Here is a 125,168-nt window from a genome sequence, read left to right as displayed (position 1 = left end):
AGAATTTTTATTTATTTATGCAAAGTGCATTGGTCACATCCTTGGTTAAAAAAGCCAGTTATAATAACACCCGTAAACCTGAGATTTACCATTGGCCCAATCCAGCAACACTTGGGTCTAAGAGCATTTCCAGTAGTTAGCCCATTGTCATGGCAAGGGGAGCTCTAGGGTAGCTACTATTCATGTGAATAGTTGCTGCCCTAGCCCCCTCAGCAAAGTGTGTTTCCAGCAGTTCTCCTTTGCCATGGCAGACATGCAAGAGGTTTTGGAGAGGCAAGAGCGAGAAACTAGAGAAAGAATGCGTAGACGAGCTGCAAGCAAAAGGGCGCAGAGAGAACTAGATGAGCAACTTGACATAGCAGTTGCTTTGCTGGAGGAAGAAAACTAGAGCGTCGTGGTTCACGAGAAGGCCGTGGCCCGAATGTGGACAGACATAGACATTCTCGGGGTAATAATCTTCTGGAAGATTATTTTATCTCACGTTCTCTATACTCTGATGTTCATTTTCGAGCGAGATATAGAATGCAACCCCATTTGTTCAATAAAGTCATGCATGATATTTGTAATTATGATGAATACTTTGTTCAAAAGAAAAATTGTGCTGGAAATTTGAGACTTCTTCCCGAGCAAAGGTTCACAGTTGTGATACAAATATTGGCGTATGGGTCATCTGCTGATTAGGTGGATGAGGTTGCCCGGATGGGGAAGTGAACTATTTAGGAGAGTGGTGCAATTTTTTGATGCAGTAGAAACTCTGTAGACCAGGAACTACATGCGCAAACCTACGCACAGGGACCTGCAACGGCTTCTACAAAAAGCTAAGTCTCATGGATTTCCTTGAATGATTGGTAGCATTGATTGCATGTATTGGCAATGGAAAAATTGTCCAACTGCTTGGCAAAGGGATTACGAAAATAGGAAAGGGCAGAAAAGTATCATCCTTGAAGCAGTTGCTGATTTTGATACATGGGTTTGGCACGCCTTCTTCGGAGTTGCCGGATCTCAAAACGATTTGAACGTCCTGGGTCAATCCCCGGTGTTCAATGATGTTTTGAGAGGTGAAGCCCCAAATATCACATATGAAATTAATAGTACCGTCAACCAGAACGGGTATTATCTAGCTGATGACATTAGGGGTGGGCACGGTTCGGTTTGGACCGGTTTTTGCCTCAAATTAGAACCGATCCAATACTATTCATCCGATTTGGTTCGGTTCGGTTTTAATAAAAAAAATTTCAAAAACTGTCCGGTTCGGTTTGAATCGGTTTCGGTCCGGTTCCGGTTCCGGTTCGATTTTGAACCGGATTATAAAAATTATTTTTTAAAATTACTTTTTAATACAATTCTCAACTGAAATATTATTTTTTTACTTGAAAATTAACAAATTATTCAATTTCATATAAAAAATAAATATTAAAGTGAGAAAAGTGAGATATTTTGACATTGAACTTGGATAAATATTATGTTTTTTTTTAGTGAAATTAAAAATATAGCATTAAATATAAAATATATATTGAAATTATATATTTTTTTAGTTTCACCGGTTCGGTTCGGCCCGGTTCGGTTTTTGAAGACATGGAACCGGATCCGTAACCGGTCCAAATCGGTCCGGTTCGATTTTTGACCGATTTTTGACTTTTTGGTCAACTCGATTTTTTTTCTGTTTGATTCGGTGTGGTTCGGTTTGGATTTCCGGTTCGCCGGTTTGAGTGCCCACCCCTAGATGACATCTACCCGAGGTGGACAACATTTGTGATATCAATTCCACATCCCCGATCCCATAAGCAAAATTTTTTTGTTGCCTATCAAGAAGGGTACAGAAAAGATGTGGAGAGGTGCTTTGGTATCCTTCAAGCCCGATGGGTTATTATCAGGGGCGCGGCGCATCTATTTGACGGGAGTGCTTAGGAGTATAATGATGACTTGTATCATCCTCCACAACATGATTGTGGAAGATGAGTATGATTACGATGCTGATGAAGTGTATGAACCAGATCCCATGGACACAGCCTTAACACGAATTCATGAAAAATTCATGGGCCAAATGGAGAACCAGTGCAGCATGAACCGTTGGTTAGAGACGGTAGTTTCATGCCCAGTATGATTGATCGCTACACGGAGATGTAATCGTCGTATATTCATGAACGCCGTCAAGTTGACTTGATGGAGCATTTATGGGCGGTGAGAGGTAATGAAGGTGAATGAAGTGAAGTGAAGATTTTTTTTAATTTATTATGTTTATGTTGTATTTTTAGTTATGCTTTATTTTATTTTTTTTATGCTTAAGTTGTGGTTTGTTTATTTTTTATGCTTTGGTTGTGGTTTGCTTTTTATGTATGAAATGTTTTGAATAAAAAGGAATTTTGTTGAATATTTTCTTTATTCACTGAAAGAAAATCAATACAATTAATAAAATAAAATACATGAATTACCACTCATTTTTTAAACAAAACAAAAATTCAATGAAATGAAAGGCAAGCAAACTATTTTAATGATTTTCATCATTTAACCAATCCGTGTTGCTAGGTCCATCGTCACAAAAAAGTCTTTGTCTCATAACATCCCTTCGTTCTAGCTTCCAAAATTATTTTGTTTCATGGGACATATGACTTGTATCCATGGCCATGGTTTCCTGATCATTTTTTTCAATGTTTTGTTGGCGTACATACTCCCTTTCATTGCGTATATACTCCCTTTCTTTTGCATATTATAGTTGAATTGCCCTATCGTGCTCTTGTTGTTTCATGTCCATTTCAATTCTCATGGCTTGGTGCTTGAAAATTTCCTCCAAAAATTTAGATGCATTCTTGCTAAAATTACTCCCTCTCTTCGCCTTCGCCGCCTTCCTCCCAGTAGGTCTTGGCTCCTTTTCGATGAGTGAGTCTTGACTCATCGGGGAATCCATAGGTGAATCCGATGTCGGTGTCTCATTGAGTGGCGTCTCATTCAACACTACCGTCGGACCTGTTGGAATAATTTGGAATCTCTTACAATTCTTCACTGCCTCCCAACATAGGGTATGGTTGAAACTTTTTTGGCCTTGCCCAGTAGCACCAAACCACACTTGTGCTTGCATAATCTATAAGAAAAGAAATGAAAATGCAAGAAACTTTAAAAAAATATTGGCAATGCAACAAGTATAAAAAAATAGTAATGGAAATGCAACAAACTTTAAATAATATTGGCAATGCAACATGTAAAAAAAAAATGCAAATGCAATAAATTTTAAAAAAATGCAACATGTATAAAAAAATAAATAATGAAAATGCAATAAATTTTAACAATTTATTAGAAATGCAAAACAAAATATAAATATTGCAAGAAACATTCATATTAATATTGAAAATACAAGAAATATTAACAAAATATATAAATTGCAAGAAACATTTAAATAAAAATTAATATGACATAGAAATTAATAAAATGAAAATTATAAATAATTTAACTCACTACTAAGGTTTTCCCCGCTTCTATGGTTGTCCATCACTTTTGCCAAGGCATTTCTCCATTTCGCCAACTCTTTATTAAGAATTTTCCACCTACTAGATAATTCCATTTCCGTACGGGTCGAACCAATTGCCCTTTCACAAAATTCATGATGAATTTTTTTCCACATATGACATAATTTCATCTCATTACTCGTTACGGGACAATGACTAACTTGGACCCAAGCCTCACACAAGCTAACATCTTCCATCATGCTCCATGCCCCTCCAGTTTCACTAGAATAACCCATAATATGATAGAGAAAAATACAACTTGAAAGTGAAAAAAATATTGAGTAGAAAGTGAATAATAGTAGAAGGAGAAGAAAATGTATGAGGATTTGGTGTTAAAAGTGAAGAGTATTGGTTGGTATTTATAGAAAAAAAAATTCAGTAATTTTTTTATATTTTAAAAAAAATAATTAATTTTTTATTGCAGAAAAATTGGCTGTCGTTGGATTGAAGGAAAAAATCAGATCGGAGAACCAAGACGTCGACACGTGGAAGCTAGCCGTTGGCGGCTATTGTAGCGCGAGCTGTGAATTTTTTTTATTGTTGGCGCGTGACGGTAAAAAAAAATTCAAACCTAAAGGGCTGACACCAGCCTGGCGTCAGCAATAACATCACAGCCCTCGGGCCAAACTCCACTTCGGGCCAGCCCAATCTGGTGGCCCCCACCTCCTGCCCGAGCTGCCTTTTATTGCTGGAAACGCCTTTTTCTCCCAAACCCCCCCAGCCCGAGTCCAGCCTTAGTTGATGGACTTGCTCTAAGCCCAAATAACCCTAAAACTCTGAAAAAAGAAAAGAAAAAAGAGATCCATTTTGTTTTGGTAGTTGACGCTGAAATCCGATGAAGGGCACATTTTGGGGGAAAATGTTGAACCGTAGATCAGCATTGATCGGATTCATCAGTTGCTTTTGTTTTTCTTCCACATTTCTCAGTGGTAGTATTGTTGCTGCTTCACCTCACGACCCATTACTCGGATCCGCTCGCGTTGTTTTTCAGGTACAAATATAAGAGCATCGAAATGAAGCAGAAGCAGTGCAAATGGTCAAAAGAGCTTTGAATTTATGATGACGCACTCAGATTTTGGTTTGTGTGTGTTTGCAGACCAATTATGGAGACATCGAATTCGGGTTCTACCCGAGCGTCGCCCCCAAAACCGTTGAGCACATCTACAAGCTGGTTCGTCTCGGAGGCTATAACACCAACCACTTCTTTAGGGTTGAGAAGGGCTTCGTTGCCCAAGTGGCTGACGTGGCCAGTGGAAGATTGGCTCCCATGAACGAGGAGCAGAGAAGAGAAGCTGAGAAGACGGTGATCGGTGAGTTCAGTCAAGTTAAGCATGTCAGGGGCATTCTCTCAATGGGAAGGTGATGCTTGCTACTGTTAAAGTTTCTAGCTTTTAAGTTCTATATCAAATTCAATTTCTGGGTTGTGATTATTTGTGTTTGCTTTTGATTTTGCTTTTGTTTTGGGTAGATATGAAGACCCAAATAGTGCCGCATCCTCTTTCTCAATGCTTCTTGGAGATTCCCCTCATCTTGATGGTCAGGTTTGTATGCTAACTACACTTTGCTAGCACAATTCGAGCACACCAATTCAGCATTGCATTTCATCTCACATGATTGTTAATAATGTGTTCACATAACGAATCCTTTCCAGTATGCAATATTTGGGAAAGTTACTAAGGGTGATGAGACCTTGAAAGCGCTTGAGGAACTCCCTACTCACCGCGAGGGGATTTTTGTGATGGTATGCTCATATGCATGTGCTTTCACCAGTTCCTGTTTTCAATAGTATTGTATCAGTGCTACAAACTTTAGAATTATAATTTTTCCTTCAATGGGTAATCTTTAATCATAATGAATTTAGTGGAGTCATCTGATTATCATTCTCTGGTGTATGAATGCTTTATCTTCATGCTTGGATAGGATAGGACTGTGTAACTGTTGGATTGTTGTACTTTGACTCTATGCAACAAGGGTAGTGTTCAATAAAGACAAGTGTCTCTGATATTAGTATTTCCTTCCTTATACAGGGTTCTCATTAGTTGCATGTGGTTAATCAGCCTTGCTTCTTGCTCCAGCTTACTGGTCTATTTATGCATCCAGTTGTGCTTTTATCATATATGCTCTGTGTCTCAACACTTGTACATCATTTTGATGAAGATTTATCATCACTGCAATCTTGGCTGTGAAATGGTTATTATTCTATTTCTAACTTTATTTCTTTTCTTTTCTTTTTCCCCAGCCTACTGAGCGCATTACAATTCTGTCATCATACTACTATGGTGAGAATCAAGCACTTGTTAATTTTATCTTTGACTCTACTAGTTTCATATGAAATAATTTTGATGGAATGTGGTGCATGAATGATACATATAGGTTATACATAACCATTTTGTAAAATTGCTTTGTTTAGTACTGTGCTCGAGAAACTTAATGAGGCTTTGAGAAGGGAGTAAAAGTGAAGGGGGGTGGGTGGGGAGGGGATATAGGACTATACAAATTGTAAAGAAGCCTGGTTTCATTTAAATATCTTCCAGTATTCTGTTTGGAATTACTTATTCACCTATTTTGGCTATTTCCAGATATGTCTTGGCACTATTAACTTCAATGACTGGATAAAGAAGCATCAGTAGGTTTTTGAATAGTTTGAGACCAAAGGCTGAACCGTGTATATTGCTGAATTTTCTGCTTCATTACTTGTTCCTTGTTAATACATGTCTTACAAGCGCCAAATGAAGACAGATCTGGTGTTTGTTGCATTAGAGATGTTGATTATCATATTTGAATTGGTTGAATTTGCATTGTGTTTATGGCTTGGTCATGTAACTTTTAGATACCGAGATGGAGAGTTGTGAACATGAGAGGTCAATTATGAAGCGGAGGCTCGCTGCATCTGCTATTGAAATTGAAAGACAGGTAAAAGGGAGTTCCATTTAACATGATATTTTCAGACATTATACATGGACTTATCCAGTGTCATTTTGCAGAGAATGAAATGCTTCCCATGATATAGCAAGTAAATATGAGCATGAAGAAATGTTGCGGTTGCCTTCAACCAGCCAGATACCCGTTGTATTTTGTGAGACAAAAGTTGGGAAATGGTGAGAAAATATTAAAGACCAGTTCGTAGACAAGAACCCAACTATCTTTCATGTGAATATCTCAGACAACATTTGTGGTGTCACTGAGTAGATTTATACTGGAACTCCTCTGAAACTAACACTGCTTCTGTAAAATGAATCTCCAAACCTGAGTGAATTATTATACTGGAAGTGGATAAATGCTCGCGTGTAATTTTTTTTTGGAGACCTTCTCCTAATGTTAGCTGTGAAACTGCTGAAAGTGTTTTTCGTGCAAGGGTAAGCCCTTAATAGATTTAAGATACAAAAGATATGAGGCTCTTTAGTTTGGACCGTTAAATGAAAGGATCTGTTTTATAATTTTGATTCGTCACATGTAAACAGTTGATGATTTCCTTTGCGGGCAGTTGGGGCTGGGCTGCCAGGTATCTTTCTATTTGTAATGTAATAACCCAAGAAAGTAGGAGAGTTTTACCACCATCCCCCCTTCCCCCGAAAGAAAACCTTAAATATAGACGTGTTTGAGGGTGGGTAAAAATATGAAGTATTACTGAACTTAACAGTCGTTGGTTTTCACTGTTTGAGTATGCAATATCTATTGCCAAGCTGAACCAATCGTTGGTTCGGCCGTAATTTTGAGATAAAACTGGTCTAATTTGGACTGTGCCTACCCCTACTTGCAATAGGAAATATGTCAAACTCGCATCTAACGAACTGGAAATACCTTGACGCTTCTAGATTGTAAAAATTATGGTACATCAAGTCAATTTGGTTGCAACAGAGTGTGTTGGGGAAAGATCCATGAGTGTTCATCTCCCTTGACCATAAAGACTTAGACGAGAACAAAACATACAGTTGCATTATTCAATTGTCAGTCAATTTGGTTAAAACGTGTCATTGGCCTTACGGACAAGCATGCAGGTCATGAGTCAGCTACATGCATGGTGAAATTTATCCACCAAAAACAAAACATGGTCAAAAGTTAAAACCTACTTTACCATGCATGATCAACAACAACATTAGAACGTGACGGGGGATCATCGTCACGTGTCTGAATATGTTTGGGTCATATCAATTTCCTCCCATCCCGTGTGTTCCAAATTTTCAATTTCTTGGAAACATAACATGTGCTGCCTGCCGTTGATGAAGCCGAAATGGGATTTAGATTAGTACCCTCTAATTAATCAAGGATTAAAAGGTTTTGGTATGAACACAATTAGGAGGATAGAGTTAGAGCACATGGTCAATTTGGTAGCAGCTGTATTCGGTTTCCAGCATTTTAGGGTTGGCATTTAAACGGTGTGCTGTGTTGTGTTGTGTCCCATCCCATCAACTGGGCTGACTTTTGGGGACGACGATGAAGTCTTAGGATGTTTCACAAACATGGCTATGTCTTCTTCAACGGATGGGCGGAAAACATGCCCACATGGCTATAGACGCCAACACGAGACGAGGCACAGGTCTATGGAACATGGGTCAATCTTTAACCCCATTATGTAATTTTTATGTTTTGGCCATTTGCTGCTCCGGTTTCTGCCTCCTTGTTCTTGGAATTCACTCGACCTATCACATGGAGAACCAACGTTTTTATGAATTTTGTTTTGTGGTGCCCCTGTCCCATATCAATCCAAGTTCTTCCCGAGCTCTCACAATTCAACTACAGTTGAATGGAAACAAAATAAGCTGCAATGATTCGAATCATCTAATTTTCAAATCTTCGTTCATGGATCATTTTTGATATTATTATGAACAAAATAAATAAAGACGAGAGATAATTAATTGAAGGTAAACATCTTTCTAACTTTCAACAATTAATTAATGTATAATATTGCATTTCATTTAAGTAGTTAAGTGTGAGATAATTAATATGAGTGGAGTAGGGTCACAAATTAGTAGCGAAAGCCCACCACGCTGGTAGATTGCCAACACAAACTCGTTGCTGTCCTACAACTTGTTAACCAAATTGCCTTGAATTTTCTAGAGGCCGGAGCCTTGGCGACCACGGTGCTATTCCACAGTTTAAGCTTTCTTCTTTTGTTGGTTGGTGCCTTGGCGATGTGTGTGATCATTGCAAGAATAAAAACAATAAATTTTTGGTTGTTTTCAGGCCACAAAGTTGGCGTTACGTGAAAATCCAAGCAAAACCTCAGGCGGGTTAAGTCAGATTCGATCCCAAATGTTTGATTGATGCGTACCATAATCACTTATTCATCACCGTGTAAATGTATGCAGAAAGTATGATGATTGCTAATTTGCTGTTTGCTGTTGCAAGAAAAGACATGTGAATATATATATCAGGCTTCCAACTTGCCGTCGGCATGCAAATTACTCCGCTCTTATGTTGGCAATGTGTATGAGGTTTTTGTTTTGACAAGTTGATGTTCTAAATTATTTCCAATGTATGAAAAGAAAAACTAAAAATGGGACATTTGTCAATCGTACAAGGGTTTCCTCATGTCACGTGAAAGTAGAATTAATTAAGGTCTATATGGAAGCAAGCAAGCAACTTGAGATGGACATACATTAATTATTATATAATCTATATATAAAAGTATAATTAATTGTATTATATTGAAAGATAGAGACCGGATGTGATGTTGGTACCAGATCTTTTTGGCTCGTAATATTCAAAATTTTCAAAACAAATAATATTTCTGTTCCTATTTAATATTTAATCAATACATATGCAATAAAATATTAGTTAAATTTGAAAGGGGTAGAAGCCACCAAGACTGGTATGTGCTATGTGGGGGGTCATTAATTTTGGCTGCTCACGATCTACAACTCCTTCACATGCCTGCGCATGACTTGGTTTTCTTTGGCGACTGTATGCTTCTGTTTACCCTTCTCTTCTGTTCATGTTTAAAATAATAATAACAACGTATTGGTATTGGGGTACAAATTACGTGCAAACAGGTGCAGTAAAAACTGCAATCAGGATTTACAGCGATGATCCCCAAGCCTCTGCTAAACATCGATCGACAGAGGAACTTAATTAGCAGGAAGCACGCCACAAAAAAAGTTGAGCACATCCCGATTATTTGTTTCTTGGAAAAGTAGAAAATCCCGCTTAATTGCAGCTTGTGTTGTGAACCGCCCAGGCTCCAGCCATATTATATTGTCGACAATTACGTATTTATACATGATTGTTGATTACTAGTATGGTTAATAACTAATTAAGATAAATAATATTCTGAATATTTGCTAATTACATAAAGGCTTTTTAAACGTGTGTAAAAAGCATACTTCACTTTTTGTTCGTTCGTTTGTTTTGTTTATAATGGGGGTTCAAATTGATAAGAAGCATGCTAAAGTGTAATAATTAAAGAATGAATTAGAATAAGTAGTGTAGTTAATTAGATAAATTGTAGCCTAGGAATCCGGTTCAATTTGACAGAGACGAGACCACACGTGCCGTGTCGTAAACCCAAACATGGAACTGGTCAACATTCAACAATGTCACACTTGCATACCCATCTTGGAGCTTTCAAACAACAAAGATAGAGGAGCCTCTCACTTTCTCTCCTCACAACTCTCCATGTAGTTGGCACACATATTAAATTATGTGTCTTTGTATTGGACTTACTTTTACCTAGCAAGCAACGAGATTGTAGTTTAAATGATTTTATCTATTCGAATTCCTTCTTTTAAACGAAATAATTGATTAATGTTAGCTAGTATTATTTTCAAATGACAAACAAGTAAGTAATAAGGATAACATGGGCTTGTGTGCTGGGACTGACACAAAGAGGCCCGCGTAGTAGGGTGATAAACAAGCACATTTCCCTTAACCCACTTGAACTCTAACCCCAGTTTGGGGACACTAAGAGAAAAGACAGTATGGCGTATCTCCATCCCCCTCCTCCCTCCTCCCTCCTCCCTCCCCAACCCCAACTTTTTTCTTTCTTTTTTTTCTTTTATGATCATTTTATCTCTTTCCTTCTCTCTCTCAAACCCTATTAATATCAACCCTTTAGCCCACTTCTCTCCCATGCACTTGTCTCCCTCTTTCCTTCCCCTCTACCTTCTGCCCTCCTCCCCTTATCTGATCTCTCTCCATAACTTGTCTCAAAAAACACTTGCTCCTTTTTTATATAAGTAGAGTTACTGCCTCTCTCTCTCTCTCTCTCTCTCTCTCTCTCTCTCTCTCTATCTCATTATATCTCATTCTCATAAGTTCATAACCCATCAGTTTCTCTCTTTACTTCTCTGACATACTATCTAGCTCTCATTTGTCTTTCCCCTCATTCTATTCTAGTATTCTCAGTCAATTCAAGTTCCTTCTTCTGACACACCTCAAGCTCCAGTTAATTAACAATGTCAAGCAGAAGATCCTCTCGTTCTCGGCAGTCGGGTACGTCCAGGAATATCAGCGATGAACAGATCACTGATCTCGTATCCAAGTTACAGCAGCTTCTTCCTGAGATTCGCAATAGGCGCTCCGACAAGGTATACATTTATTATTTCTTGTTTTTAAAAAAATTTATTTTATTCCCTTCTCTCTGTATATACTCTGTCAATATTTATAGACACAACATATATATGTGGTCTTTATTTGCTTAGATAATACACAGACAGAGGTAGATAAGTCACACTCAAAGGTTGCCCTCTCATTTATTCTCTAGCCACAACTTGAGTTGTGGTGTGGGACTCTAAATGTTCCCCATGCCATCCTCACCAGTCCCTCATATATGTTTCAATGTTTTTGACTAAGGCCTTTGCATTTAATAATGATGTATTAATTTGGTCAGGTCTCAGCGTCCAAGGTCCTCCAGGAGACTTGCAACTATATCAGAAACTTGCACAGAGAGGTGGATGACCTAAGTGACCGGTTATCGGAGCTTTTGGCTTCAACGGACATGGACAGCGACCAAGCAGCCATTATTAGGAGCTTACTTATGTGATACTTTTGGAGCTTCCTAATTAATCAAGTTCAGTAGTTATTAATATTATATTATTCTCTTTTTGTCATGAGCCTTTGATCTTTCTGCCTAGCTACCTACCTAGCTAGGGTTTGCTCATTAGGCCAGAAGAAAGACTATATATATATATATATATATATATATATATATATTTATATTTTATATATGTTGCTAGTTTGGAGTTACTCTCCATGTCGATCGATGGTATTGCTTTTACAGCGACTTGCACTTGTAGCACGTAATTAACTTATATAATAATAAAATGAACTTTTAGTGAGTTCTAATTCTATTTTTGTGATGATTTAAATTTATTGCATTTCTGTATATAGCTATTGTCTTTGTCCCTGAATGCGACATTTTAAAGATTATCTATTATTGTTGAATGCGACACGTAATTAAGTCGAAAAGGGAAGTGCTAGCTAGCTAGCTACATTGTGATTAATTATTTTAAAGGATATCGTAATCTTCTTTTTAATTTTTCTTGTATTGAAATCTTAGACATATGTGAACCTGTAAAGGCAACCTGGAGGCTGACAAACATGTGACTTTACCCCACACACCAATTTGGTAACCAGGTCCTCTCATCAAACAAAAAGAAAAAAACATTTGGTAACGAGGTTAAACCAAAATGATTCCTATTGTACTAATTAATTAGCATGCATTAGGAGGGCGATTATCTCTTGAAAAATAAACATCGTGCAGACAATCTCTCTGTGTTGTCCAATGTCCATTATAACTCTGACTTTCATTGGATTAATATTTGTTTTATTATATTAAAGTCGTCATTACGACAACTCGTTCTTAAAGCATTGTCATGCATGCTTATCCTCAATTATGAAAGGTTCATTCAAAGAGCTTGGCATGGAAGAGATACCTAATTGTTATTACAACTACTTCTACTTCTATGTGATATATCGTTAATTATATATATATATATATATATATGACAAACGACCCATCGAAGTTTAGGTGCAGTATTGAAATAAGGTATGAGATTTTAATTTCATCAATTTGATACCTAACGTTTCCATAAATCTAATCAATTCACACAATCTGTTAAATTAACCGTCTGATCGGACATTAAATATTGATGTGGCAACTACGGGACCCACCACATATTGCTGACTGCCCAACCAATTAATCCATGTGAAGGCCATTTCTGGAAAGAAAAAACTAGCCCCCAAGGCTTTGAAGTTGTTGCCTCCCTTTAACCCAACATCAATTCAATAGGAAAATTCTCAAAGTGTGCCCTATAACTCCTGTTGCGAAGAAGAAGATCAAGAAGTAGTTGGAATCATGGAATGGATGAAGAGGCGCCGATGTGTTGATGTGGGAAGACTGCTATAATTCGAACGTCTTGGACAAATTCGAATCCTGAAAGGCCATTTTATACTGCACCCAAACCTCAATTGACTAAAATTCTATAACAAGTTGTAGTACATACATAGTTTTATCTTCAGTTTGGTCCACACAATCAAATATTTAAATGGGAGCTAATTATTACTACAGAGTGTCGAATTCAAGGCCAACTAGAGTGTGGCTTGTTAAGAAATAAATTTTATTTATTTATTTATTTCTTAAGATCTTATTCATATCATTTTATCATTTTCTTTAAATATTTCTTAGAGATAATGTTAGTTATAATATGACCTTATGCTATCAAAAAATGCATTTTATTTAAGTTATTTTTTAATTGAAATAAACTATTTTTCCTTTAAAAATGGGTGGCTAATGGGTCGAATGTGTACTTATTATTTACTCACTTTTAAGGTATCATGCTTTATATACCTAGATGATTAGATTTTTAAACTGATGAAATATATCGTCGTTTTTACTTATTTTTTTTGCTGATTGTGTTCGTGTTTAGATTTTTTCATTCATTAACTTAACGAGTCATGTTGAAACATATCGTCGTAATACTTTTTTTTTTTTTGAAAATTGTGTTCATGTTTAGATTTTTTTCATCTATTAACTTAAGAAATCATGTTTGAATTGAGCTACTTTTCATGAGGCACAACACGAATTCGCAAAACACGTGTATTATTTGCTGAAAATTTCTGTGCTCATGCAAAATGTCGTACAACCAGGTCCAAATTGAAGGCGTCCATGCTCATGATTAATTCCTTTGGTTGTCAACTCAAAATGATGAATAAAAGAATCTGGAATAGAAAAGTTTGATCCATGAATTGCGTCCTTAACTATTTGGTTAGGCAGTCATTATTATGGAAGACTGTATTCCATTTTTTGGGACCGAATTATGGAATGGTAATGTATTTGATTAGGTAGTTTGAACAGAAAATTATAAGTGTCAGAAGAAGATTTGCTTAAGCACTATTTAATTCATGTGATTAATTTAATCGAATTCTATTTTTGGCTCTGTATCACATGGAAGCAACGAACTTAGCAAGGTGAGATTATATCACGCTGTCCCCGCAAATATAGTAGTGGAGATAGATATTGAAAAACGTGGATAAGACATCACATTCACATGTCTTTTCACATGCCAAACGTAATTTTTGCAACATAATCAAGGGCGGAACCAGATAGTGGTCTCTAGACCAGTGATGTTTTCTCAGGAAAATAAATAAATTACACCTATATAGTCCAATGTTTTGACCTTAATTATTTATGTTTTTACAGTTTAATGTCAATAAATTTAAACGGACTCAAACTGTAAATGTCATATTTAGTTCTTATTATGCTAGTGGTTAAATTTTTTAATATTTTTATTTTGAATAATATTGAGGTGGGCCCCATCATATGAAAGCCGCCTATGAATCTGAATAGTGAAAAAATAATAAACTCGTTGATCTAACGGATACAATCACATCCATATTAAATTCCAAATGGGCATGTAATCAACTGGCTCGTGATTTAATATGGAGCTAGGTTTTAGTCTCTTTATTTCCATTTGGTTGAATGGGTTTATGTAGGTTACTCCAAAACCTACATAGGGCAGGGCCTTGATAATTTTCTAGATTGGGCTTTATTTGGGATAATTACATACACTTTTTATTGGGCCTCACTGTGGCAGGTAGGCCCATTTTTACGGGTTTTCTGGGCACAGCGCAGAGTCTCTGGCGCTTGGTTGGTTACTTGTTCAAAAAGCGGGTACCAGCATGTGACGACGACACGCATCACAGAGACTCACAAATTACTTGGCTTTTTCTACAACCGTAGAACTTCCTCCGCCTTCTCCTCCTTGATAGTTCTTGATCCACAAACAGGTACTGAGCTGCGTCAATCTATGAGCTACGTTTTCTATTTCTTATTAAATCGTGTCCAATTATATATTTGATGAAATGATGTCTGTGTAATAAAACCCATGTCCATGATGGAATTGTAAATTGGAAATTTGAAAGAGTAGGTTTTCTAAGAGATTTTTTTTGGGTGAAATTGCAGTAATAGGGTTTCAATCTTATAAGTTTGTGAGATTTTGGTGATAATGAGTTCTGGTGGGTATGCCGTAGAAGTCACGGGCTTGTCTCCCAAAGCAACAGAGAAAGATGTCCATGACTTCTTCGCTTTCTCTGGTTCCATCGACCATGTCGAAATCGTCAGGTTTCATTTTACTCAATTCTCTATATAATTATAGTGTGTTTGGTATTTTGTTATGATATGCTTATAATTTGTTTGTTCTGTTTTTTGGGTCAAATCTTTTTGTTCTTGTTGTGGGGAAAAACAGATCCGGTGAATGTGCATGTACTGCCTATGTGACCTTCAAAGATTCGTATTCTCAGGAGACTGCTTGCTTGCTCAGTGTGAGTATTTCTTGGACTCATTGCAACTTTCAATTCTTGCAATCCTATGTTTCATGATCAAATTCAGCATAATCAACATAGGTTCAGTCTTAACCTTAGGCTTCTTAGTTGTTTCCTGTCACGTGTTCTCTTGTTAACATTTGTGTAGAACTTCCGAAATACTGAGGATAATTTATGCTTATATATAGCAAGAGAAAGATAACACCACCGATTCACCTTTTATTTTGTCCGATCGCCACCTTGTGCTCTTGTAGGAATAACTTTGGCAGAAGATAGAAAATTATACTAAAGAATTCAGTTATGGGACTTGGATGCTATCCAAATGTAACCTTAGGTTTTTAGGTACAGGCTGAATTCGCGGACCTTAACTAAATAGGCTATTGCTTTGATGAAAGATGTTCCAGCTTATCACAGTAGCCTGCCCTTGGTTATATCACGTTCTCACCACCTCCTTTTAACTCTAGTTATAACGTTGTATTGATCATTGTGTGGTTTGTTAATGTAGTTCTTATTGGGTTAACCCGTGTACTGCTCAGAGTATCTTACTGATGACAAGATGGATTATTGTTCTTTGGTTTCTTAGGGTCTTCATTCTGTTTGATTTGTGAGCTATTCATGCTTTGTCCTTAATCTGTTGTTGTCTCAGGGTGCCACAATTATTGATCAAGCTGTTTGCATAACCCGCTGGGGGCACTATCAAGATGAATTTGATTTTTGGAACAGGCCCAGGCATGAAGAGGAAACTGATTCATCCGTATGCATACTTTATCTCATTCAATTGTCCACAAAATTTGGTTGCTGATTTGCACATTCGTGCACACACAAAACCATTGTTATGAAAAACATTTTGAGAGTAATCTATCCCCATGTCTTGGCAGCCTCCACAAGGAAGCCAGAATGTTCCTAGTGCTGGAGAAGTAGTGACTATGGCTCAGGAAGTAGTCAAGACCATGTTGTCCAAGGGATTTGTGCTGGGAAAGGATGCATTGGCCAAGGCGAAATCAATGGACGATTCTCACCAAGTTTCGGCGAGTGCAGCAGCTAGGGTGACTGAACTGAGTCAGAGATTTGGCCTCGCTGATAAGATTTGTGCAGGGGTTGGAGCTGTTAAATCCGTGGATGAGAGGTATCATGTATCAGAGATCACCAAATTGGCCATGTCGGAGACGGGAAGAAAAGCAGCAGAAGCTGCAACTGCAGTGGCGAATAGCAGCTACTTTTCTACGGGAGCTCTTTGGGTGTCAGATGCTCTAAGCCGAGCAGCTAAAGTTGCTGCTGATTTGGGCACTCAGAATGTTAGGCAGTGAGGTGTTTGATAGAGTCATAAACTCCTTTGTTTTTGTAAATATAACAGAAAATTGTAGCCAGTTCATAGTTTGATACCCTTTTGTGCTGATAGATAATGGTTTTACTCAGCAGAAAAATAAAATGTAATGGGGTAAAATATGGTTGTTTGAATTTTTGTTCATTTTTTTCTTTCTTATAGAGCTTCTGTTTAAATATTTCAATCCAAAAAAAAAAAAAACCAAAAGAGCTTCTAGAAGATGACATTATTCTAATACTTAATGCTGAATTTGATTAAACATATATCGTTTTCTTGAATAATGAATTGGCTTACGTTAATGACATTTACTTGGCAACATACCAAACTCATGATGAGATTATTATATTGTTTGTCAAACTATTACACATTTGGAATTATGTCCGCGATCTTAATTTGGACTTAACTTCCAATTAAAGCAACCTAGATTCAAACGGTCCAGATTAAAGCACATCCTTGACTTCTACCAGCAGAATCCAACGGTCCAGATTCAAAGTCACCTTTCCGTTGATGCCACGCATGGGCTTACTAGAAATATACACAACTACATGTGTAGGTCCGAATCACCCGGTGGCCCAAAACGTCACTTTTTCTGGGCCTTTTTAAGTTGGTGAGGGCCCACGATGTTGATCAACCGAACGCAGGCGCCGAAGTAGGAACCTTCATGGTGCTGCGATGCAACGTAAATCTACCGCTGAAATGCGATCAGAACCATCGCACACCCGCCCAAATTTTTTGACCGACCTGCAAATCTCACACGCTCTATCCTTCTCAGTTCCAATGCTGGGGTTCGATCTACATGCGATGACCTAGATCCGCACCGTTTTACAGATTGATGAGCGGGAAATTGAGCTTCTGAGTCGCAGCCATTACTGAGTCACTGAAACCGAGTCGCCATGGCGGGGAAGACGGACTCGGGTTCCATCCGGGTGCCGTACAGAAACCTGAGGGAGGCGGAGGTGGAAATGATGGGAACGGACGAGGCTCATCATCGGATCGACCTCAATTCCTCTTCGTCTTCGTCCCCTAGGGTTTTGAATGGCACCGGCGACCTCTCGCCGCCGCCGAGTCAACCCGGACACAAACACAATACTCTTACGACTCTCATTCTCAGCTGTACGGTCGCCGCCGGTGTACAGTTCGGTTGGGCTTTGCAGCTTTCGCTTTTAACTCCGTATATACAGGTTCGATTTTCAATCTGGTTCATGCATACAAATCATTTTTCTGCATTGTGTTGTAATTTACTTTTTAATTTTAGATTTTGAAGAATATCGACCCAAAATATTCATCCCATAGTAATTGCAATTAGCTTCGGGAAAATTCTGTAGGATTGGTAGCGTTTTGGTTATAATCGGGGAATTCGAGCCGCACGGTATAACATTTATAGACGAATTTGCAATTTTTTGTTGTTGCTGTGAAGCCTGTGGATGAACATGAAATATATTCATAATCTACATTTGCACAGTGCAGGAGAAGAAAAATATTCAATTTAATTCACTTTGTAACTCAACTTCATTCAAATTATAAGCTTCATTTTTTGCTAATTAACTTTTAAACATCTATGTAGAAAATGAAAATGAAGGGAATAATGTAGTGTATGCCGAATATGAATGCATCTTTACTGTTAATGTGCATAGTGTTGTTTGGTGTGATAGTTGTTGTTATAACCAGAATTTCTTTAACCATCAGTAATAGTATCATTTATCTTTTCAGTGTGTATTGTTTCTTGCTATTTCATATGGCAATCATGAATTCTTGTGCTAATTTTGGTTTATTTAAAGCTTATGTAACTTCTTTGGGTTAACTATCCTCTGTTTTGACTTATTGTTGCAGACACTTGGAATAGGGCATGCATTTTCTTCATTTATTTGGCTTTGTGGCCCTATAACAGGCCTTGTGGTAAGTGATGGCAGCTAGTTTCCAACAATTTTAACAATTTTGATTGTAACGTATATGCCTTAACACTTATGAATCATGCTGGTCTCTTTTGGTTGGGATGGGACACAACCGTATCTCCTAATGGGGTGATTCAAAATTTACCTACTACTGGTGGATGCATTCATGAATTTATTGGCTATGGGAATATTTTATGAGGTTCAGGGTTGAAGCTAAATGGATTTATTTAAACATTTTCTTTCCTTATGTTGTATCAACTTTTATTTTCTTAAGGTTCAACCTTGTGTTGGTATTTGGAGTGACAAATGCTCTTTAAAATTTGGAAGAAGGCGCCCCTTCATTCTTGCAGGATCTCTCATGATTTCAGTTTCTGTAAGTACCGAATTTTTTGTACTTTACCCTTATGCCTTTAAATTAATTTCATGCCTTTCTTTATTTGCTAAACTAAGTCTTGTAATTTAGGTGGTGTTAATCGGGTTTTCTGCAGACATTGGATACTTATTAGGAGATACAAAGGAGCATTGCAGGTTTGCGTTGCCTTCTGGTGATTCTTTGTTTTTTATATAACAAATATTCATTTACTGTTAGCCAACTCATTTGAGGAAATGCAGCACATTCAAAGGTACCCGGACAAGGGCAGCTTTTGTATTTATTATTGGGTTTTGGTTGCTGGATCTTGCCAACAATACGGTGCAGGTAAGCCTTCTATGACTATTAATGTGTGCATTTTCATCACAATGTAAAAGGAGCACACTGTTGTTTTCTACTGACAAATAAAATCGTACTGTTATTGTAATGGTCTTTATGTCTGAGCATCAAGTGGACCATGTAATTTTTGTAGGGACCAGCTCGTGCTCTTCTGGCTGATCTAGCAGGTGACTCTCTCTCCAATATATGTCTACATGTTTTTGAATTTGAGAATCTAAAGTATGTGATACTTTCTGTGAACACAATATTATGTTTCACGACTATATTCTAGGCCCTGAACAACGTAACACTGCAAATGCTGTGTTTTGCTCATGGATGGCCGTTGGTAACATCCTAGGATTTTCTGCCGGTGCAAGTGGAAGTTGGCACAGGTGAAACTCCTCAAATATGTTTTTTATCTTTTCGTAATTGAATATTTACTTCAATATGATTTTAAAGTCCTCATATATACTTCTGAATACCCTTCCACTAAACCCTGTTTATAACATTTTGCTTTCTGAACCTAATCCAACTTTTAGTTTGCATTCGCTGAAATCTGCTTCTTTTACCAAAATGTAGACTCACAATTAACGATTCAACTTCTACAGGTGGTTTGTTTGTCTGACTATTTGTTTCTTGACAGATGGTTTCCTTTCTTGTTGAGTAGAGCTTGCTGTGAAGCTTGTGGAAATCTTAAAGCAGCATTTCTTATTGCAGTGGTGAGTTATCAGTATGCACAGAAGTGCACATATTTACGAAGCCATCTTCTACAGTTTGAATCATTCTAATTTCTCTTGGGTGCTGAATGATTGACAATTCTGACAGTTGTTTTAAGACATGTTTTTTTCTTGATGGTGCAGCTTAAAATCCTTGAATAGTTATATCTACTTTTGTGACTTCTTTCTTGATTCATTTTATCTTTTTCTGTGACGTCTTTTGTTAGATGGTGTATTTCTTGTACTATGGTCTCAGATTATGATATTGATATTGAATGTCTTGGATAAGTAATAAAAAATTTGGCTGGCTTTGTTGATATGATTTATGTTGAAGTTTGGTGGATATGATATGCTTATACCAAAGTATATGGTTGATTAAAGAAACCATACAACAATTCATAAATTTGCTGAAATTTTCATTTAAACATCTTCTTGGTCATGTAGAGTTGTTCTTTAGTTCATTTTACTTTCAAATGAGAATTCAAATATTGCAGTTTGGAGCTGGGGGAATTGTGTGGTATAAGCTACTTTATACAACTCTAGATAATACGTCTGATATGTGTGCAGCTCTTTCTCACTTTGTGTACGCTTGTTACCATATATTTTGCTGATGAGGTTCCACTCACTACGCATAAGACCAACCGTTTATCGGATGCTGCTCCTTTATTGGAGGATCCCCAACAAAATGGCCTTGATCTTTCAAAATTAAAGCCTGATAAGCAAGTTATAGATAATGCAAATCAAAGCAGAACTGTGAATGACTATGAAAGGGATATACATCTAAAGGAGGCCATCTCAAAAGTTGAAGAAGATAAGAATGGTGGTTTTAATGACGGACCTGGGGCCGTTTTAGTCAATCTATTGACCAGTTTAAGGCATTTACCACCAGCAATGCATTCAGTACTCATTGTTATGGCTCTTACCTGGGTACGTGCCAAGTTATTATGATTCCCTTTCACCTTTTTTAAATTGCATTTCGCCAATTTCCTGTTTGTTCATATTTGATATCATTAGGATTTCTTAGTGTTGGTTGCCATTGTGAGGTTCTATAAAGACTTATCTTCGTTGCAATCATAATCTTACATGCAGTTATCCTGGTTTCCATTCTTTCTTTTTGATACGGATTGGATGGGAAGGGAAGTATATCATGGGGATCCGAAAGGGAACTTGTCCGAAGTACATGCTTATGATCAGGGTGTCAGAGAAGGTGCATTCGGTTTATTATTGAATTCCGTAAGCACTCAAAATTGAGAACCAGTACTTGACTTCCAAAAGTTGTCTTACCTATTTTAAATTTTAGCAAGGATCTATGTCATTAATGAATGTGCTAATTATCTTGCCACTAACCTTTTGATTTAAGCTTCTCTTTTTCTGGGGTGTAGGTTGTTCTTGGCATCAGTTCTTTCCTAATTGAGCCAATGTGCAAGCGGATGGGTTCAAGACTAGTGTGGGCATTGAGCAATTTTATTGTGTTTGCCTGCATGGCAGGCACTGCTATCATAAGTTGGATATCTGTTGGAGGATATTCTAAAGGGATTGAACACGTAATTGGGGGGAATGAAAATATCAGGATTGCTTCCCTGGTTGTTTTTGCTCTTCTTGGCTTCCCTCTTGCTGTGAGTGTTAGTGTTCTTTTAGTAAATGTCGGTTTTCTTGTATTGCTGCCCAAAAAGTATGCAGGCGCTCATTTGGTTGTGTGTTACAGATTACCTACAGCGTTCCCTTTTCGGTTACAGCTGAGTTGACTGCGGACGCAGGTGGTGGCCAAGGTTTGTATGGTTTTTACTTTGGATCTAGCATCTCCTTTCTCTGTGTTACTGAACTTAGGTGATTAAGATTCTCAAGTGTTTTAACTGTTGTGCAGGACTGGCTATTGGAGTGCTTAATCTCGCAATTGTTGTTCCACAGGTAGTTAGGATGTGTTATTCCTGTTTTATCCCTATTTAGTTTAGCACAATTATGTAATGCCGCAACTTATTCTCTGTTTGATTTTTTCTTTCTTTTGAGATCACTCCGGTCAGTTCATAGCTTTTTTTTTTTCTTTTTCTTTCAATTTGATGATGAGTGCTGATTTCATGTGTATTTTGTTGGATTGTTCAGATGATTGTGTCTCTTGGTGCGGGGCCATGGGATGCTTTATTTGGGGGAGGAAATATACCTGCCTTTGTCTTGGCTTCCTTTGCTGCCCTCGCTGGTGGCGTTTTCGCAGTTCGCAGGCTACCAAACCTTTCGAGCAATTCTTTCAAGTCAACTGGTTTTCACTTTGGCTAATGACAAAAGCAGCTCACCTGTTTGGCAATTGACAAGAGGAGCACATCGGATGATGACAACCCCCGGCCCCGTATACGATTCATACCAACCATACAGGAGGATTTGCTCTCTGAGGGATGGCTCTGGCATTTTGCGTACGTTCACTTACCAACAGATTTACCCCTTCCATATTCAAATTCATTCATTTTTTTCCCCACTTCTTGTGGGTATCTGTATTCTGTACCCTATGTATAGTGTATATTGTCAGTTACATGGAAAAGGATATACATGCATATAATGCTAAAGTTTAATGGCCGCTATAAAAAATTGTTCATCCCTGCGTCGTTGTTGTTGTACAAGAACAAGTATCAACATATTTTAGCTTACTGGTTAAGGGGCTCTTAGCCATTTTCAAAATTGTATATAATTTCATGTGCCTGGTTTTTAAATTTTGGGGTATATTATTTAAACCTAGTTCCTCTCATGCACTTAAATTATTATGTTAACGTAATTAATTGTTGATATATTGTCAACACGTTCCGGATTATACAATTGTTGATATATTGTCGCTCTCAGCCTCTCTCACCTTGCAGTGTACATTCTGCTGTTTTTGGACAATTTGGGACATTGCGGGAAGCTCTGTTTAAATACTTTTGTCATGACATTTTTATAAATTCCTTTTATAAACATGGCCTAATGCTGGCTATGGGTTCCATTGGTACCCAATTAGCAGTAATTGTTCCAAAAGAGGTACCATTTGATTTATGATATATACAAGAATTAGAAGGAAATAAATCCGATTATATGATAATTATAATAAAAACTAGATGTTGGTAGGTCGGTATTAGTCAAATCACCCTCACTCTCACCCTTCCATTTCTGTTGAAGATCCTCACGCTAGGGAAAGAAGGGAAAGAAAGACCAATAGAGTGCTAGAGTGCTAGAGTGCAGCCGCACCCGCAAATCGTTGTTCATGCAGTCTCTCATATCTCATATCATACGCTTGCGTCTCAAACCCACTCAGCACAGCAATATGTTTCTCCTTACTATATTTATATGTGGTTTTCAATTTAGTAGCGGTATTAATTAATTAATGTTTAAATAGTAACTAAACCTAGTTAGGCTTTTTTGTGCATGCATGCATAATGCATTCATGCAATGCAATGGCAAATTGAATAAAGATAAATCGCTGTGCGCCATGCCCAAAATCGGTTGGCCTGTCTAAATCATGCTCTTACATCTTTTATACTCTAGCTAGCTAAGTACAGTTCAATTAATTTCTTTTATTTATTTATTTATATAAAAGAAATAGGTGGGATTTATTTGTTTCTTTGTTTCTCTTTTTCCGCACCATCTTTGCCCCCCTCCAATTTAACTCTCAAGTCAGTATCATCAGACTATATCAGTTCTGTGTATCACTTACCAATTCCAGATCATGGGTCCTGCAGAAACGGACGGCTCCGATGAATCACGTGAGGCCCCACCTCACCTCACTCGCTATATCAGAAAGCTAAAGCCTAAACATGTCCACTCCACGACCTACCATCGAGCTGGGATGTAAATAAATAAATTATTTCAATAAAATAAATATAAATATCGATGTTGTTTTTTTTATATAGAAACATAACCGAAGCTTGAGTGGTTGAGGAATCACTATCAACGCATATCTCCTTGCCCAAAAGCAAATCCCTGAAAAACAATAACAAATTCAACAAAATTATAAAAAATAGAAAGAAGAAACCTCTCAATTTTAAACAGTGAAGAAAGATTTTCATAATTGGAGTGAGTGACGTGAAGCAACGCAAGGAAGGGCACATGAACACACCAGAAGCCATGAGCGCATGTGGAGAGGAGAAGATTCAGCTCATTTTTTTATTCAACACTCACCAAGGTTGTTATCTTTTCTTTTCTCTGAATTTAAAAATATATAAAAAAAAGGAAAAACAAAAATGGGCAACAGGTAGATATAGCTAATGAGCCTAAGGAGTGAGAAAGGAACATGGATCCACCCCATTCCATTGGATTTTGGGGCACACGGCACACTCTGCACAACTAAATGCTAATAGAAGGCATGTGATTCAGCTTAAACCCTCCTGTCTTTGCCAAATATTAAAGCTGTGTATATGGTATTAGTGGGACCTCCCCATGTCGTTTCATCACTAATATTCTACAATACCAAACGCTCCTAATCTATATGATATATGTGATTTTTAACCGCCGTTGATGCATTATAAATTCTACATTTACTAACGCTCACGTGTAAACGTTTATATTCATATATATAATATATATGAGTGATTTTCAACCCTTGTTGATGTGATTATAAGTTTCATGTGCGCAACAGTTGCGCATGTGTAGACTATTCTTAGTAAAATCCTATATCAGAATTCAAACATCATGCTGATCCCCTAACAGAAAAAGGCTGCTGGTGATTTCTTCATCCAAAGCTCCACTTGACAACTTCACACACCTCTCCACCATTCTATGAAATTAAATAAACAGCCGCCTCAGATATACCTCCATATTGTCAAGCAATTTGTGTGCGTGTTGAATATTTATGGCCAACGTAACAAGTTTTGGATTAACGGGACCGTATGGTTGGGATACTTTAGTCTTTTCATGGGGTCCCCTGTTTCTTTTTTATTACATTTTTATGCTAGAGCCAGAGAGCTTCATAGTTTCTTGTGTTAACTGGGAAAAAGAATGAAGCTGATCAATAATAGAAATGAACTAATGGTCAAACACATGTACCAAAGCTAGCTAAAACTAGGTAAACCATTCATTCCTGTAGAGGTAGCCCCTACTCTGCTCTCTGCCCTTTTTCTCTTTTTTGCCTTTTCATTTGAGATAATGCATAAAAGAGCAAATGTTGCTGCATTTTTTCCCATATTAACTTTGTCACAGAGGTCCTTTCACCAAATGACGTGATTTGATAATACCTCCTTTAGCCTATTAGGCTTTTAGGCTTCAAGTTGACAAATTATACAATGCAGCAGCCCCCTCACCAAAAATGTCCAGCAAGGTCATGATTTATTTTCTTGTTCATTTCAAGTTTTATCCAATGAGAAAAAAAAGACAAGGGTTGGATGATTTTGGATCTGGTGTTCTGCAAAATCATAAATACCTATCTGTTACAGTGATTATAATATATTGATTGAATTGAAGGGGTGTGTATATATACACTGTGGAGGGATGATGACATGTGCCCTTTGGGAATTGAGGTTGGTGTGACAGAAGAACAGAGGAGAGAGGAGCAGTGGGATATATAGATAGAGATGGAGAGATGGACACAAACATATATGCATATGCATGGGTGGGTGTACAGGGACAAAAAAAAGACCAGCTCTAGTAGGGTTAATGACAACAGCCTTTGCTTGGGCTTTTCAAACCCATTAGTTTTCTTTCTCTTTCTCTTTCTCTTTCTCATTCACATAATCTTGCATTGCAAATTGCAATGCTGCAATGCCACTGTAAGAGGCATGAGGCATGAGGAGGAGGGTTGGGCACTTGGGCAGAGAAGTAAGTAACTGATGGAAAGAAAAAAAGAAAGGATAAATGGATGATGGGAAAGAGCTTCGTCCTAATCCACGATGCCTGTTGGTGGGTTAGGTAGCAAACCCTGCCCCCCCTCATTGGACCCATCCCCTAGATTCCTGCCCCCTCTCTCACTTTCTGGACTTAAAGATACAGCCAGCCAACTCATTTCTTATTTTTCTCTTGCAAGTAACCTCTTTTTTCTTCACATGAATTAATCAGTCACTCATATATTCTTTGTTCATTTTTCTAATACAATACAACCCAGAAGTCTTTCACTTTTTTATAGGACACTCCCAGTGTTCCCAACCAAACCCATCTGAATAATCTGATGATTTTGTGATATTTTTACAATGATTTCATAAGGGCCATTTCTTTTGTGTCCAAAAAGAGGGACATTTCTTTTTTGATCTCCAAGTCACCCACTTCACATTGAAAGAAGCATAAACATGAACCACCTGTGCTTTTTTACTTTACTTCACAATGGAATCAATCAAGCTAGTTGAAAAAGCACCCCTTTGCATTTCTAAAATTAATCTTTAAAGACAACTGTCTTCTTTAAGAAAATAATCGCTATCTTTTGTCACATCCCTCATTTAAATTCTTCTATTCAAATTGACCTAAGTAAAAGTGTGACATATTGTACACTCACTTACAAGAGAAAGACCAAAAAGTCTTTACTATTGCTTTTTATAAAGTAAAAATAAAAAAATAAAAAAAATCCTAGCTATGAGAATGCTCATATAAAAAGAGAGAAATCCCATCCTACAAAGAGAAGTATATCAGAATCATACACTCTCTCCCCTCCCACAGCGCTCAAAAGATACTGTGTGTATGTGTGTGTGTATATATATATATATATATATATAGAGAGAGAGAGAGAGAGAGAGAGAGAGAGAGAGAGAGAGAGAGGGAGAGAGAGAAATACATAAATTCCTACAAGCTGCTGATAAGGTATATAAGCCATCCATTGCAACAATCTGTGCATCCCCTTCCATTTGAAGAAATTCATATTCCTTTTTGATCTTCAGCAAAAGATTTCCTCTGTCATAAATTAAGTCTTCTTTTGCTTCACCAACAGATAGATTCTGTGCCACTTTGAGCCATCTGCTATCTTCTTGTCACTCTTTTAATATGAAAGCCAGATCATCATCACAACAGTTCTTAAGATTGGTGGCAGGAGCTTAACTAAGTCATGACGGGCAATGGGATGGCCTTCTTCTCAGCAAATTTCATGCTTCAAACCCCTCACGATCATGACGATCATCAACCTCCCACTTCTCTCAATCCAATGTTGCCTTCCTGCACACCTCAAGATTTTCATGGTACTCTCTCTCTCTCTCTCTCTCTGGGGCAGAAAAACAAATCTTTATCCTTAATGGCTTTTATCAATTTGTGGTGTTTTATGCAGGTGTGGCATCATTTCTAGGAAAGCGATCAGTGTCATTTTCAGGGATTGAATTGGGTGAAGAAGCTCATGGGGAAGATGATTTATCAGATGACGGGTCACAGGCAGGAGAGAAGAAGAGGAGGCTTAACATGGAACAAGTGAAAACACTTGAGAAGAACTTTGAGTTGGGGAATAAGCTTGAGCCTGAGAGAAAAATGCAGTTGGCCAGGGCTCTTGGCTTGCAGCCAAGACAGATTGCTATATGGTTCCAGAACAGGAGGGCAAGGTGGAAGACAAAGCAATTGGAGAAAGACTATGATGTCCTTAAGAGACAGTTTGAAGCAATCAAAGCAGATAATGATGCCCTCCAAGCTCAGAACCAAAAACTTCAGGCAGAGGTTAGTTCGATTAAATAATGATTTATTTTAAAAGCACTTATTTAACCAAATTCTGCATATATTTTTTTTAATCTTAAGAGTTTGTAGAAATGCTTCAAAGTTTGCATGGTATGGTGCCTGATTCTGTGGAATATAATTTGGAAATTAATCATGATCTCCTTTTCATTACAAAGGTTTTTGCTTTTTTGACTTTTAATTCTTGTATCATGATTTCCAGAACCTTTATATCTTTTGATTGGGGTCCCCTGAACCAATAATCTCTGATTACAAAAAAAGTTGCTTTTCCAACAAAGATGCAACTTTTTTGATGCCCTGATTAATTGATCATAATTTGGGTAAAAGGGTAATCATGACTCTCTTAAAGTACAGATCTTTTTTTACACATCTGAGCTAGCTCTCTCATTCATATCTGTATCTGTCTGTCAAATATTTTTATGTAATAAACAAAATTTAACTACCTATGGCTATGTATGCTTCAACTTGACTGGTCAATTTGATGGCTGCAGATATTGGCATTGAAAAGTAGAGAACCAGCGGAATCTATCAACCTCAACAAAGAGACAGAGGGCTCTTGCAGCAACAGAAGTGAAAACAACTCAGATATCAAGTTGGACATTTCAAGAACGCCAGCTATCGACAGCCCTCAATCTACTCATCCAAATCCAACCAGCAGAACCCTCTTTTCATCCTCTCTAATAAGGCCGCCTTCTGGAGTGGCACAGCTCTTTCAAAACACATCAAGGCCTGAAGTAATCCAATGCCAGAAGATTGATCAGATGGTCAAAGAAGAAAGCTTGACCAACATGTTCTGTGGCATTGATGATCAGTCTGCAGGGTTTTGGCCATGGTTAGAAACACATCAATTCAATTGAGCCGAACCCACCAAAGTGTTAAATTGAGCCAAACTAAGATTACCATGTTTCTATATTGAGTTTTTAATTAAAATATTCCATGTTTTGGTACTTAGATTAAATATCAAGTTCAATTTTCAAGTGGGGGCTGGAAATCTTTATGGAGGAATTAATAAAGGGGTATGTTATATGTGTCTTTGAACTAGATACCATGTTTTCTAGAGGTGATGGGGAGAAATGTTTGCCTTACCAGATTGGTTAAACTTAACGGGATAAAAAAATCCAAGAGAAATTGAATTACATTTGGCAGCTAGTGACTGAATGTTACAGCTCCTAGCATTAGCATGGGCCATGAAATAAAAAAGGGATTCTCTCCTTCAGTTGTCTGTTTTTTTTCTTACTTTGGCATCATGCCTTTGTACCGTCTCAAAGAAAAATGCTTGCAAGTGCCTTGAAGAAAAGTTCTTGTGATGATTTTTTTATCTTTTACTTTTTAATTTTGTTGTTGCTGATTTCATCAAATGCAGTACCAAATGGTGAACAAAATCTACTTGAAATTAAAAAAAAGAATATAAAATTGAAGGGGAGAGAGACAGAGAGAGTATCCAACACACATTCCAAGAGGAAATGAAGACAAGGAGATAGAAGAGTGGAGAAAACAGTCTGGAAAAAAGGTCCTTCTCGTGAAGGGGACGTTGGCAAGTTTTCATTTCATGTAATGACAAAGGAGGGAAATGGACAAAACTCCAAGTATACGCCTTCTCTGCACCACCACCATCTCTCTCTCTCTCTCTATTTGTATGGAGAGGAGGTCATGTGAACTCACTGTCACCCACTTCCTAACATCTCACACAGTTCCTTTTCAACTTGCTTTAAAAATATGCATCTCCCTTCCCACACTTTCTATCTTCCCTTTCTCAATGATGTAATGCTTTACTTCCAACACGTCATTTCTGGAACAGTTATTTTCAAGTGACAGCAACAAACCATTTATCCTCATCCTTATTTGTCACTGTTTTCCAAGATATTTTGAGCTCAATCAAAACCAAGCGCTAGCTTCACACATATATAATCCTCCTGCATGCAAAGCCTAATAATGCTGCATTTGTTTTGTATATAGGTTAAGTTGCAGGCATGCATGCATTTGAAGAAGAAATCCCATATTTCCTAAATTCCTAATCTAATCATGGGGGAACCAGGGCTTATAGATTTTACAGTTGCTGCTAGCTAGCAACTGTCATAACAGATAAATAGATTCTAATTATTAGGCAATAATAAGCTTAATTAACTGAAAACCAGCCAGTAACTTAGTAACTATATACATTATAAGAACAAACAATTGACAGAATCTGCATAACCTTCTCTCCATATATATCTAGCATATATGAAATTAAGTTGACACCGGAGTAAGAAAGCTAGCTAAGCACGCAAAAAATATTAATGCGCCGTCATGCTGCATGTTGTTGTTTTTATTTTTCTTAATTCATGGGATCATGTGGTGGAAACAGCCGCAGCAGCAGCATGGCTGGAAACTTCGGCATTTTGCTGACACTTTGAGAGGTGCCAACTTTTACAACTCATATAATATTGTGTAGTGGCATGATTAACAATTCCCAGTTAATAACAACTCGTTAAGTGGCCACGTGCCTTTATGGCCTCACATTCACACCTTAATTAATATCAATTAAGCAAATAAGTATATTGGATTACGATAACAGCAGAATAAGAGAAACCCAAAAGCATGTTTGCCATTTTTGAGACCATAACTTGAGGATTGCATGTGCAGAGAGCTATAGCACATACAATTATTGCATTTTTATAATGTTTGAAATGCTTTAGGCTTGTACGTGTTTTACCATGGATTTCAAGCTCTCTGTCAACGGGTAACATAATATTTTTTTCAGTGACTTTTTTGGGTGATGACTTAAATTAAATATATGGATCAATCATTTTTATCTGGGTTCGAAGTTGATCCTCACCACTTGGAAAACAAACAAAAAGAAAAAACAAATGATGAGAGAGAGACTAATCCCTCACGTTGGAAAATAAATTGATGGTTTCATAACTTTTTTTTTTTTTTTTTTTTTTTTTTTTTTTTGCATTTTGATGAGCCTAGCACTGAATTGGTCCAAGTAGATTTGATTTTGGGTTGAGCCCAAATGAGCCTACATAGATAATGGCCCATTTTGTTCTTTGTTATTTTTTATTTTTTCTTGGAACCAAATAAAAAAACTCCATCTGTCAACTCTAGCCAATAGAAACTCAAAGAAATCTGAAACACACAATTTTCAGCTAACCACCACCCAATCCAATATTTGACACTCCTTTCCTGTTTCTCTATCTTCTCTTTCTCAAACTTCAAGCAAGCCCAAATGGCCTCCACTCCAATTCTCTCTCCCACTCCCACAACCACCTCTTTAGTCCACCACCACCACCACCAATCTTTGCACCTCTCCTCCAAACTACCCTTTCCCACCAGACCCACTACTTGCAATAACAACAGACCACTCACCAGACTCCACGTGTCCACCCCAACAAACAAACCGAACACCACCACCACCACCACCACCACCACAACCTCCAAGAAACCCACGACGGAGACCATCTTCTTCGACGGCGGAGCCCACTACGGCGACCTGTTGGCCAACCTTATTCTGGGCTTCACTCTTCTCTGGCTGCCGTTAACTCTGGCCGCCGTTTTCAGGGCCTTCTTTTTGAGGTACAGGTTCACCAACCTGCGGGTGACGGTGATCTCGGGACTGACAGGTCAGGATAGGAGCGATTTCTCGTACAAAGTGATCAAGGATGTTCAGGTGGTGCCGCGTTTTATCGGTGAGTGGGGTGATATTATCATCACTCTGAGAGATGGTACGAAGGTGGACCTGAGGAGTGTGCCTAAGTTCAGAGAGATTGCCAAGTATTGCCTCTCGTTGGCTGATAAGCCTGCCGTTTTGAAGGAAAAAGGATCTAAAGGCTTTTAATTTCATGCAACAAAACAATCAATGTTTTATTATTTTTCTCTTTGTATAAGAAATTAAGAATTCAGTTGAAGGATGCAAAATCATTTTTTGTACATAATTAATTCATTCTTGCACTTTTTTTTTTTTTTTTTTTTTTGGCGGCCTGAGATTGGCCTGAGATTGGGCTCTGTTATACCACTAAAGTTACGCCCAAGCTTGACCTGCCCGTCCGGTCCTACATTTCACTTTGACCATCATACTGCCACGTAGTATAAGCGCGGATGACTTGATTGATTGATTATAGTATCAATTAATACATGCAAAATATTGTAAATAAATTTATTAATAACACTGTGTGACAGTTGAAAGATTTCCCGTAAGTTTGTGAAAGAGATTGGGATGCATATCCTCCAACATGCTAAATCAATCAATCAATCAATCTAAATTTTATTAGTAAAAAAATATTATTTTTAAAAAAAATAGAAAGTAAAAAAGCCTCAGCGATGCTTGGAGATTAGCCTGCCCATAAAACTTTTGGGCCTTTTAAATCGCGGCCAGGCCTGCCATGTAAGTGGCTTCTCAATCTTTTAATTTGTTTTTGTGTTGCTTTTTAAAGGATTTGATCAATCTTATGGGGACTTATATTTTGTATTTTGTTTATGGAGACTTATATTTTTTTTGAAGATATTTTCTATTGAAATGAGCGATAGTGTATTAAACTTACACACACAACACAAATGCTAGGACTCGAACTCAGAACCTTGCCTGAGGGAGTAAATACTCCAAACCACTACACTAGTAGGTCCTTTGCTATGGAGACTTGTATTTTGTGTTTTGTTTTATGTTTTAAATTTATGATGAATGATTATAATATAATGGATGCAATATTAGTTTTTTCTATTTATATTATTTTTTAAATATATATTATTTTAATCGTTGTATCGGTGCCGTACTTGTATTGTAATTTTTGAATTTTTACTGTATCGACGAATCGTATTGTATCGTATTAGCATATCCGTACAACATAATATGAAGCAAAAGATAATAAATCAAGTAAATTATGCAATGGCCATTGTCGGCAAAATAAAACTAGTTGATGGGGGTGACCACCATTGCCATTAGGTCCAGGTCCTATCACTTCAATATTTCTTTGTTTTTATCTTATCTTTTGAAAAATAAAGCTTCTTTAATTCTGTCACTCTCTGAGACTCAAGAGTCTCTCAGCTAAATCAACTTTGGCTCTTTGGTGTCCATGCATGTCTTTACCCACGGGCTATCAAATTTTGTAGGTAGGATTGTTTGTAGGGTCAACCAACCATATACATTACTAATCTTTATTATCGGAGGACACTAATAATTTATTCAGAATAATAAAGGTTTTGTGCACAAACAATGTCCCACTTGGGGATCTTAAGCTTTATAACTTTTGTTAATTAAAACATGATTAAGCACTGATTTTCACTTATAAAAAATAAGTGAAGTTGATTTACAAGGAATTTGTAGCTCAAGTGAGTAAGAACATTTCTCCTTACATCCTAGGTCCTATATTCAACTACCCCGATATCCTCTTGTATAATTTTAATTTTTAGAAAGTTGATTGTGAGTTGGATAATAGATGATTACACCAGACCAAATCTTTGGCAGGACAAATATGATGGCCTACGCATGGGCTGGTAAGTGGAGCCCAAATCACCTATTCATATAAACAGGGCCTGGACATCAATATCCCTAAGCCCACGTGCATTTCCTAGCCTCTTGTTGTGGGCCAGTTTGTTTTTGTTTTTTTATTTTTTATTGTTTGTTCAAGTTGAGAGTTAGGTAAGGTGCAAGATTATAATGGCATGTGACACGACACCTAGGATTGGGTTGAGCATGAGCTCCTTTTCATTTCAAATTGCATATGTTTGGTTTGCAGAGGTAGGTAATTGGTTCAAGAAGAAAAGGGACATCAACAACATTGAGCTAACAACTTGGTTGGGTTGGGTTGTGTTGTGTTGTGTGACACGTCACTTATTAGTGCTGCTTGGGGGACCCATGGGGACTTTGCAAGAAAATCATTCAATTGACAGATGTGTAAGAACTTCAGTTTAAAAAAAAACACACAAAGCCTCAATCAAATAGAACAAGTTGGCTACTCAATTATATATACAGAGTATATGGAGAGCTAAAATAAGCTATGGATTTTGACACTTCACATAAAAAGTTTGACTGTAAAAGTGAGGAATCAATCATCGAACAAAACCTAATAATAATCGCCGTATCCTACCAGATTGTCCTACAATGCTTTCTTTGTTTGTGAGCTTTGCCTGCCAGCCAGCACCACTACCTTTAGCTCAATGGACTTTGTACACACCTTCTCCGAAGTTTCTGAATAACTTCTGTGTTTAGTTGCTAATATCTCATTAGCTATATACTCCGTAGTCTTATACTTGAGTTCAAATCTTCTCCTTTCATAAATTATATTAATTTAGAATAATTCAAACCATCTCTTGTATTAGTAAAAACACATATAGCAAATAAAACGAAATCGACCCTCCTTATCTTTGAAGAAAAATAATCGGCACACTTAGTAGGTTTTGCTAGGACAATCGAATTGGTCCCTACGCTCTGTAAAAAGTTAGGGCACGGAGTATGATTTTTGAGATTTGGGAGATTGATTTGGTGGGAGGAGGACTGGACGGACTGACTGACACAATTTGCAATTGTTCCATTCAGTCCCATACTTTGGTTATTTATTTATATCAAATATTTGATGATATAACCCTACACATGCTCGGGCAGAGAAAAAGAAAAGGAGAAAAATGAACCAACAAAAAACAGCATCGAGTCACAAAAGGAACTGATCTTGAAGCTGCTGGGGTTGTTGCTTCATTGGAAAAACTTTTGACCATACATTGTATGTATATATCTCACTCATTTTCTCTTCTTTTTCTGCCATTTTTCTTAATTTGGTTTCCTCAGAAAAGGCAAAGACAGGTTGTAGTGTGAGTTTGGGGGGAAGAAGGATCAGAAAAAATTGAAGGTGATGTCAAGTCACGAGGCAGAAGGAGGCCCCCTCCCCAGTTAGGTGAGCAGAGCTCCTCCCATCTGTGAACCCATCTTTATTGAAAGAAGCTAAAGAGAAAGCCCCCATTCTTAATTATGAGCCATCACATAGAGACTGTGTTTAGCACCCTCAGGTCCCCTTTGGCCCTTTGCAGGTTTTGTTATACTAATATGATCACACTTGACACCATCCCCTCTGGCTCTGGCCCTGGAGCTTCCCAAATTTCAATCAGCGTTACAACTTATAGAACCTAATTAAAGAACCATTTTTAATATAGTAACTTGTTTCTGAATGTAACAGCAGTTTGATGAAGACCAACTTCCTAAGCTCAATTGTTTGCAATAACATGGATGATAAGTTCATTTGATTCAATACCATTATAAAATGCTTAATCCCGGTGACTAGACTAAGAGAAATTATGGTGATGTCTTACAATACGAATAATTCTTTAATGTAATAGTTACATCGCCACGTAGTGTTACTAATTCATTCATATTATAATATGTATATTTATGTATCAATACTATACTCTATAACTATGTCGTTCACTCATATTATAACATTTAAATTAATAACACTACGTGGCTAACATGTCGTATAACTAATCCACACGTATAATAACATATGAATTAGTTATTAATAAATCTATTGCCGCCTAGCTAGAACTAGAAGTAGCTAAAAGTCTACACTCAATGCCACATCAATGAAGGCACACACACGCAAGCAAGCATGCACATATAGGAGTATTATTTTAATCGAATACTCATGAGTTTGTCAATCTAGTACTTTCCAAGTTCCAAGCCCACTTAGCCACACTACTCATACAACATTGTGGCGGGAAAATTCAAGTAGTAGAGCTATGGGCATGGCTAGAAGACGAATTTCTTTTTTGATTAATATAGGAGTTCCATGTTAGATTACAATATCCTCATGTCATGACAGGGGCCTAAGCTCACATCAAACTTCTATTAGTCTTCGTTTAGCACCTAATCTTCTAGGTATCTTAAACCCTCGAGGTCGATCAATAGGCCCTCAAGCTTTCACAAAAAGCTCACAAGCAAAAAACCTATGATTATCATGAAATAAATGGTCAAAGCGTTGAATTTGACTGCCCTTAGATTAATGAAGTTTAAGATGTGAAGAAAAACAAGTTTTGAAAAGAAGCCAACATCAAAAACATGTATAGAAGAAACGGTGCTTGGGAATCTTGCAATCTGAAAAGGGACAGAGCAATAAGAACCAAACTGCGGGAATATAAGGAAGGGAGAGGGCATAGGATTCTCAAAAACCTTTCTCTTTACAAGAAAGCAAAGCATCTCTAGTTTGTGTTAAAAGATACGGAGGCGAGAAAGAAAGTGAGAGGGCGAAGATTTTTAAAACCAAAACCAAAAAAAGTCCAGAGGCTCTTCCTTGAAAAGGTGGCTCTAATATCCAAAATGTGGAGGGTGCCCACAGCCCACAAGCATTGTAGGAATCCCAAGCAAGAGAACCCCAACGTCCACATAAAGCTAAAAATAGATTATTTTTTTACATGAGCTCCGACTTTTCTTCCACACGTAGGGCCTTTGCTCCTCTGTTTTTTCTTTTCTTTTCTTTTACATGGAATGGAATCAAGTCATCAGTCGAGGAATATTTTGCCACCCACATGAAATTAATTGTACTAGAAATTATATAACCCTAACTCATTTCAACAAAAAGAAAAAAAAAAAAAAGGGAAGAGAGAAAAGAAAGCATGGAAATTATTGAAAGAACTAAAAGGAAGGAAATCGGTCTTAAATGGAATGACACTAAGAATATTGCTAATTGCAATGCTTAATTTCGATTGTATCGATCCTTGACTTAGCTATGACAGTAGAATAATTATATTAATATGAAATATAATCCATATTTTGATTTATTGGGACCTTTTTACCCAAATTGCCGACATAGGATTCAAGAGTTTTCTTGATATGTGCATTCAAAGTTGTATATTGAACCCGCGGCTGATACTCATTACCAATTGGAGACGGTGCAAATATATTGACGTGAATAATTAAGAGGGAGATTTGTGAAGAAAAATGGGAATATAAAGAGTGAAAAATATATAAAGATGAATTGTAAAAAGTTGTTTTGTACTCTTTCTTGTGCTTTTGTTGATCAAGTGTTGAACAACATCAAACTTTATTTGTAGGGTAAATCACCCTCTCTTTTTCAGCCTTCTTTTTCGACCCTCTTGTCCTCTTTTTGATAAGTCTAGCTTAATTTAGTGAAAAAGATACAATGAAGGAGCGCTAAGCAAATCCCAAATCGGGGCCCGCTACACAAACAACAAGACAAATTAACAAGTACTTGGCAAAAAATTAAACAGGGTGCATTCTATTGAAAAGGCATGCAGCTTGGCCAATAAAGTTGTTTTAGACAAAATTACTTCCGAAAAACACTCGTACCTAGTGACAAATCGGAAGATAATGTTTGAATACACACGTCTTTCCTCATGATGAGGGGCCTAAAACATGTTTAATTATAGGATTAAAATTAACTAAGTATATTATCTATCTATATCCAAATTAATAACTAGTATTTGGAATGGATTGAGCTAGGGTTTGGGTGTTCTTCTCTTATATATAAAACTAAGTTGTTCTAGAAAAACTTTTTTTTCTTCTTTCTTTTTTGGTATTTTTTTAACTTTTTAAAATTCTTTTCCTCCTTCCTTTTCTTTTCTTTCCGTTTCTTTTTCATTCTTTGAAAATGGGGACTAAAAGGATTGATTATGGACCCTTTTCGTGGGGAAAATGTAGGAATTCTTTATTTAAAATGAAACTTTTTCAACTGTAAAGGGTAGAAGATAAATTAGGAGATGTACTTGGGCATAAACATGATCGAACAAACCAGTTAAAGCATGTAACTACGCATTTTATAACTTCGATCCTTTGCAAAGTTAGTACATATTTTTTCTTCTTTTTTTTGGTTTCGAGACCTACCATCCGTGTAGTGTGTATGAGTTTAGTATGTTATCGCTCCTGTCAATAGGAAAAGTCCTAAAAAAATACTACTCTATATATATAGACCTAAATATCTGGATTTATCTGCACCATCAATTTTGTTATACATTAAGTTGGTAGATAGAATAGCTGAGCTAACTAACATGATCAAACAAAGGAGAAAAAGGAGAGGTTGGCTTACCCTACAAATATAGCAATCTTTTAATTTAAATAAAAATCATTCATTGGCAAAAATAAAGGAAATGATGAAAAGCAGATTAAGTTAAAGTTAGAACAGCTCCCGTCTAAATAGCATAGCACTGTAAGATAAGGCCAAAGCAAAAGTAAGTTATGATAAGCTCATTGAATATTTAGTAGCTAATGATTCACCAATGCCCCCTTTTGTTGAGAATGGGAGCCTCTCTCCCAATAGGCCCATGTTTTTCATTTTCTATTTTATTTTTTGCTTTTAGAAAAAGAAAAAAAGAAAAAGAAAATCCGAAAATGAAAGCAAAGGGGGGGAGAGCGGGGACACTTGGCGCGGCGTAATTGATTGGGTGGGCGCTTGGGCTTGACAAGTTGGGATGGATGATGACCAACGACTGATGATGAGAATTGAAGTTTATGAAAAGAAAATTCACGGCAGATATATATATATATATATATTATATATATATATATGTATATAAGGCAAAGGTAGCTAGCCCCCACCCCATCTAATCAAATATCAATCTCTTTGGGAACTTGGGCCTCTCTCTCTCCCCACCTAATTAAGCTCCACTGCAGACAACATTATGCCTTGCAATATTTTGGTTTTGGATTTTTATTATGGTTAGTGCTTTAGGGTTTAGTGGAATGAGTATAATTGCATGGTTTAGAGTTTAGTCATTAGATAATTAACGTTGGGTCACTCACCCTCATGATCATCCTTAAATACCTATCAAGTTAAAGTTTACCAAGTGAAATGAAATTGTTGTCTTATTATATATTATTAATCAGATTAATTTTATTTCGGTATATGATTTATGTAAGTAATTTAATAACATAACATATCGAACTATTTGATAACAGAAGATTAAGTTATTTCTTTTGATCATCGAAATTCATCTGTTTTTAATTGACTATTTCTATTTATTCGTTTGATTACAAATGTGGGGAAATGCTTAGACTTAGTCAAATTTATTTATTTATTTTCCAAAGTCCGCTAGGTTGGCCATATAGCATTGACATCGTTTGAGAGGGAACGTTTGAAATGGTAACCAATTAATATACACATGTCGACACACAGACCCCATGTCCAAATTTATTATGATTCTTTCAAATCAATTATGAAGTTGTAGGTCGCTAGTATGAATATGATGCACGAATGGTTTACATCAATATGTATGCAGTACAAGTTGCTATGTGACGCTACGACACACATTTTGGAGATTGAAGGGCTTAAAGTAATATAAGGGATGTCATAATATATATATCCCATATCCATATGGGACCAAATTGATTTGTCAAAGATAAAACCGCGTGACATTTGTCAAAGATGACGATCTGCTTAACATGAAAATTACCTGCATTAGCAGCCTAAACTATGCAGCTAGCTAAGCGTTAAAAGAAATTAAAAAAGGTGATATATATATATATATATATATATATGGCCAGGCTAGACGCATTCAATCAAAGCTGAAAACTGACAAAATTAAGGCATAATGAGTGGAGGAGGGAAAGAAAAATGAGGCAAGCTTTCTTTTTGAATGATAAGGCTTCATGCATGGTCATGGGATATATCTACGTATTTGTTTTCTTCTTTAAACCTTTTTAAAGTTTCAAAAGGGCGCATGTGTGTATTGCTATTGCAGCAAATTAGCTTTTGCATAGGGTTCCACAAGGTCGGTCTTTACTTTCTTTTTCCTGCTCTTGCCCTTTCATATATGGCTCTTGTAATGGGACAAATTTTTCATTATTATTTTTCTTTTATACACGCGATATTGAAAAGGGGTATTCGAATACAATACTTTGTGTGCATGAATAACTATTCTGTTGTTAACCATCTGAGTCACAAACCCGTTACATATTTTTAGACGAATATAAACATAGACCCTCACTCCACAACCAAGAACACAATCGCTCCTTTTAATCTGTATCTATTTCTCTTTTTCATGAACATTGTTTGTTTGGATTCCCTCTCCGAAAAGCATATGTTTATACTTTATACCATAAACACACAAAATATATATATTTTATATTGTATATACGATACTTGTCACTCACATTCTCATCTCTGTGTCTGATTGCATCCTTTTTCACGAACGGTATGCAGAGGGAGTAACATGGGCTTTCTTGCTTGAATCAGTGGCCTCTTTTTGGCGGGAGACTTCGCTGTCAAGAAAGAGACCAATGAGATGCCCATTTCTGGTTTCTTGCCGTTTGGAGGGCTCCACCAATTGAAGATTTTAAAAAGGTCGACAGGATTGCGCGTTCCTCTTCCTATTGGGCCACGTGGTGGATAGAGGACTTACCCACCTGGCAAGGTTAACGAGCTAGATATCTGTTTGGTGGAGGAAATATAAGTAAAAGTTTTTTTTTTCTTTTCTTTTTTTGGGTTATAATAATACGTGCAAGTTTATATAAGACCTCTTCAAAGAAAGCTCAGAGAAATGCTAATATACACTAAATAAAAAATTACATTCTTTGGTAATAAAAATAAAAATTTATCGTAGCCATAAAAATAATATTTAAATATAAATTAGGACTTACGTAAACCGTATGCAAGTCCATGTTAGAACTGTGAAAGTATTTTCCGTACTTAATATAATTACAAGTCGGCTAGTTTAAGGCCCACACGGATTATCAGTCTAATCCAAATTAATAAGTTTAAATAAAATTACATTTAATACAGTTAGGTTCCTGTCACTTCGCCGAGAGAAAATGTGGGGTTACGTCTTCCTCTCCTAATTTTCTCATTGTGTACACTAATGCTTAACAATTTTGAATTTCTGCGGACAGTTAGTGTTTGTCCTCTCATTCATGGAGTACCTAGAAAGGGTCCAACATCGACTTGCTGCCCTTTGTCTTTGTTTGATGAAGACCCCTTCCTCTTTTTTCTTTTTTGACTTCTTTTGTGGAGGAGGTTTCCCAATTTCTACGTATGTAGTGACATATTAATTATTAAATTAATACGATGCGAATTATTTGTTTGAATTTACACAAGTTTATATGAATTTTGGTTGGTGTAAACAATTAACTAAACTATCAATATATCATTAATAATTTATGAGGATTGACTTAGACGCAACTTCAATTCAACCCAAATAAATCTAGTAGTAAGATAAGATGTCACCGTGAACATATTGAAAGTTTGCCCTATTATTAAACACTGTATTTGAAATATAACAAATTAACAAGAACTAGCAACATAGTTCAAAATGATTCCTAATCTAGTTATTAAAAATAAAATAAAAAAAATATAGAATTCATGAAGCATGCGTGCATGATACATCTAAACAATAGTGAAGCAGCCACATGACAGTATCATTGATAACAAAAAAAATAGAAAATAAAAAAAATTCAACTTTCAATTTTGAAAATCGAATTCGTGTTTCTTACGAATGTGAAAATGAAACAGCATGAGGAAGGTGCCAGACCACCGTGAAGATTGTCGTGTGTGGGGGGTGTGGCCAACAACATCCTAATTTGAGTATGAGACTCGGACCCATCACATCAGTACACGTGGCTGTGGGGTATTGGCTCCAATGGCAGCCCCTCATTTCGTTTCATATACACGTGGGAATGGAGAAAAGCCGCCCAAGCAAGCACAATGAAAAATATAAAAATTCAAACAGAAAACAAGATTAATGTGATAGAAATGAATTAACCAAAACAGGCATTGAATGGAAATGGAAAATATATTAGGCTCTCCTCCGCCTCATTTGAGTGAATGTGAAGGTTAGGTCACGAAGATGGTCACTTCCCCTTTAAAGTTTTTTTAATTTTCAAACCCACAAAAAACAATTTCAAATTTTTTTTCTAATACAAGTAAAATATTTGAGAATTCGAACACAACATCTCGGATGTCTGGTACAAACCCATTGCAACATATTTAAAAGTTTTGAACCCACCAAAATCAAATGCCGATATGATAAATAATAATATCAAATACCATATACAACAAATATACATGATGGTGCATCATGCATGTGCCACAGCCAATCATATCAAAATTTCTTTAATCAGATTAAAAAAACACAAATATATTATTCATCATTATAAATATTGATAAATAGTGTCTGGCCTGGGTGTGTGCGGCCCTGTGGGCATAGTCTACTCCACCATCATCCATTAATGTTATCTCATGGAATTCAGCGTTATTTTTCAAACTTCCCCTCATACCCGCGCACTAAACTATAAAGCAACCAAAAACAATCCGTTAGTTTTATTTATATATCCTTTTTTTTAAAAAAAAATAAAAAAATATATATTCCAGACTTTGCAGAAGTCCTCACAAGTCATTGGTTGTAAAGAAGACACAGAAAGTTTCAAAAAAGGTTTCAGCTTATTACTCTTCTACACCTCCTCTGTTCTGTTCTGTTCTCTCCAGTCCCACCCCAAACTCTCACAACCCTGATCGTAGTTTTCAGCCTAAATCTCTGTAAGTTGGTGAAAGTTGATACCAAGTACAAATACCCAGATCCAATCTAATCTCTTTTCTCAAGTATATACACTGTTTGAGCATATATTTGGTATATTGGGCTGATGTCTTTTCTCTTTCTTCAATTCTTATATGTTTCAATTCAGGGGATAGTGAAACTTTGAGAAAGAGTAACTCCAAAGGTGCGTTTGAAAAGTTAGAATCCGAGGCAAATCAATCGGGTCATGGTTTAGACTGTGCTTATGGTTCCGTTTGAACCCAACAGTGTCTGTAAACATTATTAGGAAAAAGAGAGGGAAGGGTTTCTCTGCTTCTTTTGGGCTCTGGCCGTTTTCTTTATTATATAGCTCAAAAAAGACTTCGGCTTTAGTTGTATTATGCAACTTGGTTTTGATAAAGGGATCAAGGAGCGTCCAAGGCCAAGAGAGAGACTGAGAGAGTGAGACTGGTGGGAGAGAGAGAGACTGGTGAGAGAGAGCTGAAATTAAAAACCCAATGCCGCAGGAGGAGCCAAGAAAGAAGCTTGGAAATGAATATTCCAATTCCAAGAAGAAGGAGCGCCACATAGTTACCTGGTCTCAAGAGGTCCTTTTTATTTCTTGCTCACCCTTTTTTTTTCATTTTGGATAAATAGATAAGAGTTTTAGTTTTGATTAATACCAATACCCCCAGTCATATTTCTTGGTTTTCTGACATGGGTTCGTTCATTTCGTGAGTTACAGGAGGATGACATTCTGCGCAACCAAATTAGCGTTCATGGAACAGACAAGTATGTTTCTTGGTTTTTTGACATGGGTTGGTTTTACTTGACATTAATTCAATTTAATTACCTTCTGTTTGCTGCTGCTGCATCCTTTTTTTTGTAGAAAATGAACTGAGGGCTTAGTTTTGTGATCATTTTGTGTGCAGTTGGGCTATCATTGCGTCTAAATTCAAGGATAAAACAACGAGACAGTGCAGGAGACGGTATTTTTCAAACCCAATAATTAATGTTGAATTCAACTTTTGCTGAGCCATCCTCTGTTTTCTTCCACCCAATTATTCGGCTATAGTTGTTTTGACTACTAATCTGTTTTTATGTGAATTTGAAAATAATGTTGCAGATGGTACACATACTTGAATTCTGACTTCAAGAAGGGAGGATGGTCACCAGAGGAAGACATGCTCTTATGCGAGGTAAACTTCTGAAACTCCAGTTTATGCATCCTAAAATGGTGAAAGATATACAAGGTTAGTTTTAATGAAAACTTTTTTCCAAAAACTCGATCTAGGAGAAGCTCTTTCTTTTAATGACTTAATAAGACCAAGTAGGCCAGACCTATTGATTGTATAGTCTGTCTTCCTAAAGTTCAACAGAAAAACCCACCACAGTTCATTTAGCATTTTACATTATTGCCCTAATCATTGGATGTGGTAACAGCAACCTATAACTCAAGGTCATCTGATCTGCAGGCTCAAAAGATATTTGGTAACAGATGGACAGAAATAGCCAAGGTGGTTTCGGGAAGGTATAGTATCTTTCTTTTCCCCCTTTGTGCAGTAAGGCAGGTCTTTGTAATGACGCGCTTAATCTGTGCTACTTATGCAGAACTGACAATGCTGTGAAAAACCGGTTTTCGACCTTGTGCAAGAAGAGAGCCAAATATGAGGCCTTAGCTAAAGAGAACGCTTCTTCATACATCAATTCAAATGACAAAAGGGTCATAATCCGAAATGGTTTCAATACAGATGGAACAACAGAAACTACAGTACCTTCTAAAAAGATGAGGTAGAGTAGAAATTACATTTTTATGTACAAAAGTGTTGATTAGATTACTACTCAATGTAGTAGAACTCATTCTCTTTGTGCGACACAGGAGAACCCACATCCCTAATCTCCCCGAAAATTGTAACTCTGGGGACAGACTATTTGAGCAGTGTGGAAAGATGAATCAGCAGCTAAGAGCTCCATTTACTGTGTTGATTCAGAATTTCCACAATGTAGACAACCTGCCAGACCAGCATAATGTCAGTAGCACCAAGGAAGTCCCTGGGAATGGTAAATCACTTCAAATAAAAATTTGTTTGAAAACTCATCAGATTGCTATTACAATGCCTGAGAAGCACATTGCATGAAATGTGTGAGAAAATAAGTTTTTTTTTTTAATATAATGACTACATAAGCGTATTTTTGTTCTATTTAGCCAACAGAATGTTGGCCTATTTATCAGTTGAAAATACAAGATGCAGTGATTTATATGTTTTCAATTATAAAACTTCAGGAGACTCTAATTCCATTCTTAATGTCATTTATCAGCAGCACAAAATAGCAAGTTTCAAGGATCATTTCTCAAGAAGGACGATCCGAAGATAACTGCTCTGATGCAACAAGCAGAGTTGCTCAGCTCATTGGCACTAAAAGTTAACACAGAGAACACAGACCAGAGTCTTGAAAATGCTTGGAAGGTGAGATTTAATTTTTCATTGGTTGTGGCCTCAGCTATCAACATGTAATTGATATCAAAATATAAATATGACTCACATATGTAGCAACCAAATGAGTACAATTCCCAACATCAATCAACAGATGCCATCCTTTTTGTAAGATAGTCCAGACCATTCCAACAGAGAATAATGTAGTTATGAGACTTGGTTGAATGTTTATTCATCAGTGTTATAATCTAGCTTTCCTGACATAACTATCTATAGCATGACATCTGAGGTTCCCTTAGTACTTGAATTTCCTCCAATCAAAATTTTAAGTATGGTGCAAAATTGAGTCTGCATATCCTCTAACATATATCAAATGTGATATCCAGGTGCTCCAGGATTTCTTGAATCAAAGCAAAGAAAGCGACATCCTCAGTTATGGAATTACTGATTTTGATTTTCAACTCGAAGATCTTAAATATCTGTTAGAGGACTTAAGGAGTACTAATGAAGGAAGTCGACCATCTTGGCAGTAAGAAAAGTGACCTGGACTATTCTGATTTGAGCATGCTTAAATCACCATACATCATCTAATTGATGACATATTATTGTAGGCAACCAGATCTATACGATGAGTCCCCAGGACGCTCTGAATACAGTACAGGGTCAACTCTCCTGTCCCAAACAGAATGTTATGTGGAACAAAACGAAGCTGACATAGGTACACTGATTGAGGAGATTCAACCTGGATCACAATCCATTCCTATTGGAGGGGAAAATGATGTTCGTGAATGTGAGAAAGGGATTGTTTCCAGTGGAACCAGAAAGCAAGGTAATGGATTATCATATAAGATATATAGGCTGATAATAACTTTACTTGTGAATTATATATCATAGTTTCCAGCTTAATTAGATTTCATAATAACATATCTAATCTTATTTCTGCAGAGATATTTCCATCTTGTAATGAAGGAACAAAAACTGATGCAGTCATTTCTGTATCGTCAAATACAGAGTTCAGTTCTCCTAATCAAGTTACCCCGTTGTTCAGATCTTTGGCAGCAGGAATTCCCAGCCCAAAATTTTCTGAAAGTGTAAGTTCCCTCAGGAGATCAAATCTTTCAAATAATAAGTTATTTGAAACATCCTTCATTGTATTAGCAGCACCTTCAGTCGCTATCAAGTCACTAGTAGGCTTCTCAAATTACTTCATCGAAACATTTGTAGGACTTCTAGTCTTCTGAAATCACTAGTGGTATTAGTAATGATGGCTCTGGTTGTCAGGAAAGATTGACCCTGCAACATTTGTATGTAGGACTCTCTTAAGTCTACCGATGATAAACAGCCATTAGGACTGAACTCATTAAAAACGGGCCAGGCCAATAATAGTTGCAGAGCCAGAGAGTAGAATACTATCGTGTTTTTTGCCTAGTAGTTATTACTTTTTTCAGTCACATATTCTATTTCAGTAAGTTATGTAATGGCTAGTATAAAAAGCTTAAGTGCATATAGCAGGAGAGCAAGCCTAACCAGTTATGTTGTTGGATTTTTCAGGAAAGGAGCTTCTTGCTCAAAACGCTTGGAGTGGAGTCTCCTTCTCCTTACCCAAGCAACAATCCTTCACGACCACCACCCTGCAAACGAGCCCTCCTTCAAAGTCTATAATCAACCAGCCTTTTTGATCCACCTTATACATAGAATTTCACATGGCTTAGTTGCCTTGCCTATTGAGTTCATGTTTTTTAAAATTCCTTTCCTCTTTGGATTGCAGCCATTCCAGCCTGAAATTTTACCAAAAGGCAGGTTAAGATCTGCTTCCCAAAACCCAGATCTAGAATGTTACGGTGCATTCTAGCATTTCCAAAAGTATCTAACAAAGTTTTCTGCATTCTTTTGTCCCTCAGCAGAGTTACCACCCTCGGAGTTCCTATCCGGTACTCACATTCTGCGTGCTTGGTGTGTCATTCTTTAGTTTGTCTTGGTGTGTTCCATTTTTTGGCCTTTGATGTACCAGTTGTACAGAACCTGCTATATCCCTAGTCATTCAGAGTGTAAGACTGTAAGTATACATTGGCACCTCGCCTATATCTTCAGCTAGAGTATATGTTGAAAAGTAAAGAGAGAGAGAGAGAGAGAGAGAGAGAGAGAGAGAGAGAGAGAGAGAGAGAGAGAGAGAGAGAGAGGATTAACCAGTTCAAGTGGATTCCTGTTTATCGTTTTTTGGTGTGCAAAGGTATAGCATAGAATTAAGTTCATTTTTTTCTTCTTTGCTTTGGTTTCCCTCTTGATTTCTGATGTAACCAAACTTAATATAATTGGAGTGAAAATGGTTTTGGTTTTTGTGTGCACTTGTCTCCTTTTGTCTAGTTTGCTTTCTTTGAATTAAGACATGAATTGATGAACACATCTCCAGAAAGTGCAAAAGAAAGGTTAGAACATTCAGCATCAGGAAAGTGAGACTCAACTGGCACACAGATGTAGGAATGCATGAGTTTCAAAACAAACGCACAAGAAACCCAAAAAGAAAATGGCATTAAAGTTGACAGAAAATTGTAATTGGTTGGTTTTACTTACCGGAGGGTATGGTTTGAAGCATGAAGGAAGCTCCCTCAGTTCTCCTCTTCTCTCTTGAGACTTGAATATGGTAAGTGGGGAAGAACAGAAGAAGGGTTCTAAGAAAACTGTGTTATATTGAGTTTCATGGATGGTGGAGGTGGAGGTGGAGGACAAGTATGATCATGACGAAAGCAAAAGCAATTGGTAAAAGAGGGAGGGAAGTCTCTACAAAATAAAGTGCACTAAGTTATTATCAGCTGAAACTTTCTCGAGGAAAGGTAAGCACAAATTGACGCTTTTGACCACTCAACTCCCACAGAAAATTGCTTGACCTCAAGGATAAACTTGTAACAAAGTGCTGTGTTTCTTCCACACTGCTGCTTTGCAATTTGCATTAGAGAAAAAGAAGCAGAAGATTACACAACCACCCAATTTTGAACAGAGAAAGAGAGAAACCACTTGATGATTAATCCAACTTGTGCTATCCAGTTCGGCCGCATCTAACGTTGACTCTTTGACGACTATGAATGCCATTAGACATTTATTTTTCTTGCATTCTTTCTCTACTCACTTCTACATGTTTATCCGTATCAATGCATATTTTGACTCAATTCACAACATTTCTGTAGAAAGATGCATGAATGCTTTGTGATTTCTGAAACCTGAAATGAAGCAATACGAGATGAATCTATCGGTCAAACTCAAAGAAGTTATTGCAATGCAAGTCTTTTTCTTCCACTTGTCATACCTATGCATCTTGTTTCTAGTATGGTCATGGTTTGGAGTAATTAAAGCAATGCATCCTCCTGGTCCTGGTCATTTTAAACAACAGAGCCGAGTAGTTATGTTGGATCTGCAACCTGCTTGCGGTTGGATTAAGTTTGTCCTGTCACTTTGATGAAGATATCTCATTTTGTTTGTGCTAGTTAAACACAATTGTGCTTTCCAAATAAATTTACATGGGATGGGTTTAATCATGAATATCATTCTATCCCCTCTGTTATTCTAAATCTATTTCTTCAAGTATTGGCAAAGAATTCTAAATGTGTTGATTTATGAACTTGTTAACATATGCTTCAAAAGAGAAGGATTTCTTTTCTGATAATGAAGTGAGTTTCCGGGCTAAAACCATTGAAGAATGCTCTTGTAAAAGTTCTCAAATGTGTCTCTCTCGAGGAACCTTAATTGAGGACAGATTGCAGCCGTTGGATAAAATTGGACGACTAGATTAAAAGAGCAACTTAAGTTGCAGCTGGGTTGTCTTCAACCTGAAACAAAGACCCAAAGCTTGACAAATCCCGTTGAAATACACAACTCAGCTGGCTCTTCGTTGAGCTTGGACAAGATTTGAGGGCAAACTCATCCAATTTTTTTCTTGACTTGCCTTGGTCGTACAGTCTATGACATCATCTGAAGCTCAACTCGTCTAATTTTTCTCAACTCACCTTGGGAAGTGCATTACTAGTAAGTGATTATGAACATTTTATAGTTTTTTGTCAGAATTTGATTTTGGAATGTTTATGAATGCTGACCTATGTGGGTTACCTAAGGGCGTGTTTCAGTTTTCTTTGGTTCCTGGTTTGTTTGGTTGTGAAGCACTAGTTTGTGCTGTCTCCTCCCTTCTCAATTTTTGTAATAAAAGTGCTTTTTAACCACCAAAAAAATAAAAAACCCAATGGAGATGGGAAGTACATGAATTCTCGCTTAGACCATTTGTTAGGATTGCATCAAGTGTGGTGGAGAGCAAAATGTTTGTTAGTTTAAAAGAACGAAAATTTCTATAAGTGTCTTATATACTTCTGTGCAGATAGCTTTAATTTTCTTTTTATGTTAATGTATGTCACTCAATTGTCAATATGTTGGTGATGAAATATGATTAAATAGTAGGTATGAGAAACTGCTATAATGAATATATGTATTATTGGTATGATTAAGAAATGGGTAATTGTTGTATTAAGAATAATTATTATGTATAACAACTATTAATTGCACCATAATTTATATGAAAGATTGCATTAAAATTGCGCCACATATACTGAGAGCTTTTGGAAATAATGTGATTTTAACTGTGTTGTTGCAACTTTTGGAAAAATGGACGTGAACACAGAGGTGGACAACCAAGTTGATGGGGGCAGAGGTGCAGAACCAAGTGGGGGCAGAGGAAGATAGTAGTCAAATAAATGATGAAGTGGGAGTGATACCGGTAGTAAGTATGGATTTGAAACCACAAGTGGGGAAAGAATTTAACTCACTTGATGAAGTGTATGAGTTCTACAAGACTTACGCAAGAAACTCTGCGTTTGGTATTTAAAAACATTCAAGTAGAAGGACAAGATTTACAAATGAGATACTAAGAAAAGAGTTTGTATGTTGTAGACAAAAGTGTTATGAGCCACCCGAGGATCCTAAACCCAAAATAATGAGGGGAAAATGTTGAGAAGGCTGCAAGGCAAATTTAAGTTGTGGCCTCAAAAGCAATTGAGTCTAACAAGTACATAATTTCTTGGTTCACTGAGAAACATAACCATATAATGTCAACTCCGGATAAAGTGCATTTGTTGAGAAGCCACTGTATAGTTACAGAGTCTAAGAAGGTATTTAACCGAGACCTAAGTGCAGCTAATATATCTACCCATCAATAAATGAGCCTTCTTGAGGTACAAGTAGGAAAAGTGGAAAACATTGGATGCACTAGTAAAGATTTGTATAATTGGGAGAGAGATCTTCATGTGAAGCTTATTGGGCATGATGCAAAGCTTTTAAAAGAACATTTTTTGGTTGAGAGAAAAAAGAATGATGGCTTTTACTTCAAGATGGAGGCAGATTCAGATGGAAGACTAATAAATTTTTTTTGGGCAGATGCAACCTTAAGACGTTCATATGGATATTATGGAGATGTAGTTGTTTTTGATGCCACGTACAACACCAACTGGTATGGTATGGTATGGTGTTCGCGCTATTGATAGACTTAAATAATTAAGGCAAACAATTGTTTTGTATGTGCTTTTTTAGTGAATGAAACGGTAGACTCCTTTGTTTGGTTGTTTGAAGAATTTAAAAAAGCAATGTTAGGTATTACTCCGAAAATGATCATTATGGACCAAGATGCAGCCATATGGCAAAGGCGATTGTGCAATCTCTCCGTATGACATTTCACAGGTATTGTATATGGCATATAATGAATAAGTTCTTAGAGAAACTGAACAATAGATATAATACTGAGGAATTGCATAATTGTATATAGGATATGGATGGGAAAGAAGAATTTGATGTCAAATGGCAGGAAGTAGTTGGAAGTAATGGATTGAAGGATCATATATGGTTGAGAATTCAATTTTTTATTTGCATCATAATTGGGTTCCAGCCTATTGTAAATATGTCTTTTGCGCAGGAATATCAAGTAGTCAAAGAGTTGAGAGTTCTCATGATTTTTCAAGCAATATGTTTGTAGGAAAAATTCTTTGATGGAATTCATCGTAAGATTTGAGAGAGCTCTTGCTCACGTCATAAGGAGTTGACAGCTGAGCATATTGATCATAATGAAGTACCTCGAACGTAGCTGTCTACTCCAATGAAAAGGCAAGTTAAGGACATTTACACTACGGAAATGTTACAGAAATTTCAAAGAGAGTAAGGGAGAAATGTTTCATGTTTTTTGGAACATACAAATTCAGATGATACTATTTGTGTGTACAATGTAATAGAGAGGGTAACACTGGAAGTTTTGAAGGTCAAAAAGATAGTTTATGACAAATTCGATGATGTAGCATCGTGCAGTTGCAAATTATTTGATTGTTCTCGAATTCCATGTTGACACTTGCCTTTTTAAGGGAGAAGCAGGTAGAGCATTTACTGGAAAAGTACATATTAAAAAGGTGGATGAAAAGTGCAAAGTCAGGTATAGTTTTTGATACGGAGGGCAATGTAATCAAAGATTGCATTGATAATTGTCGTGTATCGAAGTGATCGATGTTGTCCACACTTTCAGGTTAATTGATTGATGATGCATTACGTCAGAGGAAGGTTCCAAATTATTACAACAAACTTTTGAAAGTTTGAAGCCAAAGCTGAAGTCTTCGGGGAAGACAAGTAACTGTGTCCCATCTACTACATAAGATATGGGAAATAGTTCCAATCAAGTTAAACTGAAGGATCCGCAGCAGATGAGATCCAAAGGCAGAGTAAAAAGAGGGAAGAAAAAGGTTGTAGATCAATTGAGATGACGTTGCACTAATTGTAGGAAGACCTATCACGATAAACAGAATCGTCCTTGTGTTGTTAACCCGTAAGCTATTATATGATTAAAGATGACATCCCTAATTTATATTTAGCACTATTTGCAGCAAAAAAGTTTTTGTTTTGTGCCTATTTCATGTGTCATTTAGGTGTTCACCCATTTTCGTGTTTATTCCTGAGGTGGAAGGGCGAAGTTCCCTACTGGCTTGGAGACCATTTGTTGGTCGACAAGTCAGCTTTCTTTGGTGTGTGAGCGTGCCACTGCTAGCAATGTAAATTCTAGCAGACTTCTTTTAGAGTGGATAACTTGCGCCCCAAGTTACTGACTTTTAAAACAAATGATTGTGAATTTGGGTGAGGAATATCTCCCAAGTAAGTTCTTTTCTTGCCTAAGACTGGTGAGGACTTTCATAATTTATCTCAGTATAAAAGTGGTAGTTCTGGCCAGAATAGAAAATAATAAAGTGGACTGTTTTTAGGCAGAACTGCCTTTTACAAAAATAAGAAGGGATAAATCAACTCTAGAAAGTTAAAAAGATGGCTGGAATCCCACTTCTGCCTGGGTAGAAACTTCTGATCCAGGCTGGACTGAGTGTGTCTGTGCTGGACTGAGCTGTCAACAACTTCAACTGCTTAGTTTCAGCTGCAAATCGATACCAAAGTTCAATTTTGGCAGAGCTTTAATCTACTTCAAGCCTTGGGAGACTTTCGAGCGGGCAGAACTGCGGCTTCTTCAGTCTGAAGGGGCAGGAGTGGCTAGACTTGAGGACTTGATAAGCTGGAATTGTACTGTAAAATTTGTTGAGGTTTTCATATTTGTGAAAACTCAAACTCTGCTGGCCTTGGTTTTTGCTGAACCAAATTTGTAACGAGAGAGATATTGTCTTAGAAGACTTATTTTCTAAAACTGAACTTTGGATTTCTGATCTAAAGCTGGTTTTTCTTAGAATCCAAGTGAGCTTTTGGTTGTTTTTCTGGTTGTTGGTTTTTTTTGATTGATTGATGAATTGAGTCCCTTGTCTCCTTGCCTACTTTCGTTTTTATAAGAGACCCTCTTGGGGAGGTGATTTTAATCCTAAAAAATGGGCGGCAAAAAGATCTCTCGTAATGTAAAGTAAAGATTCTTGTCAATCATGGCAGATAGGCTCTGAGCAGTCACCTCCTAAAGCAGTCTCTTCCCTGGTTTCCTGGGTGGCAGCCCTCTAATTCAACCAACGCCACCGTCTGTGTGGGCTTTTTATGGCGGTTTGGCCCTTTTCTTTTGTATCTTTTGAACAGTTCCCTGTTTTCCGTTCTAATTAGAAAGCGTGATCCGTGAATTCTTTGGAAGATGATGTATTGATTTGGAGCAAAATCTCGAATACAGATGGGTTTTTGATCTTCTGTTGGCAGTGTTTCAGAGATGTTCCTCTCATATTTTAAACTTAGTTGGAATTGCTGACTTTTCAAAGTTGAGGCAATCACGTGGGTGTGTTTTTAATCCCTTGGGGTTTGAACCCAACAAAAATTACGGGCTGATCTTTTGAAGCCCAAATGAGAGTTTGGTCTTTCTTGGGCCGGGGGCCTTCGTTTTTGACATCCTAGAGTGAAGCCCAATCTGTTTTGATTTAAATTTTGTTATCCTCAAACTTTTTGGGCTGGGCAGGTAATGGGCTTGTCTTTTGATCTTGGCGTGCTGAATTTAGGCCCAAACATTAGGTCCCCCCTTGCAATGGAGAATATACAAATCAAAACACACCCCTTAGGCAGAGTTCTCAAGCAGATTTGTTCATGCAAGAATTTGACGCGACACTTGGGCCATGGTTGTTAACCCAAGGTAGTTACTACACTTTTTATTTGTTTGGCATTATTGTTTCCTATACAAACATGCATCACTAATGATATTTTATTTATTTATTATGATTGAGTGGCAGGGTTGTAATAGGCAATGACTAATTTGTTTATTTCAATTGTCATTTTGGAATGAAAAACGGTTTGCACCATATTGCCAATATGTTATGTATTTTGTTGGTTTAGGACATTATTACATTGAGTGTATATTTGATCCAACAACTGACATTAGCCTTTCTTAGTTACAAAGTTGTAGGGCTAGGCATATATATATTTATGTTTCTAGGGTTGTTAGGGGCAACGATTAATTTGTTTATTTCAATGGTCATATTGGAATAAAAAACGGTTTGCCGTTTCCTCCTAATTGCCAATACGTTGTATATTTTATTGCACTGGGTGTACATTTGATCCAACAATTGACATTAACTTTTCTTAGTTGCAGAGTGGTTGAGCTAGGCATATGTTTTTTTTATGGTTCCAAGGTTGTAATGGACAATTACTTTGTTATTTTATACCAAATGGTCATATAGGACAAAGCGGGGTGTGACGAAGGCACTCAATTTTCCTTATGTTATGTTATAGTTATTGATTATGAGTTTGACTATCAACAAATATTGGTGCACTATTTTGTAAACATTGGTAACTGAATGATACATGAAATTTGCACTATCTTGGAACATAATGACTACAAAGTAGAATTTGAAATTAAAAAATAAACTCCATTACAACATTTTTAGTGCCACACACTATGCATGAAAAGCATATTGCAGTTAATCACAATACGAACGCTTAGAGAATAAGTCTACACTAACATTTGAGCTAATCATAATTCTGCACACACAAGAAAATTACATTGCAAAACATATTATTTGCTCCCTTATAGTAATACCACGATCACCCCAACCAACTGAATAATAGTACCCACAATCACTCATTTGTATCAATTGGCTTCTTCTGAGCAACTTTGATGTGCTTATGCTCAATGATGTCCCCATCATCATCTAATTGCTATCTCACAACATCAGGGGACACATAGTCCTAATTATAACTTGTATGAGTAATTACCGCAAATGCTCGGACTTTGTCGAATCCTTCGTTGAATGCCAATTCCATTTCATTGTGGTGCTTTTTGCCTCGCATATGGTTCACCAAAACATCTTTAATTTTATCATTCATCATTGTATCCAACTCCTCAGCTTGATGTACTTGTTCTTTTGGAAGAATGCTTAGTTAACTCTAATGTTAAGATCAACCAGAGTGGCCTCATCTTCAACACATTTCCATTGCCATGACTTGATCAATATGGAATTGTAATTCAGCTTGCTATTGACGACATGTATTGCCTCTAATGGATCATCATAGTCGCTCTCATTCCCATATGATGTTGAAAATGGCAGGGGTCAGCGAAGTGGACGCGGAAATGGAACTTGCGACTCAAATTTTTTATCTTTGAGTGTGTTGTTGGCCCCTGAAGAGGTTGACATGCTTGAATAATCTTATTTGTTTTTAGATGATGAGGGTTGCATATGCAATTTGGTTTGAGAAAGGAGGCATAGCTTTATACACCAACATACCAAAGCTTGCATGATGTCCTCTGCTGTACTCTATTTAAATTTAAAAAAAAAAATGCCAGTTAGATATTGAAGCATGTCAACCTCATACTATCCTTACAGCACTGTCAGTAGTTAAAAGAAAATATAGGAAGTGAGATCTACTTAGTGAACCCAACCAAACTAACCAAACTAGTTAGGATCAGACTAACTAAAAACATAGATTGTCAAGCAAAGGTTTTTTGCTGGAAACCTTTTCATTGGTATTAATATAAGCCCTCCCTCCATAAAAACTCTATCCTTCAGAGAATCTTTCTCCATTTACAGAAACTCTCTCCTCCATATAAACTCTCTCCCTCCACATAATGGATTTACCAACCAAATTTGATTTCACCATAATAAACACCCCTCCTAGCAAAGACCGGCTTCAGAATCCAAGTGAGTCATTAGACAAGCACTGTCACATTCCTAGACAAAATTGCCATTTTGTTAGTAGTTTTGAGTTTGAAAGAGTTATTGAATTCTTGAAGAATAGACATCTTGAACTTAGAGATGAAATCGAAAGGGCAAGGGCACGGTTGGAATTTGTTGAAGGCCAAATCGAAGATGACAAAAGGCAGGCCAATGTAGATAGGGCAAAGTTGTAGCGCATGAAGAGTTGACACAAACAACTTTGGAGTGTAGCTTTTCAAAAGTTCAAGAACTCATCTAATGCAGTGGAGTTAAAGAAGTGTGTGATGCAAGCTAGATTCGACTACTTCTGGTCCTATGCAAAACTTGTCGTACTCGAGTTTGATTAGTAAGATATTACTGTTTCCGATGTTAACAAATATACTGAGCAGGAAAAGTAACCAGTTTGGTTCTCATGTTTGAGCAGAGGCAAATTAGGGGAATTTAATTTTTCATTAAGCTCTGCTTCAAACCTATTTTGATGCTTACTACTATGGAAGGTTTCAACCTTTATATTTTGATGTCTTTATTTAGGAAAACGCGAGATGCAAAGTGCAAAAGATTACGGCCATATACTGCTGCCGTGTCCATTTTTATGTGATTATATATCGAATTTCGACATGGTTGCATCATATGCAATGTTGCCTTTATTTATTATATATTAGGGCAAAGTTTATGAAAAGACATTTTAGTGTGTGTTTGTGACAAGGTTATGAGATTATTTTGTACTAGTTATATGTTGTTTGCATTTTTTCATCTCCTACTTTTGTTCTCTTTCTTTATATTATATGTTTGTGGAAGCCCTCAAAGTAAACATATACTTTAGAGTGAAGATATATAAACACACATATAGACAAAATAAATATTCAGCAATATTTTAAAATAAATAAATAAACCATAAACCATTCACTAAACAATATAAAACAAATGGTATGTAAGGTCAATAAGGAGAGTACTTCTGACTGATGTGTGAGGTTTTTCAGAAAAAGTACACCATCGGTTTTATGTGAGCAGACATGATAGGGTCACTTTACAGATTCCCTATGTGGCATGATATTGATGCCTTATTGAACAAGATTTCAGTTCGAAGATCTAGACACGCACACACCCTTGATGACTTGCAACCATAGTCCAATTATTATATATGTTGATTATTATAACAAAACATATACTAGCAAGAATTATATATGAAATGAAACCAATACTTGTATTATTATAAATTAGATAACATTAAGGAAATATACTTCTAATGTTGGTTATTGCAAAATATATTGTTATGGTTGAAAGGAAAGTGAGTTATTAAAATATTCCGAATATTTACGGGAAATACTTGTTGATGTAGGTTATTGAAGTTTAAGTTAACAAATATATATAGTTAGGGTTGAGAGGAAAGTGAGTTATCAAAAGCACTTTGGATTTTTTTTTATAATGAAATGGATGATTTATTATAGCTTCTTCCAGTTTTCTAACGTCACAAGGAGCTCAAAACAATGTTTAGGGCATTTTTCCGATTTTCCTACTATTTATTATCATTTAAAAAAAAATTTGCATTTGCTGATATTATCTGCCTCACCCTTTCTGAAGTGAACAGCAAAGCCCACTAAGCCTACTAAGCCCACTACTTTTTCTTATAGTGCATCATACTAGCACAAAGCCCACTTTTTTCCAATCCTTTATTGGTTGAAAGGTAAAGCCCACTTCTAGAATATGCATAGAACTTTCTATAGTCACTAATCCAGTGCGATGCTTTGGTTCTATTGATGAGGGGGTTTATGTACCATATGAAAGCTGGAATGAGAAATTTATTCAAGCTTAAATCCTCTCTACGAGATCATGAAAAGTAACTAATTGCAAATTAATTTTATAATCAATGAAGGTGGCAAACTAATAGAGGAATATCTCATTTTCATTGGATGCACTGCCATTGAATATAAGCTTCAAGAAATGAGATTGTTCAAAGAAACAAACAATAAGAAATCCCACTAGAGAGCTGAGCTAAAATGGAGTTGGCAAGTTATCTTTGACAACAACTAATGATCATCATTAGGTTCGGCCCCCATCTGTCAAAATGGGTAGCTTGAGACACGATGCTTAGGCCAGTTTGACTAAACCCGTTCTAAAATTGGGTAGGACTTGGGCTTAGGATTTGAAACTCACGACCCAACTTGCTCCGGGCCCAAGGCCCTCCTGCCTATACCCTTCTTTTTTCTAAAGATTTAATTGATTCACTCACTAACCTCATTTTATACTTAATCAAAATAATAAAGTAATATATATACTTATTTTGGATTATTAATTCTAATGGCACAAATTGCTTTAATTTTTATGATGCCAATCCTAGATTGGGATAGAAGTAACTCAATTTCATAAGATTCATTTTTATGTATAATATTTTTCAAATATTGGCTATTGGTCTAGGTATAGTAAAAGAGAGTTTATGTAATAATCTATACTATTGTTTAATAGAAGACTTTATCTCATATCATGACATAAGTAAGCAGTTCTTATTGTATCGGACCAAAACCTCGCGAATCGATCTTTACGGCGCTTCCTCTATCAATTAGATCCTTTATCCATAGAATAAAGTATCTAGGCATACCTATTTCTTCATATTCATATTTCAACTTTTATGAAGTTTATTTCTTTGCTACAGCTGATAAAAATCGTTGTTTTGAACGATACATATGTAGAAAGCCTACTCTTTGTTTCTAGTATTTATTAACGTTAACGGATTTTTTCTTTCTTTCCTTTTTTTATTTCTATAGTGGAGATAGTCGCACGTAATGACAGATCACGGCCATATTATTAAAAGCTTGTGGTAAGAATGGGTTTCGCTCTAGGGCCCGAAAATAATATTCCAAAGCTTTCGTATGTTCCCCGTTACTTGTGTGGATAAGGCCTATGTTATAGAGTATATAACTTCGATCATAAGGATCAATTTCTAGTCGCATAGCTTCATAATAATTCTGTAAAGCTTCCGCATAATTTCCTTCGGATTGAGCCGACATCCGTTACGGTCGCCATTCGATTCAAAGAATCTCCGTTTCAGAACCGTACATGAGATTTTCATCTCATACGGCTCCTCCTTTATGTGCATAATGATAATAATACATGGAATCAAAAAGACTGAAATATTCTCATTATAAACTAAGCGGGGCTGGTGTTTTTACAAGAAATCTCTAGCCAACCTTCTTGTAGAAGATCTTTCCTTAACATCAAGCATGTTGGTATTAGATAAAAAAAAGTTACTCCAACAATTTCTTTGTCTTCAACGCCCTTAAATTTGCAGGAATTAGTCACTTCAACAGTCTTCGATGGTTATACGGGTATCCAAAATACGAACGAGATGGATGTTTGTTGTCCCAACCATTGTTAGTCCCGATCCTGATAAGGAAAAGGTATAATTTATAACAAAGTTTTCGTGTGTTGATTTCTAGGAGTAGTGCTTCTTCCCCTATGCCCCCTATTGGTACTAGTGGAGTAGGGTTGACCTAACCCATAGGTGTAACCTTTCGCTCAATACTCTAGAATCGACAATTGGGGATAGAGGATTCCTCCTTGGGGCAAATACTTTTATGCATACCTCTTCTGGTTGATCTATACCATACTCTATTCTCGTAAGATGATAGACACTAGCTAACAGTCCGCCCGGTGCTACATCATAAGCACATTGGGAACGTAGATAATTGTAACCATATACATATAAAATGACAGCAATCGAATGCCAATCCTCGGGTTTTATTTGTAAAGTTTCTATTCCTTGGTAATCGAAACCCAAAGATCTATGAACTAACCCATGTTTGACTAACCAAGCGGACAAACGACCCTGCATCTTTTTTATGTCTCCCACATTTTTATTTGTATTAAGTATTTCACATTTTTATTTGTATCAATCACTTTTGACAAAAAAAATTGTGTAAAACAAAGATTTTAAAAGACTTAGAAAATAAAAAATAAAAAATCCAGCTCGTTTAGGCCCATGGTAGTCCGGCCCCAAAAAAAAACTTTCACGATGACGAACCTTAGCAACAACAATGGCCTGATTTCATATTAGAGTTTCATATATGAAGGTCTTAAGTCTCTGCTCACTTGATTGCTTGATACATCAAACAAACTATACGTTATGTCCCCTACATAATCCACACTACAATCGAACAAGGGATAACAAAAGAGTATTATCTACTACTGATCTGATTTGAAAGTCAAATCTTCAACACCATGATCTGATCTGGCTACTGAGAATCTACTACTAATCTGATATGAAAGTAAAAAAAAGTCATCTAATCTGGCTACTGAGAAGCAAGTCCAAACCTGTAAACCAAAGAAAATTCCGTATGAAACTTCTTGTAAACGCCAACGACTAGCAATTGATGTTGCATGTTAGTGTTCTGGCGACTTTCGATGTATCTGAAAGAACCGATGCCATGGATAAAATCGAACAAAAAATCCATTTAAGATCCATAAATCTATGTCATGTAGTTATCTCATATCATCTATTCTACTGAGTTCTTCCCAAAGCAATGATACTCTTAACATAGAGATTAAATCATTATCATATAAATCTATGAAAAAAATAAAATAAAATAAAACAAACCTCAAACTGATACATACTACTCCCAAGGAACAACAAGAATTCCTTGACCATGAACTATTTGTTGTACATGCCTTTTGATGAAAGGATCAATGTTGTTCGGGATACAATACGGCCTCCAATCCAAGAACAGTTATTCTTGATCTTAATCAAGAGATTTAGTTTAGGAATGATGGATACCGTGAGAAGGTCGACTTGCTCGAATCTCTTGAACAATTGCAAGTGAAGTTGCTTCGCCTTTTCAAGGCTTTCCACAGTAGTCTTCCATGAATAATAGACTGAGATGTACTTCTGATGGTCTCTTGTACACCGGCTTCGCAAGGGACGACTTGCAACACTGACCCTGCATCCCAGATCTACAGCCCTCTAAATATGTACTAACTAGTTCTAATTTGGGCTTCCTCAGATGAGAATTCTTGAAGTCGTAAATAAGGGTCGAATGTTCTTCATATGGATAAGGGCATCCATCTGTCTCATCATCATCATGAATACGAAAAGACGACCAATTGCTATGTGTGCGTACTTAGTCAATCTTGCACTAGCCGTAGCGTCAAACTTCTTGTAAACCGAAGTGATCGCTAGTTGAAGCTGCAGGTTGGTTACATTCCTGCAACTTTCGATGTATCGCTAAAGAAGCCTTGACCATGACATTACATACCTTATCGGGAAAGAAGCCTTGACCATGACATTGATGGCATGAATAAAATAAAAATAAAACAAACCTCAAACTGGTGCGTACTTTTCATAAAGAACAACCAGAATTCCTTGACCATGAATTATTTGTTGAAAATGTCATTTGGTGAAATGATAAATGATGTTTGAGATACAAATATGCACTCCGATCCAAGAACCGCTACTCTTGATCTTAATCAAGAGATTTAGTTCTGGAATGGTGAATACCTTAAGCATGTTAACATACTGAAATATATTTAGAATTTCGTAGATATTCGGAGTTTCAAATATTTGTGGTTATGGAATGGTGAATACCTGAAGATTTATTGTGATATTAACAGAAAGAGTTCCAAATTTGATATAAACTCATGACATCACATACCTTGTCTAGCACACGGGATAACAAAAGACTCATCGCGGTCACGAGTTAGAGTTGTGACCCTCAGGAGAGAGTCACAATATTCAAAGGGTAATAAGGAATTCATAGAATCGAGGAGGGGAGAGGCGGCGATAATCGATGAGGCCAAAGGTAGCAAGTAGGAATCGAGAATTGATTAAAACCTTAGGGAAGAAAAGAAATAAATATTGTTGTCTATTTTTCACCCCAAAAAAGAAGAAGAAAAGAAATAAAGAATATGGACGCATAGGGATTGCCATGCTAGAGGGCTTCGGGCCGTCAGATGCGCGTTTTCACACATCCGCACTATGATCGTGAGGCCAATCCACTAGTCAGATTCTCATGATATGATCTGGCTACTGAGAAATATGCCCTCCAAACCATGTCGTGTTTTTATCTCATATAATTTATTATACTGAGTTCTTACTATAAGTGATGATACTCTTAACATAGAGATTAAATTATTAGCATATAAATTAATGGCAAAAATAAAATAAAATAAAATAAAACAAACCTCAAACTGATACGTACTGCTCACAAGGAACAACCAGAATTCCTTGACCATGAACTATTAGTTGCAAATGTCCTTTGATGAAAGGATCAATGATGTTCGGGATACAAATATGCCTTCTAATCCAAGAACCGCTGTTCTTGATCTTAATCAAGAGATTTAGTTGGGGAATAGTGATTACCTTAAGCACGTTGACATACTCGAATATGTTCAAAGTTTCGTAGATACTCGGAGTTTCAGATATTTATGGTTCAAAGATTTGTTGTGATATAAACCGCAAGAGTTTCACAGTATATATAAACTCATGACATCAAATACCTTACCTAGCATACTGGATAAGATAACAAAAGCCTCATTGCGGTTGCGAGTTAGAAACGTGACCATCAGGCGAGAGGCGGCGATAATCGATGAGGACATAGGAGTAGAAATCGAGAATTGATGGAAACCCTAGGGAAGAAAAAAAAAAAAGCTTCTTGTTTATTTTTCACCCAAAAGAGAAGAATAAAAGAAATAAATAATATGGGCGCATGGGGATTTTCATGCTTACATGCTTCTGGCCATTAGATATGCATTTTCTCGCTTTCGTACTGTGATCGCGAGGCCAATCCACCAATCAGATTCCCATGATTTGATATGGCTACTGAGAAATATGCCCTCCAATCCATGTCATGTTGTTATCTCTTATCATCTATTCTGCTGAGTTCTTACCATAAGCGATGATACTCTTAACATAGAAATTAAATCATTAGCATATAAATCGATGGCAAAAATAAAATAAAATAAAAGACACCTCAAACCGATATGTACTGTTTCCAAGGAACAACCAGAATTCCTTGACTATGAACTATTTGTTGTAAATGTCATTTGATGAAAGGATCAATGATGTTCGGGACACAAATATGCATTCTAATCCAAGAATCGCTATTCTTGATCTTAATCAAGAGATTTAGTTGTGGAACGGTGATTACCTTAAGCACGTTGACATACTCAAATATGTTCAAAATTTCATAGATATTTGTGGTTCAAAGAGTTGTTGTGATATTAACCTTAAGAGTTCCACGTTATATATAAACTCATGATATCAAATACCTTACCTTGTGTACTGGATAACAAAAGCCTCATCGCGGTCGCAAGTCAAAGACGTGAACCTTAGGCGAGAGGCGGCGATTAGGAATCGAGAATTGATTGAAACCTTAGGGAAGAAAGGAAATAAAGCTTGTTGTCTTTTTTTCACCCAAAAAAAGAAGAAGAAAAGAAATAAAGAATACGGATGCACATGGATTGCCATGTTGGCGTGCTTCTGGTGTTCAGATGTGCATTTTCTCGCATACACTTATGGTCGTTAGATCTCGATACAAATTGGGCCTTTCCGTATGCTGTTTCCAAAGACTATCTGTTGGAAACGACACGTTGTTGAGTTAAGATCGGGTTGAAGATAAGTGGTAGTTCGATTTTGCAGCCCAAGCGTACAACAATGGTTTGACACAGACAAGTCCAACCCCAGGTGCCGGGTTACCGCACTATGATCGCGAGGCCAATCCCTTAGTTAGATTCCCATTTGATTTGGCTACTGAGAAATATGCCCTCCACTCTATGTCATGTTGTTATCTCATATCATCTATTCTACTGAGTTCTTACCATAAGCGATGATACTCTTAACAAAGAAATTAAATCGATGGTAAAAAAAATCCCAAGAAACGACAAGAATGCCTTGACCATGAATTATTTGTTGCAAATGTCCTTTGATATTCGGTGTTTCAGATATTTGTGGTTCAAAGATTTGTTGTGATATTAACAGAAAGAGTTCCAAATTGTCTATAAACTCATGACATCACATACCTTATCTAGCACACTGGATAATAAAAGAACATGTATATATCTACTCACTATGAATCCAAAAGAGCCAACTCTACATGTTAGCTACAAATCTATAAACAATAGAAAAGCAAGAACCAAATCCATGATATAACTACTGAGTAGAAGCTCCAAATGTGTAAACAATAGAAAAGCAAGAACCAAATTACTATAAGGAAATGTCATACAAGCACAACCAGACTTTTGTTTTCATGAAAACTGTATAGACTATAAGGAAATGCCAAACAAATTACTTACTGTGGTTCCAAGGAAGAACCATAAATTTATGTCATGTAGTATCTCATATCATCTATTCTACTGAGTTCTTACTAGAAGCGATGATACACTTAACATAGAGATTAAATCATTAGCATATAAATCAATGACAAAAATAAAATAAAATAAAACAAAACAAAACCTCAAACTAATATGTTCTGGTCCTAAGGAACAACCAGAATTCCTTGACCACAAATATTTATTGTATATGTCCTTTGATGAAAGGATCAATGATGTTTGGGATATAAATATGCCCTCTAATATAAGATTCGATATTCTTGATCTTAATCAAGAGATTCAGTTCACGAAAGGTGGATACCTTAAGCACGTTGACATACTCGAATATGTTTAGAAGTTCCCATCGACGCTACTTGACCTCATTCAAGCGGTGCAAAGAATTCTTCTAGACATTGTAGCACGAGACGTATTTCTGGTAATCCCTCAAACTTTGCATGAGCACAAAATGTTTAGCAATACGGATCCTGCATATGAGATGGCCTCCCCTCACCATCTCCAACATCTCACTTTGAGATGGTCCAGATCTGATCACCACTAAGGAAGGCTTGGATGCCCTTCAAAATCTCTTCATATGTAGCAAGGCATCGGTTCACCTCCTTATTATGACTTAAACGAACGAACAACCGCTTACTTTGCTGGAGAAAGGCCTCTATATGATCAGGGTTGGTCTTGAGATTTTGATGACCCTGTGTGAAACTTAAAACTAGGGCCTTACATAAGCTAAACACAAATTAGTTTTTTTTGATCAAATAGAAACTTCATGGGATAAACTTCAACGGTACAATCAAAGACATCAACAAGATATCTAAAATACTAATCCCAAGAGGGCAACAAACTAACATGCTAAAAACACAACTAACACAGATAAAACCCGCACTAAGACTACTAGCCCACCTCACCACAATTAACCATAAGCCCAAACAAAGCCCATATAACCAAAACCCTAAAACAACCCATGAGCCTAGACGAACCCTACCATTACCACTTGATGAAGCACTGTCGCGACCACACCCACCACCGCATTCGTAACAGATCTGGGGAAAATATGATTTCCAACGATTTACCTGCGCATAAGAGCGAACAAATAAACGAAAACAACAACTTTGCCAAAGAATAATTGAGTGATTTGCAACAACCTCCGTCAAAGACGATGTAGAATCAAATTTAGAGAACATGAGCTACGTTAAGGAGCGGGTTTTGGGAGCAAGATTTGATTAAGAACATAGACTAAAAGGGGTGATGGGGAACTTCAATCTAACCATGGCTCAAAAGAAACCACTACAATGGGCTTTTTTTTAAAACGCCCAAATGGACTTATTCACTAACCTAAAAGGAAAAGACAGGACGAGAGGAGGGGGAGGAGGGGTAGTGACACTTCTTCCTCCTCCCCCCTATATGGAGTTTTCCTTCAGGACTCACGGAGGGAAAGAGCGGCTAGGGTTTCTTGGGAGCCTAAACCATTCTTGAGATGCCCAGCTAAATACAAACTTACACCATTACGTAATGTCATACAACAAATATATATATATAAGTAAAACTCATCATCAATTAGCTTGCAAATCACAAATAAAATCATCTTTCATTATATAACCAATCAACATGATAATGAAGTAAGTCATTTAGTATATATAGATTGAAATTATTTAGATACATACTTGAATTTGAATTGAGATTTCAATATGACTATTTGATTTTGAGTGAAATTTATAAATTTAAAAATTAGGAATTTCGATTGTTGGTGTTGAAATCCTTGAAATTGAAAGAAAAGTTTTCAAAGAATTAAAAAAGAGAGCCAAAGATAGATATTGGTGATGACTATTACTTACAGAAAATAATGTGTTTGCGTTATTATTATTAATTGTTGTTGTTACCAAAAAAAAAAAAAAAAAAAAAACTAAAACTATGATGTAGAGTGCACACAAGTGGGTTTTGAAGCCACACTCGGAACAAAAGTTGAGGTCCCGCAAACCAACATAACTAGAAACGTCTTTGCGTCAACAATTTGCTTGTTCATATATATAAACATTTAAAATATTAATATATTAATTATAAGTATAAAAAATTTCAAGACCCTAAAATATTAAGAGCCTATACGGTGACACCACTTGCACACTCTAAGACCGGCCCCTGCATATGATGCATATTCATCAGGTAAAATGTCGGACTCTCTCCGCATAAAACTTCTTGAAAACGGCAACGACTGCCGGTTGATACTGCAAGTCAGTGATCTTTCGATGACTTTCGATGTATTGAGAAAGAAGTGATGTCATGGATTCAGTCAAAATGGGTCTCAAGATTTATGATTTATTGTAGGGAAACTGAATAGTCGTCTCGATTTTTAATTAGAAAAAAAGGAAAAAAATGTTTGTTTATGTCTCCACACAGCATGGCAATCTTTTGGCCGTTGATGTCTCTCTTGCTCCTAATTTAAGCCATTGATCGACTCTACAAACTTTTGGGTCCTGTTTTTTGGTTCAACTCTTTCAATAATAGCATTTTGTGTTTGATTTATTTATTTCAATAATAATGAAAAATGTAAAAATCAATGGAGTTATTTCGGCAATTTCCCCATATACTGATTGTCATGAAAATATATAGAGGCTACAATGCATGCTGTGGAAATTTATGAACCTGAGGAGTTATTATTAAATCCGAAGCTTGGACACCCAACTATATATAATATAAATGTTTTCATGATTATGTTTCATAATAGTGTGAATAATTTGGAGTGGTGAGCGTTTCTAGCTCCAAAGTTTACAACTAAATACTTCTCTATCAAGGGTCTATTCAATTACATTACAAATACTTGTATTGAACTACAAGGTTCAATGCCTACAATGATGAGATGAGCAATGAGGGAAAACAAAAGGGGGTACTTTGTATCAAAGTTTTGGTTGGGAAGAAGAAAAAGAAAACAAGGTTCGATTATATCTAAGTTCAAAATTGTTGTTACATTGGCTTTCTCTTCTTCGGCACTCTCTGCAACTTCCTCCACTTGAGGTAGGTGTTATACGACAGCCCAGAAAAGACCATGACAACAGACCCCCATTGCTTTGTTGACAGAGGATTGCCACTCAGCAAGGAAGACACCACAATACTCACAAACTTGCGGGTAGTGGTAATGGTGGTGTTAGCTAAGGAGCCAAATCGGCTTATGGTTAGGAAAATGAAGTTCTGGCCAACAGCACCACAGAGACAAAAGAGAAGAATGTCCCAAGCTGCTTCTGGATGCCTCTTGCAGAACTGGACTGCCTCAAATCCGCTGCCCCGTGGCCAGCCAAACATGTAGATCATGTTGTATATGGTACCCCATAAATTCATGCCTAACATTATTTCCCAGGCGCTTGTCTTTGGATACCTGAGAAAAGGTTGCAAGTAACAGGATGAAGACTGAATTCTATACTGGTTGCACATAGATGAATCGAAATATCAATTACATTAATCTAATCCTATAATAAGTATAGTTCAGATTCATGTGTGTCTGAGAAAAAGCGAAAATCAACCAGTATACAAATGGTTGTAAAAGGATGATGTTGTTCTTTAGCTCATACCTTGCTTTTATGGAATCCTGGGTAGCATTTGTGAATCCATCAAAAGCAAGGTTTAGGAAACACAGTCCATACCCAAGGGGTGCATTTGGGCGAGCCAGCTTGCTGATAGTCTTTGAGCTAGTCTGAAATTGACCCAAGCATACATGACAAAAAGATAAGAATAGCAACAAAAACTGCTAGATGCATTCACTAATTGTATGAAGAATTATTGAGGACAAATTACAAACAGAAAATTGACAAAAGCAAAAGAAGAGTTTCATTATTGTTCCATTCTTAAGACAATATACGCACACACACACATGCACACGATCCCTCACCCTCAAGAGTGCAAATATGGATACCCCTCCAGCAACAAGGAGAGTGCAAACATATTCGGGAAAGCTGTATCTTTGCTTGTAGACCAGAGTACCCATTAGCATCACTGCACACAAGTAATAACCTCTTATTAACTCCTCCATTTGCAACAATATCTTTTACTTTGTTTGTATTTGTTTAAGAAACGAAAAAAATAATCAGTAAGATAGTCCACAATCTTAACTACCAGAACATAATTTTACAATCAAATGCTGAGTCCCTTATTGAACTTAATGATAAGCATGCTTCTTGTAGTAAGATACACAAAGATAACAAACTTGTAAATATCTGACCTGGAATCATTTTTGAGGACTTTGCCAAGACCTGCAAGTAAAAACCATAGCTTTAATATCCCAAATCAACAGATCCATATATTTGCCAGGGTAAGGAGATCCATAAATTGCTATTTTTCATATTTGTTTTAATTTAGTTTAATATAGAGATTTTTAAAAACTCTTTTCTGGTCATCACTTCAATTACCAATTCAACACCCTGATCAACTCAACTCAACGCACCTAATCATTTGTCCAAAATTTTAAAGAGATTTCGATTACATGGACTTTTGCTCCAAACTAATAGAGGTCCTAAGAATATAAACATTTTTCTGCCACTGAATTTAATCCAAAGGAAATGAAATACTCCACTAATATGTGACAATCATCTGCCTCTGGGCTGATTTGACCCTAAAGAAACCCAAATCAGGCAAACTAGAACTAAGAGAGACAGGCATTAAAGCAGATGGCCAATGCAACCAATTTCAATTCTATATATATATATATAGCCATAGCCATATTCTTTCACACTGCCCATTTGGGTTACTGGCCTGGGTACATCATAAAAAAGAGAACTTGAAAGCAAACCTGTGCCGGGTAACTAATATACTTCAAAGCTTCAATCCCCATAGCGGGTCCAATCGTATTAGTAATCCCTGCACTCCAGTATGTCCACAAAGGCGCACCTCCAGCATTCCGACTATTCCAGAGCTTTATCACTGTTTAAATAAACCACATGACAACATTATTATTTAGTTTTTTTTTTTTTCTTTTACTAGCTCAAATTAGTCCACATTACAAGAAATGCAAGGTAAACAGAGAGATTGAAGCTTACTTATATAGGACCAGATTAGGCAGACCACATTTTGGGCCAAGTTTAGGAACGCAAGGTGCTCGAACCTATTCCCATCTGGCCCGAACCGCTTCGTGGACCTAGAAGAAAGATCACAACAGCACCAGATTTTGGTCATGTCAAAGATTGAATCTCAAAATTTTGCAGACAATTTAATGAGCTCAAAAAATCCCCAAAAGGGTGCGTGATCTGCGAAATCCCCAAATGCAGAGAAGAGAAAGAAGACGACTTACAGAGTTTCCTGAAGAACGCCTTGGTAAATATAAGCAGTCCAAATTCCGACGACGCAGAAGCTGAACACCAACACACGCTGGAGCAACGACCCGTGAACTTCCATTTCGGCGCCGATATAATGTGGCCGGAAATATTCCTCTGGATCCGGCCTCTGCCACTTTTTTTGTTTTCTTTTTCCAACTGTTGTTGGTTTTTTTCACCAAAATTTTTGGGTTGAGATGAGAAGGTTTAAGAGGAAAAGAAGCAGCAGGAGATGGAAGCTACAAGCAAATTAGCCAAGTAATTTTGTTCATAACTGCCACAAAACTGGAAACGGGAAGAGACGGTTGATATAGGAGGGCGCGCAGAGGCTACGTGGGCTTTTCAACGTGGACGCTTGTGATTGGGTGGATGACTCTACCTCGCGTTTCTCATTGGCTGCAGAAACGCGGACCCTTCTCCTTGGCAGTTGGCACAATATTGCCATTTTTTTTTTTTTTTGAGTTTAGGGTTATATTTATTCTGGTAGCATTAACTCCAGTTCATAGGGCAGCTTAATTATCAGTATTTTTTATTTTAACATTCAAATATATGCACCTTTTCAATGTGCTTCTGTTGTTAGGCTGTTCGTTAAAAAATTCGTCAAATGAACACGTGTCACGTTTGATAAAATTTAATATTCGCATTTAAACAAATGAACCTTTTGAAATAATTACAATGTGGATTTGTAATTAGGCGTACGGTCAGAAATTCTATTACAAATTAGTGGGAAAATAATCTAAATACAAGTCCCCATTTTCAAAAATAGTTTGTTTAAAAAAACATATGTAGGTTTGCAATAGTAGCTTCCCCATAAATTTCTCGACTTTTATTTTGGTTTCAGTTGTTTTTTTATTGGCACCTAACACTCAAAGCCCAAATGAACTTGTCCAGTGAATATTACCTTACACTTGGAGCCCAAGCCCACTGTTTCTTGTTGGGCTTTCTTGGCGGCCGTTGTCCATAAAAGAAAAGAAAAATTAAAAGAAAAAGAAAAGGGAAATCGCCAATAGGCATGGAGTACGTGGAGGACCCAGACTCACACAGGTGATAGGTGGCTAAGGTGGATATGGCTAGTGGTGGGAACGCCACGTTTTTCAATTCTCCTATGCATAGTTGGTATGGTATGGTATGGTATATACGACACATACGTATAAAATACTTACATATATTATTTGGTAAATTTTATAAATACATACGTATACATATATAATACACACATTATATACGAATTGACTAACTAAGTGTTATGCATGTATAATCATAGTGTCTTACTATCATTGGCATACACACGTCTTGATAAGAAATCAACGGTTGGCATTTGGTAGGTGAGGGGTGGGTACGAGTTTCGTTCTTCCTTGGTGTTCACTCCTTACCCTATCATTGTCTTTGCATGATTTTTTCACCTCCCGCATCAATCATCACTACTAGACAAGACAACTAACATTCCCTTTCTTTCCAAATTTTCTTTCTTAAATATAAGTAGGAGTACAAAACTAAGTCTTGAAGCCCTTACAGAGCTAGGGGACTCACTATCGCGAAAGTAGTTAAAAACAGTTATTCATATACCGAAATGATAATTGGTTTGATGTTTATTATTCTCAATACCGGTGTAAAATAAATTGATAAAAAAGAAAATGGATTTTAACCCATCATACTCAAAGCTGGCCTAAAAGTCAAAGCAAACAAAAAACAGAATTGTCATATAGTTTTCTAATCGACGAGTAATAACACAACTTTAAAGCATCCAACACTGGCGCTACTAAAATAGAATTGTCTTTCGTTGTATGCAGAAGCATTTTCTGATCAAGACATTTTGACAAGTCTCAACATTTCTCCACCGACTCATTAAGTAATTTCACCTGGCATCATCCCCAGATTATTACCAGATGATCATTTTTTTTTTCTTCCACCATTGACAAATTCAGCTCAGTAATTAAAAATTATTCTCAATATTCAATCTCATCTCTTGTAGAAGAATTTCCTAAAACAGAAGTTGTTCTTCCAGCGTTATTAAGTTACTAATACTTTGTAACCCCAACGTAATTAGGAAACATTATCTATAAAACACGGAATTATCTTATGGAACCCTTTCCCCTGCAGCATTTATTTCTTTATTCAGATATATATAGCAGTAGGGTCAAGTGTGAAAACGGTTTGCGCATGCAAAGAATTCCAGTCAAGGCATATATCAAATTTCTACGCAATATTATTATTAGTACAAGGCTGTCCACATGCTTCCTCAAATCAAACTCCTCTCTCTCTCTCTCTCTCTCTTCCATTTGTTTTCGCTTAAGCAAATTGCTCCGAACATGACCTACTATGTCCATTCCCAAATATACCCCTCAAACAGTTTGCAATATTAAGCTTAAATTTTTTTTCCAAACGTGACTTAGACGGTTAGGTTTGTTGATCGGGATAGTGTGACTTTCTTTTTGCATAGAGTCTTAAGATATTTTTATTTTTAATTTTAAAAAAATTCTAATGATTAAGACAATTATTCGAGAAAGTGTTGGAGGGAATCACTCATTCCTAGCTCAAAGATGAAATTATTGACCGAATAAAAAAGATGGTCACGAGCCATTTACTCAGTCAACCAATACTGTAGTGTGGGTGCCCACAAATACTTGGTAAATTGAATTAGTATTGTGAAATCGGAATCGAAGGCTGGAAAGCATCTACAAAGCAAGAGTGATAGCCAAGCATTCTTCTCCTACCTTTATTTAAATCGAGTGTTGCTATATTATTATTTTACTTGCACTATCAACATTAAAAAAAAAAAGAAAAAAAGATTATTCTTTTGCTTCTTTGACTCTTGCAAAGTCGATCGACTAATGGAGATTTGAATTAATTAACCCTTACACATCATTGCAATTTGTAAGCCATTATATATAAATATAATTATTTATGTACTCAACCGTCTCGCCTCGTGCAATATTCAAAACATTTTAATATCCTAGTTACAATAATAAAGAAAAATAAATGTAGTAACATATTCAAAATCATCTCATAATTCTAACAAAAAATATAGGAAAATTCGAGTTATTCTTTTCACAAATTGACATTCATTTTTAAATATCAGTCGTTCATATGCGCATAAACGACTATTCTAAATCATAGACAATTAATCACCACTTGATACTAATGAAATCACAAAAAGGGTTATTAATCCACTCTAAATTAGGCACTAATGACGATTGTACTATTAGAGCTGATGTTGGCATCTTCTTTAATTTAATCAATTTGATCCCCAAAGAAAACAAAAAGAATTATGGACATCGCAGAGGTGGGGTCAATGGAAATAGAGAAGGGTACTTTCGTCATTCTGACAAATGATGGCTCATTGACAAACTACAAGTCCACACGAGGGAGGGCTATTAAAGAGAATTCACGAGGTGAAAGTAGTGCGCACGTCACTGGTGAGCGAGCCCCCACGCGTTTGTCGTGTCTCTTAACCGAGGCGAAGCTGAGGCAGACTCATTCTGTCTGCAAAATTTCTTCTCTGTTTCCATTTCCGCACCTTCACCGCTCTTTCTTCTTCGTCTTCTTCTCCCCTCATATTATTTTTATTTTCTTAGGAAGTAGCACAATCATATAAAACCCAGAACAAGTCAGCTACAGTTTCTTCTTCCCTCTTTGCAATGACTTGCTGATTGTTTACCAACAAAACCTTGTGTTCGTGAGACGTCGTGAAGAGACTAAAAAGAGAGTGCCTTTGGGCTTTGGAGTAGCAAATGGGAAACTGCTTAGATTCTTCAGCTAAAGTAGACACAGCACAGAGCTCCTTTGGTACTTTGGGTAACTTATAAATGATTTACTATGAAAATTACCTTATTTGTTCATATTTTCTGAATGAACTGGTCTTGTATTTTGATGGGTTATATTTTGTTGTTTCCTTGATGGGTATAGTTTGATGTTCTTCTGAGAGTCTTTTTTGGTTTACAGTAATGGAATTTTAGCGGGTTCGGTTGTTTTTCACTGGATAGAAAGTTGTGTTCGTCTTGGGTTCTGGGTAGCTCGGTTGAATAAGATCATTAGCATTTTTGGAGCAACTTCTGCTTGGTATTAAATGAAGTCTCTTTCTTTGTTTAGCTCCTGGTTTCATTTTTTCTGCGCATATTCGTAAATGGAAGATCTCTCTCTCTCTTGTTTTTAAATTTCTAATGAACTTTTTTTCCTCAATGAATCGTCCTTTTTTTCACAGTCATTTATAAGTTTTTAATCTTTATTTAGCCGTTCCTGTTTCAACCATAGGATATTTTTCCCGTTTAAGGAGAATATAGGAACACGTTGAAGACAGCCTTATAGAGTTTGTCATTATTTGGTAATGCTCAATGCACTTTTGGTAATCTCATTTAGGCTCATAATTGTTAATTTTTCTCAGTTTGCTTTTGTCTAAAAATGGGGTCAATCTATGAGAGTGAATTCTGGGTAGCTCGGTTGAATAAGATCATTAGCATTTTTGGAGCAACTTCTGCTTGGTATTAAATGAAGTCTCTTTCTTTGTTTAGCTCCTGGTTTCATTTTTTCTGCGCATATTCGTAAATGGAAGATCTCTCTCTCTCTTTTTTTTAAATTTCTAATGAACTTTTTTTCCTCAATGAATCGTCCTTTTTTTCACAGTCATTTATAAGTTTTTAATCTTTATTTAGCCGTTCCTGTTTCAACCATAGGATATTTTTCCCGTTTAAGGAGAATATAGGAACACGTTGAAGACAGCCTTATAGAGTTTGTCATTATTTGGTAATGCTCAATGCACTTTTGGTAATCTCATTTAGGCTCATAATTGTTAATTTTTCTCAGTTTGCTTTTGTCTAAAAATGGGGTCAATCTATGAGAGTGAATTTTGACAATTATTTGAATTCGTTACTATGATCATGTGAAGGTTTAGCTTTAATGGCACGCTAAACTCTCTAAAAGCAACGACTTTAGTAACATTCGGGGTCTGATGGGAAAATTATGGAGGTCCTTTATGCCAAAAGAAAGGTGTTTTTATGGTCCTCAAAAGATGCTTAATTTAAGGTGTTTTTGTGAGCCAGTCTAGCTTGTAGCCTTCTTTGAGATCACCTGATAACTTAAAACTCTGTACGTTGATCTACCAGTTTACATAGTTGTCCTCTTAGAATCCAATAAAATATTATACACTCTTAATGTTTTCAATTTTGAATTAATTTGCAACATACTATATACGACATTTATCGAGGAACGATCTAATTGGTGTAGGGCTACTTTTGTTTTTCACGACTTGATTGTTGATTACCAACTGCTTCTCCTGTCAGGATCAGGGGTTTCCAAAATTTCCAGCAAAACCAGCCCTTCCTCAGCTTCCCCCAGCTTGACCATCCCATCATCTGGTGAAAGGAGCAATGGTTCAAGTCTTCCTACCCCAAGAACTGAAGGTGAAATATTGTCGTCTCCAAATTTGAAAGCCTTCTCATTCAATGAGCTAAAGAATGCCACCAGAAACTTTCGCCCTGACAGTCTTCTCGGTGAAGGAGGATTTGGTTACGTTTTCAAAGGATGGATTAATGAACACACATTGACAGCTGCAAAACCAGGGTCCGGAATGGTTGTTGCTGTCAAGAAGCTCAAACCTGAAGGTTTCCAAGGCCACAAGGAGTGGTTGGTAGGTTTCTTCTATAACAATTTTCTGTATGTGTGTTGTGTATAAAATCTCATGTTTGGCTTATTTACTGATAGCCAATAAATTTCAGACAGAAGTAAATTATCTTGGCCAACTGTACCATCCAAATCTGGTTAAGCTAATCGGGTACTGCTTGGAGGGTGAGAACCGTCTTTTAGTGTATGAGTTCATGCCGAAAGGAAGCTTAGAGAATCATCTGTTTAGAAGTAAGTGATGTATTCCTCTGATGTTAATACTTTCCCCCCACCATCATCTCACAATTGTTTAAATTATCTTGAAGTTAAACTTTTTGCTCATTTTCTTTCAAGGGTTTAAATCTCAAACAAGGTTGCATTTGCAATTTTGAAGAAACTCCTTGGTTTGGGCTTGAAACCTATGTAATGTTGAACTTTTACATTTGTTTCACAGGAGGGCCGCAACCACTTTCATGGGCAACAAGAATGAAAGTGGCCATAGGTGCTGCCAGGGGCCTCAGTTTTCTTCATGAGGCCGAATCACAAGTCATATATCGGGACTTTAAGGCTTCCAATATCTTACTAGATTCAGTATGTTGAACAAAGAGGACACTAGTTCATCCCTTTAGCAGTTATGCCTAAATATCTTATGATTAAATTGGATAAATCACTGACATTATGGTGCATGGGGGGGTCCAGGAATTCAATGCGAAGCTTTCTGATTTTGGCTTAGCTAAGGCGGGCCCCACTGGTGACAGGACTCATGTATCTACTCAAGTCATGGGTACTCAAGGCTATGCAGCACCTGAATATGTTGCTACAGGTATGTTTAATGTCGATATTAAGTATTGTTGCTATTTCACCTTTGAACAAAGTTTGCATTGAGGCATCTTTTTATGGCCATTTCACCAAATTTCCCATAGTCCGGACTGGTCATCTCTAACACTTAGATTAGAGGAGTCACCTTGGTGCCAGTTGACTATAATAAGTGATCATTTGCAAACTTTCTGTTCAGGTGGAATTTACTCATCTATTGATTCAAAAGTCAAGAAAGAAAAAAGTTAAGCTTTTGAGTTGTATCTGGGAATAATTTATTGGTAGAAATTTGATTTATTCTTAATATTTGACATTAAGATTTCTTCAAGGTGGAACTTTTGTAAAAATGGGCTCTGCATTTATGTGCAAGCCATAGTTGTGGCGGAAACAATGCAAAGAATCTTGAGTACTTGGATTCACTGTGTTCACATCACATAGTAATGCTTCTTTACTTGGCTTACACCCATTTTCATTGTTTTAACAGGTAGATTGACTGCTAAAAGTGATGTGTATAGTTTTGGTGTTGTATTACTGGAACTATTGTCTGGACGGCGAGCTGTCGATAAAACAAAAGTTGGTGTCGAGCAGAATCTTGTAGACTGGACAAAACCATATTTGGGTGACAGAAGAAAACTATTTCGGATTATGGACACCAAGTTGGAGGGCCAATATCCCCAGAAAGCAGCCTTTACAGCTGCTACTCTTGCTTCACAATGCCTATGCGCAGAATCTAAACTTAGGCCAACAATGTCAGTGGTATTAGCTACGCTGGAACAACTTGAAGCCCCAAAAACTGCAGCCAGAAACTCTCAATCAGAACAGCAGACGCTTTCTGTTCCTCACCGGAAGTCACCAATGCGACAACACCATTCTCCTCTCAATATAACACCAAGTGCATCCCCATTGCTATCCCACCGGCAATCTCCACGTGTGCGTTGATGGAGAGTCTCCTTTATGTAAATTACTTATTTGACTCCATATTTTGTTTACGTAGCATCAAGTTTGGGCGTGTAATTTGACACAATTTTGAGTTATTCCGAGGTTACTTCCACCTGTAATTCCAGAAGCTGTGTAGCTATTTTGTAGTGGTAATCTGCTTGATGTTTGTAGTGTATAAAGTTAGCCATCTATCAGTATATATAATTTTGCCGGGTGACAGACATTCATTATCCCGTCACAACTGCTGGTGTCAAATTATCTTGTTGCCAATTTAATCCGTTCAAGTACACGCTATTCTCTCTCTCTCTCTCTCTCTCTCTCTCTCTCTCTCTCTCTCTCTCGTTACTTATAAAACATTTTATGCTTTGTAAAATATCGTTATACTTGCTGTAGTAGGGTTTGCTAAAGCATTGGTTCTTTGATGAAGGCTGGGCATGACAAATCCAGATTTTTTCTAGGCAAACATGCTGGTTCAACTTTTTTCCTTGTGTATGTGGATGGTCTCTTAATCACCGGAAATGGTGATGTTGAAAACTGAAACTAGCTTCTTGAAGCAGGTTCTTATAGAAAAATTCACTTTAATATTTCCTTGATGTTGAAATTATGAGATTGGATGACGGCTTATTTTCCCAATGAAAACTTGTTCATGAAAATTATCATGATACAAGAATGGCAGCTAGCGTTACCAATAGAGCATCACTTGCAGCTCAATGACCCAATTCTACTTCTTGTATATAATGCCTGCCATTACCATATGACCAAAAGCAATTCAAGCAAAAACTATTTCCTCTGTTTTCGTACACAATGTTGTAGCGTGACATTGTGGGATATAGCATTATCAAGGAAATCAGCTTACTATGCCTGACATCCATTTCGTCCAGGGAAAATGCTTCTGTAAGGAGGGCATGGGGTGAGCGTAGTAACATGGACTGAGACCCGATTGCTGCTGCTGCTGCTTCTGTTTTCTTGTAACTGCTCCAAATCACCCACAACTTCAGCCATTGTTGGTCTGCTCTTGGGGTCTGAATCAAGGCACCGGAGGATGAGCTCAGCAAACTTGTGAGCTTCTTCCACAGGGAAGTTATTTCCAAGTCTCTGGTCAATCACATGATGCAGCTTCTGCCTGTTGCTAAGATATGGTTCAGCCCACTTGGTTAGATCACCCGCCATCCCATCCGAGTATTTCTTCACGGCACAGGAGCCTGACAAAATCTCCAAAAGCACCACACCAAAGCTGTATACATCGGTTTTGAGTGTCACATGCCCTGCAAAAATGAAAAACACATTACCTTGTTTAGGACTATGAAATATCCGGCATGCATATACATACATACAACGGCTGTGTACAATGTCCTCGTAAAATAACTGGTCAAGCAACCAACACGTGAAGTACAAAATGTGAGAGATGCTGTATACAACGGTTGTACGTAAGGATTCTTATAATTAATTGCAGGCTCCTCTGCCCTCGTAGATTTTGGTGTCTGGTTGAGTACCTGTCCCTATGTATTCAGGTGCAATGTAGCCTTTGGTGCCAAGAATCCTTGTCATTACATGGTCCTGGCCATCTCGGGGTCCATATTTAGCAAGGCCAAAGTCTGAAAGCTTAGCATTCCAGTCCTGCAGTGTTGGTTAATAATCATCAGGTTGATATATAGCCACAAAAATAAGGTGAACAAAGCTTGGTGCCCTCATCAGAATCTACTTGTTATCTTATATGTCAAGAAACATGAGTGACAGAAACTCACATCATCCAACAGAACATTCGAAGCTTTTAGATCGCGATGAATGAAAGGCGTCTTATGAGTGTGAAGACAATTCAGAGCCTTGGCAGCCCCAAGTGCTACTTTGATTCTTCTGCTCCAATCTAGTTGTGTAGCATTTTCTGTTTATGCCAATCAACTCAACTTTAGCTCAATAACTTCCTTCTAAGCTTAACTCTAGGCTCTATATTTACATGCAGCCAACATAATATGTAAAAAAGAAAACACAGAACTTTCTTCTTCTCTCTCTATCTGAGTGCTGTACCTGTCATGAGTTGGGCCTCCAAGCTTCCTCCGCTCATATACTCATAGACCAACATTCTGTGCTCACCTTCGCAGCAGTACCCTATTAGCTTCACTATGTTCGGATGGCTTATTTTGCTCATAAATTTCCTCTCATTCTGCAGGCATAACATAAACCTCACACACAAGCAGACAGAGACGCAGAGAGAAACAGAGAGAGTTGAAAGAAATAACAACAGCTGACCTCCCATTGTTCATGGCCTTGTGCTCCAGTCTTCCTGAGCCTTTTGATAGCAATAGGAAATCCTTCACTTGGTTTTGCAGCGGAGTTCATGTTGCAATAACTGACATACCCTTTGTAGACATCTCCGAATCCGCCTTGTCCGATTAAGTTCTTACTGCTAAATTTGCGTGTGGCAGCTTTCAAGGAACTATAACAAAAGCAGTAAAGCTTGTAATCCCGGAACCCTCCTTCCTTCCCAGTCAGCGTCTCCAAAGTCCAATTTTTTGGACTTGGAGTGGCTGTATAACCATGCCTAGTATTTTTACCAATCTTTTTTGCACCTACATACACACAAATAGAAAGAAGAAAATAATTAGCAAAGGAAAAGAAATGACTTTAAAATAGATGCAATGAGTACCTATATCTGTGTTTGAACAGACGATTGAATTCCTTTCTTGAAGTGGTAATCTACGTCTTTCACGTATACTCCGCTTTTCTGTCACAAACCATTTTATATTCATTAGAGAAGCAGTAAACACAAACATTTTTTTCAACAAAAAATGCGACATTTGTTTTAAGTACCTTGACCTTGTAAGAAAGTTGGGGAAGCAGTTGGAGCTCTCTCTTCAACTGTTCCATTAATCTTCTTCTCGGGAAGAAAAACTTGTAACCCAATGTCCCCTTTACCAAATGACAGAGGAAAATATTTTCAAGTTAAAAACTCATGCCTAAAATATTCTGATCATAATGATCATAAGACGAATGCAAACAAACCAGTGGGAGGCCTTGGAATAATGGCAACTGGTGACTCTGGCTCTTGAATCTTTTTCCTCAAGCAATTTCCCATCACCCCAGTTGTTGATGACAATTGTGGTAGAAGAAGCAGAACCGAAAGACATTAATTAAGGTTGTGAGGAAAGAGATGGGAGAGTTTGGTTAATTATATTAATGAGGAACAAGGTGCAGTAGAATGATAAACACAATTATTATTAATTAAAACTAAATACAACCTAGTTAAAGATGATCTGGTGATGTGAGCTAGGTGGGTAAACTATGTGCGGGGATTGAAGTTATTTCGATGATTAAGGACAACGCAACACTGCTGCCGATTATTACAAGGTGATCAAGTGTCACAATTTGTCATTTGGAAATGTGCACATGGTTGCTCTATGTCTCTATCAAAACAGCTTAGATTGATGATTGATATTCATCTTGACTTGCTAATTAATATTATATTAGTGGTTGGATTGGATTAATAATTAAATGGTTAATACAGCTGGAAGAGGTGGTCTGGGCGCAGCTTCTCAACCTGAGGGTCAAGATGGTGGGTGTAAAGACAAAAACCCGACTCTTCTAATATTAGTAAAATCGGATGAAGATTATAGTACAGTCAACTCTAGTCAGCTTAACTTTTTTCATTTTCCCTTTTTTAATCAAATAAGCAAGGATTTTGTGCCCCGTGAGTTTGGGGTTTGTGAACCATTGAAGAAGTTAAAAACTTGTAAAGGACCTCCCTCATCTTTTTCCAAGGTTGGCTGATACCGATCTAGAGGGCTTAAGTTGTGAGGTTACTGATGATGAAGTTAAAAATAGTCTGTTTTCTCTTGGGGGGATTAAAAACTCCTGGACCTGATGGATTTCCTGCCCTCTTTGTATCAGAAATGTTGGGGGATTTGTTCTGCTGATATTATTGCTTTGGTGAAGGATTGTTTTTTAACTACTTCTCTTCCTGAGAATATCAATGAGACGTTGATAGCTTTGGTGCCTAAAGTTGAGAGACCTGTCTCTATGTCTCAGCTTCGCCCCATCAGTCTTTGCAACACCCTCTATAAATTGATTTCTAAGATTCTTGTTGCCCGACTTTGGCCTTGTATTACTAGTTTGGTCAGTCCTAATCAAGTGAGCTTTGTCCCAGGGAGACAAATTGTTGATAATATTGTTGTGGCTCAAGAAATGTTGCATAAGTTTAAAAGTTCTAAAGGGAGGAAGGGTTTCATTGCTTGGAAAATTGACTTATCCAAAGCTTATGATTGGTTAAATTGGGATTTCATTAGAGAAGTGCTTTGGGAGGTTGGGATTCATGGGAGAATTCTTGAGCTTTTAATGCAGTGTATTAATTCTGTGTGTTATAAGGTGATTCTCAATGGTGACTTAACTGATACTTTCTCTCCTAAATGTGGCATTCAGAAAGGGGACCCTCTTTTCCCTTATCTCTTTGTTCTGTGTATGGGAAAGCTTTCGCATATTATTCAGCAGGCTGTTCAAGACAAGGCTTGGAAGCTGGTGCAGATATGCCAAAGCGGTCCTTTTATCTCTCATCTCTTCTTTGCGGATGATTTGTTTCTCTTTGGAAAAGCTTCTATCAATCAGGCTATTATTATGAAGAAATGTTTAGATGATTTTTGTAGTCTCTCTGGTCAGAAGGTGAGTTTTGAGAAATATATGATCTATGTTTCTCCAAATACTTCTTCTGAGTTGGCTGAGGATATTGCAACTATATGTGGTTCCCCTCTCACTACTTGTCTTGGCAAGTATCTTGGTGTTCCTCTCAATCACCCATGCTATTCCTATTTATTCCATGCAATCAGCTAAACTGCCAGTTTCCATCTGTATGAAACTTGATCGTTAAATAGAAATTTTTTTATTGGGGCATTCTACTGATCAAGCAAAGGTTCACTTGGTTAATTGGGACACTGTCTGTAAGCCCAAATCTTCTAGCGGATTAGGTATTAAAAATTCTGCTTGGATGAATCAAGCTCTCCCCGGTTAGCGCTTACTGCAACGTGAGCAAGGTCTTTGGGCTCAAGTGTTTAATGCTAAGTATTTAAGGCGTGGTGATATCCTTGCGGCTAAAGATCTGCAGCTTCGGAGTAGCTCCAATGTTTAGAAGGGTATCTTATATGGTGCTCAAGTTCTTTCTGCAGGTGTTAAATGACGTGTGGGGTCTGGTGATGATATCTTGTTATGGACTGATAGATGGCTTAGTTGTGGTCCTTTACAGCAGTTTGCTTTGATTGATTTATCTGATGACATGCTTCAATTAAATGTTAGTGATTTTTTGGAGGATGGGGTTTGGGATTTCAATTGCATAATGGAATGCTTGCCTATAAATATTGTCAACTTGATCCTTAGTACTCATGTTGGCTATAATGGTAGTGAGGAGGATAAATGCATTTGGTAGCTTATCTCTAATGACCAATTTTCTGTAAAAACTGCCTATAACACCTTTTATCTGGATAAGGGTAGTGCTAATTGGAAATGGGACTTTATTTGGAAGCTTCATGTTCCGCCAAAGGTTAAGACCTTCCTCTGGCTGCTGTGTCATAAGAAGTTACTTATGAATGCTCAAAGACTGAAGAGAAAGCTCACTAATGTTGCTGGTTGTCCTAGATGTGACTGTCCTTTGGAATCTTGTGCTCATCTCTTTAAGGATTGTACTGCCTCTGTTGCGATTTGGAATAGACTTGGGTTTGGGAGAGTGGAAGCTGGTCAATTGATGGATGATTATGATGATTGGCTGCTGCATAACTTGAAATCTAAGAGGTTTGTTGTCCATGGCCTGCCCTGGTATTTGGTTTTTGCTATCTTCCTCTTGTTTATTTGGAAATGGAGATGTAAAGTGGTTTTTGATCAGAATTTTCTCTTGCCTGTTGAACCTCATTTGATGATTGATCAGTGTGCTTTGGAGTGGTTTTTAGCTTGTAATCCAATGGCTTTTCTCCCTGAGCGTAGTGTTGTTCATCTCCATTGGATGGCCCCTCTTCCTGGTGTTTGTAAAGTTAACACTGATGGTAGCAGAATTAATTCCTCTAGTCTTATTGGGGCTGGGGGTTTGTTAAGAGACTCTTGTGGGAGTTGGATCAAGGGTTTCTCTGTGAATATGGGCTATGGTTCCATCACTGAGGCTGAGTTATAGGGGATTTTTTGGGGGCTTAATATGGCTTGGGATGCTGGTTTTCGCACAGTGGAGATTGAGTGTGATGCTACCTCTGTTGTGGCTTTGTTAAAAAGTCCTATTGTATCAACACACCTTCTCTTTAGTATTATCAATTGCTGCAAAATAAAGATTCATGAGGATTGGTGCTGCTTAGTGAAGCACATTTTTCGTGAACAAAATTGTGTTGCTGATGCTCTCACTGCGAAGAGTTATGATTTTGCTCTGGTCTTCATGTGTTTCTGGAGGCCCCAGCTTTTCTTAGTGATATGTTAGCTGCAGATGTTCGAGGTGCTGTTAGACCTCGTTTAGTTTATGTTTAGTTTCTTTTTGGTTTGGGGCTTAGCCCTCCTCTGTACCCAAAAAAAAAAAAAAACTTGTAAAGGACATACAAATATCTGGTAGTTCATGTGTCGTATATTAGGAATATAAAGCGGTATGTTGTTTATGTGAAGAAAAGGTCGTTTGTAATTAATGATTTCAACCTATGTATATATATATATATATATATATATGGTGCTATTAAACGAACTCTAAAATTAACCGATTACACCATACTATCAAACTATTTATTGAATTACTAATTTAGCATAATATAAAATAACTAAAAAGGATATATTGAATTGTGAAACAAATGTAATTTTAATAAGTACACCATACTCACCATATTCAACCCTAATCAAACGTAAGCGAAAAACTCTAATTCCCAAAAACATATCTATAAGTCGTATTTCTGGATTTTTAGTAAATAATTTTCGTTTTTTAAAATAAATAATTTTAAAAAAATAAAGGAAAATGTGTATGAATTAACTCACCCAGGAACCCAGATGACAACACTAAGAACAGATAAAACCAATGCAACCCAAGCAAAAGGCAAACCCAGCAAGAAACTGTTGAAGAATACATAGAGTTCCACATGGGAAACTTAACAAAATAGAAAGTCCCATATAATAAATGGTTCTACTCCTAATAACATCGAGACTTTTTGTATAAAACCCCACACCTACTAAACATGGGTGTTTCTACAAGGGCAGGCTAGGCAACTGCCAGCCCAAAGAAAACTTCCTATGACTAAACATAGTTCTTTGGTCTGTGCAGAGTAGAGAAGAGCACCGCATAGGAGTATATATATAGTGAACATGCGTCTGGGTTGGAACTTGGACCGTGTTATGGTTTTGTGTGGTCTAACAATGCATCGCAAGAACTTGAGAATTGAGGGCCAAGCTAGCAATACACTTGCAAGCATTGGCAGACCTGTGTAGGCGCAAAGAGGTGCACTTGTACCTCCGGTAGCCGGAAAACTCCATAGAAGTTGCTGAAGTTGCACCTCTGCTCATGCACGGAAGCTGTTTGATGAAATGTGCAAGTGAAGCTGATGTAGAACAGCCCGTAGGTTTAGAGTAAACAGCCCGTAAGTTTAGAGTAAACGCTTGAGCAATAGAACAGAGAAGAAATAAGGGATCGAGGAGAAGAATTAGAGATCGAAAAGACGAAGGGAAAGGGAAGGAATCAGAGAGTTTAAAGTAAGAAAATTTATCATTAATCAAGTCTGCCTTAAAAGATTACAAACAACTCTATTTATAGAGGCAAAACCCTTTTTAGTCTAGGAAAAGGAAAAGTAAACTTTAAGAAATAGGAAAGCAAATTAACTAATAAGAGATCCTTTAACAAGAAGGAATCTTTAAGAATTAGAAAAACTAATAATAGGAAAACTAATAAGAGGAAAACTAATCCAACTAGAAGTAGGAAAACTAATAATAGGCATTCTGCATCAGAAGCGCTGCTGTGATTTGTCCTCCACAAGGCTGCAAGGAGCTTCTGGTGAACCACTTCTTCGAACTAAGAGATAATTCATCGAGTTGATTTGTCATATATCCTGTACGACTTCAGGGAAGTGGCTTTGACTTCAATCTACCAAAAAGTTTTTGTTTTTCTTTTTTTTCTTTTTTTCTTCCTGTTTTTTCGAGGGCGGGGGAAGAGGCGGGGTTCTACATAGATGGATAGGATATGATTTTATGTTTAGTTTGAACGAAGAGATTTTTTCTAAAACAAAAAAAAAACAGGTCTTGCCTTGTTTATTATGGGATTGAACTCGAAAACTCCTCGAACAAAATGAAGACCTTGAGGTTGCATTGATTTTGTTCCAATTGTTGTCATGGCTTCCTTTAAATCAATAAAAATAGAAAAAATAGTAAAAGGGAAAATAGTCCAATCCAGGCAGAGAGGCAATTGTATTTTGGTTGATAACTTGCTCATGGAATTTAAACATTAGTATTATTTAAATTATAAGGATATTTAGTTGTCCTTTTTTTTTTTTTTTTGAGCTTTTAGCTTTTAAGAATTGCACCTCTGCTGAAAAATTCCTAGGTCTGCCGCTGCTTGCAAGAGCCATTGGTGATTGGTTTTGAGGCAGAATAAGAAATTATAGTAAGCCCTAAAACTAGACAAAATATAAAAATTAAGAAATGAAAATAAAGTGATGGATTAAGGAAGGTGTAGTTCGATTTTTTGGTCTCGTACGATATCAAGTGCATCTATATATGGACTTGATATGTACTTATGCCATTGTTTATTCAATCATATATTGTAATTTATAAATTAGTCTGTGTAACCACATATACATATATAAATACTGAGGATAAAATACAGCGCCCAAGTTGTAAGTTTGTTTGTTTTTTCTGACGAAAGTTGTAAGTTTGTTTGTAACTAGTAATTGAAGAAGTAAAATACTGCAGAGAAGAAAATTATAATATTTGTACGTGCTCGCTCTTCGTGGATTGGCTCTAGTCATCCTCTCCCAACTCCCAAGTATATTTCTCAGGCGTCCTATGAACACAGGAAAACAAAAAGTATATGTATGCTTCATTTCTTTATTGGGCTACTAATTAGAAGATCAATTATGCAAAACTGCATGTGTAGGGAAGGGGTGCTGTGGAAAAGAAAATCCTGTTTTCGAATAAGAGAAATAAAGTGTGTTAATTATAGTAAATGATATGTAGCTGTATTTGAATATGCAAGAAGGCTAGCTAATTATAATCAACTCAAACCCCCATGCACCAGTCAATTACATACGTCCTGCATGTGGTAACCAACCTGCTAGGCTGCTTCTCATGTAGCACTTAGAGTCTTGAGATATCATCAAATGACACCCGGAGTTCCCCCAAACACTTCAGTAGAGACTGTAAGTATAACTTATCCCTTAATTAGTTTAATTAAGAGAGTTAGACATCCTAATGAAGTGTTCGAGGAAACTCTAGGGGACACCTGATGCCAGATGTACTATTAGCTTACGACTAGCTAGTTTTGATTGCTTGGGAATTATGAAGCCAGATATGAATGCTAGCTATCTATTTATAGTAGTGCGCATGCATCTAGCTTACTTTGCGTTTGGTCACCACATGATATGTGTGCCTCTGAAATATCTTTAAGCAGAGACTAAAGACGACGACACAACAGAACTAGCTAGTACTAGGTCGGCAGTGAACCTAGACACAAGTGTGGGTTAGATTGAATAGAAGGTAAGTAATTTGGGAAAGAATCTTGAGGCCGTGGTGGTGAGAGGCCACATACGCCATTCTGCCTTTTTTGATAGATAGAGATACTTTAGCTAGCTGTGTCTATCTACTTGTCCAGCCTTTCCTTTTCACAGATATCTCTACCAAAATCTTGTACATATATACTGAGCGCATGTGATCATCACACAAAAGTGCTTGTTTATTAGAAAACCAGGTAAGCACCGGAAAGTTTCTCCAAGTTGAGCAATAGCATCAACAAGATAACCACCTGGCCCGTGCCGATTCGTTCAACTCTCCATCCATAGAATCTTGGCTTAATCTGATAAGCACAGCACAAAATTAAGCTAAGATGTTTGTTAACTACTTTCCTTTAGAGTTGTCTTTAAGCTAACTAGCTAAGTATAATGTGACTTAGGGCTCCAATGCAAGCTAAGTATAATTTTGAAAATGTAAGACCTTAAATATAGGAATGAAAGTGATTGAAGAGGATGTGTACTGAAAGTAGAAAAGTTGTGTCCATGGGGAGAACTTGTGACCACTCACTTCAACAATATTCCCACCCTCTCATGTTCCCCACAATTCTGACCAGGTTCATCATCAATTTAGGTAATTGGGCAACCATAAAAGGTCTGAGGATATCATGTCTCTAATCTAATGGTTCTCCTACGTAGTACGTAGAACATACGAGAAGGGCTAGCAAGGCCTTCTTAATTCGGATATTATGAATGAGCAGTAGGCTAGCTAGCTACCATAAATATTGTAGGTAGCTGCCCTAAACAAGAACACCACAACAACAGAAAGAAATCAGAAGAGATCGTCAGTTGTTCCTGGAGTTCCCTTGAACACTTCATTGGGAAAATTATAAGGGTAGTTCATATGTACCCTAATTTATCCTACTGAAGTGTTTGGGGGAACTCTGGGTTGTGAAGGTAAAGAGTCCCACATTGGAAAGTTGAGAAACATAGCAATGGCTTATAAGGAGTTGGGTTACTCCCCCTATTGCCAATTGGTTTTGGGGTGGAAGAAACATAGCAATGGCTTATAAGGAGTTGAGTTACTCCCCCCATTGCCAATTGGTTTTGGGGTGGAACCTCAACTTCCTTCATGGTATCAGAGCGGGTTGCCCACGTGTGAAAGCCCAACGGCCACACGTGCTCCACGTCATCCAAAATGTGTTGTCCACGTGTTAGGCTTAAAAATTCGCCACACGTGCGGGGGCGTGTGAGAATGTAAAGGTAAAGAGTCCCACATTGGAAAGTTGAAAAACATAGCAATGGCTTATAAGGAGTTGGGTTACTCCCCCCATTGCCAATTGATTTTGGGGTGGAACCTCAACTTCCTTCATGGATATCATCTGACACGGATCAACCAGATCGATGCTAGAAAAATATATGTAATCTTCTGATCAGCCTAATCATATGTTGCATATGATATAAAACGATCCTTATATAACTACGTACATTACTTCTCTTGCACATTGTTGAATTGGGATTAAGTTGAAGTTTTCGTCCACTGAGCTCCCCTTCCGCTGCAATTCAGTATAGTTTTTCTCCTCATAACTTTTTTGGGTTGATTTCTTAATGTGCATATACATATATAATGCAGATTGATGAATTACACTATGCTGCTGGGCTACTTCAGCCCTATTTTCTTAATGAGGCTCTGCAAAGTTTCTGGAGATAAACTTTTACTGCAGCTTTGTGTTTGTATTTCATCTCGTTTAAACCTTGGTTTGATAAGATTGAAGCAACAACAGAAGAAGCATAATTTCTTATCGCCGCCTTACCACCGAACTAAAGGAAGAGACCTGAAGTTCGGTGATAATTGATTTATGGTGAATTAATGGCTTATAAATTTTAAATTCCATTCAATTCCTAATTGTTTATTGTGGAATTGTGGATCGGTTTCAATTTTGAGTTGATAAGAAATTGGTCCAGCTACTTTGTAAGAATCATTATACTGCTTTCTGTAAAAAATTTCAACTTCTTAGTTCAATAAAATTTGGAATGTTTCAAACTTAGTCATCAGGTACTGAAAGCAGAAGAAAAACGATAATAGAAAACCTTTGAGCAAGAGAAAACCTAAGCATCCTCAACCGCCAACCCCCTTTTGGGGTGGGTTCCTTCCCTTCCCCTTCTCTCTCCACCCCTCCCCTCTCTCTACTCCTCCCATTCCCTTGCTTTCCCCTTTGGTCTGTTGTTGTTGTTTTGCCATTTTGGCTAGTTTGTTTTAGGCTTGGTTGTTTTGTTTGTCTTCTTTTTACAGATTTGGAGCTCTTACTTTAGATATACTTTAGATCTCTGTGGTTTGTTTCAACTTGTGATTTGGAGATAGACAAAGTGACTGAGCGGTTTTATTTGTGTTTGAACTTGCTTGAGTTGTAATAATTGCATCATCCCTTTGTGAGTTTGATGCTTGTTTGTAGTCTACTCTCTACTTGTGAGAGTGTAAAGGTTGTAGTTGTAGATTTACTTTGGTGTGTGGTTTTTCAGGCTACTGGCTTTTATGATAAAATTTATTTAGTCATGTGTGGCCATATTTGGACTAACCCTTTGTGGTTACCGTGCTTCCATATTTGTAACAATCCTTTGTGATTATGTATATTTGCAGTAGATCTTGTGGTTGACAGCCTTTATGCATAAATTATGAATGCAACATAGCCTTTATCTTAAAAAAAAAAAAAGAAAAAAGAAAAGAAAAGAAACTAGAGACATATATACTTATATTGTGTTCTAATGATTGACTCGAATTGTTCAATTCAACAACATATCAGTGAATGGATTTATGGTGGTAAAATTTTCAAGCGTACGATTCTTATTTCAATTGGTGTACCTAATAAATGATAAAACAAGCTACAAACAATGCACACAAACTGAGACTTGAGAGAGAAATCATATATAGGTGGACTTGAACCACACATACAGGTTTACGAAGAATAATTATATATCTTGAACCAGAGACCTTAAAATTCTCTTAAATTTGAACAGATTTTCCCATTATTAGAACTAGCCTCTCCGCATGCGACATGTTTTTTTTAAAAAAAAAAATTAAAAAAAAATTAAAAAATTATTTTAGAATTAAAAAATAATAATGGGTAGTGGTGTTCCATGAAAATAGGATTTATTTTCTGATTTTTCTTGTAATTTTTTTAATATGGAAAAGTGTGAATTTACCATATTATCCTCATTTAATTAATAGTTTCAATTCTTAATATTTGCATTAACCAATGACATTTTCTGGTATTTTGAATGTTTTACCATTATCTGCCTTTCACTTTATATATATAGATTAACAAGTGGCCAAAAAAAAAGGGTGGATTCTAGCATGAAATTTATACAAAAATCCTTAGAGAGCTTGTTTGGAGAAAATAAAACCCTCAACTAGCCCCTTGTCATATTCTAATTGATTATTAATGTGTTACAATTTTATCACTTGAAAGTACAACATGAAGTTTTTCTAAAGTATTGGACTTAAAGGGCTTTTTTATAAATGTAATGTTAGAATGAGCCTATTTGTACAAATATTTTTTATTTTTCCCATTAGCTAAATCTTTAAATCAAAATTCAAACTCTTTTCTTCTTCATAATATTGAAAAGAAAATTATTAATTTTTTTAAGCGGAAGATGCCTATGTTCTGTATGACACACATCTTTATATTGGAGGAAGAATAATACAAATTAATTATTTGTGCTTAACCTAATTAGTTACTTTCTCTTAAGAAATTAAGGCGGTTTCCCATTACCAAAAGGAAAGAAAAGGAAACGTTTCGATCAAGCAACTCGAGTCTTAGTAGGCCAATCCCCAACGAATAAGGAAACCCACCGCCCTGTATATATATCTGTTAGTCCTCTCACTCCACAATACACTTCTTCAAACAACCAAAGCAATTCTCAAACTCTAGTTTCCAGCCGCGACTAATTTCCATGGAAGACTTCCTTGCCAATTCCATCCATCACAAGCGTATACGCTTCAGCTTCAGCTTCAACGACATTACCGCAGAACTAAACAACCCTAATCGTGTTCATAACCGGAACCGTTCATCAGTGGAGCCGGTTAAGTTTCATGTCAAGATTGTGCACGATACCCATTACAAATACGTCAACCGTTCCTTGAACCGTACTGAAACCACCATCAGAGAATATGTGGAAAGAAAGGAAAGAAAATGCCAATTCGACATGGACAAGTTAAAGAATTTCCGCGAGGCGCATGGGATTCTTTCTATCATGCTGGCGCTAGTTGGAATCAGTAGAGATAATGCATCCAACAAATATATGGTGGATAAGATTATGGTGCAGGGTCTCATACTCGGCAATAAGCTTAGCAGCATGGGTCGTAAGGTGTTGGGGTTGTGCGTATATATGAGAACAGAGCAAGTCAAGAGTCGCTGTGAGTCGTGTACGCAATTACTGGAGATAGTAATGAGTAGTAGTAATAATGAGGGCATGGTGCCGGCGAGTGATTCAGCGATCAAGACGGTACTAAAGAGGGTTCGATTGGGTCCAGATGACAAAGAAGCATCATGTTGTGAGGAGGATGGTCGAGAGAGAAAGAGAAGGAAAGTTTGTGTAAGTGAAAGTGATAGTTGCACTGTTTGCATGGAAGAGTTTAATGGAGGATCAGAAGTAGCTTGCATGCCTTGCTCACATGTGTTTCATGACAAGTGCATAAGGACATGGCTCAGACAAAGTCACTACTGCCCGGTTTGCCGATTTGAAGTGCCTACTGCTGATTGAGGAAAATCTTGCTTAATTTGGATGTACTCTAAAGTTCATCATTCTAAGATCTTCTTGGATGAAAGTATATTGTAATTGAAATATTACATATTAATAAATAAAAATTTGTCAATTGTTTTGTTGATTTCTGTGTTATTTACATTTGATAATATGCATTTCTTTTCATTTATAATATGACTTTCTATCTAAACTGAAACGATAATTAAAGAATAAATACAATAGGGATAAATACATGAGAAAATTCAATTAGGATTAGATCACCATCAGTATTTGAAAATCTCTGATATTCACTACAGATGGGTCCCACGAGATAGTAAAAGTTTGGAATATATAATTTCCAAACTTTCCAAGCCCTCTTTCCAAAGATTCTTCTATGTTTGTCCTTATTGGCTTATTTACCAAAAATTGTGCTTACATATACCAAAATTTGTAACTTTATTTCCAAGTAAATTTTACCAATTAATTAGTTGGAAAATTAATCAGAACTTGAGATATATTTTCCCAAAAGAAGTCGGAAACCAAAAGGTAAGAAACTTCCCACCGAAGAAACCCAAGTCTTGACTGGGTTCTTTAACAGTTTCTTAATCCTACACCAACATGGAAACAACCCACCTCTACAATATAAAATCTAAAACCTTGCCCATAATTACTAGGCAGCTACGAACCTCTGCTTCTTTCAGTCATGGAAGTCGAAGATTTTGAAGTCCATCACGAGAAGGATAGCTTGGACTTCTACGTGCTACTCCTTGCCCCACACTTACTAGGCAGCTACGAACCTTCATCGCCGGCTCAGTTTCTTGTCAAGTTTGACTACCAAGTCAACCACATATACTACGATATTCGTTCATCAGATGATATTGGAACTCGTCGTGAAACCCTCGTCGACCAATTTCAAGAAAAAGATGAAAAAACAATTGAATTTGAGAAGCCTGTGTTGAGGAAGTGCGGCGAGTCGTACGAGTTTCTTTCTCAGGTGTTGTCGTCCTTTGGAATTGCAAGTTCAGATGAGAATGCTAGGTTGCATGATCAAATAGTGGATGGGATTATAAAGTGGGGTCGCGAAATTCGACGGGAAATTTTTTCCGACGAGCGTCCAGAGGTATGGGGGTTGTATGTTCATATTGGAAAAGACCATGCCATGTATAGGTGTGAGGAGTGTTTGAAGGGTAAGGTTAGGAGGAAATCAATGGCGGCGAGCAATTATAAAGGTATGGTATCGATCAAGAAGGTGCTAAAGAAGGTCATAGATGGTAAATTAGGATCACGTGTTGATGTGAAGGAGGAGGGTACAAAGAGAAAAGGAAGGAGAATTACCGGAAGTGATAATGTGAAGGAGGAGCGTAGGGAGAGAAAAACAAGGGGAATAAGTGTAGTTGATGATGTGGAGGAGGAGGAGGGTACAACAAACAGAAAAAGAAGGAGAAGCGTTGTAAGTGATAATGTGAAGGAGGAGGGTACAAAGAGAAAAAGTAGTGGAAGTGAAAGTGAGAGTTGCAGTGTTTGTATGGAGATGACTAAGAAAAAGTCGCGATTGGTTGTTCCGTGGTTCCTTTAAATTTGATTGTTTTGAGGCTTCCTTGGATGGATGAATTGTTATTAATATTGTAACTAATTTACATATGATCTTATTATATAATTAAGGTTTAGTTGTTTAGTATTTGTTGGCTTTGTTCATTTGTGATGCAGTTTCTTTTAGCCCTAAATTCATCGTCATATCATTCATCAACAATATCTAATATACATATAGCACTTTTAGATTTGCAGGTGAAATTGAGAAATAATCAAAGTTTCAACACACAATTCAAACATGAACAACACTCAATTATGAGATCCTTTTAATTTTTGTTTAACATACTAAACCACTTTTCCACTCCCATAAAAAAAATCAACAGAGCTAAAGTAATGACCTTCCACAAGTAATCTAGCTCGCTGCAAAGGAATTGGGAAAAAAAATAGTTAATTAATTTTTAACTGACCATAATTGGTTATCAAGCAAATGAATAAATCAAGCAGAACAAGAAAGCACTTACTTTAATATTGCAGCTAGCTATAGCTTATCCACATGTGGTAGGCTACATATCGATCAAATGACTCCAAGGGTCCCCCCAAACACTTCAGTAGAAAGTAGAGAGAGAGAGGCATAATTAAGATAATGCCCATAATAATCTCCAATGAAGTGTTTGAGGGAACTCTAGGGGCTATCTGATGCCTTGTTCATCGACCTTTTTACTTAACTCATAGCTTTGGCTGCTGCCTTGGTTTCGAATGGTTCCTAAGCAACCCAACTATTTATAGAGAGAGTAACGTTGTTGTCTTTGCATTGAGCTGATCAATATGTTGCTCTGTGTTCAAATATCACAGAAAAATTGTCAGTGAACCTAGACGCAACTATGAACTAGCTACATGGGAATATCGACTTCGAGTAGCCACATGCCAGTGATCTGCTTAAATGGCTGCAAATCACAATTAAAATGATTAAAATGGGTGTCCTTTGTTATATATTGTTGTGATGTAGATGCTGCGTTAAAAAGGTTGTTCAAGTTGATGAACGCATGTGGCAAGTGAGGACCTGACACCATCTCTATGATCTCTATCAAAAAGATTGACGAGAGGAAGATGCGCCTCGGAAATGCAAGATGCTTTGCTGGGGGATAGAGAAAGCTCTGGGGGGCTTGTCGAGCTTTATCACTTACTAGATGTACAACTACTTTATTCCCTACTATTAATCTTCCCCATGTTTCTGTCTAGATTCAAATTTCAAAAACTCAATATATATGATTACATGGATGGATAGATTTACCCTTTACTTAGCAATTGCTGAAACCACAACTGATTGATATGTTGCTAAATAGCTAGTAATTTCTCAGTTTGTTCATAATTATAACTTGGGCAAAATCAAAGTTATTGGGAATGTCATGTACTAGTGTATGTATGCATATATATATTTGCTCAAATCCTTAACCAAACAAATGAAACATAAAGAGTTATGGAGTTATCAAGTTCTAATAAATGCTACGTAGTATCAACAATAACTCTTTAACTTTTATTTAGAGAAAACTAAAATCAGTAGAAAAGGAAGAAAGAAAGAAAAAGACCTACTTTTAGAAATAGAGTGTTACTAAACGAACCCTAAAATTAACTGAGTACACCTTATGATCTAAGTACACCCTAGTATTTTAATCAAAATGTGAAATTAACTAAGTACACCCTATTTAACTACCAAAAATATCCATGGTACACCCTAATACACTTGATCACAAACACCAAACGCACCTTGCTGCCAAACTTGCTGCTTAACCCACCAAAGCCGCTGAGGTTTATTATGTCAAACAACTGTGGAAGAATAGGCAGGAGCTGAGGGTGGAGGATGCCGGGATTGCTGTCCTGTTTGGGTTGGAATGCTTTGCCTGGTTTTGTGCTGGTGAGATTGTAGGATGATGATTTACATGTTAATGGTTACCATGTCTAGGTTATGGGCTTGATCTAATTAGTTGATTTTGTTTTCTATATTTAGCTTCCTTGTTATAAGAGAGATGAAACTCAGAAGATCGAATTTATTAACCCATCAACACTAGAAGGAAGATATCTAAGTTAAGACTAGTAAAATATTGTATATTCCTTAAATCAGGTGGTTCCTAAATGCCTTTATCATTTTTGGTGAAAAAAATAAAATAAACGCCAAAAAGGAACCAAATAAAATTTTGATGGCATATCTCACAGGTCGTGATCAACTTATTTTGAGCTAGTCTTTGGGGTTGACATGGTTGGCTCCAGTGTTGCGGCTTCTATTACTGCATCTGCCAGATTCATTATAAACGAAAGAGTACAGCCATGGGTGGCACTCGGCCCCAATTCTCAATGCCCTGGGTTTATACCATGAGTTTATAGCCATTGACTTAATATAGCCTTCACGTTGATACCATGAGTTTATAATAGAAACGAGCATCCTTGATAAGTAGGCATCCTTCTTGCAAGATTGAATAATGTGGCTAGAGAGGAGAGGAGAGGATTGATGAGAGCGATTTTGTAAAAGCTCGGTAAATATCATATCATCTTACCTTGATTTCAAGATTCATTTTCGAGCATTTAGAAAAATAATTTGTGTAAACCTCCTCCTCCAATCGCCTATACTAAAAATAATTAAAAAAAAAAAAAGGAGTGAAGGAGAGAAGAAAAAGTCTAATATGATAAAAATAAGAAAAAGAGGAATCATATCTAGCGAGCCAAGAGATAACTCAGTGGTCAAGAAAAAAGTAAAAACGTACACAACAATTATATGATACATATATTACCAGAACCTCCATATATATATATATATTTGTACACACACATATATATATTTTTCCCTTCATATTAATACATAGTAAAACATATGAAATCCTAGGATTGGGATAGCTCACTATTCAATGTAGGTTGAAGGAAGAAGGCTAACTTCTAATTTTGTTCAAGTAAGTAGGTAAAAGATGAATGAGTCATTAAGCAACTTTATCCCTTTTAATCTTTACCCCCAACAAAAAAAAAACATTCGACTCTATCTTATTTCTTTGCTTCAACAAAATTTTGAATTTTGTGACTTATCCAATCCAATTCAATCCCAAGCACTTGATTTATTCTAAGAATAAAATTTCAATTAAAAAAGAGTTATGAAAGGAAATCAAGATATATATCCAAGCAATAGCCCGCTAACACAAGTTAGTGTACCGGGCTGGCTCCATTTAAAATGCAGGTGCTTGTTTGAATTACCAACTTTACTTGAGATTAAAAAAAAATGTTTCTAATTTTTCCTAAAACAAGTGGGAGTGTTTAAGAAACTTGTCGCTGAAGAAAGCGGAGTTGGGTAATTTAATTGCTAATAATCCTATACCAATTTGGAAACAAACCACCACCACCCAATCTCTATATATACTTGTTAGTCGCATCCCTAACTCTACACAACTCTAAAACCCTAGCTACTTCTTCTCTTTAAGAAACTATTGCTCATCACTGAATCAATTGCCATGGACGAAGAAGCAATTGAAGTCCATCACGAGGACAGGCACTTCAGCTGTAAAACTTCACCCCTTACCCCAGATTTACTAAAAGGCTTCCATGACGATGAAGATGAAAGGCTTCGGGTCAACTTTGACTACGAAGTCAACCACATATACTACGATGTTCGTTCCCCAGATGATATTGGAACCAGTCGTCCAAAATTTATCTATCAATGCCTCGAACAACATAAAAAAACAATCTACCTTGAACAAAGTTTGTTAGAGAACTACCAGGATTCGTATCTTGTTCTTTCTAAGGCCATGTTGTCTTTCGGGATCACAAGGGATCGTGTTGTGCGGGATATAGTGGATGAGATTGTAAAGCAGGGTCGCGAAGCTCGCCCCAAAAAGTTTCCCAACAGGCTTGGCATGCTATTTGGACTGCACGTTTGCATTCTTAAAGACCATCGCATGTATCGGTGCCAGCAGTGTTTGGTGGCTAGCGTTATGAGGGAGTCACTGGCGGCGGCGGAGGTCAAGATGGTGCCGGCGAGTGAGTCATCCATCAAGAAGGTCCTAAAGAAGGTTATAGTTGGTCAATGGGGAGAGTCAATAAGGAGAAATTATCTGAGTGTAAGTGATGATGTGAAGGAGGAGGAAGAGGGTGGAAAGAGAAAGAGGAGGAGAATTAGTGTGAGCGAAGGTGAGAGTTGCAGTGTTTGTATGGATGAGTTTGAGGGAGGAACAACTGTCGCTTGCATGCCATGCTCTCATGTGTTTCATGGCGAGTGCATAGTAAACTGGCTCAGACAAAGTCACTACTGTCCTGTTTGCCGCTTTGAGGTGCCGACTGATTGATGAAAACCTTTGCTTAATTGGTTCGATGTTCCTTTGAAGTTGGTCATTCTTTTAAGATCTCCTTGGATTGGATGAATGTTGTTGTAACTTGTAATTGAATTACATTATATAAATATATATGACCCATTTTGGTTTAATATTGTTCAGTGCTTTGCTTTGGTTTTTTACTCTTCAGGCTTAATTTGTTGTTCCTTGGTTAATTTTGAAGTTGTTCTGATCATATAAGCGGTAACTTTTTAGCCAGTAAATAAATTCACCATGGATACAAGCGCAACATACATATATAGGATATAGCATTAAAAGTTGCAGGTTGTTGAATTGAGAGATAATAACATCAACAAACATCTCACCATAAATAAGACCCAGCTTAATTAACTATATATATTGTGACTTCCTAGCTAGCTATATCTTGTTTAATACACTAAAGTCACCTTCCTAGCTAGCTATATCTTGTTTATTCCTCATCATCCACAGCATCAATGCCACATCTCTAAACTCTTTTCCCAAATTGTGCTTTGCCAAATTCCACCTCTGTGTCTCTGTCTCTGGTGTGGTTTTGGATTTTAGACACAGTTATTTAAGGCACTAGTATAGCCAGACATTGAAGTGCACATTGGTACAGCCAATATTACAGCTATTTGAGAATTATATGATGTGGGTTAGCCAGGGCCCACACCCCTCATGCCCTTGTAAAGCAACCTTATCAACTGGATATATACTTAAACACATTAATTTGAGTTTTAATCTGCTGGGTGTTAATTCTTGTTAATGAATCTTCTTAAAGCAAATCAGGTTTGTGTGAAAATACTTGATTTATGGCGCTACCAATAAACTTTGCCAAATCTAAAGAAAATCCGAGTGAGTAAAATGCCCAAGTGCCTTGTAGTTCAACCTATGTCTTTAGTGTTCGTTTTCCCTCTCCTATTATTGCTTGTAAAAAGGAAAAAGAAAAAAGTGAAAAGTACATAAAGGTGGCTTCCCTAACTCACTCACCCTAGCATGCATGCCAATGGGTGAAACCCTAGGATTTATGACAATGGGTGAAAGTTAAAACTGAGGACATTTTTACTGAAGATGGAAGTGGTCCTAGAATGAGCCTCTTCTAGAATTTCATAAGGAGATTCTCGGATAAAGAATCTTCCTATTTTGTCAACTGTCATGATGTTTTATTTATTTAGTCGGTAGGTTGAAATTGAAATGATACGGAATAAAAAGTCCATGGACCACATGCTGCAAGAGTCCAATGAATGCAAGCAGCTAGGAAGTGTGAGCTAGCTAAGGGTCCCCAAAAACACTTCAGTAGATAGAAAGTAGAGAGGGGCATATAATCTCCAATGAAGTGTTTGAGGGAACTCTAGGGCTCATTTGATGCTTTGTTAATCGATCTTTACTTAACTTGAGCTTTGGTTGCTGTTTTGGTTCGAATGGTTCCTAAGCAACCCACCCAAGCCCACCCAAGTATTTATAGAGAGAGTTGCTGTGCATGCCTTTGCATTCTATTCAAAGACAATTATTGTATTCTGGAGTGAACCAAGGCGTAAGTGTGAGCTAGCTACATGGGAAAAGTTGGTAACACTAAAACTAAGGAATATCGACTTCGAGTAGCCACATGCTAGCCAGTCTGCTCATAAATCAAATTCTACTCTTTCACCCATAAATTCCTCTGTCCAGCCAGTAATTTTCAATTTTATTTGATATATATACTTTGATAGATACACTACATACCAATAATTTGAATTATGTCATGTGGATATGCTACAAGAAAAGTTATGTTCAAGTTGATGCAGAAGAGCATGTGGCAAATGAGGGCCCGACGTGCTTCAATTGCAGTCACCATATATATGCGTGTGTGTATATATATATATATATATATACAGTTTCGATCTCTTGAACCACAGGAGTTCAAGAGATTGTGGTCACCCACCGTTGGATATTAATCCAATAGTTCAAAAAAAGTTTCTTAAAAGGAATGTAAAAGTGAGAGAACCGTTGAATTTACAATGATTCAAATTCATGTTAACTCGTCTCAAAGAAAGAAGATCCTCTGCCCAATCTCAGAGCCAAGTGGTAAAAGTAAAGTAGCTTATCAAACTTCCCATTTGCTAATATCAGGGACATGGGTCAATTCTCATCTGCAGATCTAATATCTTAGCCACCAGTACTTTTTAATAATCACAGATGCCAGACTACAATATGCCAAATGCATGTTTGATCGAATGGTCAATATGATTTCCACGTACGAGTTATATTAGTATAGCCTTTGGAAGTAATCAAATGTAGTGTTTATCTTTTATGTCTATGATGAGGTTTGTGATTGAGAGTATGCTGGTTCTTACTGCTTCTCTGATTGTAAGTGGTTATAAGATAGTACCTAAAACACAGGCAGGAAAGTTGGCTAGCAAAATAATTGTCTTCTGTCTTTCTCCTGTCTCTGATCTCCATGTTCATCTTCTGTCTTTTATTTTTCCTAAGAAAGTGGCCTAATCAACTCATTATGCTCAACATGGTACTGAAACTAGTAACTTTTTGTTCTGTTTTAAATCTTTCTGTACCAGATTTAATTTAGTCCATTATCTTTTTCTAGTTGATTCTTGTCCAAATAGGGGTGATATGCCTACCTAATTAGGGTGACAAGCATAGAAATGTTTGTGGGCGCCAAGGCCGTTCCTTTCTCGGCTGAGTCTGCAATCATGATCAAAGCTAATGCGGCTCTTGAGGATTGTCTCTTTGCAATGGAGCTGGGTCTTACTTGTGTTTGCTTCGAATCAGACTCAAAGGAACTCGTGGACAGCATCAATGGCAACATCCGAAGGGGACGATGGTGTATGTATCCCATTCTCACTAGAATTCGCGATTATCATCACAACTTCAACCATTGCACCTAGACTCAGACGCGCAGGTCTGGAAACCAAGCTGCAGATCATTTGGCAGCTGTCGCACTATCGAGGTTGAGCCCGGAAGTCTGGACATCCAGACCCACCACCTCACTTGTGCATGTTCTCAACAACGATGGTCTCCCTTGCCCGCCAACAAGTGCCTAATGCTGTGTGCCGGTGTGGACGGCTCTGACTCCTCTGAGCTTAAGGTTGTCTTGTTGTCTCTCACCTAGCAATTGGTTATCTAGACGCGGTCCTTGTGCTGTGTGAGGTGTTTTTAATATTGTTTCCTTTGTTTTGCTGTCTGTACTCAGTGATCATGTGCTGGCCAGTTTGATAATTTGGGAGTCTTTTCTTTTGGGTTCTCCCCTATTATATGAAGTTCGGTTAATCCAATTTGACCAAAAAAAGAAAAAAAATCAGGGTTTAGTAAGACTCCACTGAATTAAAGAGGAAATGCCAATATAGGATCAAAATCCCAATTCCCTGAACAAGTTCAAAACCTTATATGGAAAACATAGAATGCAAAGAGCAGCATCATGAACCAAACACCAAAACAGCAGAAAATGGCTGGTCTAGCCAACCAGAGTTCCCCCAAGCACTTCATTAATGGGGTACAATATATCTCCTTTTTTCTTCATAAGGGAATGAAAGCAACTCAGTATCCACTATATATAGCCAAAGGGATCGATCATGAAGGGCATATATATCATTTGATATAGACTTCATTTATAAAACGGTGGGCTTCATCAGAATGGGAGGACCAGTAGAGAAAAGATAAATGGCAGAGTTGAAGTTTTGAAAATTGAACCTGGTCAGGATTGCAGTCACTGGAGAGAACAAAAGTGAAGTGAGTGGTCTGTGGCCATAAGCTCTCACAAGTCTCAACCCTTTGTTCTCTTTCATATCCCAACTTGTTCCTTTCAGCATTTTCTTGGATGCAAAAGCATACATTCTGTTGAAGAATATGAGTCCCACATCGGAAATTTGACTAAATAAAATATAAAAATAAATAAATGATTTTACTACTAACAACACTGAGGCCTTTTGTGATAAAACCCCACACTTACTGGGTTTTGTAGGTGATTAAGTTGGGAACAATATCGGTGTTATTAGTGATGGACCGCTGGCCCGTCTCTTTGAATTTAACATGCTATCAGTGCGGTTGATTAATTGAGCCTGAAGCAAGTCTTAGAGCAGCTCCAGCGAGGGAGCCCAGCCCGAGGCGAGGGCAGGAAAAAAAAAAAAAGTCGCTCCAGCGTACAGCCCAGGCCCGGGGGTGGTGTGGGACCCACCAACTCGGGCCAGCCCGAAGGCGAGACCAGCCCGAGGTCCAACTCGCGTGTTGCTGACGTCAGCCTCGCGTCACGCTGACGTCAGTGCGCCAGGTCCAAAGTGCGCTGCCACGTGTCGCCTCCCCAGCCTTCCGATCTGCTTCTCCAAATTAATCCAACGGCTGAGGCTTTTTTGGGCAATAAAAATATGAAAAAAAATCGTAAATTTTTTTAAAAAATTCTAAAAAATTCTGATATTTTTTTTCTATAAATACCTATCAATACCCTTCACTTTCAACACCAATCCTCATACATTTCATTATACTTCTACTATTATTCACTCTTTATTCAACATTTTCCTCTATACCTTATTTCCATTTTCAACATTTAAGTAAATGTCTTTGTCCTTTTACTTTAATTTATTTTTATATTACTCCATTTACTTAAGTTTACAATGTAAATAAGGAAGTACCCCCCATTTGGATTCAAATAAAAATACTAGAAAATCAAATTCCCACCAAATCAAAATATGAAAAATCGGTTTTAGTGCAAAATACGATTTAGGCTAAAAATGATGGCTCATTAAGTCAATATATACTTCATATTAAAATCCCATAAAATCAAGTTTTCTTATTTGATGTGTAAGGAATAAAAGCCGCCAAAAATTATCTTGAGAAAATAATTATTCCGAAAAACCATTTTTCATACTTAGCCAATATTGCACCTCCGCTAAAAAAATTATGGGTCCGCCCGTGTCTATAAATACCAACCAATACTCTTCACTTTTAACACCAAATCCTCATTTTTTTTTTTTAATGAATACCAACCAATACAACTAATAAAATAAAATCTTATCCGATATGAATAGTATTGACACGTAGGAACCCAAAAATCTTATCCGAAAATATTATCCAAATTAATTATTTAAGTAAAAAAAAGTTGTGAAAAAACAAAAAAATGAATAGTAATTGCCCTTAGCCATGGCAATGGGTGGAAACTCAAAATACTATTTGCAAGGGCAACCACTATTCACGTGAATAGTGGCTGCCCTAGCTCCCCCCTTGCCATGGCTAAGGGCAAATGGGTGGAGTTGCTCTTAGCAAGTAGCCACAGCACATATGAGGTTCTGATCAGCCTTGAGGCAATCTAATAGATTTCCTTGAGAATAAGTGTGGGCCAGGTAATTAAGAATGGCACATGACAATCACCTCAATATTATTCCTTTCTTCCATCTAGCCTCCAATGTCGTCTAGGTTCATTACTTAAAAGATCGATTTCCTCCTCCGATTTTCTGCCTATTGAACAAGGACAAGGAAATAAGGAACATGCAAAACACAACCAAATGCAAAGAGGGCCAGACACTATATATAGCAGGAGGTAGTTGCAACTCATAACCATCAAACCAAAACAAGCTTTGAAAGAAGTAGAAAGAAAGAAGTAGGAACTTTGTCAGGTGTCACCTAGAGTTCTCTTGACCACTTCATTGGGAAATAGTCTTCTTTCGACTATACATTCTACTGAAGTGTTTGGGGGAACTCTAGGTGGCATTTGATTTTACAAAGAATAATGAAGGGGCTTATCCATCACAATATACTTATTGTAGCAGCTCTGATAAAGAAGGACGAATGTTGTCAGGTGTCACCGAGAGTTCCCTTACTCACTTCATTGGGAAATAATTATTTTTGATAAATTATATATCCTACTGAAGTGTTTGGGGGAACTCCTGGTTGCATTTGATTTTACAAAATATGAAAGGGCTTATCCGTGGCAATATACTTATTGTAGAAGCTCTAATGAAGAAAGAGGAAAAATTGTCAAGTGTCACTGAGAGTTCCCTTGACCACTTCATTGGGAAATAATTCTTTCTGATCAATTATATATCTTACTGAAGTGTTTGGGGGAACTCCTAGTGGCATTTGATTTTATAAAGAACGAAAGGGCTTATCCGTGGTAATGTACTTATTGTAGAAGCTGTGATGAAAAAAGAGGAAATATTGTCAGGTGTCACCGAGAGTTCTCTTGACCACTTCATTGGGAAATAATTCATTCTGATCAATTATATATCCCACTGAAGTGTTTGGGGGAACTCCTGGTGGCATTTGATTTTACAAAGAATAACAAAGCTCTTACAAGCTTTCCACATATCCACCGCCATGGATTTCGAGTTTTAGTCCCCCATCGCAATGTATTTGGTGTATGAAGCTCCGGTAATGATCTAGTTTGCTACATTTCTCTTTTTGCAGCTAATCTTAAACTGTATGCATACACACTTTATTTTTCATGAATTGATCAGCATGGAATCCTGGACAGTTCTGCGGCAACAGCAGCAGCAGCAGCGCAATAAGGAGTTATTGTCAGCAATGTCATACAATAACTAGTTCTTATATTTTCTTTTCAAAAACTCCATTAATCATTTCCTTTTTCTATTTTGTTTTGTTTGCCACAAGAGATCAAGAACAGGAGAAAACCAAATGAAGATAGACAGTTGCAGCAAAACAGTCCAAGAAGGGACGAACCTGACAGAGAAGTTTGTGCCTAAAACCAGAGACTGAGGACAATAGGACTTGTTGGCTGCCTCTGTATTGCCCACTAGACCATTAATTCTATGGCCAAGAATGCTACAGAATATTAGAAGCAAAAGTGGAAAAGTCAGCCATTGGATTTACAAACAACAAAGCAAATTAAGGAAAACAAGTTATATTATGTTTAATTTTCTTCCTAGCTTCCATGATTTTACATTGAATTAATCTTTGGTTCTGTTCAAACAAAATACTAAAACTTGCCATGGCCATTGTTACCTCATGGTGGCAGATGAGGTCATCATCCTGAGGGAAGTCGAGGAGAAACCTCCTCATCACATAGACAAATGAGCCAATACAAGGTTTCCCGTCTTCCTTTTTTTTTGGTCACAAATTTCCAGTACCAATATTATATCACCACAAAAAAAAGGGACGAAACTCTGGAGAAATTTTTAATTAGGGTTTCATGCTGGAGAGAGAGGAAAGAGAAAGCCATACGACCCCGTTTAAGCAGTTGATTGACAAAAGGAATGGGCCCAATGTTAAGATTAAACATCCAAAAGCACTACGGCCCCAACAGAAAAAATATCCAAACGAAGTTGTTCCAGTAGAACTGAGATGGGCCCTGGAGGAGGTGGTCCAAAACAAAATACTTTCACGCAATCACCCAAAATAATTAGAGAGCTGTAATGCTCCTGGAATCTAAATCAAGATTTTGCCTTCAAAAAAAAAAAAAAAAAAACTAAAATTGTAATTGACTAAATATTATTGCAAGGAAAATACTTCTCTCATTCCCAAATGGAAATTCTATATTCCTGCCAATAATAGTATGATATACGTGCATAAGTTTTTCTTTTTGTGTTTTTGAAGAATTATTTTTGCACATATGCAAACAGTGATTTGCCGAAATGAGGAATATCTCATTCTAGGGAAAGAGGCAAACAATATCCTTATTCCAATCGTTGACTTCACTCATGCAATCGGTCAACCAGATAAATGAAGGTCCACACTAGTTAAGAGTTGACCTGATCAAATACATGTAAAATTGGTACTTAGGTGAATGGGTAAATTAAAACCCTAATTGGAAAGATCTATGACAACAATGCTCAAATAATCCTAGAGACAATATGACTAGTCAAATACTAGTCATAGACTTATGAATAAACAAGTAAAGCACATACTCATCACAAATCAAATATAAGAACTTGCAAGCCTAGAAGATAACTACGTGACAACCTAGGCACTTAGAAGGACATGTCAATATAGGCATCTCCTATGCTAGCAACAACTAGAATGATGGGTGTGTGAACATTCATCAGCATTTTAGAGATAACAAATACAGTATGGCTAGTCATAAAATCAAGGACAACACACCAGAAATGTTCACCCAAAAAATCACAATTGGGAAAAACTGGGGGTTATAACTCCGACTAGGCAATCCACTAAGTCAAGAAGATTTTTATAGGTAAAAGTAATCACCAGCTCAAACAATCCTAGATCTATTAAGGAAATGGGCACTACCTCCTTGTGCAACATTCTTCTCCAAACTTGGTTGTGCTAGTAGCTTGTCCTTCATGGAAATGATAGCTAGTCCATCAGCTTCTTCACCCTATGACACTGCAACTCAGCTCCGAATCGTCACCAATGAATGAAATGGTCAATTTCTTCAAGAAACTACCCTATTGAAGAAACCAACAGAGAATCTGATCTAGCTAGGGTGATGAAGTGTTTAAACTAAACCCTAGATGCAGATTTCAAAAACCAATTTTCAAAAACTCATAATGAAAATCCAAATCTCACCAAGTAGAGAATGCAAAGTAAAAGTTTTACTCTAAAAAATTGTCAATGGGTGAAGTGGATTTCAAAGATCAAAGCAGATTTTAAAAATTTTAAAACCTCAAAATGAAAAATGGAGACTTTTCTCAGAAAAGAAGATGCAGAGCAAAACCAAAACTCTCAAAAATCTCTCTCTATAAAAGTGACGGCTACAAGAACCAAGACTCCTTTTTTTTTTTAAACCCAAAATAGCTAGGTAAGAAAATAATCAACATGGCGGCTAAAATTGAAGATATAAGAGACAAAAATCATTAGGAAAGAAAACCTATAGCTGGCCAAGTGTGAGTCTCATGTGAGATTTTAAATGAGCTAGTAGTAACGGATGACTAGTCATCACGTTGACTTCATATGTCCTAATATATATGCAATGCATGATTTACCTTTGAAGATCTTGATTGCGTCGTGCCACTATTGATCTCAGCCATAGTAATCATCTTCAACTAGACTAACCTAGTCTAATTAACCTTGTGCTTGATGAATTACATGTGCAATTACAAAGTTATCAAGGGAAGCTAAAAACCTTAGCTAAACATAACCTAACAACATGTAAACATGAAAACGTCAGCGCCAAGGGTTTTCCCCAAATCGCGTCGGATTTTTGGTGTTCTTCGGCTTTTAGTGCCTTTGAGTTTAAAGATCCAATTTTTGCCCCAGTTCCTCCAAAGCTAAAGGGTACATTAGGATTTCATGCTGGAGAGAAAGAAAAGAGAAAGAACCATATGAACTTGTTTAAGGAGTTGATTGACAAAAGGAATTGGGCCATGTTAAGATTTGACATCCACAAGCACTATGGCCCCCACAGAATAAATATCCAAGCAAAGTGTTCTAGTAGAAATGGGATGGGCCCTGGCACTTTCACGCAAAATAATTAGAGAATTGTAATGTTATTTTATTTTTTTCGTCAAAGAGAGGTCTTATGTTATTGGAACCTAAAATCCAGATTTTGCCCTAAAAAAAGAAAATCTGATATCATAATTGACTAAGATTTCAAGTATATTGACCCATTGACCCCAAATTTTTTTTTTATATTTTATAATATACAATTGATAATCTAATTATTTTTCAAGGAGGTAAAAGATGAATTAGTCATTACGCTAATTTATTCTTTCTTATCCTCACAAATAAAAATAAATAAATAAATAAACTCTTTCAACTCTATTTTATTTCTTGATGTAACAAAATTTTGAATCTTATGACTTATTGAATTAAAAAAGAGTTACGGAAGGAAATCCAAGATATATATCCAAGCAATAGCTAGCTGGCTAACACAAGTAGGGCTCGTCAGCCCGGCCCAAATTTAATGGGTTTGGGCCGGACTTTAAAGAGGAGAGAGAAAATATCGGGCCGGGCTGGGCCGGGTTTTTTTTAAAAATTCGAAGCCCAAGCCCGACCCATGAGATGGGCAAAGTCCATCGGGCCGGGCCGAGCTAAGCCCAATGGGCTAGGCCTAAACGGGCCCTACTTAATTCAAAAAAAATCATAAACTTAATCATAAAGGCATTTTAGTCCAAATTTGAGATTAAACTCACTTAATTCCAATATTTTCACTTCAAACCAAATTCATAAAACACCCAATAAAGTACACAACTTATAAGATTTTCCACAAAAATAATAAAACCAAGTATTATTTTTTAGGTTATTACATAATTAGATCGTAATACGTTTTAAAAAATAATTTTAAAAAATAATAAGTATCAAAAAATATTTTTTAAAGGATGGTATGAATAAATATGCAAATATTTTGTAATGTGTTCAAGAAAAGCATGATTATATTTGGTGGTACGATTCTGTTTCGTGATATGATTATATTTGGTGATGTGATATGTTGTTCATCTTATATATATATATAATTGTTGGATTAATAATTGACTCAAATTAATGTGCTAATTAATCATCCGATTATAAACTAGGAATGAGTAAAGAAAAGTAAATGAAATGAAACAAATTATATATGTGATTTAAGTGATATAATCCTAAACCTAAACTCTTATTTATACATAATTATATATGCATGCGGGCCTAACGGGCCGGGCCGGACTTCAGACACCCAAGCCCAAGCTTAGCTCGGCCCAAGGCGGACCGGGCCATCTCAAAGCCCATAACAGGTCGGGCCGGGAGGGCTCCCATCGGCCCATGAGCCCGCGGCCCAATTGATGAGGCCTAAACACAAGTTAGTAGACCGGGCTAGCTCCATTTAAAATGCCGGTCCTTGTTTTGAATTAACAACTTTATTTGGGATAAAAAAATAAAAATAAAATCTAATTTTTCCTAAAACAAGTGCGAGTGTTTGAGAAACTTGTCGCGGAAGAAAGCAAATTTGGAAACAAACCACCCTAATTTTTCCTAAAATGTTTCCAATCTCTATGCATACAGTATACTTGTTGGTCCCATCCCTAACTCTACCCAACTCTAAAACCCTAACTACTCCTTCTCTTTAAGAAATTATTGCTCATGACTGATCATCAATTGCCATTGACGACGAAGCAATTGAAGTCCATCACGAGGACAGGCACTTCAGCTTTAAAGTTTCTCCAAGTTGAGCAATAGCAACAACATCACCACCTGGCCTGCGCCGATTCGTTCAACTCTCCATCCATAGAATCTTGGCTTAATCTAATAAGCACAACTTCCCTAAGATGTTTGTTATAACTAACTTCCCTTAGAGTTGTCTTTAAGCTAACTAGCTAAGTATACTTAGGGGGCTCCAATGCAAGCCTCACTACTACATTTTACACTTTGCGCGACGAAGAGAATTTCGTCGCGCAAAATACATTGTAGTTGCATAAATTTTAACGCGACAGAAACTTCGTCGCGCAAAGATCGTGAAGAAAGACTTTGCGCGACCAAGTTTTTTCATTAGTCGCGCGTTGCGCGACGAAAAAATATTGGTCGTGCAAAGTAACTTTGCTCGACGAAAAAATATTGGTCGCACAAAACTTTGCACGACGAAACACATTGGTCGCGCAAAGGTTTGCGCGGCGAAAAATATTTGTCGCGCAAAGTTTTGAGCGACGAAACACATTGGTCGCGCAAAGGTTTGCGCGACGAAACACATTTGTCGCGCAAAGTCTCAAAAAAATTTATAAAAAATAAAAAATTCCCGCGTCCCATTTTTGGTACCTGCCTACATTTTTAGAGTTTTGCGCGATGAATACTAACGTCGCGCAAATATTTGCGCGACTAAATATTTTTTGTGTTTTAAATTTTTTTAATTAAAATAAACTAATTTAATAGTTTGCTCTACAAAATATTTTGTCGCGCAAGGTTTTTGACTTTTTGTTTTATTATTTCTTTAATATTAATTTATTTATATTAGTTTATTCAAACTTTTACTTTTTAAATTTAATTTAATTGTATGATTTTTTTTAAATCACTTTAATTTAAGTTGATATTAATTTTTTCGAATTTTTACTTTTTAAATTTAATTTAATTGTAAGATTTTTCTTAATTACTTTAATTTAAATTGACATATTCAAAATAAAATTACATATGAAAAATAGTGATCAAATTATCCAATAAATATATATAATATTCAAAATGTACACATAAATTAACAAAGTACAATAATAAAATCCTAATACAAGAGTATTGTGGTGGTAGTGGCGGATGATATGTTTTGATAGCTTCCTAATCCTCAACTTTAGCCATCAAAGTCTTGATGATTACCTACAAAAAAACAAATATGGTCAAATAACAACAACAACAAAAAAAAGAATGCATAATCTCCCCTAAAATTGTTATACCACAAATCCAACCCAAACTCCAATCTCTCCCCTTTACTCAACCCCAAACCCCACACAAACTCAAAACTAACTCCAAAAACACATATTAATGAAAAAAATTTAAAATTGGGAGAGAATATACCTTTTGGCAAGATTGAGAGTGAGTGAGAATGAGAGGGAGAAGTTAGTGTGAGAGAATTAGATAAGATAGTGATAGAGAGATGAGAGAGTGAGAGATAGTGAAAAGATAGATGAGAGAGTGAGTGAGAGTGAGAGATAGTGAAGAGAGATATGAGAGATTAAGTGAGAGGAGTGAGTGTGAGAGAAAAGGTGGAATTTGGGGAGAGGGAAAGAGAGAGAAGAGGTAAGAGTAGAGAAAGACATTGAGAAAATGGTGGAGGAGTTATTTTGGTTTTAAAAATCGTATCACTTTGCGCGACGAAAAATATTGTTGGTCGCGCAAAGTTTTGCGCGACGAAACATATTGGTCTCGCAAAGTTTTTTGCGCGACGAATATAGGAATATTGGTCGCGCAAAGTCTAAAAAATTATTATTTTTAAAAAAATTTTCCCGCATTCCATTTTTGGTTCCCGCCAAAATTTAACTTTGCGCGACAAAAAATACATATTGGTCTCGCAAAGTCTAAAAAAAATTCCCGCATCCCATTTTTGGTACCGCCAAAATTTAACTTTGCGTGACGAATATAGGAATATTGGTCGTGCAAAGTCCAAAAAAAATTATTTAAAAAAAAAAAAATCCCACATCCCATTTTTGGTATCCGCCAAAATTTTTAAATTTTTGCGCGACGAAAAGTACATATTGGTCGCGCAAAGTCTAAAACAATTATATAAAAAAAAGTCCCGCGTCCCATTTTTGGTACTCGCCCAAATTTTTGCGCGACGAAAAATATATATTGGTCACGCAAAGTTTTGAGCGAGAAAAAATATTGATCACGCAAAGTCTAAAGTTTTTTTTTTAATTTTAAAAACCCGCGTCCCATTTTTGTTACTCGTACAAATTTTTTGAGTTTTGCACGACGAACTATTGGTCGCGCAAACTTTTGAGAGACGAAAAATTGGTTCGTAGCACAATATTTATAAAAATAATTGTTTTGAATAAGAAAAAAAATTTATTTTATGATTTTAAATATAATTAAGGTGAAAGCTACTTAATAAATGTATATACTATTCAATTTCTTAAGTGTTATACGTACAAAATAAATAAATTTAAAACTACTTAATATATATATATATATATACACACACACCATTCAACGATCCAACTGTAAGACTTGTTTGTATATACTTCAAGATCGTATACCCCAAAAATCGCAAAAAACAAATATTCAGAGATCTAGTAACGGGACAAAATTTTTTGATAGTTATAAATGAAAAATCACGATTTAACGGTTATTTTGACTCCGATTTTGATGATTTTTTTACAGGTACACCCCTTGACCCTATATGAATACAATGACTGAATTTGATCTTCAATTTAAAATATTTACACTAGTGGATACCACAAAATCTTATGTTATATTTAACGAAAATATAAATAAACTCTTAATTGTTAGTGAATATATTGTTTTGATGGCATACACATTCTACGAAACTAGTTTTAACGATCCAACCGTCAAACTTGTTTGTTTATACTTCGAGATCATGTATGCCAAAAATCGGAAAAAATAAGCATTCATAGATCAAGTAACGGGACAAAACTTTTCGACGGTTATAAATGAAAAATCATGATTTAACGGTTATTTTAACTCCGATTTTGATGATTTTTTACAGCTACACTCCTTGACCCTATATGAATACAATGACTGAATTTGATCTTCAATTTAAAATATTTACACTAGTGGATACCACAAAATCTTATGTTATATTTAACGAAAGTATAAATAAACTCTTAATTGTTAGTGAATATATTGTTTTGATGGCATATGCATACAAAAAACTAGTTTCAAAGATCCAACCGTCAAACTTGTTTGTTTATACTTCGAGATCATATACGCTAAAAATAGGAAAAAATAAACATTCAGAGATCAAGTAATGGGACAAAACTCTTCGACGGTTATAATTAAAAATAACGATTTAACGGTTATTTTAACTCCGATTTTGATGATTTTTTAAAGCTACACTCCTTGACCCTATATGAATACAATGAACTAATTCGATCGTCAATTTAAAATATATATTTTCTAACAAAAACCCAATCCGAACAATAATAATATATTTTTCTAACAAAAATCCGATCCGATCTAAAATAATAAATTTAAAGCTACTTAATAAATATATATACCATTTAATTTCTTAAGTGTTATGCATACAAAATAAAAAACAAAAATAAATTAGTTTAGGTGACAAAATGTTTGGATTACGTCATGCAAAGATTTTAAAAAATAATTTTTTAATTTTATTTATTTTTATAAGGGTTTTGCGCGACGAAGTTTACTTTTCGTCGCGCAAAGTCACTTTGAACGACGAATTATTTTTCGTCGCGTAAAATTGGTCGCGCAAGACGACTTTGAGCGACGATGTATTGTCGTCGCGCAAAAGTTTGTCGCGCGAAGTGACTTTGCGTGACGAATTATTTTTCGTCGCGCAAAATTTGGTCGAGCAAGACTTTGAGTGACGAAGTTTCAAGTTTCGTCGCGCAAAGTGACTTTGAGCGACGAATAGTTTTTCGTCGCGCAAAATTTGGTCGCGCAAGGGGTTTTTTTTACTAGTGCCTACGTGTATTGGAGATTTGGTTTTGAAAATGTAAGACCTTAAATATAGGAATGAAAGTGATTGAAGAGGATGTGGGCTAAATAAAAATACAAAAGCTGTGGCCATGAGGAGAACTTGTGACCACTCACTTCAACAATATTCCCACCCTCTCATGTTCCCCACAATTCTGACCAGGTTCATCATCAATTTAGGTAATTGGGCAACCCTAAAAGGTCTGAGGATATCATGTCTCTAATCTAATGGTTCTCCTACGTAGTACGTAGAACATACGAGAAGGGCTAGCAAGGCCTTCTTAATTCGGATATTATGAATGAGCAGTAGGCTAGCTAGCTACCATAAATATTGTAGGTAACTGCCCTAAACAAGAACACCACAACAACAGAAAGAAATCAGAAGAGATCGTCAGTTGTTCCTGGAGTTCCCTTGAACACTTCATTGGGGAAATTATAAGGGTAGTTCATATGTACCTTAATTTATCCTACTGAAGTGTTTGGGGGAACTCTGGGTATCATCTGACACGGATCAACCAGATCGATGCTAGAAAAATATATGTAATCTTCTGATCAGCCTAATTAAATGTTGTATATGATATAAAACGATCCTTATCTAACTACGTACATTACTTGCACGTTGTTGAATTGGGTTAAGTTGAAGTTTTCGTTCACTGAGCTGGATCCCCTTTCGCTGCAATCCAGTACAGTTTTTCTCCTCATAACTTTTTTGGGTTGATTTCTTAATGTGCATATATACATATATAATACAGATTGATGAATTACACTATACCTCAGCCCTATTTTCTTTAAAAAGGTGGTGGAGATAAACTATTATTGCAGCTTTGTGTTTGTATTTCATCTCGTTTAAACCTTGGTCTGATAAGATTTGAAGTAACGAAAGAACAGGCATATTTTCTTGTTCCCGCCTTACCACCGAACTACAGGAAGGAAAGAATAATTAATGGCTTATAAATTTTATATTCCATTCAATTCCTAATTGTTTATTGTGGAATTGTGGATCGGTTTCAATTTTAAGTTGATGAGAAATTGGTCAAACTACTTTGTAAATTTGTAAGAATCATTGTACTGCTCTCTGTAATTAACAGCTTCTTAGTTCAATAAAATTTGGAATGTTTCAGACTTAGTCATCAGGCCCTGAAAACATAAGAAAAACGGTAATCTAAATTTTTTTTAGGGTAAGAATACCCTAGCAAAAGCATCCTCAGCCGCCAACCCCCTTGGGGGTGGGTGGCTTCCCTCTCCTTCCCCTTCTCTCTCCGCCCTTCCCCTCTCTCTACTCATCCCATTCCTTTGCTTTCCCCTTTGGTTAGTTGTTGTTGTTTTTGCCATTTTGGCTGGTTTGTTGTGCGCTTGGTTGTTGTCTTCTTTTTGAAGATTTGGAGCCCTGCTTTAGATCTACTTCAGATCTCCGTAGTTTGTTTGAACTTGTGATTTGGAGATAGATAAGGTGACTGAGCGGTTTTATTCACTTGTGTGTTTGAACTTGCTCAAGTTGTAATAATTGCATCAACTCTTTGTGAGTTGGTGTTTGTTTGTAGTTTAGTCTCTACTTGTAGTTTCTACTTGTGATAGTTTAAAGGTTGTAGTTGTAGATTTAGTTTGATGTGTGGAGGTATCTGCCCGATTTTCCATGCTAGTGGCTTTTATGTTGGAATTTACTTGGCCATGTGTGGCAGTATTTGGACTAACCCTTTTTGGTTACTGTGCTTCCATATTTGTAATAACCCTTTGTGATTATGTGTATTTGTATCAGCTCTTGTGGTTGACGGCCTTTGTGCCTAAATTAATTATGAATGCAACATTGCCTTTATCTCCAAAAAATATAAAAAAATTACATACATATACTTTATATTGTGTTCTAATGATTGACTCGAATTGTTCAATTCAACAACATCATTGAATGGGTTTACGGTGGTAAAATTTTCAAGTGTACGTAACGCTTATTTACTTGTGTTTATTTCAATTTGTACGTGTAATAAATGATAAAACAAGCCACAATGCACAAAAACTGAGACTTGAGAGAGAAATCATATATATATATATATATATATATATATAAATAACAAAAGGTAGAGAATGGTAAAATATTTAAAATATTAAAAAATGCCTTTAATTAATGCAAATATTAAGAATTGAAATTATTAATTAAATGAGGATAATATGGTAAATTCACACTTTTCATATTAAAAAAATTAAAATTAAAAGAAAAATTAGATAATTGATCCTATTTTTGTGGAACACAACTACCCGTTATCTTTCTTAATTCTAAAATAAATTTAATTTTTTTTTTAAAAAAAGCCTCTCGCAGGTGAGTAAACATGTGCTGAGAGGCTAGTATATAGGTAGACTTGAACAACACATATGGGTTTATGAAGAAAAATGATATATCTTGAACCATAGACCTTAAAATTCTCTTAAATTCGAACAGATTTTCTCACTATTAGAATTAACAAGTGGCCAAAAAAGGGGTGGATTCTAGCATGAAATTTTATACAAAAATTCTTAAGAGGGCTTGTTTAGAGAAAAAAAACTTTCAATTAGCCACTTGTCATATTCTAATTGGCTATTAATTTGTTATAATTTTTTCACTTTAAAGTACAACATGGAGTTAAAGAGGTTTTTTTTTTTTAATATATAAAATGTAAAGTTAGAATGGCCTATTTGTAAAAAGTTTTTTTCTTTTTCCATTAGCTTTATCTTTAAATCAAAATTCAAACTTTTTTCTTCGTTATAATATTGAAAAGAAAATTATTAATTTTTTAAGCGGAAGATGCCAATGTTCTGTACACACATCTTTATATTGGAGGAAGAATAATACAAATTAATTATTACAAAAAATAAAATAGATGACGGAGATCCACTATTGTTGTGATGTTTTGAAAACCGTCGTTAAATCGACCGACATTCTTTAAGTGTCAAATTATGACGGCTTTTCACCGTCGTTGTTTATCTGTGAAGATGACGATTTTTACTAAAATTATAGTTATTTTGCTATAAAGATGGAAAGAAAAAAAAAACCGTCGTTGATTTTATATAAAAATGACATTTTTTGTAAAAACAGTTTTCATTAAAGACGATTTTTTGATTTTATATAAACAATGATGGTTTTCATTAAAACCGTTGTTGATTGTTTGTAAAGACGACGTATTTATAAAAACTGTCATCTAATAAGTTCCCAAGCTATTACGTTTTAGTTCTTTTTTGTTTCCTATGATGCTATACAATGATTTTAACTAGAAAACCAACCATAATACTTTATTAATGAATATATACGATAAAAAATGGTTTCTTTCATAAAAATTGAAGATTCAATAGTTATTACATAGTTAACCAATCTTTATTCTACAACATACATATACTTTATATAATATAAAAAAATGAGGAATTCTACATAATCAACTTCAACCAGTTACATGTAAAGTGGATGAATACCCAAAGTTCATTAGTTCGCCAGCCTTCATTCTTGGAGCTCTAAGATGAGTCTGTGCTTTTGAGGCTCAAAGGTTTTTGCACAAGGTCTTTCTGCCAAATAGAGTCTATTTACTCTTTAAAGAATATTGATTGGAGCTGAGACAGAAAAAAAATAGAGAGAATTAAATTGATTGTTAAGAAAATGAATGCAACTACAATTCCAAAGTTTAAGTATCATAATTATTCTATAAACACAAGCACAAGTTGGAGCTCAATTCAAACAACAGTAACAATAGCTCACATGTTAAGGATTCCTAAGCAGTCAAAATCTACGCAACCAAACTATGTCGATGCAACAATTTATAATCATAAAAGACAGAGATAAATATCGTGGCAGAGAAAGAGAGGAGACAAATAAGCCATATTTGCAGAGTGCTTGCCTTACAATGGATGATTGTTGGAGAAGAGCTATATAGATGCAAATCAACTGGAAAATAAATATGGTCAAGGATATATAAAACAAAATCATAGTAAAATGAATATAAGGGAAATATTGAAAAATTCCAAGAGATATGAAATTCTACCAGTGGAAGCTATGTACTAAATGAGCCTGTGTTCCTCATCACAATCGAGCCACCAATTTGGGAAAGGCAATAATTTGAATGTTGGTGATGTATGTGTCATCAATCAACACAAAGACACATACATCACCAACATTCAAATTATTGTCTTTCTACAAGTCTTTCTAGATCGCAACCACGAAATTGGAGAGCTAATCGAAACAAATCGTTGAGGTTGATGAGTGAGTTGAGTGCCTGAGATAGAGATCTTCACCGCATCTAACCAACTTTGATTCTCAAATCCATAACCTCCCTCTCCATCTTGTGGATCTGCAAAGACCTCAATGTCTCAACTCCTTCGTTGATATCGATTTTATGATGATTTTGTAGGGAGAGGAGTGCTCAAGATACATGAGAGGGAGTGTTTAAGAGAGTTTCATGAGAGTGTTAGAGTTGAGGAGGGTTTCAAGGAGGGAGAGATAAGGATTTCATAGACACGGAAGAAATCTGAAAATTTTAGGTCGAGCTCGAATTCACTTAAGCGGCATTTTTAAGTTTAGCGTATTTTAAAAGAGGATGCTTGTTAGTGACAAGCGTTGTCTTTTAAAAATCAACCCAACACTAGTATTTTTAAAACACGACGATAGTTTTAAGATGCACCGTCGTCTATTTCGTATCGTGGTTTAACTATTTGGTAGTAGTGTGTGGTGACCAATTTCATTTGAAGGACTCATTTTCTATAGTCAACCTAATTAGTTACTTTCTCTTAAGAAATTAACCCATTACCGAAAGGAAAGAAAAGGAAACGTTTCGATCAAGCAAATCCAGTCTTAGTCGGCCAATCCCCAACGAACAAGGAAACCCACCACCCTGTATATATATATCTGTTAGTCCTCTCACTCCACAATACACTTCAAACAACCAAAGCAATTCTCAAACTCTAAGTTTCCAGCCGCGACTAATTTCCATGGAAGACTTCCCTGTCAATGCCATCCATCACGAGCGTGCACACTTTAGCTTCACCTTCGAAGACATTACCGCAGAACTAAACAACCCTAATTGTGTTCATAATCGGAACGGTTCATCAGTGCAGCCGGTTAAGTTTCATGTCAAGATTGTGCACGATACCCAACACAAATACGTCAATTGTTCCTTGAACCGTACTGAAACCACCATCAGAGAATATGTGGAAAGAAAGGAAAGAAAATGCCGATTCGACATGGACAAGTTAAAGAATTTCCGCGAGGCGCATGGGATTCTTTCTATCATGCTGGCGCTAGTTGGAATCAGTAGAGATAATGCATCCAACAAATATATGGTGGATCAGATTATAGTGCAGGGTCTCATACTCGGCAATAAGCTTAGCAGCATGAGTCGCAAGGTGTTGGGGTTGTGCGTATATATGAGAACAGAGCAAGTCAAGAGTCGCTGTGAGTCGTGTACACAATTACTGGAAATAGTAATGAGTAGTAGTAATAATGAGGGCATGGTGCCAGCGAGTGATTCAGCGGTCGAGACGGTACTAAAGAGGGTTAGAGTGGGTGCAGATGACAAAGAAGCATCATGTTGTGAGGAGGAGGGCCGAGAGAGAAAGAGAAGGAAAGTTTGTGTAAGTGAAAGTGATAGTTGCACTGTTTGCATGGAAGTGTTTAATGGAGGATCAGAAGTAGCTTGCATGCCTTGCACACATGTGTTTCATGACAAGTGCATAAGGACATGGCTCAGACAAAGTCACTACTGCCCTGTTTGCCGATTTGAAGTGCCAACTGCTGATTGAGGAAAATCTTGCTTAATTTGGAAGTACTCCTTTAAAGTTCATCATTCTAAGATCTTCTTGGATGAAAGTATATTGTAATTGAAATATTACATATTAAAAAATAAAAATTTGTTGATTCTTTTATGATTTGATTGCCCAAGCATGTTAATTTGTCAATTGTTGCTTTGTTCTCTGTTGGACTTGTTTATTTTTGTGTTATTTACATTTGATAATATGCATTTCTTTTCATTTGTACTTAGCCGGAAAATTCATCCATCATATCATTATCAAAATGCACCGTTTAAGACGAAGAATAAGACTTTCTATCTAAACTAAAACGATAATTAAAGAATATATATACACTAGGGATAATTCAGTTAGGATTAGATCACCATCAGTATTTGGTAATCTCTTATATTCCCTACCACGAGATAGTAAAGTAATTGATGCAATTGTAATTACAAATCAATCGCCATGTTATCACTCAGAAAATATGGGTCTCTAGTATTAATCTACTTAGCGAAATTGCCTTATGCTGCTTTCCAAAAGAATTTCAAGCTCCAAGCCTTAAGCCCTCTTTCAAAATATTCTTCTATTTTTGTCCTTTTTGGCTAAGAGAACTTTACTTCCAAGTAAAGTTTTACAATTTTCATAATTAATTAGTTGGAAAATTAATCAGAACTCTGTTGTCTTCAGATAGCTTTTCCCAAAAGAAGTCGGAAACAAAAAGGTAAGAAACTTCCCACCGAAGAAACCCAAGTCTTGACTGGGTTCTTTAACAGTTTCTTAATCCTACACCAACATGGAAACAACCCATCTCTACAATATAAAATCTAAAACCTTGCCTATACTTACTAGGCAGCTACGAACCTCTGCTTCTTTCAGTCATGGAAGTCGAAGATTTTGAAGTCCATCACGAGAAGGATAGCTTGGACTTTTACGTGCTACTCCTTGCCCCACATACTTACTAGGCAGCTACGAACCTACATCGCCGGCTCAGTTTCTGGTCAAGTTTGACTACCAAGTCAACCACATATACTACGATATTCAATCATCAGATGATATGGGAACTCGTCGTGAAACCCTCGTCGACCAATTTCAAGAAAAATATGAAAAACCAATTGAATTTGAGAAGCCTGTGTTGAGGAAGTGCGTTGTACGAGTTTCTTTCTCAGGTGTTGTCGTCCTTTGGAATTGCAAGTTCAGATGAGAATCAAAGCTGGGTTGCATGATCAAATACTGGACGGGATTATAAAGTGGGGTCGCAAAATTCGACTGGAATTTTTTTCCTAAGAGCGTCCAGAGGTATGGGGGTTGTATATTGATATTGGAAAGACCATGCCATGTACCGGTGTGAGGAGTGTTTGAAAGGTAAGTGCTAAAGAAGGTCGTAGATGGTAAATTAGGATCGTGTGATATGTGAAGGAGGAGGGTACAAAGAGAAAAGGAAGGAGAATTACCGGAAGTGATAATGTGAAGGAGGAGGGTAGGGAGAGAAAAACAAGGGGAATAAGTGTAGTTGATTATGTGGAGGAGGAGGAGGGTACAACAAACAGAAAAAGAAGGAGAAGCAGTGGAAGTGAGAGTGAGAGTTGCAGTTTTTGTATGGAGATGACTAAGAAAAAGTCGCGATTGATTGTTCCGTGGTTCCTTTAAATTTCCTTGGATCGATGAATTGTTGTTTAGTATTTGTTGGCTTTGTTCATACGTGATGCAGTTTTTCTTTTAGCCCTAAATTCATGGTCATATCATTCATCAACAAGGAACGCTTCACCATATATAATCTATACATATAGCACTTTTAGATTTGCAGGTTGAATTGAGAAATAACATCAACACTCAATTATGAGATCCTTTAATTTTTGTTTAACATACCAAACCACTTTTCCACTCCCATAAAAAAAAAAAAAAAAACAACAGAGCCATAAAATAATACCCAGCCAAAGTAATGACATTCCACAAGTAATCTAGCAGAATTGGGAAAAAAAAAAAATTAATTAATTAATTTTTAACTGAACATAATTGGTTATCAAGCAAATGAATAAATCAAGCAGAACAATACTTACTTTAATATTGCAGCTAGCTATAGCTCATCCACAGGTGGTAGGATATATATATCGATCGGATGGCTCCAAGGGTCCCCCCAAACACTTCAGTAGAAACTAGAGAGAGAGAGAGAGAGAGAGAGAGAGAGAGAGAGAGAGAGAGAGAGAGAGAGGCATAATTAAGATAATGCCCATAATAATCTCCAATGAAGTGTTTGAAGGAACCCTAGGGGCCATCTGATGCCTTGTTCATCGACCTTTTTACTTAACTTATAGCTTTGGTTGCTGCCTTGGTTTCGAATGGTTCCTAAGCAACCCAACTATTTATAGAGAGAGTAACGTTGTTGTCTTTGCATTGAGCTGATCAATATGTTGTTTTGTGTTCAAAGATCACAGAAAAATTGTCAGTGAACCTAGACGCAACTATGAACTAGCTACATGGGAATATCGACTTCGAATATTGACATGCCAGTGATCTGCTTATAAATTGTACTCATTCACACATTAATTCCTCTGTCCAGCCTGTAATTGTTAACTTTGTTTGATGCTTTGATAGACAAAAACCCAGTAATTATTCCTAATAAATGGCTGAAAAAATCACAATTAAAATGATTAAAATGGGTGTCCTTTGTTATATATTGTTGTGACGTACAGTGGCAGAGCCACCTAAGGACCATGGTGGGCCCAGGCCCCCTCTCAATTTTTTTATTTTCTCATATTTTTACTTATATGTTTGCTTCTTGGAGTAAAAACTCTTTTTTTTTCTTTTCTACTTCTCTTCCTCTTTTGATTAATTTAAGCTTTGTGAATTCCCCTTTCTCCCATTTTACATGTCTAAGTAGGGTATCTTAATATTGGAATTTATGAACATTTTTTGTATTTCTTCTCTCTGTTGAAGTATAAATTGTTTAAATTTTGAGTCTTTAATAGTGTAGATGATGAAATTAATATTCAACCATGTTAGAATATGAAATTCTAGACAATTATGATTGTAATAGATGGATAAATTATTAATTAGTATGAAATGATATTATTAACTTATTAACCCATTTAGCGCTTGAGAACTCCTATTCGAATTATTTTTAAAATTTTTGTGAAGAGCCCTTCTGATGTGAAATCCTAACTCCGCCACTGACGACATAGATGCTGCGTTAAAAAGGTTGTTCAAGTTGATGAACGCATGTGGCAAATGAGGACCTGACACCATCTCTATGATCTCTATCAAAAAGATTGACGAGGAAGATGCGCCTCGGAAATGCAAGATGCTTTGCTGGGGATAGAGAAAGCTCTGCGGGGCTTGTCGAGCTTTATCACTTACTACTTTATTCTCTACTATTAATCTTCCCCATGTTTCTGTCTAGATTCAAATGTCAACAACTCAATATATATGATTACATGGACGGATAGCAATTGCTGAAACCACAAATGATTGATATGTGGGCAAAATCACAAATTATTTACTCTTTACTTAGCAATTGCTAACTAGTAATTTCTTAGTTTGTTCGTAATTAACTATTCAAACTCTCTTAATTAAGACTCGATTAACTTGGGCAAAATCAAATGTATGCATTTGCTTAGAGTCCGAATTTTCTGTCCCTAAACTACATGTCACCTATTTCATATTTTGACATTTGTCCACAAACTTAACAAAAGACAAATTCTGTTAATACTCTTTATCTTTTTATCTTCTTCCATCCCCTCTGTAATTTCATTAATTTCTCCGCCATTAGTAGTCAGCAGCGGACAAAAAGCCACAATTTCATCCATCTTCTTTTTCTAATTTTTTTTTCCTATCCATTTTTTCCCTTTAGCAACAAGAAATCCCAACTTCGAAGCTCCTTCCTGACTTTTGAATCCTTATTTCTAGCAATTGCCCTTTTCACGTAACCCATAAGCCCATCTGACATTATCAGTATGTTGGAATTTTTTGGTAATACAAGTAGAAAATCACTCAAGATATTATGTAAAGATAAGAGAGAGAATTTTGGAATTGGAACTCATAGGTCTTAGCTTCAGAAAGAAGTCTAGACTTATTCTATTTTTTTTTTCTTTTCAATTGATTTAAAATGAAGCAACTCACTCTACAAAATATATATTACAAGCTTAAGGAGAGTCTCCAAATTTTAGTTAAATTCTAGCTAAAATAGTTAGAAAATTATTGTAGCAAACCATTTAAAAAGTATTTCCTCCAGCAATGTTCTCTATTTTGGCTAATCTGAAATATTTTATTATAATTTTCTCTTTCTTTTCCTCCCTCTTTCTCTTGCAAATCCAATATATTTATTATAAATAATAAAAAATAAAAAAACCCAACCTCACTAACCTCCCAAATGTCTCTATCTCTCTCTCCCTTTTTCTCTCTCCTCCTTGCTAGATGTAGAGAGCCAAAAGTTGGTTCTCCAAAATAGAGAGCCAAGTAGGGAGTTTGCTGGAGGAGAATTTTCCTTATTTTTAGCTAAAGTAGCTAGGAATGAAAGGATAAAGAGTCTCTTGGAGACGCTCTAATTGCCCACTTGATGGTTAGCTTACCTACGAAAAGGAAAGGCCAGAAATAGCCAATTCACATACCACCTATGTGGTAATAACCTTGTTTTTCCTAGATTTATCATGTTATTTTGTATCTTCTTGATTCTTCCATCACCGACTCAAGCTTTTCGTACTGTCTGGGTAATCACATATATTACAGGAATTCTTTGCCATAAGAAAAAAAAACAGATATGTGTTGGGTTTTGCCATGCTGGTGGTGGGTGATGAAGATCGATGGATTTTTGAAGTTATTTTCAGTGGGCATTCAGACGATAGGGGGGATAGACATTGAAACAACAGAACCTTCTTTTGTATTCTATTATTGTTTTTGATGTAAGTAACAGAGTTTGGCTTCCGTTAAGTTTGTGGACAGATGTCAAAATATTAAATAGGTGACAGGGAGAGGACATGGAGTTGGGGGACAGAAGATCCGGACTCATTTACTCAAAACCTTAATTAACCAAACAAATGAAACATGAAGAGTTATGGAGTTATCAAGTTCTAATAAATGGTACTTAGTATCAACAATAACTCTTCAACTTTTATTTAGAGAAAACTAAAATCAGTAGAAAAGGAAGAAAGAAACAAAAAGACGTACTTTCAGAACTAGTGTAAGTGAAGGAGAAATTTTCTGAGTGTAAGTGATGATGTGAAGGAGGAGGAAGAGGATGGAGAGAGAAAAAGGAGGAGGATTAGTGTGAGTGAAGGTGAGAGTTGCAGTGTTCGTATGGAGGAGTTTAAGCGAGGAACAATAGTCGCTTGCATGCCTTGCTCTCATGTGTTTCATGGCGAGTGCATAGAGTAAACTGGCTTAGACAAGGTCACTACTGTCCTGTTTGCCGCTATGAGGTGCCCGACTGATTGATGAAAACCTTTGCTTAATTGGATTGATGTTCCTTTGAAATTGGTTAAGATCTCCTTGGATTGGATGGATGTTGTTGTAACTTGTAATTGAATTACATATATAAATATATATATGATCCATTATGGTTTAATTGCTCACTGCTTTGCTTTACTTCAGGCTTAATTTGTTGATCCTTGGGTTAATTAATTGGTTGGCTTGTTTATTTGTGCTGTTTAATTTTCGATTTTGATACTAATATGCAGTAATTTTTAGCTGTAAATTCATCATACCGAGGATAAAAACGCAACATGAAAATACCTATAGGATATCTATATATGCCCGGAGAAGGTTAAACAAGCTAATTCGAATTTTTTTTGCAATAAATAATGATCAACCTTTGAAGCAGGATTGATATTAGTTATCAATCCTGAGATGTGCAAAGCTTAAAATAAAAGAACACGTAGAGAATTATTTTACGTGGTAAAACCCCACCTCTGGGGAAAATTCATGGGACTCCTCAGTCCAACTCAAATCCATTATAGAACGATGATTACAAGAAGTACTCACACACTTATCCTAGACTTATTCTAGATAATGTTTACCGACTTCTTCGTAACTCAACTTCTGTCACGGGATGATCTTCGACACTCCTTATGTTGAACGCAATACTGGCCACGATTGCTTCAAGGTCGCCGGAGGAAAACCGCCACCACGGTCTTGGTGCACTCAACCGTATGAGTCACCGACATGCATATGAATGCAATATGAATGATTAAAGTGTTTGATAAATCACCAAGTAAACATGGAACACTTGATGATTTATTTCAAATATGTGCACAACAGCTTTTGCTTAAGAATTCTATATGCTCAACCCAATATCAAAAACTGTAAAAAACCAAAGAGATGCAAGCTGCTTTTATTCAAAGCTTCCTATACTTAATCAGATGGCCGCACACGAGTACCAAACCCACTTCAATTATAACTATGAACTTTTAGCTTAATTTGGACTCTTATGAAGACCACAATTGGTTTTCCAACATGAATATTAGTTCAATATGGATTCTTATTGAAAAACGCCAACCAATCAATTTTTAATAGAAAAACAATATCTATTAAAACAATATCTATTAAAACAAAAAACTCAAACTAGGAATCCTATAATGAATGCATGATTATGTCATGATTTACCTGAAATCAAGTTTCTCATATTGGTCAAGTCAAGCCTCGGATGTATGGGGTTGAATGAGTTGTGCCAAAACGTCCAGTAACAATTCTTCACACACTAATTTTCAACCTATGCTAGAGTCTAGAAAATCACAACACTATTTCATACTAACACAACATTTACGAACTGTCAACTATACATATGTAGTACATAGCATTCAAAATTTTCAGGTGGAATTAATTGAGAGATCATAAAATAAAACCCAGCTTAAGTATATTGCGACCTGCTAGATATATCTTGTTTGAAAATAGAGCTCCAATTCCATATGAGCTAAGCTACTGCAGGATTAGCTATCAGCTGCCACACAACACGAGACTAATTAAGAGCAGCCATTAGTTAACATGAGAAGCGTTATATATGTGTGTGTCTTTTCAAGAATTTCATTAATACATCCAAGAACTCGACCCGGTCAATGCACCAATCAACCCATGTGTACATTGAGCTATGATATTTAAAATAATTACATAGCCTGAAGAAAACATTACTCCAATGAATGCAAGCAGCTAGCTCATGCTCATCCATGGTAAATATATATATGGATCAAATGACTCCAAGGGTCCCCCCAAACACTTCAGTAGAAAGTAGAGAGAGGCATATAATCTCCAATGAAGTGTTTGAGGGAACTCTAGGGGCCATCTGATGCTTTGTTAATCGATCTTTACTTAACTTCAGCTTTGGTTGCTGCTTTGGTTCGAATGGTTCCTAAGCAACCCACCCAAGTATTTATAGAGAGAGTTGTCGTGCATGACTTTGCATTCTATTCAAAGAGACAACTTTTGTACTCTGGAGTGAACCTAGACGTAAGTGTGAGCTAGCAACATGGGAAAAGTTGGTAACACTAAAACTAAGGAATATCGACTTCGAGTTGCCACATGCTAGCCAGTCAGCTTATAAATCAAATTCTACTCTTTCACCCTTGAATTCCTCTGTCCAGCCTGTAATTTTCAATTTTATTTGATATATATACTTTGATAGATACACTACATACCAATACTTTGAATTATGTGATGTGGATATGCTACAAGAAAAGTTATGTTCAAGTTGATGCAGAAGAGCATGTGGCAAATGAGGGCCTGACGTGCTTCAATTGCAGTCACCGTATATATATCAGAATACTAATCTTGTTGTTTGTGGGCTTGGCAGCATCTGACGTCTGAGTTAAAAGCATGTGCAGCTGCAAAGTAAGAGTTCAACGTACGTGTCCTCTATCTGTTATGTTCATCTGATATATCCATCTGCTATCAAAGAGAGATTGATGAGGTTGAGGAGGATGAGCCTCGGAAATGCAGGATGCTTCTACTTCTACTTTATTCATCTTACTCATATTTCTGTCTAGGTTCAAATTTCAACACAACTTACTTAATTAAGATGTTTACACTCTTCATGTTAACACGTCTCAAAGAGAAACAAAGACCCTCTGTCCCAATCTCAGAGCCAAGTGGTACTTTTAATAATCACAGATGCCACACTACAATATGCCAAATGCATGTTTGATCGAATGGTCAAGATGATTTGCAATCTTACTGCAATACAACTATACAAGTTAACCCTGAGTTTTTCAATCTTACACTCGTCTCAGTTCATATATTTTGCAATAATTAATTAACTGACAGAGCTCATGAAAGTAATCAAATATCTTTTATTTTCTCAAAGATAAAGTTTGTGATTTGAGAGTATGCTGGTTCTTACTGCTTCT

At 36.6% G+C, this 125,168-nt stretch overlaps 15 protein-coding genes and 2 long non-coding RNA genes across 24 annotated transcripts; 12 read left to right on the top strand and 5 right to left on the bottom strand.

The window, feature by feature from the left end:
• Positions 4,215–6,937, top strand: LOC18793262 (peptidyl-prolyl cis-trans isomerase CYP23). The gene is made up of 7 exons (XM_007223812.2): positions 4,215–4,491; positions 4,597–4,859; positions 4,969–5,041; positions 5,152–5,241; positions 5,740–5,779; positions 6,331–6,413; positions 6,485–6,937. Exons 1-7 carry the CDS (start codon positions 4,336–4,338, stop codon positions 6,503–6,505), a joined length of 726 nt encoding a protein of 241 aa, XP_007223874.2. The 5' UTR covers positions 4,215–4,335; the 3' UTR covers positions 6,506–6,937.
• Positions 10,279–11,792, top strand: LOC18792404 (transcription factor PRE6). The gene is made up of 2 exons (XM_020561990.1): positions 10,279–11,026; positions 11,329–11,792. Exons 1-2 carry the CDS (start codon positions 10,895–10,897, stop codon positions 11,479–11,481), a joined length of 285 nt encoding a protein of 94 aa, XP_020417579.1. The 5' UTR covers positions 10,279–10,894; the 3' UTR covers positions 11,482–11,792.
• LOC18788554 (binding partner of ACD11 1) lies at positions 14,595–16,728 on the top strand. The gene is made up of 5 exons (XM_007225989.2): positions 14,595–14,726; positions 14,902–15,060; positions 15,185–15,260; positions 15,907–16,014; positions 16,139–16,728. The coding sequence occupies exons 2-5, from the start codon at positions 14,945–14,947 to the stop codon at positions 16,565–16,567; spliced, it is 729 nt and encodes a 242-aa protein (XP_007226051.1). The 5' UTR covers positions 14,595–14,726; positions 14,902–14,944; the 3' UTR covers positions 16,568–16,728.
• LOC18792140 (sucrose transport protein SUC3) lies at positions 17,223–22,579 on the top strand. 2 transcript variants are annotated; one of them, XM_007221973.2, is made up of 14 exons: positions 17,223–17,765; positions 18,415–18,480; positions 18,751–18,849; positions 18,940–19,004; positions 19,089–19,173; positions 19,319–19,352; positions 19,457–19,556; positions 19,808–19,883; positions 20,448–20,807; positions 20,970–21,113; positions 21,263–21,496; positions 21,586–21,649; positions 21,745–21,788; positions 21,981–22,579. In XM_007221973.2, the coding sequence occupies exons 1-14, from the start codon at positions 17,478–17,480 to the stop codon at positions 22,149–22,151; spliced, it is 1,830 nt and encodes a 609-aa protein (XP_007222035.1). In that variant the 5' UTR covers positions 17,223–17,477; the 3' UTR covers positions 22,152–22,579. The 2 variants fall into 2 exon arrangements, with proteins under 2 accessions (XP_007222035.1, XP_020410295.1); XM_020554706.1 differs by having other exon boundaries at positions 17,262–17,765; positions 18,965–19,004; positions 21,981–22,151.
• On the top strand, positions 26,236–28,703 carry LOC18792206 (homeobox-leucine zipper protein ATHB-13). Of its 2 annotated transcripts, XM_007225708.2 has the most exons (4): positions 26,236–26,618; positions 26,746–26,989; positions 27,076–27,452; positions 27,959–28,703. In XM_007225708.2, exons 2-4 carry the CDS (start codon positions 26,860–26,862, stop codon positions 28,322–28,324), a joined length of 873 nt encoding a protein of 290 aa, XP_007225770.1. In that variant the 5' UTR covers positions 26,236–26,618; positions 26,746–26,859; the 3' UTR covers positions 28,325–28,703. The 2 variants fall into 2 exon arrangements, with proteins under 2 accessions (XP_007225770.1, XP_020410893.1); XM_020555304.1 differs by having other exon boundaries at positions 26,236–26,989.
• On the top strand, positions 30,565–31,384 carry LOC18793625. The gene has a single exon (XM_007225778.2). It carries the CDS (start codon positions 30,676–30,678, stop codon positions 31,282–31,284), a length of 609 nt encoding a protein of 202 aa, XP_007225840.1. The 5' UTR covers positions 30,565–30,675; the 3' UTR covers positions 31,285–31,384.
• Positions 38,962–39,894, top strand: LOC109946699. Its single transcript, XR_002269791.1, has 2 exons — positions 38,962–39,152; positions 39,584–39,894. It is a non-coding gene; the product is annotated as an uncharacterized LOC109946699 (long non-coding RNA).
• LOC18789067 (transcription factor MYB124) lies at positions 41,609–46,668 on the top strand. 4 transcript variants are annotated; one of them, XR_002269790.1, is made up of 13 exons: positions 41,612–42,496; positions 42,634–42,680; positions 42,821–42,877; positions 43,015–43,087; positions 43,364–43,419; positions 43,500–43,679; positions 43,768–43,949; positions 44,208–44,356; positions 44,710–44,852; positions 44,935–45,152; positions 45,269–45,414; positions 45,875–46,123; positions 46,228–46,668. XR_002269790.1 is itself a non-coding variant. In XM_020555302.1 (13 exons), exons 2-13 carry the CDS (start codon positions 42,407–42,409, stop codon positions 45,983–45,985), a joined length of 1,452 nt encoding a protein of 483 aa, XP_020410891.1. In that variant the 5' UTR covers positions 41,612–41,911; positions 42,058–42,406; the 3' UTR covers positions 45,986–46,668. The 4 variants fall into 4 exon arrangements, 2 of the variants coding, with proteins under 2 accessions (XP_020410892.1, XP_020410891.1); XR_002269789.1 differs by having other exon boundaries at positions 46,225–46,668; XM_020555302.1 differs by having other exon boundaries at positions 41,612–41,911; positions 42,058–42,496; positions 45,875–46,668.
• LOC109947086 lies at positions 57,691–58,740 on the bottom strand. Its single transcript, XM_020556520.1, is given in 3 exon segments — positions 57,691–58,350; positions 58,352–58,451; positions 58,737–58,740. Coding segments are annotated over 3 exon segments (216 nt in total). The 3' UTR covers positions 57,691–58,238.
• LOC18789075 (UDP-galactose/UDP-glucose transporter 3) lies at positions 65,935–68,898 on the bottom strand. Its single transcript, XM_007222515.2, has 7 exons — positions 68,525–68,898; positions 68,274–68,371; positions 68,027–68,157; positions 67,460–67,490; positions 67,130–67,233; positions 66,813–66,934; positions 65,935–66,619 (listed from the first exon to the last, which is right to left on the bottom strand). Exons 1-7 carry the CDS (start codon positions 68,626–68,628, stop codon positions 66,211–66,213), a joined length of 999 nt encoding a protein of 332 aa, XP_007222577.1. The 5' UTR covers positions 68,629–68,898; the 3' UTR covers positions 65,935–66,210.
• LOC18793466 (probable serine/threonine-protein kinase PBL3) lies at positions 71,954–76,181 on the top strand. Of its 2 annotated transcripts, none has more exons than XM_020567679.1 (6): positions 71,954–72,332; positions 73,823–74,169; positions 74,258–74,393; positions 74,596–74,732; positions 74,841–74,964; positions 75,442–76,181. In XM_020567679.1, exons 1-6 carry the CDS (start codon positions 72,278–72,280, stop codon positions 75,894–75,896), a joined length of 1,254 nt encoding a protein of 417 aa, XP_020423268.1. In that variant the 5' UTR covers positions 71,954–72,277; the 3' UTR covers positions 75,897–76,181. The 2 variants fall into 2 exon arrangements, with proteins under 2 accessions (XP_020423268.1, XP_007222585.1); XM_007222523.2 differs by having other exon boundaries at positions 71,980–72,341.
• On the bottom strand, positions 76,490–78,969 carry LOC18793776 (probable serine/threonine-protein kinase PBL18). Its single transcript, XM_020555096.1, has 8 exons — positions 78,897–78,969; positions 78,705–78,803; positions 78,541–78,618; positions 78,144–78,463; positions 77,922–78,057; positions 77,642–77,778; positions 77,390–77,513; positions 76,490–77,161 (listed from the first exon to the last, which is right to left on the bottom strand). Exons 1-8 carry the CDS (start codon positions 78,967–78,969, stop codon positions 76,752–76,754), a joined length of 1,377 nt encoding a protein of 458 aa, XP_020410685.1. The 3' UTR covers positions 76,490–76,751.
• On the top strand, positions 89,495–90,304 carry LOC18790587 (NEP1-interacting protein 2). The gene has a single exon (XM_007227016.2). The coding sequence runs from the start codon at positions 89,495–89,497 to the stop codon at positions 90,302–90,304; it is 810 nt and encodes a 269-aa protein (XP_007227078.2).
• LOC109946815 lies at positions 92,113–92,546 on the bottom strand. Its single transcript, XR_002269894.1, has 2 exons — positions 92,335–92,546; positions 92,113–92,233 (listed from the first exon to the last, which is right to left on the bottom strand). It is a non-coding gene; the product is annotated as an uncharacterized LOC109946815 (long non-coding RNA).
• On the top strand, positions 95,302–96,132 carry LOC18793284. Its single transcript, XM_007223931.2, has one exon. It carries the CDS (start codon positions 95,302–95,304, stop codon positions 96,130–96,132), a length of 831 nt encoding a protein of 276 aa, XP_007223993.2.
• On the bottom strand, positions 99,140–103,202 carry LOC109946642. Of its 2 annotated transcripts, XM_020555076.1 has the most exons (3): positions 103,081–103,202; positions 102,799–102,900; positions 99,140–99,963 (listed from the first exon to the last, which is right to left on the bottom strand). In XM_020555076.1, the coding sequence occupies exons 1-3, from the start codon at positions 103,104–103,106 to the stop codon at positions 99,738–99,740; spliced, it is 354 nt and encodes a 117-aa protein (XP_020410665.1). In that variant the 5' UTR covers positions 103,107–103,202; the 3' UTR covers positions 99,140–99,737. The 2 variants fall into 2 exon arrangements, 1 of the variants encoding a protein (XP_020410665.1); XR_002269741.1 differs by lacking the exons at positions 99,140–99,963; positions 103,081–103,202 and adding an exon at positions 101,744–102,594 and having other exon boundaries at positions 102,799–102,953.
• LOC18788164 (NEP1-interacting protein 1) lies at positions 116,044–116,853 on the top strand. The gene has a single exon (XM_007226875.2). The coding sequence runs from the start codon at positions 116,044–116,046 to the stop codon at positions 116,851–116,853; it is 810 nt and encodes a 269-aa protein (XP_007226937.2).

Source organism: Prunus persica, chromosome G1 (assembly GCF_000346465.2).
Source record: "Prunus persica cultivar Lovell chromosome G1, Prunus_persica_NCBIv2, whole genome shotgun sequence".
NCBI lineage: Eukaryota > Viridiplantae > Streptophyta > Magnoliopsida > Rosales > Rosaceae > Prunus > Prunus persica.
This window is presented reverse-complemented; position numbering and strand designations above follow the sequence as displayed.

Excerpts from the sequence above, each read along its gene's own strand:
- LOC18792206 (XM_007225708.2), top strand. The coding sequence starts at position 26,860 with ATGACGGGCAATGGGATGGCCTTCTTCTCAGCAAATTTCATGCTTCAA. Across the intron at positions 26,990-27,075 it reads CACACCTCAAGATTTTCATG|GTGTGGCATCATTTCTAGGA; the intron begins GTACTCTCTCTC and ends TGTTTTATGCAG. Across the intron at positions 27,453-27,958 it reads ACCAAAAACTTCAGGCAGAG|ATATTGGCATTGAAAAGTAG; the intron begins GTTAGTTCGATT and ends TGATGGCTGCAG.
- LOC18793466 (XM_007222523.2), top strand. The coding sequence starts at position 72,278 with ATGGGAAACTGCTTAGATTCTTCAGCTAAAGTAGACACAGCACAGAGC. Across the intron at positions 72,342-73,822 it reads GAGCTCCTTTGGTACTTTGG|GATCAGGGGTTTCCAAAATT; the intron begins GTAACTTATAAA and ends TTCTCCTGTCAG. Across the intron at positions 74,394-74,595 it reads AGAGAATCATCTGTTTAGAA|GAGGGCCGCAACCACTTTCA; the intron begins GTAAGTGATGTA and ends TTTGTTTCACAG.
- LOC18790587 (XM_007227016.2), top strand. The coding sequence starts at position 89,495 with ATGGAAGACTTCCTTGCCAATTCCATCCATCACAAGCGTATACGCTTC.
- LOC18788164 (XM_007226875.2), top strand. The coding sequence starts at position 116,044 with ATGGAAGACTTCCCTGTCAATGCCATCCATCACGAGCGTGCACACTTT.
- LOC18789075 (XM_007222515.2), bottom strand. The coding sequence starts at position 68,628 with ATGGAAGTTCACGGGTCGTTGCTCCAGCGTGTGTTGGTGTTCAGCTTC. Across the intron at positions 68,372-68,524 it reads GGCGTTCTTCAGGAAACTCT|GTCCACGAAGCGGTTCGGGC; the intron begins GTAAGTCGTCTT and ends TCTTTCTTCTAG. Across the intron at positions 67,491-68,026 it reads ATATTAGTTACCCGGCACAG|GTCTTGGCAAAGTCCTCAAA; the intron begins GTTTGCTTTCAA and ends TTTTACTTGCAG.
- LOC18789067 (XM_020555302.1), top strand. The coding sequence starts at position 42,407 with ATGCCGCAGGAGGAGCCAAGAAAGAAGCTTGGAAATGAATATTCCAAT. Across the intron at positions 42,681-42,820 it reads AGCGTTCATGGAACAGACAA|TTGGGCTATCATTGCGTCTA; the intron begins GTATGTTTCTTG and ends TTTTGTGTGCAG. Across the intron at positions 45,415-45,874 it reads GCCCAAAATTTTCTGAAAGT|GAAAGGAGCTTCTTGCTCAA; the intron begins GTAAGTTCCCTC and ends TGGATTTTTCAG.
- LOC18793262 (XM_007223812.2), top strand. The coding sequence starts at position 4,336 with ATGAAGGGCACATTTTGGGGGAAAATGTTGAACCGTAGATCAGCATTG. Across the intron at positions 5,042-5,151 it reads CCCCTCATCTTGATGGTCAG|TATGCAATATTTGGGAAAGT; the intron begins GTTTGTATGCTA and ends AATCCTTTCCAG. Across the intron at positions 5,780-6,330 it reads TCTGTCATCATACTACTATG|ATACCGAGATGGAGAGTTGT; the intron begins GTGAGAATCAAG and ends TGTAACTTTTAG.
- LOC109946642 (XM_020555076.1), bottom strand. The coding sequence starts at position 103,106 with ATGATGACCTCATCTGCCACCATGAG. Across the intron at positions 102,901-103,080 it reads ACCTCATCTGCCACCATGAG|CATTCTTGGCCATAGAATTA; the intron begins GTAACAATGGCC and ends AATATTCTGTAG. Across the intron at positions 99,964-102,798 it reads GGCACAAACTTCTCTGTCAG|AATGTATGCTTTTGCATCCA; the intron begins GTTCGTCCCTTC and ends ATTCTTCAACAG.
- LOC18792140 (XM_007221973.2), top strand. The coding sequence starts at position 17,478 with ATGGCGGGGAAGACGGACTCGGGTTCCATCCGGGTGCCGTACAGAAAC. Across the intron at positions 19,005-19,088 it reads GATACAAAGGAGCATTGCAG|CACATTCAAAGGTACCCGGA; the intron begins GTTTGCGTTGCC and ends GAGGAAATGCAG. Across the intron at positions 19,353-19,456 it reads TCTTCTGGCTGATCTAGCAG|GCCCTGAACAACGTAACACT; the intron begins GTGACTCTCTCT and ends ACTATATTCTAG.
- LOC18792404 (XM_020561990.1), top strand. The coding sequence starts at position 10,895 with ATGTCAAGCAGAAGATCCTCTCGTTCTCGGCAGTCGGGTACGTCCAGG. Across the intron at positions 11,027-11,328 it reads GCAATAGGCGCTCCGACAAG|GTCTCAGCGTCCAAGGTCCT; the intron begins GTATACATTTAT and ends TAATTTGGTCAG.
- LOC18793625 (XM_007225778.2), top strand. The coding sequence starts at position 30,676 with ATGGCCTCCACTCCAATTCTCTCTCCCACTCCCACAACCACCTCTTTA.
- LOC18788554 (XM_007225989.2), top strand. The coding sequence starts at position 14,945 with ATGAGTTCTGGTGGGTATGCCGTAGAAGTCACGGGCTTGTCTCCCAAA. Across the intron at positions 15,061-15,184 it reads GACCATGTCGAAATCGTCAG|ATCCGGTGAATGTGCATGTA; the intron begins GTTTCATTTTAC and ends GGGGAAAAACAG. Across the intron at positions 15,261-15,906 it reads AGACTGCTTGCTTGCTCAGT|GGTGCCACAATTATTGATCA; the intron begins GTGAGTATTTCT and ends TTGTTGTCTCAG.
- LOC18793284 (XM_007223931.2), top strand. The coding sequence starts at position 95,302 with ATGGACGAAGAAGCAATTGAAGTCCATCACGAGGACAGGCACTTCAGC.
- LOC18793776 (XM_020555096.1), bottom strand. The coding sequence starts at position 78,969 with ATGGGAAATTGCTTGAGGAAAAAGATTCAAGAGCCAGAGTCACCAGTT. Across the intron at positions 78,464-78,540 it reads CTGTTCAAACACAGATATAG|GTGCAAAAAAGATTGGTAAA; the intron begins GTACTCATTGCA and ends GTGTGTATGTAG. Across the intron at positions 77,162-77,389 it reads ACCTGAATACATAGGGACAG|GGCATGTGACACTCAAAACC; the intron begins GTACTCAACCAG and ends TCATTTTTGCAG.